General features: G+C 40.5%; 7 protein-coding genes, 2 long non-coding RNA genes and 1 pseudogene across 12 annotated transcripts; 5 read left to right on the top strand and 5 right to left on the bottom strand.

The window, feature by feature from the left end:
* Window positions 1-8351: 8351 nt before the first annotated feature.
* Window positions 8352-8470, bottom strand: LOC129772169 (U4 spliceosomal RNA; annotated as a pseudogene).
* Window positions 8471-18047: 9577 nt separating this feature from the next.
* On the top strand, window positions 18048-20103 carry LOC129764175 (uncharacterized). Its single transcript, XM_055763021.1, has 2 exons — window positions 18048-18098; window positions 18238-20103. Exons 1-2 carry the CDS (start codon window positions 18048-18050, stop codon window positions 20101-20103), a joined length of 1917 nt encoding a protein of 638 aa, XP_055618996.1.
* A 3639-nt stretch (window positions 20104-23742) lies between these two features.
* LOC129765030 (uncharacterized) lies at window positions 23743-24271 on the bottom strand. Its single transcript, XR_008741333.1, has 2 exons — window positions 24098-24271; window positions 23743-24034 (listed from the first exon to the last, which is right to left on the bottom strand). It is a non-coding gene; the product is annotated as an uncharacterized LOC129765030 (long non-coding RNA).
* A 7163-nt stretch (window positions 24272-31434) lies between these two features.
* Window positions 31435-32241, top strand: LOC129770024 (U11/U12 small nuclear ribonucleoprotein 35 kDa protein-like). Its single transcript, XM_055772604.1, has one exon. It carries the CDS (start codon window positions 31548-31550, stop codon window positions 32169-32171), a length of 624 nt encoding a protein of 207 aa, XP_055628579.1. The 5' UTR covers window positions 31435-31547; the 3' UTR covers window positions 32172-32241.
* LOC129770023 (ATP-binding cassette sub-family F member 1) lies at window positions 32111-35216 on the bottom strand. Its single transcript, XM_055772603.1, has 2 exons — window positions 33005-35216; window positions 32111-32940 (listed from the first exon to the last, which is right to left on the bottom strand). Exons 1-2 carry the CDS (start codon window positions 35058-35060, stop codon window positions 32267-32269), a joined length of 2730 nt encoding a protein of 909 aa, XP_055628578.1. The 5' UTR covers window positions 35061-35216; the 3' UTR covers window positions 32111-32266.
* A 7472-nt stretch (window positions 35217-42688) lies between these two features.
* On the top strand, window positions 42689-45668 carry LOC129764820 (ubiquitin carboxyl-terminal hydrolase 5). Its single transcript, XM_055764319.1, has 3 exons — window positions 42689-42971; window positions 43036-45199; window positions 45270-45668. Exons 1-3 carry the CDS (start codon window positions 42876-42878, stop codon window positions 45440-45442), a joined length of 2433 nt encoding a protein of 810 aa, XP_055620294.1. The 5' UTR covers window positions 42689-42875; the 3' UTR covers window positions 45443-45668.
* LOC129764823 (phosphoserine phosphatase) lies at window positions 45652-91172 on the bottom strand. 2 transcript variants are annotated; one of them, XM_055764323.1, is made up of 5 exons: window positions 90893-91172; window positions 48813-49208; window positions 48472-48752; window positions 48250-48414; window positions 45652-45819 (listed from the first exon to the last, which is right to left on the bottom strand). In XM_055764323.1, exons 1-5 carry the CDS (start codon window positions 90967-90969, stop codon window positions 45737-45739), a joined length of 1002 nt encoding a protein of 333 aa, XP_055620298.1. In that variant the 5' UTR covers window positions 90970-91172; the 3' UTR covers window positions 45652-45736. The 2 variants fall into 2 exon arrangements, with proteins under 2 accessions (XP_055620298.1, XP_055620299.1); XM_055764324.1 differs by lacking the exon at window positions 90893-91172 and adding an exon at window positions 79029-79203.
* LOC129764821 (beclin 1-associated autophagy-related key regulator) lies at window positions 54672-57542 on the top strand. Of its 3 annotated transcripts, XM_055764322.1 has the most exons (4): window positions 55234-55618; window positions 55709-55782; window positions 55922-56982; window positions 57040-57542. In XM_055764322.1, the coding sequence occupies exons 2-4, from the start codon at window positions 55778-55780 to the stop codon at window positions 57264-57266; spliced, it is 1293 nt and encodes a 430-aa protein (XP_055620297.1). In that variant the 5' UTR covers window positions 55234-55618; window positions 55709-55777; the 3' UTR covers window positions 57267-57542. The 3 variants fall into 3 exon arrangements, with proteins under 3 accessions (XP_055620295.1, XP_055620297.1, XP_055620296.1); XM_055764320.1 differs by lacking the exons at window positions 55234-55618; window positions 55709-55782 and adding an exon at window positions 54672-55229; XM_055764321.1 differs by having other exon boundaries at window positions 55234-55782.
* LOC129764824 (uncharacterized) lies at window positions 79364-90006 on the top strand. The gene is made up of 4 exons (XR_008741250.1): window positions 79364-79918; window positions 88835-88969; window positions 89039-89175; window positions 89698-90006. It is a non-coding gene; the product is annotated as an uncharacterized LOC129764824 (long non-coding RNA).
* Window positions 91173-101438: 10266 nt separating the features above from the next.
* Window positions 101439-104476, bottom strand: LOC129764167 (mutS protein homolog 4-like). Its single transcript, XM_055763000.1, has 6 exons — window positions 104367-104476; window positions 104101-104305; window positions 103434-104030; window positions 103068-103380; window positions 102562-103016; window positions 101439-102512 (listed from the first exon to the last, which is right to left on the bottom strand). The coding sequence occupies exons 1-6, from the start codon at window positions 104474-104476 to the stop codon at window positions 101439-101441; spliced, it is 2754 nt and encodes a 917-aa protein (XP_055618975.1).
* Window positions 104477-109808: the final 5332 nt, after the last annotated feature.

Here is a 109808-nt window from a genome sequence, read left to right as displayed (position 1 = left end):
GCGTCCGAAATATGATTCAGAACGGTAACGATTCATTAAGAGTTTTCAAACGCATATTGAGAAGACTCTCGGATTATGGAACTCCCGCAGGAGAGAAACTAAAGGTTGATTTAGACGATGCCAGTCAGCGCTCTAGTTGAAGTATCCAGTAAACAGAGAACAGACACTCTGTTCAAGTTACTTGTACCAGTATCGAACAAGTAATTGGCCTCTAACTTGAACAGAGTGTCTGTTCTCTATTCACTGGATACTTCAACTAGAGCGCTGACTGGCATCGTCTAAATCAGCCTTAACACAGCGTGCTGTCGGTTTGGAATACAATTTTCTAGTGACGTTTATTCAGTAACGGTTAATATGACATAACAGAGCAAGATATGTTCATCCAAGGTGGAGCAGAATGCACAATAAATATATTGTGATCAGATTGATCTCAACACCCCTCCTCAATCTAATCACTGTTTAATCCCTAAAGCAAAACAATGTTTCCTAAATGTAACTGGCGGTAGACCTTTTGTCAATAGATCCGCTGGCTGGTCACCGATTGGTTTGAATCGTACGATTACCTTTTGCTTTTCGACGCATTCTTTAAAGAACTGCAGCTTCACATCTGAATGTTTCAGCTTCCTTGAAGGTGCCTCCGATTCTGCGATTGCTATTGCTGATTGATTATCTTCATATAAAACAACATCCTGATTCTTCCGCAACTCTAATTCCTCGAAAAGCTTGTTAATCCACAGTGCTTCGCATATACAGTCTGCCAGAGCACTGCACTCCAATTCAGTAGAAGAAAGCGCAATCGTTGTTTGCTTTTTGGTGCTCCAAGAAACAGTACAACCGTATACCTGGAACACATATCCTGAAACAGAATGGCGATCTCCAGGATCCGTCGCCCAGTTCGCGTCCGCGAAACCCGCTTCAGGTGTGACCAATGCTCTTGTGACGGATTACACTGGAATTGGCTGAAATACGACACAGCCGAACTCAGATCTGGACGCGATGTCACCATAAGATAGGTTAGACAACCTACTAGCTCCCTATACAGCTTTTCTAGGTTCTGCTGTTCTTTTGGCCTCTGCAACTGTATGTTTGCACACATGGGAGTGGACGCTGGCTTACACGACTCCATCCCGAAACGACGTAGAATTGCTTCGGTGTAACCCGGTTGACTCAGTTTCATTGTACCGTTGCTCACATCTCGTTCGACTTTGATCCCTAAGAACATCTGCACTTCGTCGAGATCCACCATACGAAATTTGCGCTGCAACATTTTCTTCACTACTTGTATTTGAGCCAACTCCTTACAAATAACAAGCACATCATCTACGTAGAGGAGAAGATAAATCGGACCACGCATGCTACTCCGCACATACAAACATCTGTCCTCCTTACAACGTCGAAAGCCGATTCTAGCTGCAAACTCGTTGAACCTTTCGTTCCATGCTTTCGAAGCTTGTTTCAGCCCATAAATCGATTTGTTGAGCTTACAGACTCGATTCCCCTCCTCAAATCCTTTAGGCTGACGCATGTATATTTCCTCTGTTAAACGCCCGTTGAGGAACGCGGCTTTCACGTCCATTTGATGGACGACAAGGTTTTGCTGGTTCGCTAAGGCGAGCATCATACGAACCGTGGACATTCTAATCACAGGAGAGTACGTTTCACCATAATCAAAGCCGTAACGTTGAGTGAAACCCTTGGCAACCAATCTCGCTTTTCTTTTCATGATTGTGCCATCCGCATTCGTTTTTATTCGAAAAACACACTTACAATCGACAGGCTTCCGACCTTCTGGTAAGTCGACCAGTTTCCACGTCTCGTTTTCGGCTAAAGATTTCAATTCGTCCTCTATTGCTACCTTCCATTCCGGCCAATCTGGATGCAATTTCAGCTCTTCGACGCTCTCCGGAACGTTTCCCACATAACTTTCTGCATTCAATGCAAAAGCAACGCACGAGTATTCACTCAATCTAGCAGGCGGATTCCGAGCACGCTGACTTCGACGAATTTCAAGAGGATCTTGCCCATACTCCTCCATTTCATCCTGACAGTCATCAAATTCTTCTTCATCAAACACATTTATCACTTGTGGCAGCTCCACACCAGAACCAGTCGGTTTCACTAAAACCGTCGACAATGGTGGCAATAAATTATCCGAGGAACCAACTAAAGGGCACATTGTAGAACCACCCGATTCAGACGACGGACCGGCCAGTTGAACACCGACACTACTTGGCTTCGAATCATGAATTCGTGGCTCCACTTCACTGAACTTCTATGACAGCTCCTCTACAACAACATCTCGAGCGATGAAGATCTTACGACCATCCCACAATCGATACCCGTTTAAACCGTATCAGACGAAATAACAGCTCTTACTTCTTGACTCCAACTTATTTCGCTTCTCCTTAGGAACGACACTAAAAGCTCTGGAACCGAATATGTGAAACTTCGATACGTCCGGCTTGTGACCATACCACAACTCATACGGTGTCTTGTTTGTTGTTAACGCCACCGTGGGACTCCTGTTTCTAACATAAACCGCCGCAAAAACCGCCTCACACCACAATACTTTCGACAACCCAGCATCTTCAATCATGGCCCTTGCCTTATCCATTATTGAGCGGTTGAGCCTTTCGCTCACACCATTCTGCTGTGGTGTGTATGGAACTGTATACTCCAGCTGAATCCCTTTTATACGACAAAAATCACGAAACTTTCTTCCCACATACTCACCACCATTATCACAGCGCAGGCGAGATATGCGACTGTCGAAATGTGATTCTGCCATCGCAGCGTACGTCTCGAAGGCCTCAAGCACTTCATCTTTCGTACTCAGTATGTATACAGCGGTAAAATGTGAATAGTCATCAATGAAAGATACAAAATATTTCTCGCCATTCCACGCAGCAGGTGTCATCGGTCCGCACACGTCGCTATGAATCAACTCGAGGGACGACCACTTCGAGGCAACGCTATCTCCATGAAAGGCTTCCTCGTCTGTTTCCCTTTGAGACAGGGCTTACAAACCACTCGTTCAACTAATTCGCTTTTCTTCAAAATTAGACCGTTCACCATTTCAGAGTCCATCATCTTCACAAGTCCACTTTTCCCGATGTGGCCGAAACGCCTGTGCCATAGCTCTTCGTTGCTCATGGCGCTTTGAGACACTAGTGCACCTGGCTCTTTCACTCGCGACACGTACGCGTTCAGTACATATAACTTGTCGTTCCGTTTCCCCGTGCAAACGACCACTCCGTTTCGTAGAATCTCGGCACTGTTTTTCGCGAACACTACTTTCATTCCCAACTGTCCAACGCGTTGGATTGAAAATAAATTGTACCGCAATCCGGGGACGCAAAGAACTTCACTAACAACAATGTTCAAGCTTTTCCCTCCAACCTTCGACACTATGTCCACATTCCCAGAATGATTACTCACTAGCGTCTGTCCGGAGGCCACTTTGATTAATACTGGTTTATCTAATTTCTTCACGTCACGCAACCAATCAATCGTTCCAACCATGTGGTCCGAAGCACCGGAATCGATAATCCACGACACGACACTTTTCCGCGAATCGCTTACATTTTCACCAACCGACTGACTCACGAACACAAGATCTCTCTCACTGATGTGCGCTTTACCGCGATGCACATTTTTCTTCGTATCTTTTGGTTCATCTTCTTCCTGATTCGGACACTCCGCGCGTTTGTGCCCAATCTTGCCGCACGAAAAACACTTGAACTTGTTCTTCGTATTCTCGCCTTTCCCGGCGAAATCAATCGAATCTCCACCAGCCGCGACATCATCGTTATTCACACGTTTCACACTCTCGTTGAGCAAACGAGCACGCACAAAATCAAGGGTACATTGTTCATCTGACAATGTTTCGAGCACTGTTACTAACTGGCAATAAGAACGCGGCATCGACTGTAACAAATAAAACACTATCAGCCGTTCTTCCATCTTGATGCCCGCTGAATCCAGATCACGAACAATTTTATCAAACAACAACAGATGCTGCTCCATCGTACCGCTCTCGTCGTACTTGAGTGCCGACAACTTCTTCAGCAGGAAAAATTGTCCGGAGATCCCCTTACGGGCGAACGCATTCTGCAAAGCTTCCCATATTTCCACCGAATTCCGCTTCTGCTTGACGTATTCAAGCTGTGAATCTGCGATGTTCCGAATCAGGACAGATTTGCACCGAATATTTCGCATTCTCCGTTCCACCAACGCTTTTTCCTTCGCCAGTCTAACCTCAACACTATCATCGACGAGCACGTGGTATTCCGCTACATCTTCCGGAATCTGCTGGATGCATGCCAGGAGACCCAGCTCCTCCAGATGCACTTCCATCCGGAACGACCAATTCGCAAAATTGGTACCGTCGAATAGGTAAACCTTCCTGTCTTCCTCCATCGCGATCGATCACTTTTCACTCCGATGAAAAACAACTTTCGAACACGTTTCCGACACACACGTTACAGGTTAGGGTGTAGTCTGGGCCCATAACCTGAGAAGACTCTCGGATTATGGAACTCCCGCAGGAGAGAAACTAACACAGCGTGCTGTCGGTTTGGAATACAATTTTCTAGTGACGTTTATTCAGTAACGGTTAATATGACATAACAGAGCAAGATATGTTCATCAAAGGTGGAGCAGAGTGCACAATAAATATATTGTGATCAGATTGATCACAACACATATTACTCGAAATTATTATTTCGACATATGTTGTGTTATATACCATTAAACAGGAAATTTATCTAGCATTTTTTTTTTGTTTAAAACATGAATAGTGAATATAATAAATGAAGTTAACAATTTGACGATTAAAATGGGTAAGTTTTCTTTCGATTGCACTAACCACTCGCTTTCCTCCCCGACGCAATTTGCAATCTTTTTGCCTAAATTCGGGCGTTAGCTCGCAACGTGAGTTGATGCTTATAACGAATTTTTCTCCAATTACCGATAATAGGAATTTATCAGTTATTGTTCGTGCTCAATTCACGTTTTTATCGTGTAGGTCCTGCTACTAAAAATTTATGTAATTGTAATCCATTATGTCATAATATCGAGCATGTTGTTTGATTATGTAAAAAATGCAATTAATGAATTTAACTGGCTGCTTTTTTAGAAGATTGAAAGGGTATACCTACTCACGCATATCAGATTATGATAGCCCCATATATGTCTTCCTAACATATATCACCATATATGTCTTCCTAACCCGCTTCACTTCCTCGAATGCACATAAGGGTAGTGGAAGCAAATTGGTCATGGGGGGGGCAAAGTGGTCTGCTTGTTTGGTAGTATAACTATTGACTATAGATACCGTATTGATAGTCTCCCTTTGTTTGAAGAATTTAATGACTTTTGAGCCACCCTGTACTTCTGTAGAACTTCGCATGTCAAAATACAAATAAAAACAGAAATTACTCTCTCGATAGCCATTCGGCCGTAGTTCTGTGGGCATGGTATCTAAGTAATTTCTCATGAAATTTAGTTTATTCAATCTGATATGTTGGACAAATCATCAATTTGGACGATTGTTCACATGTTCTAGGAGAGGTGAGCAGATATTTTGTTTAATCTCAGCGATTAATTAGCATAGAAATTATTTTCATGTTTGGGGGCAAAGTGGTCATAGGTGAATAACAACATACAATGTTCTGTTTACTAATGCTGATATACCTCATCACATTCTGCTCTTGAAGAAGATCCTTTTGTAGCTTTGACCCTGGATAAATATACCACTCCAACTAAACCAAGCCTCATTATGCGGAACGTTATGTGTTTCTTACAACGTTTTTGTATGCAAGAGAAAATTGAAATTGAGACTCTAGGTGACTAGGCCAAGCTTATTTCATACATGTACCTTTTATATCAAGCATGATTTGAACAAATATGGACGAAAAAAACACATAAATCTGTCCCATTTAGCTTGATATGTGCGGGTGACCACTTTGCCCCCATTAGGTGACCACTTTACCTCCAAGCAAAAAAAAAGTTCGATTTTTCATCTTTTTTTCTAATGATGAAAAGTGTACTATTTTGAATTGAAAAAAAGCCGTTTGCTATCTTGAAGAACAATGAGTTGAACTATAATACTCAACGGGATTTAAATCGGTATGTGGGCGCTGGAAATAGGCATATTCCTTAGGGTGACCACTATGCCCCCACTTCCCCTACTCGATATACATCACCGGGCTGTAAAATTTTTACGAACAATGCTACGCACAACGTGGCAACGATGGAGAAAATATTATTTCCATCTATAATATATTTCCATAGATTTATTTGACTTAGGCTTTTAGTTATGTATATCTAAACTATTTAGACTTTTGTTTAAAAATGATGTATAATGACTCTTTGTCTGTTTCTGCATAATTGAATAAACAGAAGAAAAGGGTAGCAATGGCTTTAATAGTATTTTTGTGTACATTTATGGACAGAATGTGGTTTCGGATTCTGCCACGTTTTTTCATTTAACCTGTTTAAAGGATACGAGTTCATACAAGAAACGGATTTTTTTTTCAGGGCTTCCATTTGATGTATCAAAAGAGAAAAAAATACAGATTTTGAACAATGAAAAAACTCAATTCAAATGCAATTACTGCACACAATCTCAGTCCTACGTCAAGTTCCCGTCCGTGCCCCTAGGCTCAGACCCATCAACTTTTTTTGCAAGTTAAATTATATTCGAAGATATTTTCAATTTTTTGGATGCCATTATGGTGATTGTTATGCGTTTGGCAGCTGGAAGCGTGGGTGGTGCATTTTTCTCAGAATCTATTGGACCGATCTGGCTGAAATTGGTATTTAAAAATGTAAAAATGAAATATCTAAATTGTTACGTAGCCGTTTTTTGATATCACAATTTTTCAGTAGTGCAAAAATAGTGAAGTTGCTATTTTTTCATTCGAATGGCCGCCATTTGGAAAATTTCGAATTTTCTAAAACCACTACGTAACAATTTAGATGATTCTTTTTTACATTTTTAAATGCCAATTTCAGCCAGATCGGTCGAATAGATCTACTAGATTCTGAGAATAGCGTACCACCAGTTCTAGAGAGAGTATTCACGCATCCAGCTGGCAACAGCATAATAATCAACATACAGGCAAACCTGTTTTTGTGCGATCATTATTTGTGCACTAAGAATTGGCTCTTTTTGTGTGATTTTATCATGAAATCGGAACATATCTTCCATAATTTGACAAATTTCGTTTATCAAGCAGATTGATTGCATAATATCAGACGTTTTTATTGCTTTGGTATGCGAAGTACAACAAAATATGTTGTCTGTTGCATATTGCGTATTGCTGCTTGCTAGTTGCTTATTGCTCCAGTGTGCGAGCCGCCTTACCTTTCGATAACACTCAGCTTTAATTTATCCGAAAGAGAAATTGAGCAGGTGAGGTAAGTGCACATCGTCAAGATGCTTTGTGCCTTGATTCCTGAAGATAAAAAACACTATTGGGAAATCTCTGTAACCAACAATTAAATTGATTAGTTTCAACTATTTAGTCACAATCGTTATATGCAATATGTGAGAACAGCAATACACTTCAATCTAGGATATTTTTTTCTCTTGAGATGAGTTTGATTTTATAAATTTAAATATTTGACGAGACTATTAAACAGAGCTTCTTAGTACATGATTTGTAGTTCTAAAACAAAATTGTTCTTATAAATGTAGCACTGCATGGGGATCGACTGTTTTTGATTAAAATGTTTGGCATGACGAGCTTTTCGGAAAAGTGTTTTTTACAAGAATGAAGGCATGTGACTCTCATTGTGCTAAACGTCCATTACGGAAGATGTTGTTTGAAAGGATTTGGTATTCTTTATCGATCAATAACATTAAAAGTAAAATGTCAATTTTGGCGCTTGCGTCACATTGCGAGATCGCGGCAGTGTTTTTCGGCTCCGGTGGCGTTAATACGTAAGTACCAATTTTTTTAAACTTTTCTATTGGATTCTTTTTACAACCAATTTAATTCTAGCCGTATGATCCAGATTTTCATATACAGCCTCCTGATCCACTTATTCAACGAACGGCTGCACCTTGCACCTTGTAGTTCTACCTTGGTCTCATACAGGGATGCCAGTTTTGAAGACATGTCTTCATTTTTAAAACATTTGACTTACTGTGAAGACATTTGGTTTTGTGAAGACATTTTGAAGACATTATGAAATATGTGAAGACATTTCAGTATGATAGCGTATGTGAATTTTTGAGAGATATAATTTTCATAAATTTCTAGCTATTGACAGGAAAGATCGTCAAAAGAAGTAAGGCTTTTGTATCAGTGTCATTCGATTGCATTTTTATCAGTGTCACTTGTTTACTTTTGTTCTTAGTAATCAACAGAGACTTTTGCCTCGGGTTTTTTTAGTGTTCAACTAGCAACAATCACAACTCGGATAAACCTCAATGGTTATGATATCGCCACTGCGCAAAGCTAGTCTCTGGGTCATTCACTCGCGTTTTTCAATCTTTCCAAGCAGAAAATCCACAAGTATATAGAATGAATTCAACAACGAGGGACTTTTAATGTCTCTAGGAGATATAAGTTCATTTGCACAAGAAAATTTGAGTGATTGTTACATTGTATTTTTATAAATTTGGACCTATATTATACTATAGATTTATCTAGATCTTTCAAACGACCACTTCACAAAACGAAGGTTCTCCGGTTACATATCGTTTCAATAATCAGTTTTATGGATATGGTTTGAGCTACAATCAAAACTTTAAAGCTGAAATAAACAAATTGAGTTATCACAGTTCCGTTTTTGTAGGAACCGGGGCGATATTCACTCAATCAACGGTATATCGTACCATGTGAAGACATTTGAAGACATTTTTACGTACCATGTGAAGACATTTGAAAATAATACCTGGCATTCCTGGTCTCATAGTGAAATCTAGAGCAACATGTCAATAGGGCCTAACTCAAATGTGACGGTTTCGGGAAAAATTACTTTGAATTTTTTATTCTCTTTTTCAAATCCTATTTCGAACAGTAACGCAATTATAATCACAATAATACATCAGCAGAAGTGCAAAAATATATGCTTCAATTATTGATACGGAACTGTACGAAAAATCAACACTAACATCATAAATTTTTTTTGACGGCGCCAGTGGTTGTGTGGTTAGCGTAACAGCCTCACAATCCGATCGGCCTGGGTTCAATCCCAGCTGGCGTCGTTGGGATTTTCTGAGGCGAAAAATCTCTGGTTACGTCTTCCTTCGGAGGGGAAGTAAAAGAAGTTGGCCCGGCTCATGAGTTGTTGAGTCTGATAGGTAGGAACAGGTGGAGTCGCCTCCCTGTTGTTGGTGATTGGCACTAAAGTGGCGGAAATAGGCCGACGAAAAATAAGCGAAGATAAAACAAAAAAAATCACAAATTTTTATACTTGCAGATTTCAGTTAGGCCCTTTTTGTTAGATTCAATGCTTATGTTGTTTTGATCAAGGCGCCTAGAAGTATATCCTAAGGTGGGCCAACTTGCTAAAAGCACTCTTCAGCCATCTTGGAAGTCTACTGTGTTTTGTTTGTAAACAAAAATACAAATAATCGAATATCTGAAATACACTCGACAAAAAATTATAAGAGGTTGTGTTCAAGACACGACCGCATTGTTGATGTAGAACTACGCTGTGGTTTAATTCAAGTCGCTTGTTTATAACTGCAGATATTATTTTATAATGCAACGAAAATTTTGAAATAACCATTCTACCAGTTTGGTCGCCCTGAAATATTTTTTCTTCTATTGTAGAATCAACTGACGATAATTGTTTGATGATTCATTCTTGTGATCGCAGAACAATACATGCTCGAAATGCTCGACCTGTCATCCTTAGTGGAGAATATACTTTCTTGGTGACTAAATAAACGAAATAAACTCGATCTGTTAATCTCCTTAACCTCGAAAAGAGTAGCACTGCTTCATTATGATCAAGATTAGTGCAAATGCAATCCAAGTTGAAAGCAATTTTCCGACTGGCACACGAGCCCAAATCAATTAATGACTTATTGAATAACTTGGTATTCCCTAAAAAAAAATTTGGTGTACAACCTTAACATCTGCTTCACCATAGCGTTAGCTCAGTGCATTGATGACAGAAAACAAACAATGTTAACCTGCTTGGAAAAATGCTGAATATTTGCCTCAGCAGAGATTCATTACTAATACCCTAGCGTAAATATTTCCCTCCCACTATTCCCCCTCCTTGTTTATATTTATCATTACGACTGCATAATTTGCAACACCAAACAATCATCAATCATAGCATAAAAACATTAGGCGATTGTTGCATCGTTAAAGGACCAATGCACACGACAGCAGATACAAATGGGGTTTCAGCATAGCGAAGATGCGCTATTTTTACATGTGGGTTATGAAGCACGCACGTACGCACACAAATATCCATATATCGATGGCTTGATGTAACTAAATATACACACACTCATCTCAGTTTTGCGCTCTTTCCAACAGAAGCCTTTTCTGTTAATATTGCCAGTCTAGATTAGCTCAGCTATCATCCTTTGTGGAGAGAGTTTTCCTACCGTCATGCGAAACTAAATCACTGACAAAATTCCAGAACATTTATTTTCTTAGTGAGCAGACGATAGCCTAGCTTGATGATTCCCCATACAATTGTGTAGCTCAGAACCTTAATGCAATGGTGTCAGTTTGATGCAATTATTGCAATGCTAGAGACATCAGCGAGTAAGTTATTTGGTCGCGTCCACAGCTCAATCCGAATCGAAGATATGTGATGACACAAAACAATGAAGAACAAGCGATATTCATTGCTTTGAATACAGAACGATACTGAAAGTTTGCCTTCCTTCCTTTCTCTAACCTTCAAAAAGGCCCTCGGAAAACTTTACTTCATCCATCATATTGCAACGATGTTGCTCAGTCGATTTCCTCACGAAGAATGAAAGTTTGCCTCAGCGAGATCCACTGTTTATACTCTAGGCAAATATTCCCCTTCGTTCTTCTTCTTTTCCTTTGTTCACGGAGACTTTACATCTTACGATTTCCTCTTCGTTGCTCGTCGATAAGTTGCTCGTTATTGACAGCTCTGTTCGGGAAAGCACACAAATGGACAAAACAAATGTAAGAGGAAATGAGAATGCTTCCAATTTTCATCATTTTAAACCATATACAGACTATGGGATTGTAATGTATAGCATATCAAACAAATCTTAGGGATTTTCCGATTCGTTTGGTATGTAAATCGTCAAAATCCGTTCGCGGAAAAAATAGTTATTAACGTTAACTTTATTTCATAAAAACGTGACCTGCTTTCTGATTTGGCACCCTTAATGAAAGACGTAGTCTTACGTAAAAAATTAGTGGAACAGAATGCGAAGTCACAAATTTTAAGTGATTTTAGGCATGCTGTAACTTCGTGAAAAATGAACGCATATCGATGGGATGCACATCATTTTGAAGCTACAATTTTCAGGTATTATAATATTTTTCGTACATATTTTTATCTTAGTGTGTGTAGATGTAGTGGGCAATAATATCGGGAAGAAATGAAAAATCAATTTTTCTTTGTTTTCATGTAGTTCCTGTAGGACCTTCCCACACCGAGATATTTTAGTTTGAATGAAGAATTACCGCTTCGTCTTTGATGATGAATAATTCAATAAACAATCATCGCATCGCAAATCGAAAGGCAGTTTTGAAAACTCCGATAAATTCTGCACAAGGATATTTTGTTACTTTGAGGGAAAAAAATTTATTTAAATTTTTTGCATTGATTTAAAAAAAGGGTCAAAAACAGGATTTTCATAGTGCTTTACAAAATCGTCTGTAGTTCTGCAAATATCGCAGTAAGTTCTAATGTTTCCAGGAAAATTTTTAGCCTAGTGTATTCGCTAAACATCTGTGAACGTTTCATATTGATACGTTCAGCCGTTTTTTCTAGCCGATTTTTCAAAGTTTGGAATAAATTAGAGGAGCATTTAATCGCAAATCGTACCAGAAGTATGAAATCATACGCGACTCTCAGAATGAACGATTCGTTACTTTCATCTTTATGATGGAAAAAAAAATTATTGATTAGGTTATATGGATTTGCTGTTGAGTTGGCTGGCAAAAATTTGTGTTAGTCCAGAATATTCTTGAAAAAACAAAGAAAAATTGATTTTTCATTTCTTCCCGATATTATTGCCTACTACACCTACGCACACCAAGATAAAAATATGTACGTAAAATATTCTAATACCTGAAAGTTGTAGATTCAAAATGATGTGCCTCCCATCGATATACGTTGATTTTTTACGAAGATACAGCATGTCAAAAATCACTTAAGACGGCGCCAGTGGTTGTATGGTTAGCGTAACAGCCTCACAATCCGATCGGCCTGGGTTCAATCCCACCTGGCGTCGTTGGGATTTTCTGAGGCGAAAAATCTCTGGTTACGTCTTCCTTCGGAGCGGAAGTAAAAGAAGTTGGCCCGGCTCATGAGTTGTTGAGTCTGATAGGTAGGAACAGGTGGAGTCGCCTCCCTGATGTCGGTGATTGGCACTAAAGTGGCGGAAATATGCCGAAATAAGCGAAGATAACAAAAAAAAAAAAAAAAAAATCACTTAAAATTTCCGACTTCGCACTCTGTTCCTCTAATTTTTTTTGTCGAGTGTATAATCGAGTAATTTTGTATCGAATAGTTTAAAATCAAAATATGAACACATCGAATAATTGTAACCGTAATTGCGATTATTGAAAGATCGCAAACATCGGAAGCAGACAGAGAAGAAAACTGTTCGTGTTGAGTGCGGCGAGCAGTGCAAGCGCAAGCGCAACAGATAGAGATGGAGATTCAGAAACTAAAACGTGATCTGATCAGCTCGGAGAACGTGAAACACAATGCCGAAAAGCATAATCGTAACATCAAGCAGGAGTTGCGCAAATTCTAAGCACTCTGTCTGGATTCGGAGGAACGTTCCCTACCCACTGCGTGTTGTGACCAACACAAAAATGCAGAATTATTTCATATTTTTCTCAAAAGAACAATGTGCAAACTTTAAACAAACTCACCTTCCGCTCTCTCTATATATATTTTTACTTGGATCGAATGAAGTCACTGTATAAGCACGATTAATTTCCTTAATTTTGAAATGAACGATACTCTTTACAATGTACTAACATGGGTGACAATTGTCCTTATATCTTTCTTTAATGGTTTAATAAACACGAGATATTTAAAATGTTTAGATGTGTAACAATAGGTACGCGATCGATCGCGATCGCAAGGGTGACGTGAAACGATTTGATTTGTTCCAATTTGAAAACATCGTACTGGTAATTCACTGTCTTAATATCTTCAATTTTCGATAGAATATTGAACCCAGCTGAGATGAAACTGAGCTTCTTTCAAACCCTACTAAATTCCAGCCGTTTAGGTCACGTTATACGAAACTTATATCCGCACTCTCTACTCCTGGGTAAGCTAGGATCCAAAACGGAGCAAAAGCAAAACTGAATTCAAACCAGGAGTCTCGTCCGATGTGTGCTACTAACGTTCATGTCCAAAGATGAAAGAGATTCATGAGGACTGTTAACATGTTCATGAGATACTGCCGATCGATGGTATTTTCCAACGTCACTTTCATTATCACTGCTTGGAGTATCTCCATCTATCAATAGCGACTGCACTCCATAGTGATATTTTGGTTGACAAGGTTCAATTTGATCAGCTATACCTCGTAACTTCTGTGAAAAAACAGACAGTTGACAGAAAATATAAAACGGATGCATTCAATAAAAGGGCTTAACTTTTTATTAGATCCAATTGAAGTTAAATCCTTTGGCATGAAAGGGTCTATCTACAAAATTAAGTATTATCAGTTAGGCCGTTTTTCAGAATGATTCCCATGTGTTTTTCTATGTGGTCGGTGTTAAGTCAGACCGGACCATGTGACATTTTAATGATTTCGAGAAAAACGAACTTGAAATTCAGTGCTCTGCAATTTTCAAAGCATTTAATTTTTTCGTTTAATATTTCTCTCAGAAATGTTGGTTACTCTCTGGCAATACTTCGACGTATGATGTTGCCGCACCCACTGTGCCGTTACTACCGGTTACCAAGTGAGTCCCGATTACGCCCTTCACAAATGAAAGTGTAATGTTTACCAGGAGAAACGTCAGATGAAAATTAAGATGAAGAGAATGAAAACAAACAATAGATTGATAGAGTGAATTGAAGTGATAGAAAATTGAAATTAAAAGGAAAGCCATAGTTTGAAGAAAGTAGAAAGTTTATGAAAATTATTGAATCAAAGAGTTGAAGCAGATAACGAGAAAATAAGTAGAAACCGGAGGAATTGAGGAAAGAGACAGAAGAAAACCAAATGTAAGAATTATTCATATATGAAGAATTGTTCATTAATCTAAAAATTAATAAATTCTAGCTTAAAGCTGTGTTACTATATACGTAGCTAAAAAGAGGTTTCACTCTCAGCGTTCTCCTGAAATTCGTCCGGCAACAATCTTTAAGATTTGTCTTTCGAGTAGAGAGAGATTTACGGTTGGATACGTTGCGTGGTTGGAGTACCGTATAGATGGAAAGCCACTGCCTGATGTGTGACCGGCCAGATAATGCCGACAATCTGGTGCAGTGCGACAAATGCGACGGATATGTGCATTTTTCCTGTGCTGATGTGGGTGAATCGATTGCCGATGCAGATCGGAGTTTTACCTGCAAGAAATGCGTCGAAAGCGAAGAGGCTGTCACTATATCGTCACAACACACCAGCAAACGCTCCCACGCATCGTCGAGAAGTAGCATCAGTGCAAGGCGGATGAGCTTGCGGTTACAGCAGATAGAAACGGATCGTCAAAACCGCCTGAAGGAGTTAGATGATGCGGAGAAGTACCAGAGAATGCGTCGTCAAGTGGAAGCTGATTTTGATAAGCAGCGTTTCCAGGTGCTCGATGCACAACTGGAAGAGGTCGAACAGCGCAGCACGAGGAGCAGAGTAAGCTCTAGAGTCATCCACGAGAACACCAGTAAGTGGGTTGGAGCAGCAAGTCAGACTGAGGGTCAAGTAGTCACCACGTCAACAACCGCTGTTACCACCGCCACATGCACCGCTACCGTATCGCAGAGCCAGCCTGGAAGTTCACCTCAACCTGTTGACATGGGAACTCATCGTATCGGGGGTTCAGCATTGCAGCGAACGGGACTCGCCGCCGAATCTAATGACACACAAATGCCGTCGCAAGTGTCATCAAGCAACGTTACAAGACCGCAGGAAGGAGGTGTTCCTGTTACCACCAGATCCCAGTTGGATGTTTCGATTCCGGCAGCTGTCACAGCAATAGTTAGCGTAACTGATGACAATCGAGTCGAATTAATAAATCCAACGCATGTCAATCCTGTTGTTAACCAGGTGAGAAAAGGTGGTAGGAAAACTAAGGTAAATGAAATAGTCAACACTAGCACTCCGAAACAATCGCATGTAGTAACGAACGAAAATGTAAATCAAACCAGCCAGTTAGTAGTTACGAGTAGCAAAAATGATTACATTGAGTCAGCATGTTTGTACACTACTAGTCGAAGTCAATTTCCACAAACTGTTCACTCAAATACAAAGCCTGCAGAAGGTGCTCATGTTACCGCGTCCCTTGGGTCAGTGCTTAAGCCACCGTCGGGGCATGGGCAAGGTATCGATCTCCATCCGTCATTGTTTCCTCCACCATCGGGGTGCATACAGTTCGATGTATCGAATTCGTTGAAACCTCCACCACCGTCAGGGCAAAAGCAAAATGTCGTATCAAATCCACTATCGGCGATGCAACAGGTGAGCCTTGATCCACTTACCCAATGGGATCGACCAGTGCTTCAGCAACCTGGATATGAAAGTTACCAGGGAATGTTGTCCAGATCAACCAAAGTGGGTTGTACAATACCGAACGTACAATCGTCGTCAGTGGAACAAATGCAGCAACAATGTTCTTGGTTGAGTTCTTCGGTGCTTTTGCCATCTTTGGGGAATCAGCATTTGCAGTTGCCAACGTCGTCGTTGCCTTTAGCACAGCCGGGGCATCAGCAATTTCAAGTACCAACGTCTTCGATGTTTCTGCCTCCGCCGGAGCATCAGCAGTATCGAATATCGAATTCGATGGTGTCAGAGCCACCGTTGGGACCTGCACGTTCGTTTGCACCAGGAAACCAGAATCTTCGGTCAGTACCAATGCAGCCGAATGCTCATAATTTTTCCCGTCCACGTCCTGCAGGACCTACCGCCGAACAACTGGCCGCTCGTCAAGTCATCCCAAGAGAGTTACCCGTGTTCTCTGGGAATCCCCAGGATTGGCCACTTTTCTCTAGTTCCTTTCGTAATTCCACTGAAGCCTGCGGATACAATGACGCCGAAAACCTGGCACGACTACAACGATGCCTTCGAGGACACGCTTTGGACAGTGTTCGCAGTCGATTGCTGATTCCTGAGTCAGTTCCTCACGTTATGGCCACGCTTCAACGACTCTATGGAAGACCAGAAATTATAATTATGTCACTCCTGAAAAGAATGCGCGAAATTTCCTCCCCCAGAGGAGATGATCTCAAAACGTTGATCAAGTTCGGCATGGGAGTGGAGAATCTAGTTGATCATATGATTTTGGCGGACCAACAACAGCACATTAGTAATCCTATGCTATTGCAAGAGTTGGTAGATAGGCTTCCGTCGAATCTGAAGTTGCAGTGGGCATCATACAAACGAAACTACTATGTTGTTAATTTAGCCTTTTTAGACTTTCAACGATTTTATGAAGGAACTTGTCATGATGGCAAGTGAAGTAACACTTCAAGTAGATCCGGGGATGCAGATTCCGGGAAAATACGAGAAATGTAAGCGGGAGAACACCGCAAAGGAGAAGCTTTTCGTGCACCAACAAGCACCAATGGTGCCTAGACCGTCCGGGAGCAACACTGCTCTGAGAGAAGTAGCTAGTCCTGAGAGCAAGCCCTGTTTACACTGTGACAAATCAGACCATCGTATCGCGGAATGTCCAGAGTTTAAGAAGCTGAGTTTGGATGATCGATGGAAGGCAATGCGACAAAAGGGATTATGTCGACTGTGTTTGATACCTCACCGATCCTGGCCGTGTCGCTCCCAGCGAGAGTGCGGAATAGGAGACTGTCGCATGCGTCATCACCCTTTGCTGCACACGAAGAAATCAGAAACGATTACGCCTTCACCATCAACACCAACAAATAGAAATATTGCACATCAACATCACCACTCCTTCACATCATCTGCGTTGTTGCGGTATCTTCCTGTCACACTGTACGGAAACGGGAAGAGCGTGAACGTATACGCGTTCCTCGACGATGGGTCCTCGTCAACCATGTTGGAAGTGGAAGTGGCGAATCTGCTAGAAGTAAAAGGGCCCAGTGAGCCCCTGTGTTTGTGCTGGACGGGAGATGTTAAGAGAATCGAGAAGGGATCGCAACGTGTAGAGATAACCATTTCAGGACTGAGCGAGAAAACAAGTTTTCCATTGAGAGCGAGGACCGTCGAGCAGCTCAAACTGCCCAGTCAAACCGTAGCTTACGACGAGCTTTGCGAGGGATATCCACATCTCAGAAAATTACCAATGCGGGGATACACAGATATCACTCCTCAGCTGATTATCGGGGTAGACAACGCTAAGTTGCTCAGTGCGCTCAAGAGTCGAGAAAGTGGTACTGGAGAGTTAGTCGCTGTCAAAACTCGGCTGGGATGGTGCATTTACGGACGATGTACTACCGCTAAGAGTCCTGTGGAGTACGTAAATGCTCACGTGGAGCAATGTGCAGAAGAGGCTGAAATCAACAGCTTATTTAGGCAGTTTCTAGCGGTGGATGAATCGAGTATTCAACACAGTCCTGAATCGGAAGAAGACAAGCGTGCCATGGAGATTCTCCAGAACACCACTCGCAGGGTGGACAGCAGATTGGAAACAGGACTGTTATGACGCTATGACGAACCGTGCTTTCCGAATAGCTACCCAATGGCAGTGCGCAGAATGGAAGCGCTCGAAAGAAAGTTGGCTAAAGACCCAGAGCTTGACGAGAAAGTAAGATTGCAGATTGCAGAGTATCTTGAAAAGGGGTATGCTTATCGGATAACTCCAGCAGAAATGGAGTCTACCGACCCTAGACGTGTCTGGTATCTACCACTTGGGGTAGTAAGAAACTGTGCTCACGTGGTTGAAGTCCGAAACTCGACGATACCACCAGTTCGTCGGCTTCCGGGTAGGAGAGATCCTCAGTACGACTACCGTGAGCGAATGGCGGAAAGTACAGTCGAAGATTAACATCGCCGATCAAGCGACGAAGTGGAGAGATGGACCCAGTTTCAATCCTAACGACTGGTGGTATACAGGCCCAGCATTCCTGATGAATCCAGATGATAAGTGGCAAAAGGATGATTCGGAAGAGTTTTCGACGGAAGAAGATTTGCGAGCTGCTTTCCTGCACCATCGAGTTTTGTCGACACCAATTCTTCAGTACTTAAGATTCTCAAAATGGAAGAGATTTCTGCGGTCGACTGGATTCGTCGTCAGGGCAATGAAGCGGTTCCTGGGGCTACATGCGATAGGCCCACTCTCACAAGAGGAACTACAGCAAGCCGAGACGCTGATATGGCAGCAGGTACAACAGGAAGAATACACGGATGAACTCGCAATACTTCGCTACAATAAAGATAATCCGGATATGGAGTCAAAATCGGTTGACAGAACCAGTGCATTGTACAAGTTGAGCCCGATGCTTGATGGTGATGGAGTTCTACGCATGAATAGTCGGATTGGAGCAGCGCCAATAGTAACCAACGAAGTAAGATTTCCGGTTCTGCTCCCGAAAAGTCATCGAGCAACGGAGTTGCTTGTAGCTGATTACCACGCACGTTTTCTACACAGTAACCATGAAACGGTAGTGAACGAGTTAAGGCAGCGGTTCTATATTCCCCAGCTTCGCGTGGTCGTTAGGAAGATTGCCAAGCAGTGCCAATATTGTAGGGTACATAAGGCGGTACCTCATCCACCAATCATGGCACCACTTCCAGAGATTCGGTTGACTGCTTTCGTTCGTCCATTCACGCATACTGGTGTGGACTACTTCGGTCCTGTATTTGTCAAGCAAGGTCGCAGCCTGGTTAAGCGCTGGATAGCGCTTTTTACTTGCCTGTCCATCAGAGCAGTGCACCTCGAGGTTGTTCATGGTTTGTCTACCCAGTCGTGCGTGATGGCTATCAGAAGGTTCGTGGCACGAAGGGGATCACCATCAACGTTCTGCTCAGACAATGGGACCAATTTTATTGGAGCAAGCAATATACTGCAGGAACAGCTCAAGATCACCAATGAACACTGCGCTGCTACCTTCACTAACACGAATACGAGATGGTTGTTCAACCCGCCGTTGACGCCCCACATGGGAGGATCATGGGAGCGCATGGTCAGATCAGTGAAGGTGGCGATGACGGCAATTTCAGAGCATCCACATCACCCCAGTGATGAGGTTTTGGAGACAGTTGCGCTGGAGGCTGAGTCGCTGGTTAATTCTAGGCCACTAACCTACATCGCATTGGATCATGCTGAGCAGGAGGCTCTTACGCCGAACCACTTCATGCTCTACGGTACGCAAGGAGTCAACCAACCCTGCCGAGAGCTGGTGGATTACACTACGCTGCGGGACAGTTGGAAGCTTGCCCAGTATCTTGTGGATACCTTCTGGAGACGCTGGGTACATGAATATTTACCCATGTTAACCCGGCGCACCAAGTGGTTTCAGCTAGTAAGACCTTTAAAAGCCGAAGACTTGGTGGTCGTGGTAGACGAAGGTAGGCGCAATGGATGGCTTCGAGGACGAATTCTTGATGTGGTGTCAGGAAAGGATGGACAAGTGCGGAGAGCAGTGGTGCAAACATCCAAAGGAACGATCAGTCGTCCAGCAACGAAGCTGGCATTCCTAGAGGTTCGAGCTAGCCGAGAGATAGGAGAGGCTTGTTTGAGCGAACCGGAACTACACGGGCGGGGGGATGTTGCCGCACCCACTGTGCCGTTACTACCGGTTACCAAGTGAGTCCCGATTACGCCCTTCACAAATGAAAGTGTAATGTTTACCAGGAGAAACGTCAGATGAAAATTAAGATGAAGAGAATGAAAACAATCAATAGATTGATAGAGTGAATTGAAGTGATAGAAAATTGAAATTAAAAGGAAAGCCATAGTTTGAAGAAAGTAGAAAGTTTATGAAAATTATTGAATCAAAGAGTTGAAGCAGATAACGAGAAAATAAGTAGAAACCGGAGGAATTGAGGAAAGAGACAGAAGAAAACCAAATGTAAGAATTATTCATATATGAAGAATTGTTCATTAATCTAAAAATTAATAAATTCTAGCTTAAAGCTGTGTTACTATATACGTAGCTAAAAAGAGGTTTCACTCTCATCGTTCTCCTGAAATTCGTCCGGCAACATATGACAATTGTAAAAAACATCAAGTATCAAACCAAAAAAGGCATTTATTTGGCTGCCTATACGTACATGGTATACTCTGATTGAACCAAATGTAGCATTTTTTTTTTAGGTTTTGTTCACTATGACTTACAATTTCGAAATGTTTCTCAATCAATCAACAGTTGTCAGTCAAAGTGTGCCACTCTGTTATGAAAATTAGAGAGAGAAGGGGTGTGATGTTAGAACTGCATACACCTTGGTTGCGTTCAGCATAATAGTCTCTGCCATCTATTACACACTGAGAGGAAAATTTAGTAAATATGACGAATTTTTTGGTACATGTTACCAATTCTCTAGTCATTTTCTACCCTACTAATCATTGGTACCTAGGTAGTGCGGACTGAATCAAAACGGCTGTCAAAAAAGATCCAATTGAAATGTCAAAAGAGATCCAACGATCAGGAGTGTTATTTTTCTTATGATAATCAACACTATAAAAGAGGTATTGTTGTCAGGGCAAAAATAATTCAAACAATAAAATGAACGAACTACATTTTTCCGTAAATTGTTTAATTAACCATTGCATCTCTGAAAGAGCATCTCAGCCTTTCACTGAGCTACGCCTTTTTAATGTCCCCTCTCTTTGACATAACGTTTTTCCGAACGAAATAAAAACAATCGAAGTCAGAGTCACGAAAATGTTTACTCCTGCGATTTGAAAATATTCCATAAAAAGTGGAAGGAAGAGATGCCAGATGATTTTTAAAAAAAGTCTGTAAAAACATGTGAATGTCTGTTAAAAATGTGGAAAAGTCTGTAAAAGTGTGCAGATCTATAAAAATGTCTTTTAACGTTAATATTCACATATTCATTAATACTTTGTACATCGTGATGCACGTAAGATTGTATTTTGTATATATATACAGCCATTCCATGCCAAACCAATATAGTGGTTCTCAGATCTTCGTCAAAAGTGGTAATATTGTACTTTATCGCAAAACATTAGACTCGTATTTTTTTATTTTTTCATTGGGGTGCCCATTTCCATTTTAGGGTGATTCAAAAAATCATTTTTTTCCACTTTTTCCCAAAATGACTTTTTTCAAAAACTTGCAGATAACATGGATCCTATTTTCGTAATTATTGATTGTACTCGTATTTTAATGTTTTCATGGCTTTGGACTAGGGGGCGCTATATTTTTTTATATTTTTTCTTGAAACGTGAGAATTTTTTACATAAAATATCTCGATATCAGAGATGCTATTTTTTTTCGTTTTTGAAATATGATTTTTCAAAACTAATCGATGGTTTGAAAAACAAATTTTACCCATTTTTCCCACTACAAAAACATAACTCTTGAACTATTGGACCGACAGGATCAAATTGAAGCTTACAAGCTATTTTTCTTTGGAAAAATGTTACTTTTGCGAAAAAATTTTATTCTTGTTTTTGTAATTATTGATTGAGTTATTTTTTCATAGTTTTCTCGTTTAAAGATAGGAGCGCTATATTTTTTTTTATATTTTTTATGGAAAGCTGAGGATTATTTACCTAACATATCTCGATATCGGAGATGTTATAATTATCGTTTTTAAGTTATAAATTTGTAAATTTAACATGTTTTAAGTCTTCGATCAATATTCATATGTGACTAAACTAGAACTATGCTACTAATATCCGTCCCGCAAGTGTGATATTTTTTCAAATTTTGCTTATTGGCTTCCATTTAATACATCGATCATCAAAACCGGTTCAGTAGTTCAAATGTTATGATTTTTTGCAGAAAGTTATTTTTGGACAAAGGGGAAAAAATGATTTTTCGAACCACCGGATTACTTTGAAACATCATATCTAAAAAAACAAAAAAATAACATCTCTGATATCGAGATATGTTATGTAAAAAATCCTCAGCTTTCAAGGAAAAGTATAAAAATATAGCGCCCTCTAGTCCAAAGTCACAAAAAAAAATAAAAAACGACTACGATCAATAATTACTAAAATATAATTATTTTTTTCGCAAGTTAAATATTTTTTTAATAAAAGGCTAAGTCATTAGTTTCAATTTTATATGTCGATCATCTAAATCGATTCAGTGATTCAAAAGTTTTTAATTTTCATTTGTCATTTTTGGGAAAAAGTGGAAAAAATTGATTTTTCGGACCACTTAATAACTTATGTGTTGTAAGTGTGTTTAAATGTTTCAACGATCTACACATACATACATACACATACATACGCGTTGTTAATTTTTATAAAAATCGGTATTTCTTCGTTGATATATTGGACATCCACCAAGGTTTGCGGTCTTGTCGTTGATGAAACTTATAAGAAAATACAGTGTATATTTTCCATCCGCCATGCAAGGCTATACAAGTTTTAGATCCCCACTTAGCTATGAACTATGTCTGTGGTAACAATATCGAACAGTAACCCATATTTCGTCATAAGCAGGCCCGAAAGCGAATGTAAATTGTTGAGAATAGAATGAAAATTTCTATTCGATTTTGTTTTAATACTAAGAAGACATAGTCCTGACCCTAGCCTTACTATTTTTCAATAAATCTCCTTGCATTTCAGCAAAACAATCTTATCTAGAACAAAAAATAATTATCAGAGACAATTTTCGTTCAAGATTTTTCGTTACCTGCAGAGAATGCAATTTTTCATTAATTGTGAATAACCGTATCCTCTCTTTCGTCTGCAATGATGTCAGGGCAAAAGTACGGGTTCCAAACTTCATACACACCAGATGGGCCAACCAGAAAGACTGCCGGGCCGCAGGTTGAGAATCGCTGGTCTAACGTCATGTTTATTGATATAAACTAAATATAATAACTTTTCTGTATTAAAACTGTGGAAAATGTCATATGGTGAGTCGAATATTTTTGATGTGATGAATAGAGCCCTTTTATTTTTCAAAAACCTGTGAAATATTGTTATATCCAAAAAGTCTGCAACAAAAACAAAAAGTGTTTTACAGACATGTCTGTAAATTTACAAACATATTTGTAAATCTGGCATCTCTGGTGGTCTAAGAATTTATTGCAAGAAATCGCTTGAAAACATGCATGAATTTGCTTGAAAATGAAGTGGATTGAGTCCGCACCACTTAGATTGGTACATGTTACAAAAAAAGAATGGTAGGCACATATGTCAAACAAACTACAAATTGTTGGTCCAACATTGGTGCAATAACAGTGAAAATTTTGCTTCATATTTGTAAGAGGTCATCATCAGTGATAATGACAATATTTTTTAATAATTATTTTCAATTTAAAAAATTGTATTTGATTGCGTTTAATTCTACTTACTTAGAATACATTATACTAATAACTTTTTCTATAAACAGCATCAATAATTCTCGTTGGAATCATTCTATAAATTGCGTACAAGAGGCAAATTTTAATCGCAGCCTCAACCACCTCAGTTTGATGAGCATTTCCGAAGCAAGTTCCCGTTCCTCTTCCTGCTGCATCGCTCTGATTTGCATTAGCTGATTAGCAGAGTGACGGTAGAATTAGCACGTTTCATCCGTATTTTGTTCTCTCGTGTCCCTATGAAGAAAAGAAATACATATGTTAATGATATTAAATATGCAATAAATTATGTATGTTCACCTTAAGTTTTTTACGGTCGATGATGTGTTGAAGAAAGATTCCAATCTTAGCGACAAACTCGCCGTTACCTTCAATCCCATAGCTTGGATGGTTTTTGGTAAACAAGTATTACGAGTCTTGGATCATGCCAGCTGTAAAGACAAGGAAAAAGGTCAATAGTGTTGTAATGTATAGAATATAACTGATGTTTATCCTTGGCGGGAATATGAAAATAGTTTCTCGACCGAGGTGACTGATGTAATGATGTAAAAAAACGAATACTTATCTCCGATTTGTTTATGATGAATGATTGTACTGCATATAATTTTAAGGCCAACTAAAAAAAAAATGGTATTAGGTCAATTATGTTAATATGGATCAAAATTTCTTTTGATATCTTCCCCGCCGAAAATATGAAAACAAATTCTCGGGGGTGATGAATACATAATTGAATTCAATAAAAACAAAGTGCTTACCTCCGAATCGCTTCGTCTCCAAAAGACATAAGACAAAGTGCGCACATCACAGTTGTTAGGTATGACAATAAAATCAAACTTACTAATGGTATGAAGTAAAATATACGAATTCCTGGTAGGAACATTCATTGCGTCTGACATCTTTTTTACGCAATTTTAGTAATATTTACAAAAAATGTGTATATTTTACCAATGTGTTTGCTACTAAAGATTTAGTAGGTGCTTTTACTAAACTATTTCTCCAGTGCAGGCATGGATATGATTACACGACAAACATGTTAAGGCCTTGTTCTCAATGCAGCGGGGCGTCAGCGTGGCTTGGGCGGGGCGTGTGACGCTTACGATTAATCGTGTGTGTTCTTACCGATGTGTTCACACCAGACTGACGTGTCGTGAGCGTGGTTTTGGCGTGTGGCTGGCGTGCAAACGAAAACACTTCACGCCGGCAATATTTGTACTTTCTCCGCTTCTCTCTTGCATATGTTTGTTTGTAGTAGTGACATAATTTAATTTTTTCCTTTTTTTTACGTTTTTCACTCTCCGAGTTTTTGGCCGGATTCATCCAACGATGTTGCAATATCTAAAAATAAACCAATTTTCATTCCTTCATTCAAAAACACACATTGACAATAATCATAAAACACGCCGAAGACACGCTACTGGCACGGTGCAATGTGAGTGAATTAAAATATCGTGGCGAGAAGTGAACACGCCCCGCTCACGCCACGTTGACGCCCCGCGGCAGTGAGAACATGGCCTAAAGCATACACTTTCCATTTTCAATCATCTTAAACAGTATTCGTCAATAGAATCATCAAATTCGAATTCATTGTCATCGCTACAGTCTAAATTGCACTCTGAAATAGTACATTTTGCGATCATTCACACTGAAGACTAGCATTTTTCACTGATCCGTTCAGTCAGAGTGGAACAAGTTTATTTTTTTAATATACTCAGAATGTGCACATTTTACACCAAGGGGTTCAAGCACAAGGTAGCTACCCAGCAAACATTAAATCGTATTATTTTGCACGTGCCAAGTCTTACAAGAAATTCGAATAAATCATAATCGTATATTATATCAATCAAAGTATGTATCGTGTATATTGGAATTCGCATTAAATGTAAAAACTCGATTTCATATACGATTATCAAATTAAGTCGCATATCAGTATAATAAACATCAATTTTATGATGTACATTGTCGTAAAATATATTTAATCCGCATCATATGCGTATATTACGCTGATGCAGTTTGTGTGTCGTATAAGCGTATAATTTAAATCGATTAAGTATTGTAGTAAATCGTGTTGCATGCTGAAGAAAATCATGAAACAGTAAATCATATTAGATCCTAATAAAGAACATATTACATCATATTGAAATGTCGATGAAATGCTGATGCACTTGAAAGTTTTAACCGCTGTTGAATTAAATTTCAGATAGCCGCGCGAGATTGCTGGTGGATGATAATACAGACGACCGGAGTTCGAACCCACATCGGAGCAGTTTTCATCAAACATCAATCTGTGCCATTTTGAACATTTATATTCCACTCCCAACACAAGTCAATCAAACAATTATTATTTCTACAAACATAAATACTCATATATAAAAATGGCGGTTCGTGAGGCTATAATAAACATTTCACGAAAATATTCTGCGCCATTTGTTTTTTTTTGTATGTCTGTAATAAATCGTATATGAGTATGGCAAAAGTCGTATTTGGTGCTTTGACAATTCATGAATATATTCATATTAGATCGCAATTCAATTTCAACATAATCGCTATTATAGCCGGTCAAAGTTACATATTCATCCAAACAAATTCGGTAAGCATTTGCCATGTATGTATATGGCCTTCACTTTTGCATGCATATGCCAGTTAGGCGCATTATATGCCAACCAAATTTTAGGGCATATGATGTTATATATACGCTTGTTATGCGATTTAATGTTTGCTGGGTATTAGCTTCAAGAAAATGTTTTGTTGGTTTGAATTCGGCGCTTGGATATTGTTTAAATTCAATATACAAATGATTGTCATATGGTCCACTCTGTCTGCTCATGATACCAAGCCATTTCGCCATGGTAAATGGTACATGGTTCGCTCAGACTGCATACTATGGTGGATTTTCTTTGATCAATCATAACGATTACGATCCGTTATTCCTGGTGTATGTGTGATTTTCCAAATCTGATAAATGTGGTATGTAGCTCACATAATACTTAACCAAATGTAATAAATAACTCGAAATTTTCAATTTTGCAACTGACATAACACCGACCATGTATTCTTAGTAGTTTTTTGTTAATCATATGAATAGATGGTTGAGTTCTCAAACAAAAAATGCAATAAAAAGTTTGTTCACATTTTCGAGTTAGGCCCTTTTGGCATGTTGCTCTAGAAATATATGAAAAACCTTATACCAGGGACAGACATACAGCTGTACTTGCGTTGTACGTGTACAGCGTTGTACAGGTACCATCGTACCATGACAGACATACTTTGGTTGTACATTGTACCGTATGTCAAACTGACAATCAGATATTTTTGCGATTTCCACCACATATTTCAATGAAAAAGGTTTTTATTTAGTGTCTAAACTATCAAACACAACAAACAAGTTTCCAATCTGAGTTATTAACTTAAGAGAAAGTCAATGAAAAGAACGTTTATCAAGTGATTTGATTCTGCTTGTTCATGCTACCCACCACTAACCGTCTATGGCGCTGCGCACAGTACAACTGTAGCCATGTACAGCGGTAAAATAGGTCGGTACAGATACAGCGATTGTACCGAGTTGCTTGCATGGTTCTAGCGCTGTACATGGTGACAGACATACAATTTTCGAAGTACAACGCAAGTACAGCTGTATGTCTGTCACTAAGACAAGACCAGACAACTGGCTTCTTACTCTTCTTCGTCGTCCAAAAACGAAGCCATGACATGCAGATGCCAGAGCTGCCAAATATTATAAAATATCGGATTTTTCAAATTTCTATTTTAATGAATCGTAACATTTGGTTGGTGCGAATTCAATGATTATTGCATATTTTCAAATAGACAATCTCAAAAATATGCTTTAAAAGGATAAAATAAGTCTTTTAAATACCCATATCTATAATATAATCGTTTCCAAAACAAATTTGGGATTTTTTTTTAGCAAATAAATCTAATCTGACAACCGTTACAGCGTTATGCAGATTCTCATTGTCTGAACCAAAACATTCTATCTTATTATATGAGCAGGAATACAACCAAAACAACGTTAGGAAGCCATTTTATTCATACAAAACGTAATTCAAAAATAAAAGTGAAGTGTAAAGCCTTAAATTGTGAGCGAAAGACGGATACTCATCCAATGGAAAAAAAAATGCGGATATCTGACCTCGAGAATTCGTGGAAAACAACCCTTGAAGAAGCTTTTCAGAGAAGATCAAATTAAGCTATTAACAGGAGAGGTTAAAAAAGTGAAACGTTGGTCCAATGAAACGATTACGGAAAATTTACAAATTCGGTTTGCATGTCAAGGTGGATACGACAAGCTTATTCAAAAAGGCTTCCCGTTCCCATCCACGAGGACTCTACTACGCCAAATTGAAGGAGTTCGTTTCAGTCCTGGTATGTAATTATAATCATATGTCTCATCGCATGTTAATATATGAAATGATATTTTGTAGGTATTCTTGAAGATATATTCGAGCTGCTACAACATAAAGTCTCCACAATGTCGGTTGAAGAAAAGGACTGCGGATTGGTTCTAGACGAAATGAGCATAGACGAGGCAAATAAGTTTTGCCGAAATACGAAGCAGTTTGTTGGAACAACAACGCTTCCTATGTCCCAAACTTTAGCCTGTAAAGCTTTGGTATTCATGCTAGTTGGAATCGCAGCGCGCTGGAAACAGGTGGTTGCTTTCGAGTACACCGGCAACTCTATACAAAAAGAGTTTTTGAAGAATGCTGTATTGTCTGCAGTTTCAAGAGCAGAGGGAATCAGTTTGCGTGTCCATTTTATAACAACAGATTCCGGGTCCGAAAACCAGCGCATGTGGAAGGATTTGGGGATCGATATTCGTCGCAAAAATGAGACATTAAATGCTGCGATACCTCATCCAAACGCTGAGAACAGAATGCTAGAGATCATACCCGATCCCGTACACGTATTTAAAAATACAGTACATGGCTGGTTGAACAATGTCTACCTGAAAGTTCCGGATTGGTATGTTCGTGAAAAAAAGCTAACATCCAATATTGTTCATCGAGACCATTTAACCACAATCGTGAACTCCGAAATAAACAACACGTTGCGGCTTTGTCACAGACTAACGGCCTCGGATGTGTGCTTTGACAACAGAACATCTTCAATAGATAAAATGAAAGTATGCAACGCAACAAAATATTGCAACAGGACGGTGGCTGCAGCATTGAAGTTTCATGCGGAAATACGAGAATTACCGGAGCTTCTTACTACCGCATGCTTCATAGAAGACTTTGCTCGATGGTTCGAGCTTATCAATAATAGGGCAGAAGAAAAAGTATTTTGTTTGAATGATCCTATGAAATATGACGAGGATATCGCTCATCTGAAGACCATGGTGCGGTTAATGTATGATCTCCAAGTAGGACACGGACATTGGAAACCATGGCAAACAAGTGTAATCGTTTGCACGAATGCAATTGTGAGGTTGACAGATCGGCTTTTGCATGAAGGACACCCACAAATATTTACATCGCGGTTCGTCCAAGATTGTCTGGAGAGTCTTTTCTCATTGATTCGTGCAAAGCAACGACGCCCAACTCCATTGCAATTCAGCAATAACTTGAAAATTGTGACTCTTTCGCAATACATGACCGTAGTACCGAATGCTTCGTATACAGCCGATACACAACAACATCTTATTGGATTGATAGATTTGCTATCAAAGCGGCGTGAAGAATGTTCAGCCCAGAAATTGATGGACAATGAAGCAGCATCGACATCATATCGAATTTCAGCTTCATCTAATTCTAGTGATAATGTGGATGATATGAATATTGAATTCGACTATGAGTACACCGTCGATGAAGCGAAAACTTTTCTCGACAGAACAGAACAAAATTCGTTGTTCTATATAGCTGGTTTCATCATCAAAAAAATTATTCAGCGGGAAAGAACATGTCAGCAGTGTAACAAGAGATTGGTAGTCAGCAAAACACAACCTAGATTGTATCAACCGTCTCTTTTTTCATATTTGCGAGCTACAGCTTCTAACTCTCCCATCTGCATAGTGAATGATGAGACTTTTAATTTCTTCTTAGCAATGGAAATTCTATTCCGAAATATGAAATCGCATTTGGAACCTAACGAAGCTGATTTGCCGAAGAAAATGGCAGGAGAAATGTATGTTTTGCCATCCACTTTATTCCATTGTGAAAAAACAAGGAATGACATTATAAAAAAATTTATATCTTTTCGTTTAAAAAGCGGAGAAAACAAAAAAACAAGGAAACGAAAATTTGATAGCAGGAGCATGGCATGGTAGAAATAAAATATATTAGTATCAAAAACCAAATAGATTATTATTAAACTAAACTTATGTCCATTTCCATTTTAGTGTTGTCCGAAAACTCATTTTTTCCACTTTTTCCCAAAAATGACTTTTTCAAAAAATCATAACTTTTGAACCTCTGAACCGATTCAGATGATCAATAAATCTAATTGAAGCCAATGAGGTAGATTTTTAATAGAAAAAATATTGAAAAAAGTATTGAACTTGGAAAGAGGGTTCTAGAGAGGTGTTTTTTTCGTTTTAGAGTCATTATTTTGTAAATTTAACATGTTTTAAGTCTTCGTTCAATATTCTTATGTGACTAGACTAGACCTATGCGACTAGAATCCTATCTTTCCGGTAAGTGTGATATTTTTTCAAAAAAAAGATTGGCTTATTGGCTTCAATTTAATATGTCGATCATCTCAATCAGTTCAGTAGTTCAAATGTAATAAATTTTTGCAAAAAATTATTTTTGGATAAGAGTGGAAAAATGATTTTACGGACGACCGGTTAACTTTGAAAAGTCACTCAAAAACACAAAAAAGCCTATCTGATATCGAGATATGTTATGTAATAAATCCTCAGCTTTCAAGAAAAAACATAAAATATAAAAACATAAAAACAAAAAACATAAAAATAACAAAAAACAACTACAATCAATAGTTACGAAAACAAAATTCGATTTCTTGGCAAGCCTAATATTTTTCCAAAAAAGATTAATTGGCTTCAATTTGATATATCGATCATCTAAATCGGTTCAGTGATTCAAAAGTTATGAATTTTTAAAAAAAGGCACTTTTAGGAAAAAGTTGAAAAAAATGAATAAAAAATACGGGTCTAATATTTTGCAATAAAGAAAGAAACTACCACTTTTCATGGAAATCTGAGGAGCACTATATCGGTTTGACATGAAATGGATGTATATATATTGAAAAATTTATATATATATATATATATATATATATATATATAAATTTTTCAATTCAATCAAAATATAGTAACAAAATAATTAGGTAAAACGTGTATACAATTCCTTCACATTTCCTCTAAACTAAGTATCGTAATATCAATTAAATTAATTTTTTTTCTAAATTCAATACAAACCCAACGTAATTTATTTTTATTGGCAACACTGGAAAAATCGACTTTGTTTACAAAATTTATCGAAATCGACCAATCAGAAATCAGAACGACTGACAGAAATTTGGTCCGTAAAAGACCCCCTATTGTCTGATCTTATCTTAGGTCTGTCATAAGTATTAAAAGCACGTTGTTGATCTTATTCCTATTGTCTGTGCCCTGACACTCATCACAAATTGACAGTTCAATTCAAATGTCAAGCAAACTTTCCGCAGACGACAATCAAAACAAACAAACCGGTCTATGTTGTGCTCATCGGCAGTACTTTATCAGAAGAAAGCGTGAAATTCTTATTTACGAGCGCCCGACAGCATCCCGATGTCATCCGGTGAGGAAAATCCCCCTTCTAGCTCTTCGCAGCGCTGGAGCCGACTCGCCCGGACAGTGTACGATCCAATCAAGGTGGGTTCAATCGATGGGATGGATGAATTCGCCCACGATCGGGCCCTGATCCGCGCGATGAATTCCAGCTACAAACCGAACCACAAGGTGGTTGGCGATCCGCACCATACAGTCTTCATCGGACGAATCGCCCATTACGTAACGGAGAACAGAATACGTGAACTGTTCGAGCGCTGTGGGAAGATAGTGCACTGCCGGTTGGTTACGGATGTAGTTACGGGTTTGTCACGAGGGTATGCGTTTGTGGAGTACAAACGAAGACGGTATGCGAAGCGAGCGATCGAAGAAATGCACGGGAAGGTTCTTGACGGAAAGGAGATTCTGGTCGATGAAGAGTGGGAACGCAGATTGGATGGATGGAAACCACGTCGATTGGGGGGTGGTTTCGGCGGAAGGAAAAAGAGCCAACAGCTTCGATTCGGTTGCAAGGATAGACCGTGGAAGAAACCGGTAGGTGATTTCAAATATACCAGCAAAAGTGACTTTCATCGTAAAACCAAACAACAGAGAGCTTTACTCAACTCGATCGAGCCCTCGTAGTTTAGTTTTTAGAATTTATTGAATATACAAAAAAGTCCTAATAATGATAATAATAATAATGAACAAGCACAGAACAAACATTCAAGGCAATCTCTTCATTGAACTACAGCTGCATTAGCCGATATGCTCGGATTGTTGATGACTTCTCCCAAACTATCCAAAACTTCCTTCCGGTAATCATCGAAGCCCCCATCGACCTCGTTGATGGTTTGATCCTCAATAACGTACAAAGCGCATTCCGTTTCTCGAATTAGTCGCTCGTCGTGGGAAACGATGATTACTCCTCCCTTGTATTCGTTAATGGCATCCGCCAAAGCATCAATCGACTCAATGTCCAAATTATTCGTCGGTTCATCAAGAATCAGAACGTCGGGAGCGTTCAAACATAGCTCTGCCAGTGCTACTCGGGCCTTCTGACCACCGGATAAGTCCTTCATCTTAATCGTGTGCGCGTGACTGGCCAACCCGAACGTTCCCAACGCTTTACGGGATTTCTCGTATGGCAAATTGAACAATCGCTGCAAATATTCCGCAGGACTTTCCTCAGCAGTCAAATGTTCGCCCGAATGCTGATCGAATCGTCCAATTCGCAGCCGATGATTGCTTCTTACCTCGCCGGTTCGTGGTTCCAAGTCCCCCACCAGAAGCTTCAGGAAAGTAGATTTTCCCACTCCATTGGGACCCACGATGGCCACACGACTGCTCATGTCGATACCGAAATCTACCCCGGCAAACAGTGGCTTCATATTCGGGAAGTTGAAGTTGACATCTTGAAAAAAAAATATAAAAAAAAAAGTTTATATATAGCAATTTGAGAACTTATGGGAACTTACTGTGCAATCCAAGAATGGGTGGTTGCAGTGGCAGCGGATCTGGGAAGCTGAACTTCACGATGTAATCCTTTGGCTTGGAAAGCAACTCAACAGGTCCATCGTCAGTTTCGTTAACTTTTTGAGATTTTCCCTTGCCCTTCTCCTGTTTACGAGTCAGATTCTCCTTCTGCTTTTTCTCAGCTGCCTTCTTCGATTGACCGTGAGCCTTCATATCTTTGATTCGCTTCTCTTGCTTCTCATACTCCTTGATCATTTCCTTCCGCTTTTGCACATGCATCTTCTTGAACATTGAATAGTTACCCTTGTAGTAATAAAGTTTCTTATTGTCCAAATGAATAACTTCGTTGCAAACATTATCGAGGAAACTCTGGTCGTGAGAAACAATGAGAAGCGTTTTCTTCCACGTCTGCAAATAGTTATCCAACCAAATGACGGCATTCAGATCTAAATGATTCGTAGGTTCATCAAGCAGCAGAAGCGTCGGTTCGATGAAAAGGGCTCTGGCAAGGGAAACACGCATACGCCATCCTCCGGAGAACGCATTAGTTGGACGATTTTGCATAGCGCGTGAAAAACCCAAACCAGCTAAAATACGACGCGCTCTTGGTTCCGCAGAATCCGCTCCGATTGCCTTCAGTTCATTGTACACTTCCTGAAGACGATCTTGGAGCTCTAGTTTACCCGTTTCGATGGCTTCCTCCAGCTCCTTGCACTCTTTCAGCAGGGCTGTCCTCTTCACGTCCGCTTTGAGCACAGTGTCCACCGCGGAATTTTCATCAGCCACGACTTCCTGCTCGCAAAGCAGCACATCGATGCTGGGCGGAATAGCAAAAACACGATTCGCAATGTGACGAAGCAACGTCGTTTTACCGTGACCATTAGGACCGACCAAACCGTAGCGACGGCCATTCGCAATCAGCAGATTGGCGTTCACGAAAAGATCGTTTCCCTTGGCGGAGATTGTGAAATTTTCTATTTTGATATCAACCGCGTGATCCATATGTTTACTCTGATTGCCACTTTTCTGCGCCTGAGACATTGTAAAATTACTGTCCAAGTCCGAATGTCCCTGACCTCCCTTCCGTGTCATTGCCTCCACCTGTTTCTGGAACTCTTCCTGCTTTTTCAGCTTCTTTTTCTCTTTATGCGTCAGCTTCTTCTCTTGTGGTTCCCCAACGGCAAGCTCCTTCACTTTATCTGCTAGTTCTTCTGATAGGTCTTCCTTTTTCTCCTCGTCCACTTCTTCCGGCTCTGCTTGCTGCACTTGTTCGGGTATTGGAACAAGTTCCGGCTCCGGTGCCTTCACGGGATCTTCCTTTGCAACCGCTGCTGCTTGCTTTTCAGGCGCATGCTTAGTAATGTCCTTAACCTCCACCACAGGAGCCGGAGCCGGCTCCGGTTCTGATTCCGGTTCACTATCATCCTCCGACTCAGATTGAGGCTTTTTCCCTTTAATTTCTTTCGCCTTTGCTGCCTTTCCACTATTTACGGGGACAGGGATTGGTTCTTCCTCACTTTCGTCTTCACTTCCCTCTTCTTCGGAAGAAACTCTCTTCGCTTTCTTTCCAGCCTTAGCCTTCTTCTTGTTCGCCTTGCTACTAATCGCCGTCGTAATTTCGTCATCCTCCGAACCCTGCAAACTGATCACCTTCTCCTCCCGATCGGACCAATCATCATCCTTCTTTCCCTTCTTACCTTTAGCGGCGGGTTGTTTCTTTTTCGGGGCAGGTCTCGCAATTTTCACTTCCTCTTCCTCGCCGCTGTCTCCCCCCTTCAAGGCCAAATCCTTCGCGCTGTTATCGTTCTCATCATCGCTCCAGTCATCGTTCTTCCCCTTGCCCTTCTTACCCTTTGCGCCTTTCTTCCCAGCCGGAGCGGCGGCAGCAGTAGGAGCCTTTCTCGCTTTAGCTGGGACATCCTCGTCGGAATCGTGAACGTTGTTGGGTTTGCCCTTGTTTGCCTTCTTGCCAGCACTCGGTTTCGACTCGGCCGCAACTGGTTCGTCATCTTCCCAGTCCTGATTTTTCTTGTTTCCTTTTCCTTTTTTCGGTGGCATCGTGCGACTTCACTATGGCAGCGCCTGGACCACCGGATATGGCAGATGTGGAGGATAATGAAACGTAGAATAAAAGTTCTGCTAACTCCGCTAACACGGGAGCATGCAATGTGGTGCAATGTCCACGCAGCAGCACACAAGAGAATGCACAGGGAATTCAATAGTGGGGTGTTGACATTTGAACGAATGTGTGTGACGTTTCAGGGATAGATATTCGATTGTTCTAATTTGAGCAATACTGAAAAATGAGATGATTATAACGATGGGAAGATCCATGTATTGCAGTTCAACTAAAATCAATGCATTATCGAGTGAATTTTTCTCGACGGCGATTAAAATGCGTTTCCCAAACATCATATTCCACACAAGTTCGGGAATACACGTGTACCAGAGCAAGTGGAAAAATTCTATGAAATTCTATGAAATCACCGACCAGAGCGGAAATCGGATCCGAAGCCAGGTATAGAGCAATTCCAAATGAAATCAACAAATGACAAAACACGAGTATTTTTGATTCGAATAAACGTTTGTATTCCGTTTGGATTAGAAAAAATAAGAGCTTTCCACGGCATTCGGGATTGTTTTTTTAACTCAAGTGTAACTTTTGAAAAAGGGCGTATTAATTTTAGTAAGAGAAATCTTTGATAATTTATATCTCAAAAACTATGAGTCGTACCGAAATAGTGTCTTAGAAAGAGCTATAGAGTATTGATGATAAAACGTGAAAAAAGTATACACAAAGAAAAATAATTAGTATTCTTTTTTTTTATTTACAAATAAAACGTTAATTTGCAATATCTAAAATACATATATATTTTTGGGAGTTATGTTGAAAAACATTTGAAGACATGTGGGTTAAGGCCATGTTCTCACTGCAGCGGGGCGTCAACGTGGCCTGAGCGTGTTCAACTCTCGCAACGACATTTTAATTCACTCACATTGCACCGTGCCAGCGGCGTGTCTTCGGCGTGTTTTATACAATTTGTCAATGTGTATTTTTGAATGAAAGAATGAAAATTGGTTTATTTTTAAATATTCCAACATTGTTGGACGAACCGGGACAAAAATCGGACGGTGAAAAACGTAAAAACTTAAAAAAAACGCGAAAAATTAAAATTATGTCACTACTACAAACAAACATATGCAAGAGAGAAGCGGAGAAGTACAAATATCACCGGCGTGAAGTGTTTTCGTTTGCACGCCAGCCACACGCCAAAACCACGCTCACGACACGTCAGTCTGGTGTGAACACATCGGTAAGAACACACACGATTAATCGTAAGCATCACACGCCCCGCCCAAGCCACACTGACGCCCCGCTGCAGTGAGAACAAGGCCTAATACAAAACGTAGCGATAATGTTTTTCAACGTAACTGCTAAACATATAGTTTTACCATAATGATGTAATTAGAAAAGTTGTTGAAATTATAAGCAAATTCATAAAATTTAATGAACATGGCGGTATAACACGACGAACATATTAGGCTGTCAAAAAAGTCCTGCGGTATTTTTTTTGAATTTTCATTTGTTCATAAAATTAGTTACCATCATCTGTTTTAAGTCAAATATGCGCCGTTTTGTTCGATGACTTGTTCCCAACGAGATGCCAATTTCATAATACCCCTGTTATAGAAGCTCGCTTCCTTATTGGCAAAAAACTCGGATAGCCAAATTTCACAGGCCTCCTTTGTGGCTAACTTCTGACTACCTAGCTCGTTCGCCATGGACAAAAACAGGTGGTAGTCACTTGGTGCAAGGTCCGGACTATACGGTGGATGCAAAAGAACCACCCATTCGAGCTCCCGGAGCTTCTGGCGCGTCACCAAAGAAGTGTGTGGCCTGGCGTTGTCCTGGTGGAAAACAACTTCATTCCTATTGATCATTTCTGGCCGCTTCTGGTCAATCGCCTGCTTCAAACGGTCAAGCTGCTCACAGTACAGGTCCGAATTGAGCGTTTGGCCATAGGAAAGCAGCTCATAATAGATTATTCCTTGACAATCCCACCAAACACACAGCAGAACCTTCCTGGACGTTAATGAGGGCTTGGCCACCGTCTGAGCCGCTTCAGCGGGCTTCGACCACGACCGTTTGCGCTTCACGTTGAGGTAAGTGACCCACTTTTCATCGCCAGTCACCATCCGCTTCAGAAACGGGTCGATTTTGTTGCGAATTCAGCAGCGATTCACATGCGTCGATACGGTCAAAGATGTTTTTTTGCGTCAACGTGTGTGGCACCCATACATCGAGCTTCTTTGTGAATCCAAGCTTCTTCAAATGGTTAATAACGGTTTGATGACTTATCCCCAGCTCTTGGCCGATGCTACGGCTGCTACTATGCCGGTCTTTCTCGGCTAATTCAGCGATTTTGTCGCAATTTTCGACGACAGGTCTTCCGGAGCGTGGCGCATCTTCGACGACCTCTACACCAGAACGAAAACGTTGAAACCAGCGTTGTGCGGTGGAAATGGAAACTGTATCGGGTCCATAAACTGCACAAATTTTATTGGCAGCTTGAGATGCATTTTTGCCTTTGTCATAGTAGTACTGTAAAATATGTCGGATTTTCTCTTTATTTTGCTCCATATTTGCGACACTATAACTCACGAACGACTTAACCAAACAAAACACTGTCAAGGACTATATTATAGCGCGCAAAAATACCTTTCCAACAAGCTATAGTATGACTCGATACAATGAATACAACTAGAACTACGCGCTTACAACGACACCTCGCAGAAATACCGCAGGACTTTTTTGACAGCCTAATATTAAAAAAGCCTATTTACAGTCAGAGCTCTCTATAGCGACAATCTTTATAACGACATATCCAAAGGTTCCTTCAAAATCTTATAGAAATTCATACATATCTTTCTCTATTGCGACAATTTTCAATATCACGCCATTCACAGTGCAATAATTATGAACTTGAACTTAGTACATAACTATGAACGAAAATAGTCTATATTATGTTTTGTGAAAGATTAAATGTTCGCGTGCAACTAATATTAATTTTCGGATACTTTACAAAAACAGAGAAATTTAAATTTGAAACATCTCTCAACCTGAACACATATTCAGACGCGATTCTGCTGATGGTACATTTTCATATATTCAAAACTCGGCTGCACATAATCAGCTGTACTATTTCGTATAGCCAAAGAGCAATCCAAAAAATAACTCTCGAAAGAGACATGATCGCTCTGAAGCTCTCGTGATGCGCACTGGGAAACTAACTAAACGATACCATGTGGGTAAAAAGAAACACTATACAGATTAGCTGTTGTGGATCACGTTTACTCAAAATGATTCTGGTGCAAATAAAATCCATTCCGCCAAAACAGTGCTAGAGCGAGGCAAAAAAAGGATGCTGTCAGTTTCCATATCTTTGTTCAGTTTCGAGACATCTGAATTCAACACGAATTCAGCTCAGCTTTCACACTACACACACATAAGAAACCTGTAAGCTGATAAAAGACAGCGAAAGCTATTGTCTAATGTTTTGTTTCAATTTTTCCTGTCAATTTCCTTCGTTAATAATTGATTTGTTTCGCATGGAATTGAGCGTTTCTCTCTTTATAACGACATCCGAATTCTCTATAGCGACAATTCTCTATAACAACGGTCCCTTGCGATGTCGCTATAGATAGCTTTCATTGTACTATAAAATAGACAATAAATTAGAAATATTTTTTTTAAATATCTCGAGAATGGCTACGTTCAGAAAGAGATTGATAAAGAGCTTTTTGGTTTTAATTAACATCAAAATTCATAATTTGTGGATAAAAATGACTGTTAACATACAAAAATTCGAAGTTTCGAATATTTATGAAAAATCGATGTTCACAAAGTTCGTCAAAAATAGTTTCAACATCTTGGACTCATTTTTTAAATCCTCTACATAAATTCTATTTTATATGAAAAACTAGCTAACTCGGCAAACTTCGTCCCGCCCAAAAATTATTTTTCGTTATCAAATCCACGTTTTCTTACTAAGCGCACGTTCATGGGTCCAATCGCAGAACTGTTCATTGATTGATCTTCTAATCTACTGTTTCAAATTATTTTTTACTATAAAACTTCAGTACTTCTACCAAGACTCGACATTATAATATCAGATTATTTTCAGACACAATTCTCTTTCATCTACTTGCAAATAACATGTTTCTCCGTTACATGGAATAAATGTTTGATTCAGAAAATATGATAGAATATAGACAGCCCTAAATTGGACAGTTCCTTCCTCGAGTTTTGCTCTTGTCAACACATTCGGCGATCCATTTTTATCTATATAGATAGAAGACGATATAAGAGTGCCTTTTTGTCACATAAAAATCCATTTCCACTTTCGAACGAGGATCAATTTCGTTACCGCAAACATCAGTCCTCAACGCTTGTCAATATGTAATTGTAAAACACATGCGAATTTTCCCATTTTCCTTTAGCGTTTTCCGAAAATTTTCAATTTTCATGTTTGGTTGAAATATGTGTATTATTTTTATGAGACCCCCTCTCCTTTTCAGAGGGGGAAGGAGTGTCATACCATCATAGAAACATTTTTCGTACCTGAATATCCTCACATCCCAAATTTGGCTCCATTTGCTTGATTAGTTTTCGAGCTAGGCAGAAGTCATTGATCTCCATATCAAATCATCATATTTGAACAGGAGACCATTGAGCAAATTTCAATTTGCCTACCAAGCAAATAAATCAACTGAAACAGCGCTTCACACGTTAATTTCAAAAATAGAGAAGTCTTTTGATGCTAAAGAAATCTCACTTACAGCTTTTCTTGATATTGAGGGAGCATTTGACAATGCATCCTACAACTCTATAAATAAAGCTATGAAAAAATGTAGTGTTGACATGTGCATCTCCAACTGGATACATGCCATGCTAACCAACCGACTAATAACAGCTAAATTAGGAGGATCTACTCTAACAACGAAACCAACTAGAGGTTGCCCTCAAGGAGGAGTTCTGTCTCCTCTGTTGTGGTCCCTAGTTGTCGACGATCTTCTTAATAACCTAGCTAATTTAGGATACGAAGTCATTGGTTTTGCTGATGACATAATCTTAGTGAGGGGTAAATGTGAGAATACTATTTCCAATAGAATGCAAACAGCCCTTAACTACACACTCAAATGGTGCAACTTGGAAGGACTTAGTGTTAATCCTTCAAACACAGTCATAATTCCATTTACCAGAAAAAGAAAGTATAAGATTCCACCTCTTAGATTGGGAGGGGTACAATTGGAGCTTTCAAAACGAACCAAATATTTAGGTGTCATGCTTGACCAAAAACTAAATTGGAACGACCAACTGGAGTATGCAATATCTAAAGCCCAGACTGCTCTCTGGAGTTGTAGTAGTATATTCGGAAAAAAGTGGGGACTAAAACCGAGAATGATTCACTGTATTTACTCGGCAATTGTGAGACCCAGACTAACATATGCTTCGCTAGTGTGGTGGCCTAAAACTACACAAATATCATCTCAGAAAAAGCTCGATAAACTACAACGTCTGGCATGCTTAACAATAACTAAAGCAATGCCTAGCGCACTTTCAAAGCCCTAGATGCTCTTTTATATCTTCTACCCTTGCACCAATATGTGCAACTTGAAGCGGAAAAAGGTGCTCTTAGGCTGAAACGTATAAAACATTTTCTAGAAGAAGATCTCACAGAGCATTTACAAATCCTGAAAGATTTTCAAGTGAGCACTATAGTAAGCATGAATGAAGACTGGATGGAAACAAAGACTAACTTCAGTGTTCCCTTCAAAGTGATTGAACTCAATCGCAACGTATGGGAAGAAGGTGGTCCCAAAACTCGTCCAGGATCACTCTTGTTTTATACCGATGGATCTAAAATCGGTAAATCTACGGGAGCTGGTAATACTGGACCTGGAATCGACATGTCAGTTCCAATCGGACAGTGGCCTACAGTTTTTCAAGCAGAAATACAAGCTATTCTAACATGTACAAATATTTGTTTGACTAGAAAATACAGGTATGCCAATATCTGTATCTGTATCTGTATCTCAGCTAGCCAAGCAGGTCTTAATGCAGTAAAAGCATACACATGTCAGTCAAAGCTAGTTTGGGAATGTATTTTATCCTTAAAACAACTAGCTGCTACTAACGGAGTTAACCTATACTGGGTGCCTGGTCACTGCGGTATAGAAGGTAATGAAAAAGCCGACCTCTTAGCAAGATTAGGATCTTCAACTAAATTCGTCGGGCCTGAGCCATTTTGTGGATTATCTACATCATGCATGAAATCGGAGCTCAAAAGCTGGGAAATATCAGTGATTGAAGCCAACTGGAGGGCTCTATCAACGCCAAGACAATCCAAATTATTCATTACACCTTGTAACAGAATAACACGCAACCTACTCAGCTTGAATAAGGCAGATTTGAGTACATTAACCGGTCTACTGACCGGACACTGTCCAAGCAGGTATCACCTTGAAAAAATCGGAAAACTGGCAGATGATAACTGTCGTTTCTGCAATTTGGAAGCTGAGACTTCGGAACATTTACTGTGTCAATGCAGTACACAAATTCAGCGAAGACTGCGAATTCTTGGGAAAGGCATTCTTATGCCTAACAAGATTTGGTCTGCTGAACCAAAACAGGTAAGGAACTTCATAAAGGAAGTCATACCTTTGGGGGGGGGATATGCAAAGTCCTGGTGCGACTATCACTTATTCCCTGAGTGATGGAACGAACTGACACTGCATATATAGCAAACTGGAGTGCACTACAATAGATCAAACTAATGGTCGCAGTGGTACAATGCTCCTACAGAAGAAGAAAGGCAGAAGTTTGTGTTTCATTTGTAGGGGGTAGGTGTGTCGAACCACCATAGAAACGTTTATCGATCCCTAAAACCTCTATATGCTATGTTTGATTCCATTTGTTTGATTAGTTCTCGAATTTTTCAGTGTATTTTCAAATATTATCGACGACCCATTAGAATAGACCAATCAGCAGCTGGTTCGGAATCGACCCTCTATTGTCTTATACCATGGACAGACATACAACTGTACTAGCGCTGTACGTGTACAGCGTTGTACAGGTACCACGATAGCATGACACACATACTTTGGTTGTACATTGTACCGCATGTCAGACTGACAATCAGAAGTTTGAATTTATTGCATTGTATTTTCACCAATATTTCAATGAAAAGAGTTTTTATATAGCGTCTAAACTATCGAACACAACAAATATGTTTCCAATCTGAGTTATTAACTCAAGAGAAAGTGAATGAAAAGAATGTATACCAAATGTTTTGATTCGTTTTGTTCATGCTACTCACCACTAACCGTCTATGGCGCGGCGCACAGTACAACTGTAGCCATGTACAGCGGTAAAATAGGTCGGTACAGGTACAGCGATTGTACCGAGTTGCTTGCATGGTTCTAGCGCTGTACATGGTGACAGACATACAATTTTCAAAGTACAACGCTAGTACAGCTGTATGTCTGTCATAAGTATTAAAATCATTCCAATTTAATCATGCAATTTTATCACATGATTATCGCGTGTGTGCCTTTTTACATTAGCACAATATTTTAGCACAAACCCCAGTCCTTCCCCTCGTCGTCATCCAGCCACAATTTTGCGCAACAAAGAGCAAAGAAAAAACAACACAAAGCGAACAGCGCTTTTGTGCACAGCGAAAAGGAAGATCAGCTACTTGCGGCTCGAAGTGCTCTGGAGGAGGAGAAAAAGTGAATAATCGCAATTTTCACCAATAAATACTTTCTGGACTTGCTAGCAGGTACAACAACAGCAGCAGCAGCAAAACTATGGAAGCACTCCAGAAACTGCTGGGACAAATCAAGGTGCCGTGCGCGAGTGATAACGTCTACAAAGAGGAGTGTGTTTATAGCTTTGACAATCCGGTAATTGGTTCTGCGTCTTTGTTGGGGTTATGTTGATGATTTGGTGTTTTTTTCTGCTCGGTAGGAATCTTCCACTGGTTTGTACGTGAGTTTAACTAGTTTTCTTGGATTCGGTGAAAACTATGCGAAGGGATATGCCACGAAAAGCGGAAACAAGGTATTTCTTCACTTGAAGCGAGATAAGATCGAGATTTCGGAGTCTTCGCAGGAAGGACCAGAGAAAAAGATTACACGCCTAGCGATTGGGGTCGAGGGAGGTTATAACCCTTCAGACCAGAAAAAATATGAGTACAAGGAACATTACAAGGTGGTACTGTTGCCGGAGGGAACCGCCATCGGATATCCCAATCAGGATCTTCCGCTGATTGTGCAAAATTCCGTTGAAGCCGTTCTCAATGCAGAGGCCGCATCTGTGAAGCGAGAGCGAGAACAACTGTCCGGTACGTGGGACGGAGAGCTAAGGCAAGTGTCACGCCACGCGGAGAATCTCTCGCAATTGGAGAATGGCAGGAAAATACCACCGACCGGGTGGAAGTGCGAACGCTGTGATTTGACCCGCAATTTGTGGCTCAATCTCACGGACGGTTCGATTCTGTGCGGTCGCAAGTTTTACGATGGGTCAGGCGGTAATGACCACGCACTCAATCACTACCGGGAGTGCAATTACCCACTGGCTGTTAAGTTGGGAACGATTACAGCGGAAGGAAAGGGTGATGTCTATAGCTACCAGGAAGATGATATGGTCGAAGATCCGTATCTGGTTAAGCATTTAGCTCACTGGGGTATTAACGTTGGTCAGCTTGAGAAGACGGAGAAATCTATGGTCGAATTGGAACTTGATCTCAACAAGAAAATTGGAGAGTGGGGCATCCTTTGCGAGAGTGCCAGCAATTTGAAGCCAATTGCCGGACCCGGTTTGACTGGAATGCGAAATTTGGGGAATTCCTGCTATTTGAACAGTGTTATGCAGGTTGTTTTCACAATTCCCGATTTTGTCGAACGATTCGTTTCGGGAGCGAAGGAGTTTTTTGAAGCCTATCCTGCTGATCCGGCAAATGATTTCAACATCCAAATGGCAAAGCTTGGAACTGGACTTTGCAGTGGGAAGTACAGTTCTCTAACCGAAAACAGTTTGGACACGGTGGATTACGGAGCGGGAATCGCTCCCACGATGTTCAAAGCGTTGATTGGGAAAGGTCATCCGGATTTTTCCACGAAACACCAACAGGACGCGCAGGAATTCTTTCTGCATTTAGTTAATACGTTGCAGAAGCACTCCAGAGCGCAGAATAATCCAGCGGATGCCCTCAAATTTTGCATAGAAGATCGCGTTGAATGCTGCTCGAGTGGCAAGGTGATGTACAATCGACGCGATGAGTGGTGTTTACCGTTGCAAATTCCCCTCAATCTTGCCACCAATATTGCCGAGGTTAGAAAGTACGAGGAGGATTTGGAGCTGGCCGAGAAGGAGGGTCGTCGGCTTGATCCGGAGGCTCTTGTGCGCCCCAAGATTCCACTGAGCGCTTGTTTGGACACATTCGCCCAACCAGAAATTGTTGAGCAGTTCTACAGCACGGCAATCAACGGCAAAACAACTGCCAAGAAAACAACCAAATTGGCCACAATGCCAGACTTTTTGATATTGCATTTGAAGAAGTTCACCTTGAAGGAGGATTGGACTTCTGTCAAGTTGGACGTGGCGATTGACATTCCCGAGGTTTTGGATTTGGAAACGTTGCGTGGCAGTGGAAAGCAACCGAACGAAGAAGAACTTCCTGAGCTTGTTGGTAAAGCGCCAACGCCTCCTCCAATGGATCCGGCCGTGATGGAACAGCTGATGACAATGGGTTTTCCGGCGGAGGCTTGCAAAAGGGCAATTTTCTTCACCAAGAACACCGGCGTCGAATCAGCTACCCAATGGATTATGGAGCATATCGGGGATGCCGATTTTTCTGCTCCTTTCGTTCCACCGGGTACTGACACCGGCAAGGGATCGGTGGCTTTTGTTCCTGATCCGATGGGATTGGAGATGTTGATGGGTATGGGTTTTACCGATCTGCAAGCTACCAAAGCGCTGAAGGAAACTCAGAACAATACCGAGCGAGCGGTGGACTGGATATTCTCCCACACGGATGAGTTGGACAGCATTGGGATGGAAGCGGCGACTGCCGAATCTGCCAAAGAGGCATCATCAAGCGTTGCCGCGCAGTATCGAGATGGGACCGGAAGTAAGTTAATGATAGGATTTGTTTTAGCGAAGAAAATTTAATTGATGTTTTCTCTCTCTCTCTGCAATAGAATACAAATTGGTTGCATTCATATCCCACATGGGATCATCCTCACAGGTTGGTCATTACGTGTGCCACATTCTGAAGGATGGTCAGTGGGTTATCTTCAATGATAACAAAGTGGCCATCTCTCAAAACCCTCCGAAGGAGCTTGGCTATTTGTATTTGTATCAACGAATTTAAGCGGAAGAACATCAAACACGTCCAGGATATCAGTAAACTCATTTTCCTTCTCTCTTCGAACGTGATTACTAGTCTGTTTACTTCTACAGCGATAAGTATTGCAGTAGCGGATTGCGTAGCAATTTATTGTTTCTGTTATTTTTCGGTTGCCTAATCCTTAGTGGCTTAAAACAAAAATGTGGAAAACAAGGAGAATAAAACAGACCAACTGTCAATATTACACTTAGTTTCGTATGAGGTTTATTGTTAGCTTAAAGATTATTTACAGGCTAGATGTTTGTGAGTATTGCATTATCACCAAAGTAAATCGGCAAAATTTGTCACGTAATGGGTTGCTCTCTTCTGGACCTCCTCTCTGACGACGTTGCCTCCGTAGCCTGGAAATAGAGCAGGAAGAAAGTTTGTCGTATATCATCGAATATTACTACATTTAAGAACTATTCTTTGAATATTATCAGCAGGATCAAGACTAATCCCTACGTCACAGATTATGGGCCTGATTCTCGAATACACTACGAATACACTTCACGGTGGAAACGGTATGAAACGCATTCGCGATGACAACGGTACGGTGTCGACATCTGGATGCGAGATTAGTTTCCCACTAAATTTATCATTATAATATCAAATTATCTTCAGATGAAATTTGTGTATGGGATTATTATACCACATGAAGAAAACAAAGTTTTCCACTCACATTGAATACCAGTTTGATACGAAGAAGATAATTTTCATTAATGATTTTTTATTTGAAAAGTGCTCATTCTGCCTGAAAACTCATCACTATCTTCGACACTTCACTAACTCGTAAAACGTAGTTCAATGGCGTGCCGTTCATTTCGTTTCCACCGTGAAGTGTATTCGAGAATCAGGGCCTATATCTAACCGAACAAGTGAACGGCCCGACTGTAGAGTCGGTAAGCGATAGCCAACTCATGGCCGTTTACCCTATTAGTTTTCGTGTACTTGGTGCGAGAGAGAATAATGCGAGGCGAGCGAATGATTCGAAGAGAGGGAGAGGGAATCGCGTGGAGGTAGAGGAAACGACTGTGATGTTCGGGGATTATGAGGAGTTTAACCGCCATTCGTAATTTCCGTAGGCCAGAAACTAAAGAAGAAGTGCGGAGTTTCTTGGGACTGGTAAATTTTGTTGGCCAGTTTATTCCAGATTTGTCAACGAGATCTGAACCATTGCGGCAATTCATGCGAGGGGATGTTGAAATCTTTGGGAAAGATCAACAAAGAGCCTTCGATGATCTTCGAAACGAGCTCTCTAAAACCGTCCACAGACTAGGATTCTACGACCCAAATGATACGACAGAGCTGTACGTTGACGCTTCTCCCGTGGGTCTTGGGGCAGTGCTCACTCAGCGAAATGGTGAACAGATTCCGAGGATTATAAGTTTCGCTTCGAAGGGATTAACAAAAACCGAAAGAGTGTATCCCCAAACTCAACGTGAAGCGTAGAAGTGGCAATGATGTGGTCGTTACAAATGACGAGGGAGTTCTATATCATAGACCGGTGTCTCACCTGAGGAAATGGCCTTTGGAAAAAGAAGTTCTACTAGAGGAAGCTACTTCAGCAGACGACTATCATCTCACCCTTCACTCAGATGATACCAGGGAAAAAGGAGAAAGGACGAGCAACCTAACTACAAATACAAATTTACAACATCATACGGTATTTTCTAGAGTACGTTCCTCAGCTACAACGAGCAAGCGTCGCAAAGCGCCCCAAACGTGACAGAAAAATGCCAACAAAATATAATTCATAGTTTAAGTCAGTATAGGAAGAGTTGCAGTTATTCATAACTTGTATCAATATTTGTTTTATTTTGTCAGAGTAGAAAAGGGATGTAGAGTCGGTAAGCGATAGCCAACTCATGGCCGTTTACCCTATTAGTTTTCGATTGATATGCAAATCGTTAAAATCCGTTCGATTTTAACGATTAACTTTATTTCATAAAAACGTGACCTGTTTTCTGAGTTGGCACCCTTACTGTAAGACGTAGTCCTACGTCAAAAAGGCATTCGATTTTTCATAGATCGATTCTTTGAAACCGATTTAATCAGTGAATCGATCGCAACGCCGTTTAGAAAATCGATCCATCAAGATCGATCTTTTTATAAAGATCGCCCAGTCATAGTTTGGACCAGGTTATGCAGAAGGTCGGTGCAGTCGGCAGTTGGAGAGCTGCAGCTATGAACCGGGTGTATCGACGGAACAAGGTTGCGAATAAAATCCAGTCTCATCATAAAAGTTTGCGACCCACTCAATGGTTCTTGGCGTGGTAGGAGATATGATGCCGCCATATTTTTTCGAACAATGATTTAGCGTGATGCCTTATTCAATGTTTTGAAGATGGTTTCTGAATCGCTAGAATGAAGACAGCTGGTGGATTTCATTTCATCTTCCAACAAGACGAAGCTCCAGTTCACAACTCTAAAAAACGTGAAAAATATTCCAAAGTTATGGCATCGTTAAATTCAAAATCACGGAGGTGATGGCTTCGATAGACTGCGACATGGTGAAATGAGTTCACGGAAGTTTCCGGAAGCAATCAATCACAGTCGTCGAGAACAAACGCGACTTTTCGAATGAAACCATTTCAAAATATCAAACTGTTTGAAAGAAACTAATTGAGCAGAATTTCATTGAAGAATTTATTGTTAAAAATTATTCTAGTAAAGAAATCACTTCGCGCAAAAACATCGCACACATCCTGTGCTTAGTAAACAAATAAATAATTGTTGATGGCTTGAAAACTGCCGATGGCATGATGGTTTAAGTTTTAGGAGTTACTCACCAATGAAGAAGTTCGCAGGTGGGCAGGCTTCCAGATCCGTCATACCATCACCGATCATGGCCACGATTGTGTCACTATTGAATCGAGACTTGACAATCTTAATAGCCTCTCCTTTACCGCCCGATTTGGAGGTAACCTGATTCGTGTCGAAGCCAGCGTAGCTTCCTGTAATTCAAAACAATCAATATTATTTCGTCAATATGCTCAAATGGATCGTTATACCATTGTAATGGAAATAAAGTTTGTTGGCGAAGAGATTACACAGGGGAATGTCCAACGCATCTGCCACCGGTTCGATCAAACAATCGAATCCTCCACTGATAAGATAAATTTCAGCGCTACTTTGTCGGAGCTGATCAATCAGTTCTCTCACTCCCGCCGAAACAGTGCTTGGGTAGGTTTTAAGGAATTCTCGAATCTGTTTCTGGGATGGTTTGATGATGTCGAGTCGTCGTTTCAGAGCATCCTGGAATGTCATACTACCCCCCATAGCCTCTTTCGTTCTGCGCCAAGCAAAAGGTTAAATTATTTTCAGTTCGCAAACTTTTACTACAAATACCTACAATGCTGCGACCTCGCTTCCTTTGCCGCAAAACTGTGCCAGCTCGTCAATTCCTTCCTCCGTGATCACGGTCGAGTCCACGTCGAAGCACACAATGTCAGCTTTCTTCAGAAGCTCACGGGCCTCGGACGCCCGTTTGGTACACTCGGCGATCACCGGCGTTCTATCGTTGGTCATTCTGCTGCTCGAGTTCTGTTGCGGTGGTACGTTTCCGTTGATTGTGCTGTGCAACATGTGCTGCTGCCTTTGAATGAATGGTTTAAAAATGGGAGGCGCTGGTAGACTGTTCCGCCGGGTTGCCACCTCCACTGGGGAGCCGCCAGCTGATGCTACGCTGCCGTTGAGGTGAACCGGCGACTCGGTGGACGAAATCGCCACCAAACTGTTAAACAGTGCGCTGAAAAAAAACAAAACTGATTTAATACTGTGTGCCGGCACTCTCTACTTTATAGGCTCTCTAGCAGCCCCACTCAGCACTCATCAACACCACCAGCTGAGTCATCAGCTGTTCGATCCAGGGGTACGACTATAACGTCAAATCCCTCATATTGCCAGTGTACCACGGCAGTGGAACTTCATACAAATCACTCGTCGAAAAGTGTCTCCTTTTTCACTGCTTGTTTATACCAAGGCGCGTAGAAGTATATCCTAAGGTGGGCCAACTTGCTAAAACCACTCTTCAGCCATCTTGGAAGTCTACTGTGTTTTGTTTGTAAACAAAACACAATACGCTAGTGCCGAAGCTCGCTCCTGATCAGTCTGTCTCTTTCACGCTTCAAGGAAATAATTCCCCTTCTGTTTTCTTCCGTACTGTTTTCATATACCGCTCCCCTAACCAACTTAGTGACGAAACGGCCTTACCTAGTACCATAGACCCGTCTTGGTTTATACCAGGGACAGACATACAGTTGTACTTGCGTTGTACGTGTACAGCGTTGTACAGGTACCATCGTACCATGACAGACATACTTTGGTTGTACATTGTACCGTATGTCAAACTGACAATCAGATATTTTTCCAATTTCCACCACATATTTCAATGAAAAAGGTTTTTATTTAGTGTCTTAACTATCAAACACAACGAAAAAGTTTCCAATCTGAGTTATTAACTTAAAATGAAGCTCGCTCCTGATCAGTCTGTCTCTTTCACGCTTCAAGGAAATAATTCCCCTTCTGCTTTCTTCCGTACTGTTTTCATATACCGTACCCCTAACCAACTTAGTGACGAAACGGCCTCACCTAGTACCATAGACCCGTCTTGGTTTATACCAGGTACAGACATACAGTTGTACTTGCGTTGTACGTGTACAGCGTTGTACAGGTACCATCGTACCATGACAGACATACTTTGGTTGTACATTGTACCGTATGTCAAACTGACAATCAGATATTTTTCCAATTTCCACCACATATTTCAATGAAAAAGGTTTTTATTTAGTGTCTAAACTATCAAACACAACGAAAAAGTTTCCAATCTGAGTTATTAACTTAAAATGAAGCTCGCTCCTGATCAGTCTGTCTCTTTCACGCTTCAAGGAAATAATTCCCCTTCTGCTTTCTTCCGTACTGTTTTCATATACCGTACCCCTAACCAACTTAGTGACGAAACGGCCTCACCTAGTACCATAGACCCGTCTTGGTTTATACCAGGTACAGACATACAGTTGTACTTGCGTTGTACGTGTACAGCGTTGTACAGGTACCATCGTACCATGACAGACATACTTTGGTTGTACATTGTACCGTATGTCAAACTGACAATCAGATATTTTTCCAATTTCCACCACATATTTCAATGAAAAAGGTTTTTATTTAGTGTCTAAACTATCAAACACAACAAAAAAGTTTCCAATCTGAGTTATTAACTTAAAATGAAACTCAAAATGATTAACTCAATGAAAAGAACGTTTATCAAGTGATTTGATTCTGCTTGTTCATGCTACTCACCACTAACCGTCTATGGCGCTGCGCACAGTACAACTGTAGCCATGTACAGCGGTAAAACAGGTCGGTACAGGTACAGCGATTGTACCGAGTTGCTTGCATGGTTCTAGCGCTGTACATGGTGACAGACATACAATTTTCGAAGTACAACGCAAGTACAGCTGTATGTCTGTCATAAGTATTACATCGACGAATTTATTTTTTTCCACTATGTTTCGTAGGAGAGTGTATGCATACTGACAGATTTCTACTACGAGGTGTTTAATGAAGGATGAAAGGTGGGAATGTTTATGTTTATATATGATTTATCGTACGATTTAATTGAATGCATAAAAGTTGTCAACAAAACTGGAGTTAAGCACATTTTTAAATTTGAACAAATATTGATAAGAGGTTCCCAGCAATTCTTGGTGTTTATTGCGTGATTTGGTAACTGCATAAGTGGTTTGAAATGAAGGTTTAGTGTAATTATTTTATTTTGAGGATTATATTCACAAACATACAAGTATGATTAATATGAATTGCATGTATATGATGCGCCTAGCCAGCCCATACATGCAAACGTGGAGGCGATATACATACATCCTAGAAAATAATAAATCGTATAATTATCGTTTATATTACATCATATACCCCATATACATGTATATGGCCTCCAATTTCATATGCATATGCCAGTTATACGCATCATACAAGTAATGTGTCTTAGATGTATGTATATCGCCTCCAATTTTAGATTTTTGCCGTAGGACTACGTCTTACATTAAGGGTGCCAAATCAGAAAAAAGTCACTTTTTTATGAAATAAAGTTAACGTTAATAACTACTTTTTTTTTGCTACGAACGGATTTAAACGTTTTGTATTCGATTGGAAATTTTTCTAAGATTTTTTTGTTTGATATGCTATACATTACAATCCCATAGTCTGTATATGGTTTAAATTGATGAAAAATGGAAGAATTCCCAATTTCCATACATTTGTTCTGTCCATTTTTGTGCTTTCCTGAACAGAGCTGTCAATAACGGGTAGCTTATGCAGCCGCTAGAACAGAAACAACGAAGGGGGATAGCGAAAAGAAAAAAATGCGAAGTAAACTCCACCCTTGCATAGTATGTAAGCTGTCGCTAGCGTATAAGTATTGCATCGCCTCTGAGGAAAATTCTCAGAATATGTCTGTGCCCGAAACAACAAAGGTCGCTTATTCTGCTCGTTTTGTGTTAAATGTATCCCTTCGAGCTGTGAACGCTAGTGAATATTTCACTTGAAGTGCATCTGGCATTGCAATTAACACAACCATCCGAAGCATGGCAAAGCAGGCGAAAAAAGAGAAGAGTACAAATAATTTTAGGTCGCTTCTAAACATCAGTGTTTGGTTTTTTTGTGTGTAGCTTGTTTTCATTGCGCAAAACATAGAACTTAGAAACTTTGTTGACTGTATCTACCGAGAGTCGAGAAACGATTTTCATAAACGGTCATTCTTGCGATGTTTCATTTTTAGCACTGCAACTGTATGCATCTGTTAGACGCGTATTTGATGCTTGTTGAATGGCGATGCACTTCTTCTTCTTCTTCACCTTCTTTTGAATTATAGACACTTGAAACTCAGACAGATCATTCGTCTTCGATGGCGATGCACGGAAGATACCACTCGTTAATATTCAGTGCAATGCGTCCATTGATATAAAGAAACGAATTGCTACATATGACCATAGCGTATTGTTCTCGCAAAGGCAAAAAATGATCGTTGCTTCTCGAAATAAGTCTACAAAACTACGCAAGCCATTAAACATTTTCAGGGTCCCCGGAACTTTTTACTAAAGAGTTATTTCGACGTATTCGCAAATAATATTCGAAATGATAAACCATCAAATTTCAAAAGAATAAAGATTGCGTAGTCCTATGTTCTAAGCGGTCGTGTCTCTGATACAACCCCTCGAATTTTTTTTACTATTCAATGTTTGCTGGGCAGGCCCGAAGGCAGTTTTAAATTGTTAAAATATGAATGAAATTTTTTACTTCATGTTATTTGATTACTTGAAACATGTAGTACTGAACTTTATTTAACCATTTCTATATAAATTTTTTTTTTTGTTATTCGCGATGACGTCGACGTCTGGTGGCGACTTCAAGTTAGAGCCATAATTTGGGTCCCAAAATCATAAGTGTAATCTCTACCAAATTAGAAGACACGGAGCCGGTTTTCAAATTTTAAAAATTGAATGAAAATTTTCACATTATGTTATTTAATTATTAGAAACACGTATTTCTGACTTTCATTCAACCATATGGTCATACAATTCCAACATTGTTGCTGATTTTTTTTCTTTATAATATAAAATTGTCTTCATAAACAATTTTCGTATGAGACTTTTTCCCCACCTGCAAACAAAAATGTTTTTTATTTAAACAGAATACTAATTTGATATGGAAAAGCTAATTTTCATTCATAATTTTAATTTTGAAAACGTTCATTCCGACTGAAAATCAGCCATTCTTTGACGCTCCCCTTAACTAGTAAACGAAGCTCACTGCCGTCAACGCGGATCGCTGTTTTGAAGAAAACAAATACTTCTGACGTTTGAAATGTTGGCACCAAAAACATGGCGGGTGCCATACGGCTGTAAATAACAACATAATACAGTAATTTAAATTTAATACGACATGCCGAGGCACCACTCAGTGTCGCTTTGGAGGCCTGTAATTTAAGATTGGCGATGTGAGTGGTACAGTGTCGACGTCTGGTGGCAACTTTAATGTGGCGCCATAATTTGGTCCCCGAACTCGATGTTTACAAAAATGTCAATTAAACGTGTCACATTACAGGTCTGTTCAATAATCTAAACGTCGCATTAAATGTAACTTACTGTATATAAACAATATTTATTCCCAGCTGTTTTGAGGCATCTCGAACAAATTGACAATATCATTCAGTTGTCAGTGCAAGTCGGTTCGATTTTTAGAGTGTAAAAAAAGTTCACTGTTTACATAAAAGCAATCTCGAATCGGTCCCACTTTTTTGCTTGAAGTTACTATCTCCTGAGTGTACCCAATATTGCTGCGGTTCACTGACATTTTGGTTCAATCAATTACTGTTGTTCACAACTCGGTCCGGTTATATAGTCGAATAGTGGCTAACTTTAAACTCCATGTTAAATGTGAACACCTCCATGTGAAACCGAAATATGAAAATCGCTCATGCAGTTAGAATAGAGCAGCGCATTTTTCGATTTCGATCCTCGTAAATGCTATGTTGATAAACAAATGACGCCATATTGATTTTGATTTTGGGTTGCCTATATTCAATTGATGTCTAACCCCTGGTTCGATCGCCTCTGAGTGGGTGTTGGTGAGATTTGATTCGCGTTTGACAGCCGAGGAAGCTGCTGATTCTGTTTGCCTTCCGCACACATAGTGATCCCCGATTTTTGAAATTAATCGTTCATCCACTAATCGAATACTTTTAAGCAGTTTCTTATTCGATACGATTAATCGATCCAAATAATCGATTAATCGATTAATCGTCACACTGAGAGAAATAATTAGTTAGACTAATATTTCTCATTTGTTAGAAAGTGTTCATTACGCCTGAAAATCAATTATTACCTTTTACGCTCCCCTAAACTCGTAAACGAAGCTCATCTCGCATCGACGGCATTGAGCTTCTTTTAGGAGTTTAGGAGAGCGTCAAAGACAATTATGTATTGATTTTCAGGATAAAACTGCAGCGGCTGTACGGTTTTTTTTGCTCTGGGTTTGAATCGATTAATCGATGTAAATTATTCGTTCGCTTCGATTATTGGTTGTGCAGTATTCGTTCGATTAATAATCGATTTCTGTAGGAAGTATTCGATTAATCGATTAATCGAACGATTATCGGGGATCACTACGCACACAGTTGCGGCTGAGCAAACCTTTCGTGCTGTTGTTGTTTATTTTAATCCTTCGGACTTTCGTGTGCGTGTGTGGTTGTAAGAAGTCACGGACAGCTTCAAGGTGTGGGTTTTATTGTTGTGCTTTTTCGGCTGTGTTTGAAACAGATCAATCGCGTCAAAGCACAAAGAGCCAAGACGTAGAAAAACATAAGCTGGGAGTTGTTTTCGCTTTTCGTCGTTGTCACAGTCGGTCGGTAGTGCTTAGAATTCGAGAGGCAGCGTAGCAGCAGCAGCAGCAGCAGCGCAATATTTTCACTAAAAGAAGCGAACGCGAACGGAACGAATCGGTGCAAATCAGTGATCAAAATTGTGAAGGGGTAAACACAAAAGCAAACCACCTATACTATGGCCATCAGTCTTAGTTTGGAGGATGGTGCCCCGGAGAACTTCAGGACATCGATTTTAAACGATGAGTACGGTTTGCACCTGAGCGTTTGTACCGTTCAGTGTCCACTATGCAGAAACCAGAAGCTTCACTTCCATTGCGAAAGATGCGTTCGCAATGGAGAATTTATGCACTCGACGCACCATATCATGGAGAGGTAAATTACGGCAGCAAAAGCGTTTGCATTTTCTACACGGGGCACTTCATTTGGAAGAGCGACAGAATTGGAGTGGAATGTTATGATGTTGCCGAAGCAGAAAAATTGAAAATGGAGTCGCCCTCGTCTTATTTAGTGGCTGTTGTGTGGGAGACACGGACTGTTTGGATGTGCATTTCACTGACTGATGGTGAAATAAGTTCCGAAGTTGGCGTCGCGTTTGACGTAAGATTATTTGCCCAAAAGTGAATCCATAAATGGATGAACAGGAAGGTTGATAAAATGTACTCGTCCAGTTTGAAAATCTAATTTTTCAGCACCCAAATTTTTTTTCCCAGTGTGTGCAATGTAAGCTACCAGCCTCCGACTAGATTAAACTCAGTTCCACGGTGCGTGATTAATGATTGCGATTTCTTTTTTTTTACAACTTATCATCGTTCGTCTAATCTTCGTCACTCGCATCTGTACACTCTTTCCAGTTACGACAAAAATCGTTCCACTAACGACAGTCATCTTCCATCATTCAACGAACTCGTAGATCACGAACGATGCGGTAATGCTGTTCCCAAGAAAGATTAGCAATGATGCTTCGGAAGAATTTCGTTATAGAACGCTTTCAAAACTCGATAATTAACCTTCTTATCAGCGCAATCGTTAATCCCAGACTACAACAAATTCCGATTTCCTTCCAGATTCTCCGAGAAACGTCATCGCCAAAAGAATCTCATGGCCGCAATTGGCACACTGGAGAGCAAAATCGAACCGCTTATAATGCGCCGGAAGCTCAACTGCCAGCTGCGGGAGGAGATAAAGCAAACTTCGGAACGGATTTCCTATGTTCGGTGTTTGATGGCCGAAAAGCGGGACAACCTAAGCCGTTTGCAGGCGCTCAAAAAGGAGCTGCACGAGTCGAATCGACTCCTGCGGATGAAGCTGCCCCGCTGCGATGTTAAGGTGAAAACGATGGGCGGATATGTGAGTGCGAAGCTGGAGGAAAGTGAAAGGCGACGAGCTCAGCTGACGGAGTTGCAGGAAAAGCTGAAACAACTCAAGCGGGATAGTGTCGAGAAGTTGGTTAAATATATCTTTCCGATTTCACGCGCCATCAGCAACAAAAGTAGCTTATCGAGTAGCGACGGGGAGACCAAGAATACGATAATCGAAATATCGGAAGCAAGCAGGACGGCCTACGTGCGGGGGAAATGGATTCTCCAGGATAGTTTCGGCGAGGTTCAGCACATCATTGTGGCTCCCACGTTGCCGGGTAATGGTAATTACTCCATGTACCATGACTGGGGCATTATGAGGGCTGCTTCGGATGCCAATTTCAATGGGAAGAGTGGCGACGACGCAATTAAGTTGGTGGGAAGCCGGAATCCTGCGCATATAATTGCAGCTGCTTTGACCTACACTACTCAGCTAGTTCAGATCATTTCATTCTATCTGGATGTTCGCACACCTTACAAGTTATCGTACAGTGACTTCTGTACAACTGCTCTCTCCGAAACACAGTTCAATAGGAAGGTTGCACGCCTGAATGCAAATATTTTGTACCTGTGTTACACACAAGGCTGTCGCCTGGGCGAAGCGCGGCCGACACAAACCCTCAAAAATATCCTGCGGTTGTTAAATCCGTCGCAGTCTGATCTTGGTCGGTTTGGACCAACGGACAGAAATTTTTGTCTGAACGAATTGGCAGAGTCCGTCTTGACGCAGCATTTGGGAGGAGGAGGAGACGATTCAGACTCGGATGGTGGGTTTCACGAGCCAGGCAATAAGAGCCGTTGCATTAATCGTGTTTTTTTTCCAGATGAACTAAACATTCGCCAGGAGTGGGAATCCATTCCCAGCAATCTCCCGCAAGCATCGGAAACCAACGCAATGCTACTGGCTGGGCCGGGTAGCGGCGGGGGTTACATTGCCTACGGCAATACCTATCATTACCATCAACCACAGCACCAGGTCACCACGACCAGTCTGGTGACAAGTGCGGTCGCCTCGGTGACTTCGTTCTGGAAGGGCTGGACCGGAAAATAAAGGCAGAGCGACCGAGCAATACCAAGACGATACCAAGAAGCTGCGCTTTTTCTTTCGACAAGATTATTTGCTAAAACACGTATGAAATGTGATATGTAAGCTGATACTAGAGGAGCGTTTGGAATATTGATGGAGGTACACTCCCTTCCCAAAAGCCAGGTAAATCTGTGTGAAATGTTAGCTGTTGTCAGCTATAGATGTTTTATTTTTTAAGAATCGTAGATGTTAATAGAAAGCCGTCTAGACTGCATTTTTTCAAAGCTAAATCTGCGCAAAGCCGTTTATTGTGTCCGAAATCCGTTTCTGTTTCGAGTTGTCGATCCCTTGAGTTTGAAAAGAAGGAAGGAAGGAAGGTATTGAATTAGAGAGACTTTAAACTCTGAGAGTTCATTCGTCTCTATGAAAAGAATGGAACCAATCTTCTTACATACGGACAACTTCAAAAAATATGTGTTGCATGTTGGCCATTGAATAGAACCCCCAAAAGATAACAGTTTATTTTTTTATTTTTCGTGGTGATTCGATAATGGCAAATTCCAAATGTAGGTCAAGATTTATTTATCAACCAGCTGATCCGGCAAGCTTCGTCCCGCCCAAAATTTTTTTTCCGTTATCATATTCACGTTTTCTTACTAAGCGCACGTTCATGGTTCCAATCGCAGAACTGTTCATTGATTGATCTTTTAATCTACCCTTTAAAATTACATTTTACTATAAATTTCCTAGTACTTCTACCAAAACTCTTCATTATAATATCAAATTATTTTCAGACACAATTCTCGAAGATTTTTCAATCACTTGCAAATAACATGTTTCTCCGTTACATGGAATAAATGTTTGATACAGAAAATATGATAGAATAAAGACAGTCCTAAATTCAATTCCTTTTTCGAGTTTTGCTCTTATCAACACATTTGGTGATCCATTTTTTTTTATATAGATAGGGGGCTGTCCACATACCACGCGGACAACTTTAGGGGGTAGAGGGTATCAAAATGTCCACGCTGGACCACGGAGAGGGGGGAGGGGGTATAGACTATGTCCACGCGGGCACGAAGAATAAATATTTTTTCAAATATAATCACCGATACATTCTAAATTGAATAAAAACTGTTCCGTATTCAAGAATTTTAAAACTCCGCCCAACCTGAGTATTCCGTAATTATCAATAATCTGATTATTCATTCGTCTTCCTAAGTTCGAAGCCGCCGGACGCATATATTTCGTTATCGTGTATCGTTGAAGTGATACCGTTATTCTCGTGGCTGGTCAAGTGATTGTGCACAATAACGGGATTCCCTAGATTGTAACTGGATTGCATTGAAGCGGACACAACAAAGAGGAGGAAGAAGACCTACAGCGCGGGCGCTGTGTGCTGTGTGCTGGTGAATTTATCGCCTCTCGTCATCGACACCATTATCGTACTGTGGTGCGATACACCGGTTCAGCTGCACCGAAGGATTGATACGCGTTGGAGATTATCCGCATTGGTGTGGTGTGCATTATAAGTATCAATAATTTTATTAGGTTAAGTTTATTAGGTTTAGAAAGAAAAAACAAACAAAAAATTGAAAAATTAACTAAAAAGTGTACATCTGCCACTTTAAATGGCAGATGAAGAAGGAACCGTTGACATGGAGATTGAATCCACTGTCTACCCCTCCATATCTACGGGAGCTGGAAAGTCGCTTAAACGCGATCCCCCTTCGGATGTCTCTTTAGAGGGAGAGTTAAGCCACCTAAACAAGCCCCCCTCAAGAAAATTTGCAAACCTTTCCTCTTCACCCCCTCAATCTCCTGCTCCCGCTTCCGATCAACTCCCGAACTTGCCTCCCAGCCCTACTGTTCCTGATCCCGCTCAACAATCGACCTCGACCTCCCCCTCAGTTGTTTCCTCTCCTCGTGTCAAGGTCTATCCAGAAGATTCACCTGGATCTGGCCCATGGGTTGTTTTCTTTCGGCCCAAACCAAAAGGAAAATCTCTAAATGTCATTCAAATTTCTAAAGATCTGGCAAGATATTATTCCTCCGTGGTCGAAATTAGAAAGGTTAGACCGAACAAACTGCGTGTTGTCGTGGCTAATCGGAAGCACGCTAACGATATTGTTGTCGACAATCGTTTTGTAATAGAATATCGCGTATATGTGCCCTGCCATAACGTAGAAATTGCGGGGGTGATTACAGAAACGGGTCTGACGCGCGAAATAATAAAAGAGGGAGATGGCAGATTTAAACAGCTCCCTTTGAAGCAAATTAAAATTTTGGACTGCCAGCAACTTGGAAAAGTTTCCCAGAATAGGGAAGAAAAAAAATTCACGCCGTCCGACTCGTTTCGAGTAACTTTTGCTGGTTCCGCCCTCCCTGACTACGTTATGGTGGATAAATTAAGGCTTTCAGTGCGACTCTTCGTGCCAAAGCCCATGACTTGCAACAAATGCAAGTCAGTTGGTCATACAGCAGACTATTGCGCCAACAAGGAGCGCTGTGCCACTTGCGGAGAGCAACATGAGGGGAAATCCTGCAGTGCGACTGAGCATAAATGTCGGGGGATCCCCACAAGAGCTCTCAGCTTGTGAAACTTATAAGAGTCGCTGGGATAAACAGAAGCGCTCTTTGAAGGAACGCTCGAAGCGCACTTTTGCGGAAATTTTGAAGGGCGCTTCTCCACCGGCTCAAGAACAACAACCAATCAACACATAAAATGCCTTCGCCACGTTACCCGTTGACGAAATGGAAGCGAACACAGCTCACGGGGGCACATTTTTTATTTTATTTCCCAAGGGAATCCCCGGCGCAAAAATGTGACCACTCCCAAAATTCAATCACAAGTCCCTCCGGTGATATCCCCTGTTAGCTTGCCTAAAAAATCGAGTGCAGCGGACAAGCAAAATCAGGTTCCTCCTGGCTTCCGTGGCAATAGTTCACCTTCGAACGACCCAGCACTCGAGGGGACATCAAAAACCCCAACTGTCCCTGTTTTTCCGTCCAGCTCAACTTCCCAATCGGGATTTATAAAGTTGTCTGACCTTTTGGATCAAATCTTCAAGTGTTTTAATGTTTCCGACTCCATCAGAACCATTGTCATCTCAATGCTTCCAGTATTAAAGACAATTTTACAGCAATTGATGCAAACATGGCCCCTCCTTGCAATGATTATCTCTCTTGATGTCTAATTCAAATAGAGAGGTCGGAGATATCACTGTTTTACAGTGGAATTGTCGTAGTCTTATACCTAAATTGGATACGTTCAAATTTTTAATTCATAACTTCAACTGTGATGTTTTTGCTCTGTCCGAAACTTGGCTCTTTTCTCAAAATGATCTCTCTTTCCACGATTTTAATATTATACGCTTGGACCGTGATGACAGATACGGAGGGGTGCTATTGGGGATCAATAAGTGCCACTCATTTTTTCGAATTGACCTTCCACCTATTGGAGGGATTGAAGCTGTTGCTTGTCATGCAAACATCAGAGGAAAAGACCTCTGTATTGTCAGCTTGTATTGGCCTCCGAGAGCTGCGGTTAGCCGCAAGCAACTTGTTGACATGTGCTCACTTCTTCCTGAGCCACGATTGATCTTGGGAGACTTCAACTCTCACGGAACTGCCTGGGGGGAACAGTACGACGACAATCGTTCATTGTTGATATATGACCTTTGTAACAGCATCAATATGACCGTTTTGAACACTGGGGAAACAACACGTGTACCTAAACCTCCTGCTAACCCAAGTGCTCTTGACCTCTTGACCTTGCTCGAATTCACTATCGTTAGATTGCAAGTGGAATGTAATCCAGGACCCCAACGGTAGTGATCACTTGCCAATCAAAATTTCCATCACCATTGGGTCGAATTCTTCTGAATCTATAAACATGGCATATGACCTCACAAGACACATTGACTGGAAAAAATATGCGGACGCGATTACTCTAGCCATCAATTCCAGAGATGGTTTACCTCCATTGGAGGAGTATAACTTCCTTTCTCGTTTGATATATGACAGCGCGGTTCGCGCTCAAACGAAACCCATCCCAGGCTCCACTATTCGTCGAAGGCTTCCCAATCCAAGGTGGGATAGCCAATGTTCCAAGCTTTATCAGGATAAATCGAACGCATTCAAAGCTTTTCGGAAACGTGGAACCATTGAAAATTTTCAATCGTATTTGGACCTTGAAAATCAATTTAAAAATTTGATCAAAGGGAAAAAACGTGCTTATTGGCGAAATTTCGTGGGAGGTTTGTCACGAGAAACGTCAATGAAAAAATTATGGAAAGTGGCTCGAAACATGAGAAATCGCTCTTCAACGAATGAAAGCGAAGAATATTCACATCGATGGATTTTCAATTTTGCACGGAAGGTTTGTCCCGATTCCGCTCCTGTGCAAAAAATTGTTCGAGATATACCACAAGATAGGTGCGATCTTGATTCCGATTTTTCGATGGTAGAATTCTCTCTTGCTCTCCTTTCTTGTAACAATTCGGCTCCAGGAACGGATAGAATTAAGTTCAACTTGTTAAAAAACCTCCCTGATGTGGCGAAACATCGCTTGTTGAATTTATTCAATCGGTTCATGGAGCATAATATTGTTCCAGATAATTGGAGACAAGTAAGAGTTATAGCTATTCAAAAACCCGGAAGGCCCGCGTCCGACTTCGTACCGCCCAATAGCAATGCTGTCTTGTATACGGAAATTGTTGGAGAAAATGATCTTGTTTCGCCTTGATCGATGGGTTGAAACGAATGGCCTACTCTCAGATACACAATATGGGTTCCGCAGGGGCAAGGGGACGAATGATTGTCTTGCGTTGCTTTCTTCAGAAATTCAAATGGCTTACGCCGAAAAAAAACAAATGGCTTCAGTATTCTTGGACATAAAGGGGGCCTTTGATTCTGTTTCAATAGAGGTGTTGTCAGACAAATTACACTCTCAGGCGGCAGACCCCTATTGAATAATATGTTATATAACTTGCTTTGTGAGAAACATTTGAACTTTTCTCACGGGGATTCGACAGTAAATCGGGTCTCCTACATGGGCCTCCCCCAGGGCTCATGTTTAAGCCCCCTTTTGTACAACTTCTATGTAAGCGACATCGACAATTGCCTTACACAAAATTGCAGCCTAAGACAACTTGCAGATGATGGAGTGGTGTCGGTCGTAGGATCAAACGAATCCGACCTGCAAGGACCCTTACAAGATACATTGAACAATTTTTCAACCTGGGCCATTGGGCTAGGGATCGAATTCCCCACGGAGAAAACAGAGATGGTGGTTTTTTCTAGGAAGCATAGACCAGCAAAACCAAAGCTTCAACTTTTGGGTAAACCGATCACTCATGCTATGTCATTCAAGTATCTTGGGGTCTGGTTCGACTCCAAATGTACTTGGGGGGCCCATATTAGGTATCTGAGTAAAAAATGTCAACAAAGAATAAACTTTCTCCGTACAATTACCGGTACCTGGTGGGGAGCCCATCCCGAAGATCTTATAATGTTGTATCGAACAACTATTCTCTCAGTGATGGAGTATGGCAGTTTCTGTTTTCAATGAGCTGCCAAAACACACCTCATTAAACTCGAGCGAATTCAGTATCTTTGTTTCCGTATTGCGTTGGGATGTATGCCCTCAACGCATACCATGAGCCTCGAGGTTTTGGCAGGCCTACTCCCACTAAAAGAACGCTTCAATTTATTATCTCTTCGGTTCCTCATCCGGTGTAAGGTCATGAACCCATTGGTGATCAGAAATTTTGAGCAGCTGATCGAGCTAAATTTTCACTCCGGATTCATGAGTTCATATCATGAATTCATCTCCATGCAGGTTGATCCTTCTTCGTATATTCCCAACCGTGTTTGTTTCCCTGACTACATCAATTCCTCTGTGCATTTTGATCTGTCCATGAAGCAAGATATCCATGGATATTCAGATTACCAACGATCGAGGATCGCTCCAACGATCTTCGATGAAAAATATAGGGGTATCAATTGTGATGATATGTACTTTACTGATGGGTCCACTATAAATGAGTCCACAGGATTTGGAGTGTTCAACGAATTTTTTAGCACTTCACACAGTCTTCAGAATCCTTGCTCAGTGTATATTGCTGAATTGGCAGCAATTCATTGGGCGCTGGACAGCGTCGCCTCACGACCTGTTGAACACTATTACATTGTAACGGATAGTCTTAGCTCTGTCGAAGCTATCCGTTCAGTGAGGCCGGAAAAGCACTCGCCGTACTTCCTTGAGAGAATACGAGAAATTTTGACGGACCCAGACAAAGGTAATGACAGACGCTGTTATGTCATTACCTTTGTCTGGGTCCCTTCACATTGCTCAATTCCGGGTAATGAGAGGGCTGACTCATTAGCAAAGGTAGGTGCAATTGAAGGCGATATTTATCAGCGTCAAATCGCCTTCAATGAATTTTATTCTTTAGTCCGCAAAAATACCATCGCTAACTGGCAACGCAAATGGAACGAAGATGAATTGGGCCGGTGGCTCCACTCAATTATCCCTAAGGTTAGCCTCAAACCGTGGTTCAAAAGTCTGGACTTGAGTCGGGACTTTATTCGCACCTTCTCCCGACTCATGTCCAATCACTGTTCGTTAAACGCGCTACTCTTTCGTTTTGAGCTTGCCGACAGCAATATCTGTGCCTGTGGCCAAGGTTACCACGACATCGAACACGTTGTTTGGTCGTGCGAGGAGTATCTTGTTGCCAGATCGAATTTAGAAAACTCTCTTCGGGCTAGAGGAAGGCAGCCCAATGTGCCGGTGAGAGATGTGTTGGCTGGTTTAGACCTTGATTACATGTCCCAAATATATATCCTAAAAGTTATCGATCTTCGTGTCTGATTGTCCTTATATCCTTATATTCTCCTTTTCCTTTTCCTTCGCGAGAAATCAAATCCCTTCTATTAACAATAGAATAAGGTGAAATGTAAATGCATATTAGATATAAGATAGGTTTAATAATTGAGTGTAATGAATGTGAGTGTGAATGTGAGAGTGAACATTGTCAACATATCCTTTTATCCCTTCCTTTTCCTGAAGAAAATATGTCACCCTTCTAAACTCGAGTAGACCGCGAGTAATCGGTTTTCTACACCATTAACATTAGAATTAAGGAAAAATGTTTATATATACTTGTACAAATACAGTCAGGAGTTTGGCTCCTTTAAACTTATGTAACTGAGCCTGTAAAAATAAACGATTTAATAAAAAAAAATATAATCTGATTAAGTTGCTTGAGAGTACTTCATATATTTTTAATAAATCATTGGACTTTTTCACTGAATTCCATATTCGAAAAAAAACTCACGTAAACTCCAATGTAACATTTTCGTCAACTCGAGAAGACCCGAACATTATTGTCTTAAAAGCTTTATCGCTACTTACACCACTAGCAGTCAAGAATAACTCTGAAAAACCAATCGTAACTGTTGTTCCGTGATTTGAGATTAAAATTGAAGCCTCGGAGCGAAAAATGTTACATTGGACGTTTTGACTGCTCGCGTTTGCACATTGGTCTCATTACGTTGCACGACAAAAATTTGAAACAAACTACTAAACGACAATCCAAATATCAGAATTTTGTTCTAAAGACAGATTATCATTGTTATCAATCGTTGAATTGCAATGAAATGGATAACAACACCCGAAAGAAACAAAAACTCAAAACGACCGATGCACGACTTCGTTTTGTTTTGACTGCTTTGTTACTTCGGAAAGTGGCGTCCGAAGTAACAGCCGGGTGCTTAAAATCCTAATCTATACATTGGATATTTTTTGTATCGGCGATGAAAAGATGAAGAAGAGAGATACGTGAACGATTGTTTTTGTAATTCTTTCAATGATTGAAAACTAATAGCGTGCACCCATTAACTCGATTTGTTTACATTTGTTACATAGGACCTGTTCAAAAGTTACGCGACAATTCCACAATGGTTGAGTTTTCATGATATTACGAATATGTTTTTTCCATCGAATATAATTTTCTATAGACTTTTTTTCACTTTTTTCAAACTCAAACTTTTCAAACTTTCAAAGAAGTGTAAATTATTGTATGTGGTTGGATAAAGTTTTCAGTATGATTCCTGTGGTGGCTGATAGCAGACATACGACCGCAAAGGATTAATGAATTGCAGAATGATCGATAAGGATTTGAAAAATAATAAAATATTTTAATATGCTTTCAATACCCTCTGAAAATTCTCCGAACTATGGCGGAAAAGGTTTCGTATTGCGCTACCGACTAAAGGTGAATCGGAGATCCAGAGTTAAAATGAATCGGCATTTGCTGTGATCAATCATACTCCGGAGTGGGCAAAGATCTGCACTCAACAAAAAGAGGGACCAGAATGCGGCATCGAAAATTTTGAGTGGGTTTCGGAACGCTGTAATTCTGTCATAAAACGATGCATTTGTCAAAGCAATAATTGGGTCTTGTATAGAACATTTCAAAACTGTCCGTCGATTTGCTATGCGATCGTTATGTCATGAAATATGCATAATTCAAAAAGAAAGGATAATTTTTCATTCGATTTCCAGATGGAATAAGCACACTCCTGAAATGAAGCTGAGAACTCAAATTAACATTATTGTATATATGTATTATAAAGGGTGTGTCACATCAAATTGCATCACGGAAAAAACGCTGTAGAAATTCGCCCAGTAGACCGATCCGAAAATTTTAGACAGTAAAATAAAAACTATTAAACAACTTTTGGCATTTTCTTTTTATTCATACTTCGAGCCCAAGCCCGTATGCTCGCACCTTCCTCTTTACCCCGTCCATAAGGTTCTGTACAACGTCAGGTTGTAGTTTTTTTTAAACAGAAATCCATTTTCTCTTGAAGTCCGCCTCCGATTTGACAACTTTTGGGTTCTTCCGGAGGGCCTGCTTCATAATCGCCCAATATTTCTCTATTGGGCGAAGCTCCGGCGCGTTGGGCGGGTTCATTTCCTTTGGCACGAAGGTGACCCCGTTGACTTCGTACCACTCCAACACGTTCTTTGAATAGTGGCACGAAGCGAGATCCGGCCAGAAGATGGTCGGGCCCTCGTGCTGCTTCAATAGTGGTAGTAAGCGCTTCTGTAGGCACTCCTTAAGGTAAACCTGCCCGTTTACCGTGCCGGTCATCACGAAGGGGGCGCTCCGCTTTCCGCAAGAGCAGATCGCTTGCCACACCATGTACTTTTTGGCAAACTTGGATAGTTTCTGCTTGCGAATCTCCTCCGGAACGCTGAATTTGTCCTCTGCGGAGAAGAACAACAGGCCCGGCAGCTGACGAAAGTCCGCTTTGACGTAGGTTTCGTCGTCCATTACCAGGCAATGCGGCTTCGTCAGCATTTCGGTGTACAGCTTCCGGGCTCGCGTCTTCCCCACCATGTTTTGCCTTTCGTCGCGGTTAGGAGCCTTCTGAACCTTGTATGTACGCAGGCCCTCCCGCTGCTTGGTCCGCTGGACGAATGAACTTGACAAATTCAGCTTATTGGCGACATCCCACACCGAACTTCTCGGATCACGTCTAAATTGCTTAACTACGCACTTGTGATCTTTTTCACTGACGGAGCATCCATTTTTGCCGTTCTTCACCTTCCGGTCGATGGTTAGGTTCTCGAAGTATCGTTTTAGTACTCTGCTGACCGTGGATTGGACGATTCCCAGCATCTTACCGATGTCCCGATGTGACAACTCCGGATTCTCGAAATGAGTGCACAGGATTAATTCACGACGCTCTTTTTTGTTCGACGACATTTTTCCAAATTTACGAAAACTTGACAGTGAAGCATGGCCAACGTGATCAATACACTCTTATCTGATTATAAGCGAAAGCTGAAGATATAATTCCTAAAAATAAAATTTCTACAGCGTTTTTTCCGTGATGCAATTTGATGTGACACACCCTTTATGTGATATCAACAAATTTTATTGAAAAACTCCTGAACTAAAATTGTATTTGAAAATAACTTTAAACCCACTTATTTTTATTCAATTGGCGTTTGCAATCACAATTAGTAAAGCTCAAGATCAATCTTTGAAGTTGTGTAGTTTATATTCAGATGCGGATTGTTCCTCACCTGGTCAACTTTACATTACGAGTTTCCGTGTTGGCAAACTAGATAGCCTGCACATTTTCGCTGATAATGGAAAAACAAAGAAAATCTTGTTAACTCAAAAGTATTTCAAAATCAAATTAAACATGTGCTTTGTCATGCTACTCATTTCTCTACCGTACAACAACAATGAGCCACAGAAAAGCTGTACAGCAGGGTACAGCTAGTAAAATTCGCAATAAAATAAACTTAAATAGAATTCAGGCGCAATTCAGTTATTTCCTTAATTATTAAAAAAGGAAAAATGTTCACGTGGACAAAGGGGGGTATGGGTATGAAAATGTCTACGCTTTTCCACGGTGGAGAGGGGGGAGTCTAAAATCGTGATTTTTCTGTCCACGTGGTATGTGGACAGCCCCTAGAAGAAGATATAGGAGTGCGTTTTGTCATATTGAAATCCATTTCCACTTTTGAACAAAGATGGATTTCGTTACCGCAAACATCAAATGGACTAACAACGCTTGTCAATATGCAATTGTAGAATATATTGCGATATGCGAATTTGAATTTGCTTAATTTTTTCATTTTCCTTCAGAGTTTTCCGAAAATTTTCAATTGTCATGTTTGGTTGAAATATGTGCATTATTTTCACTGGACTCCCTCTCCATTTCAGAGGAGAGAGAGGTGTCATACCATCATAGAAACATTTCTCGTATCCAAAAACCCTCACATCTCAAATTTGGCTCCATTTGCTTGATTAGTTCTCGGGTCATGTAGAAGTTTGTGTTTCATTTGTATGGCAGCCCCCTTGCTTTTAGAGAAGGGAAAGGATTGTCAAACCACCATATAAACAATTATTGCCCTCTAAATTCTCCAATTTGTTTTCGTTTGCTTGATTAATTCATGAGTTAAGCAGAGTTTTTTTTCATTTGTATGGCAGAGGAGGAATGTCTAACTACCATAGAAACATTTATTGCACCCTAAAACCTCTTCATGCCAAATTTGGTTTCGTTTGCTTGATTAGTTCTCGAGTAATGCAGAAATTTGTGTTTCATTTGTATGGTAGTCTCTCCTTAGAGACGGGGGAGGAGTGTCGAACCACCATGGAGACGATTATCGATCCCTAAAAACTTTATATGTCAAGTTTGATTCCATTTGCTTGATTAGTTCTGGAGTTATTCAGTCAGTCTTTACATAGGGGGAGGAGTGTCAAACCATCACATTTATTGCTCCCCAAAAGGTCTCGAGGAGGGGTCTCGAACTATCATAAGAACCTTCCCCGGCCTCAAAAACCAGTGCAAGAAGGATGATCAATCCCTTTTCGGGTACTCAAAATTGACTTGAGACATTTCATGATGTAGACGTTTCCTCCAATTTACCACATGTCTGTTCTTGAACAACTTTAATCTGGCATCGAAATCTCAACTCACAGAAATCACTTAAATAATATTATTCCGGTTGAACTTAGGCGCTTCCTAGGATCAAGTGTTACGAAGCGAAGCGTTTCAGAAACATCTTTCACTGCGAATGGAACCAGAATTGTATGGGGCGCGCCAACGCACAACGCATGGGCTCGACAAAACTGCACTGTTTGCTAGGGGCTGGACGACATTGAAATTTGCAAGTGGAAGGTATCGCCAAACATTTAAATTCTGAGTTAAAAACGAATGAACTTTGCAGATCAAAGAAAATTCAATCAATCTAAATGTTGAGTACATTCGAGTAACGAATTATGAAGACGGTAGACAGCGCTGGACCGGACAAATTGTAAGATATCAACTAGGAAAACGCTACTCTTCAGCAACTTCAACTTCACCAGGAGAAGTAGCGTGCAATATGCAGGATGGAAAGACCAGATCAAAGGTGTTTCGTGAACAAATAGATACATAGGGTCACTGATGAATTATAGCTTAACTTCTGTAAACAACACAAACTGCTAGGATGAACTGCGAACTATATTGCTTTAGTAGTGTGGTGACCCTATTCAATAAGTCGTCCTAGCACCTGGCTGCACTGCAAGTGCAGCAAAGTCAGTCTAAAAGTATCCTCACGTATGTAAACACATGTACAGAAATAAAGTTAAATTTAATTGATTTATTTCGTCGCGTTATTTGCTCCTCGTCATTTCCGACCCACATTTGGTGACCCCGACGTGATTGAAACGGACTCCAGTCGAAAAAACGCTAAAACTAAATCGACAATCGGATAATTTTGCTTTTATCCGAAGCAATAGACAAAATGGTGGACTCAGCTCCAGCGCAGCAAAATATTGCAGCAGTGGCAATTAAGTTGCCAGTTTTCTGGAAGAACGATCCACACATGTGGTTCGCACAGGCGGAGGCGCAATTCCATCTGGCACAGGTTACGAAAGATGAAACAAAATTTTGGCACATCATTGCAAAAATAGATCAGTCCGTAATATGCCACGTCTCGGACTTAGTGTCAAATCCTCCACTTGAAAATAAATACGATGCAGTTAAAGATCGACTGATTGCTCGTTTTGCTCTTTCGCCACAGGCGCGACTCGAACAATTACTTGGTTCTTGCGATTTGGGTGATCTTCGACCCACACATCTTCTCGCCAAGATGCAGGAAAGCTCCACGGGATTGAACGTCGACGATGCATTAATGAAGATGCTATTCCTCCAAAGGATGCCGCAAAATGTTCGAGTGGTACTGAGCATAAGTGATGGAAGTTTGCAGAAACTAGCAGAAATGGCCGATAAAATGATCGATTCATCTACGGTCACTACCGCAACTGTTCAGATTCCAGCTTAACCCACTGGGCAGAATGCTGATTACACCAATCTGAAGGAAGAAATTGAAGTTCTTACAGCCGAAATTCGACGCCTCAAGACTACCCCAGTACGAAACCGTAGTAGATCTTCTTCAAACTCGGGACCCCGTGGCGAAGACGTTTGCTGGTACCACCGTAAATATGGCAATCGAGCAGATCGTTGCAGAGAGCCTTGTTCATTCACACGTCAAAAAAACTAGTTGGTTGTCCGCCTGAATCGGCACAGGTGGGTAGCACTGTCCAAAGCCGCCGACTTGTAATTTTCGACAAAACAAGCAAGATTCGTTTCCTCATCGACACAGGCTCGGATGTGCCCATCATTCCAGCGACAAGACAGGATAGAACAGGAGCAACAGTTTCGTTTTCTCTACATGCAGCAAATGGAACAAAAATACAGACCTATGGGAGTAAATTTATCGCAGTGGATCTCGGCCTTCGACGATGTTTCAAGTGGCGCTTCCTAGTGGCAGATGTAAAAATTGCCATCATTGGTGCGGACTTGCTAGCACATTGTGGATTGCTAGTGAATCTAAACAACCGGCTCTTGATTGACGAGACAACGAAACCACGAACTACTGGTTGTTTGTCGGAAGTGCCTCTCCATGGAATAACTGCGGTGGACGCTCAACATCCGTTTCGAGACTTGCTGACATCGTATCGAGAAATATTAATTCCGTCATCAATTCAACAGGAAGTTAAGCACGATGTCACACATCATATAATTACACGGGGGCCTCCGGTGGCTTCAAAGCCGCGTCGTATGCATCCAGAAAAACTTCAAGCAGCAAAAAACGAGTTCCAAACTATGTGCGAAATGGGAATATGTCGCCCTTCGAGCAGCAGCTGGGCAAGCCCTCTCCATTGTGTTCCCAAAAAAGTGGTGAATGGAGGTTTGTGGGCGATTATCGGCGCTTGAATAAAGCTACAATCCCTGACAGGTACCCCGTACCTCACGTCCACGATCTTGTCAACAGATTCCAAGGTAAGATCATTTTCACTACGTTGGATCTTGTCAGAGCGTATTCTAATATTCCGGTGGAAACTACAGATATTCCAAAAACGGCCGTCATCACTCCTTTCGGTCTGTATGAGTTTATGCGCATGCCATTTGGCCTATGCAATGCAAGACAGACCTTCCAGCGGTTCATGCACAAACTTTTCGGAGATTTGGACTTCGTTATCGTGTTTATCGACGATATTTGTATAGCGTCAGCAAGCATGGCTGAGCATAAGGAACACGTCAAAGTTGTCCTCGAACGCCTCAAGACATACGGTCTTGTAATAAATGCCGAAAAGTGTGTTTTTTCGAAACCGCAGGTAGAGTTTCTAGGATATTTGATTGATAAGGACGGAATACGTCCAATTGCATCACGTGTTCGCGCTGTTCTTGAATATAAGATACCAACAGTGGTGAAGGATTTGCACCGGTTCCTGGCATTGATTAATGTCTACAAACGTTTCGTACCACATGCTGCAGAAGTTCAAGAGCAGTTACGAAAGCTAATTCCTGACAATCGAAAAAACGACAACAGAAAAAATTCATGGGATAAAGAAACATCTCATTGTTTCGAACGATGCAAACAATCGCTAGCCGAGGCAACATTGCTTCACTATCCCGACGCATCAAAGCCTCTTGGGCTCATGGTAGATGCATCTAACAGCGCTGCGGGCGCTGTGTTGCAACAATACGATGGTGAAAGCTGGAAACCCATTGGATTTTGACGTGGGACTACGTCTAACCGGAATATATGGAGGGTAAAATGAAAACCTAAACACAGAACATGCAGGAAAAAATGAAAGATTTCGAATGCTTATAGCTCGAACATTTCGTACTGGATAGGAGAGATGTTTGCATCACTTGATAGGGAATATTTCTACGCATCTATCGCAACTAACAAAATGTTGTTTTTCATTAGATAAACAATTGAATAACTGTAAAATATTAGGCGTTATCTAAACGCCCTAACTGCATCGTTTTGATTGGCCCGATTTACGGTTTCCCTAACACAGCTATCAAAACCAAGCAGCCTTGGGGAAATCGGCATTGCAAATACATGAAAGTAGGGGGACTTTTGTTCTCATCGAAAAATGTTCCCTAACACAGACTTTAAAACCAAGCAGCGAAATCGGCATTGCAAGCACACGAAAGAGCCTAGAGGCGAGTGAACTGAAAAGTTTAAACCCTCTTAAAGCCAAAAAGAAGAAAAAGAACACACGAAAGTAGGGGGAGCTTTTGTTCCCACCGAAATGTGTTCCCTAATAGAGATTTCTAAACCAAGGTGCCTGGAGAAATCGGTATTTCAAATTCATGCAAGTCGGGGGTATTTTTGTTCCGACTGGAATGTGTTTCCCTAACACAGACTTCAAATCCATGAAGCGTGGGGAAATCGGCATTGCGAATTCATACAAATCGGGGGTATTTTTGTTCCGATTGAAATGTGTTTCCCTAACACAGACTTCAAAACCGAGGTTTCTGGGGAAATCGGCTCTGCAAATAAATGCAAACTGCGAGTACTTTTGTCCTCGCTTGCCTTTGTGCAGAGTGGAATATGTCTGTCCTAACATGATCTTCTAAACTTAGGAACCTGGGAAAATCGTGCAGCCACTAGAAGCGAATGAACTTCCCAGTTTGAAGCAAATTCGAGATTCGAGAAGTATGTACACTTTTGGGACGTAAACTTCAGAGGGAAATGTAAAATAAAATAATCGTTTGATAATTTTTTTTTGTCTTTATTAGAAAGATTTTCAGCCTTAGGCTGGTTCATCAAACGTTTGATAATTCTTCCGTACATATATTTTGTTCTAGTCATCATACCAAACGTAAAAGGTCCGTCATTAAATTTAGGGGCTGTCCACATACCACGTGGACAACTTTAGGGGGGGTAGGGGGTATCAAAATGTCCACGCTTGTCCACGGAGAGGGGGGAGGGGGTTTAGACTATATCCACGTGGATACGAAGAATAAATAGTTTTTCACGTGTTTCACGTGGATACGAAGAATAAATAGTTTTTTCAATAGTTTCAATAAATAGTTTTTCAGTATAAATAGTTTTTCAATATTTTGATACGCTTTCAATACCCTCTGAAAATTTTACGAACAATGGCGGAAAAGGTTTCGTATTGCGCTACAGACTAAATCAGTGAATCAGAAATTCAGAGTGAAGATGAAACGGCATTTCCTGTGATCGATCATATTCCGGAGTAGGCAACGATCTGCACTCAACAAAAAAAAATGACCAGAATTCAACATCGAAAATTTTGAGTGGGTTTTGGAACGCTGTAACTGTCATAAAACGATGCATTTGTCAAAGCAATAACTGGGTCTTGTATAGAACATTTCAAAACTGTCATCGATTTGCTGCGCGTTCGTTATGTCATTAAATATCCATAATCCAAAATGAAAGGATGATTTTTCATTAGATCGAGAATATTTCTGTGAAGCAAATTCTACTGGAATTTCACTTCAATCGAATGAAAGCGAATCAATTGCGTTAATTGGATTATTACTGGCGAAGATGTTAGTGGATTTCCAGATGGAATAAGTACACTTCTGAAACAAAGCTGTGAACTTAAATTAACATTATTGTATCTATGTATTCTATGTGATATCAACACATTTTATTACAATTGTTGGAAAAATCCTGAACTAAAATTGTATTTGAAAATAATTTTAAATCCATTTATTTTTATTCGATTGGCGTTTGCAATCACACATAGTAAAGCTCAAGATCAATCTTTGAAGTTGTGTAGTTTATATTCAGATACGGACTGTTCCTCACCTGGTCAACTGTACATTACGAGTTTCCGTGTTGGAAAACTAGACAGCCTGCATATCGTCGCTGATAATTGGCGATCTAACGCAAAACGTAAACGATCGGTGAGACATCTGGATTTTGTTTTTTAACTAAAAAAATGATGATAAGGTAACCTAAAACTCAAAAACAAATCACGTATATTTTACTCCCGGACTTTCCATTTTTCAACTTGTTTTTGATTGTGCTCTCGAATTACCTTTATTGATTCAACCATTGTCAACATTTATAAAATTAACACAACACTACTGAAAGAGGTAAGAAAATAACATATCTCTCTCTCTCACTCTCTCTCTCTCTATATATATATATATATATATATATATATATATATATATATATATATATATATATATATATATATATATATATATATATATATATATATATATATATATATACTAGCTAACCCGGCAAACTTCGTCCCGCCCATTTACTTGATTAATTCTCGAAATTTGTGTTTTATTTGTATGGCAGCCACCCCTAAGAGAGGGGGGAGGGGTATCTAACCACCATAGAAACATTCATTGCACCCTAAAGTTTCCATATGCCTAATTTGGTTTAATTTGCTTGATTAATTCTCGGGTAATGCAAAAATTGTGTTTCATTTGTACGGCAGCCCCCTCTAAGAGAGGGGGAAGGAGTATCTTAACACCATAGAAACATTTATTGCATCCTAAAACCTTCACATGCCAAATTTGGTTTCATTTGCTTGATTAATTCTCGAGTAATGCAGAAATTTGTGTTTCATTTGTATGGCAGCCCCCCCTTTGAGTGGGGGAACGACTGTCTAACCATCATAGAAACATTTATTGCACCCTAAAACTTTCACATGCCAACTTTAGTTTCGTTTGATTGATTAATTTCCGAGTAATGCAAAAAATTGTGTTTCATTTGTATGGCAGCCCCCTCTAAGAGAGGGGGAAGGAGTATCTTAACACCATAGAAACATTTATTGCATCCTTAAACCTTCACATGCCAAATTTGGTTTCATTTGCTTGATTAATTCTCGAGTAATGCAGAAATTTGTGTTTCATTTGTATGGCAGCCCCCCCTTTGAGTGGGGGAACGACTGTTTAACCATCATAGAAACATTTATTGCACCCTAAAACTTTCACATGCCAACTTTAGTTTCGTTTGATTGATTAATTTCCGAGTAATGCAAAAAATTGTGTTTCATTTGTACGGCAGCCCCCTCTAAGAGAGGGGGAAGGAGTATCTTAACACCATAGAAACATTTATTGCATCCTAAAACCTTCACATGCCAAATTTGGTTTCATTTGCTTGATTAATTCTCGAGTAATGCAGAAATTTGTGTTTCATTTGTATGGCAGCCCCCCCTTTGAGTGGGGGAAGGACTGTCTAACCATCATAGAAACATTTATTGCACCCTAAAACTTTCACATGCCAACTTTGGTTTCGTTTGCTTGGTTAATTTCCGAGTAATGCAGAAATTTGTGTTTCATTTGTATGGCAGCCCCCCCTTAGAGAGGGGGGAGGGGTCTCAAAATATCACGAAAACCTTCCCCGGCCCCAAAAACCCCTACATACCAATTTTCATGTCGATCGGTTCAGTAGTTTCCGAGTCTATAAGAATCAGACAGACAAACAGACATTACTCCATTTTTATATATATATATATATATATATTTGTGTACGCGTCAAAAACTCGAAAAGTGCGGAACCGATTGAGCTGAAAGCTGGACACAACATACAACCCACTTCAAGAAGTGTTGTTACGGCATAAAAAATTGAGAAATTGGAAGAAAAATGTTTTTATATATGACCAGAGTGCGTTTCTGAAATTCTAATCTCTAATGAAAATCGACTATTCAGTAATGAATATGTGTTCTATGTGAAGGAAACATCTTTTTTTCCACGTGTTTGATAAAATCATGAACCGAAATTGTGTTTCGAAGGGATTTAAAATTTATAGATTTCCCTCGTCTATCTCTATATACATAAAAATTTTCTGTTCGTTTGTATGCGCGTTAAAAACTCGAAAAGTAGGGAACCGATTGAGTTCAAACTATGATACAATATACAAAACAACCAAACACATCTAGGATTGTTGGTACAACATAAAAAATGAAAAATTTAACTCAACCATGCATCCACTATGTGCCACAGCAAAGCGTGACAGGGTACAGCTAGTTATATATAAAATTGCGCAGAAATAAATTTCTTCTAAACTCATCGCAATCAAATAAACTTTTATGACTACAACATTGTGATTTATGGATAGAACAACAAACCTTCCATAAACCCACATTGCAAAATTTAAAACCATCATCACATTCACCACAGCGCCGCCTAGGTGTAGATTTGTACGTTAGATCGCCAATGGAACAACAAAAAAAAAGTTTACTCACAAGTATTTTAAAATTAAATGAAACATGTGCTTTGTTATGCTACTCATTTCTCTACCGCAAAACAACAATGAGCTGGTACAGCAGGGTACAGCTAGTAAAACTTGAAATAAAATAAACTTAAATGGAATTTAAGCGCAATTCAGTTTTTTCCTTAGTTATTTTAATTAGAAAAAGAAAAATGTCCACGTGGACAAAGGGGGGTAGGGGTATGAAAATGTCCACGCTTGTCCACGGAGGGGGAGGGGGGAGTCTAAAATCGTGCTTTTTCTGTCCACGTGGTGTGTGGACAGCCCCTTACTTGTAACGAAGAACAATCAATCACAATAAATGAATTGACTTTACACGGCATTTGTTCATTTTTTTCACTCACAGAGCAAATATATTGAACTCAATTGAATTTGGAAACTGTTTCATTCAATCAGGAATTTAATCAATACAAACGAATGATTGCTCAGCTAAGGTAGTTCCACGTGAACCTTGCGGTTATATCATAGATATAACCCACTAATTTTTTTTCTCTCAAAAATTTTCTACTAGTCAAAAAAAGTACTCTACTTTTGGTAGAGAATTAACTGCTGCACATCTAGCAGTGAAATACTTCCGGCATTTAGTGGAAGGACGAGAATTCACCATTTTCACTGATCACTTCCCGCTGACTTGTGCTTTGACCACGAATCCGAGTAGCCGTCTCCCCCACGAGGAGCGATATCTGGCATTCATAGCGGAATTCACAAGTGACATTCGCCACATAAGTGGAAAAGACAACATCGTTGCGGATGTTTTTTCTCGAGTTGATGCGGTAACAACCGGGATCGATTTTGATGCGATCGCTAAAGATCAACAAAATGACCAACAATTGAAAAAAAATTCTGTCGTCGAAAAATTCTTCCTTAAAACTCGAGCTTCGGACATTTACTCATCTGCGCTCACCGTTGGTTGTTGATGTATCTACTAAAAAAAACCTTCGTCCTTATGTTCCAGAAAACCATCGAAACAGCGTAATGACACAACTTCATGGATTAGCTCATACAGGTGCTCGTGCAACAAGAAGGTTGATCACCGCTCGATTTATTTGGCCCGGCATGAACAAAGATATCAACCAATTCGTGAGAACATGTCAGCAGTGCCAATTATCAAAAGTAACAAGGCACACCGTAGCACCTTCATCTACTTTTGATATACCCAAAGCTCGCTTTCGGAACATCCACATCGATCTCGTTGGACCACTTGCTCCTTCTTGTGGAAATCGTTATTAGTTGACCATCATTGACCGTTACTCGCGATGGGCGGAAGCGATTCCACTTAGCGAAATGACTGCGCCAACCGTCGCTAAAGCTCTCTACGCAGGATGGATAGCTCGTTTTGGGACTCCAGAGACGATCACATCAGACCAAGGGAGGCAGTTTGAGTCAGAGGTTTTCAAGGATCTCACGCGATTGCTTGGTGTACATCATATACGTACCACTGCATACCACCCGCAGTCCAACGGAATTATCGAAAGATTTCACCGAACTCTAAAAGCATCCCTCATGTGTGCCGGTGGGCGGAATTGGCATGATCGGCTTCCTTTAGTACTACTAGGACTTCGCTCCGCTTACCGAGATGACTTAAAATGTTCATCTGCAGAGTTGGTGTACGGTCAAGCCCTCAGAATTCCGGGAGAATTCTACGACCATCCAACAACAAACATCGATCGTTCAGAGCTATAAAGTTTTTTGCACAAGACATTCAGCGAGTTAAATGCACCAGTTCCGATCCACCATGCGAAAGAAAAAGCGTTTGTACACCAAACATTGAAAGATTGTAGCCATGTCTTTCTGCGAGTAGATTCGGTAAAGAAGCCGCTCCAACAACCATATGAGGGACCTTCTTCTTCTTCTTCAATGGCACTAACGTTCCTAGAGGAACTTCGCCGTCTCAGCGTAGTATTACTTGCGTCATTTTTTATTAGTACTTCGTTGAGATTTCTATGCCAAATAACACGCCTTGAATGCATTCTGAATGGCAAGCTCTAGAATACGCGTGATCACAGTGCAAGTCGGAGGAAATTTCTTTGACGAAAAATTCCCCCGACCAGAACGGGAATCGAACCCGAACACCCGGCATGTTAGTTATGACGCTAACCACTCGGCCACGGGAGCACAACCCTTACGGGACCTTACGAGGTTTTAAAAAGGAATGGAAAATTTTTCGAAATCTCAATTCGAGGAAACAAGCATATCGTATCCATCGACCGTGTAAAACCAGCGTTCATATGCGATGGAAGCATCTCGCGTCATCCCCAGGACGACACTAAAACCGTAGTTACACAATCAGGACACAGAGTTCGTTTCTTAGTGAAACTGGAGGGGCATATGTGGTGACCTTATTCAATAAGTCGTCCTAGCACCTGGCTGCACTGCAAGTGCAGCAAAGTCAGTCTAAAAGTATCCTCACGTATGTAAACACATGTACAGAAATAAAGTTAAATTTAATTGATTTATTTCGTCGCGTTATTTGCTCCTCGTAGCATGCAATAATACATGTTCAAACTGTTTGTTGATTTGGTCAGAAACGATTTTATTTGAACACGAGGTAGACAGATATTCTTTCGCGAGAACATTTTCCTTCTCCTCTCTTTAGATCACATGGTTCCCCACAAACATCACGCGACTGCAGTGCAATAGTAAATATTTGTTTATCTTTACAGAACTCAGCAAAACATCTTTCAAAAATGCTTCTCACCGATTCATATTTTTTCTTCCAAAAACACGAAGGGGGAATTCCTTGGCTCACTTATAGAAACTTTCCTGCTGCTGTTTCTGACTAAACACACAATAATCTTCTCCCGAAGCCGGTTGCAATTGGTTTTAGGTTACACGTCCTCGTTTTCGAAATTATAGCGAACAACTGATTGCATCCGTCGATGAGATCCCCTCTTTATGCTTGGCCAAGTGCCGACATCCTGATAACACATCATCGAGTCATGTTAGGAATAAAGAAAAGAAAAAAAAAAGAGGAGAGCAGCAAGTAGTGACGACGGTGTGCGATTATATTGAACAAATATTTTGCTCCGTTCGAGAGCTGTCTTCAATTATCGCCATCGCCAAAGCTAGAATCTAGTTTCCAATTAGCAATAATCGCAACTCGGTGAAACCTCATTGAAGCTAGAACCTAAGCAAGTCGGGTTTGAATGGAGGAAATAAACTCGTTATTCTAATTTCCACAACTGATCACAATCTATCACGATACACAAGTTATTTTGCATTGTGAAAGTACATGGTTTAGAAATGACAAAGCAAATTGTTATTCTCCCGGAGGGTGTGTGTGTGCTCCGGTAGTGCCCTTGGCGACAATCGTTCCTAGCCTAGCTTCAAGTGATTCAAATCAAAAGGTCCTTGAACTTAATCATAGCTTGCTCGTTTGTTGTATTACCGGGTGCGAAGATAAACGACAAGTGGCGTGGTTCACTTATTTTTTTTTCGGCAACCCAGCCAAAAACTGAGTGGCGGCATCATCAGGCGGCAAAGATTGCTAACGAGCGAAGAAGCCCAGCTGATTGCAGTCGTCAATTTTTCCATCCACGCCTCGTTTCTTATCACGCATCATGCGGTGGAAGCACACTGCGCAGGAATGTGAGTGTTCGTTTGCATGTGAACGATAATTGATTAAATAGTTTAGGTATGCTTGTTTGGATGATGTATAAATGAGTTGGAGACAAAGGGTGTTACGATCAAAATTTTTCCAAACAAATATGCGTGTAAATTTTTTAGATTTGTTATAAAAAAATCGAATTATTTATTTTTTTCAATTCAGTTAGTGTAAAATACAGAGAAACTATAGAAGGGTTATACCTAAGATATTACCGCAAGGTTGATGTAGGACTATCGTTGGCTTAGTAATGACTTGAGTGTATTGATTACATTATTGATTAAACCATGGAACAGTTTACAAATTCAATTGCATTGTGATAGATTACGTTCTCCTTTCAAGATGTGTGAACGGAAGAATTGCTAAACGATCAATGTATTTTACATTTCCCCTTGAAGTTATTGCATCTCCCAAGTGTACGCACTTCTCAAACCGCAAATTTGCTTGATTTGATTTACTTCAGGGACTCAGTTTTGATTTTGACATGTAAGTTGAACGCATATTGTTCATTCGACCTTATCGCAGCAAAATGTTATCAACATTATCATTATCAATGGTATACATAGAAGTTCAGTGAAGGGATGTCTTCCAATGCAGTCTTAAATAGTCGAGCTAAAGCGTTGTGTTCATACCGCTTTTGAACTCCGCGCACATTCCGGAGTACAAAAATGCGTGCGGGTACAAAAGTACCCACATCTTGCATATATTTGCAATGCCGATTCACCCAGACTCCTTGGTCCTGAAGTCTGTGTTGGGGAAACTCATTCCGGTCTGCAGAAATGCATGCGAGTACAAACGTACCAGCACCTTACATCTATTTTGCAATGCCGATTTTCCCAAGCTTATTGAAATCTGTGTTAGGGAACACACAGATTCCGATCGTGTGCGAGGTCTTTTCAAAAAGTATCGCGTCCTTCGAACTTACGCGGGCTACGTATATTCGATTTTAGATTTTTTTTGTGGCATTATGTTGGTACTCATGTCTCTCACTTATGCTGACAAGTATGGCTGTTTTGAATATTCAGTTAATTTTTGACAACTGCTTTTCTTACAGTGTTGTGTGCGATTGTTGCCTATTGCAAAAATGGATAAAAGAATCTGTATCGAATTTTGTGTGACATAATGCCACAAAAAAGTCTAAAATCGAATATACGTAACCCGCGTAAATTCGAAAGTGGCGATACTTTTTGAACAAACCTCGTAACTGAGTGGATTTCCGAGAGGACATTCGTTTATATACAGATTGGTGTGATTTTAGTAGCCCCTTACCTCTCGCTTGATATGCAAAAAAATCAATAATTGTGCGCAACAGTGTGTAGAAAATGATCGTTTTCGCACACTTCCCATCAAATAATATCAACCAAACTCTAATCGATAACTCACAAGATATTAAATTTTCATCTGCCGTCGTAGTGTGTTACGAAAAAAATCGAAAAACTCGAGCTAGTGCTCTGATAGTTAAATTTTCAGTTTTCCGCAATGGTTTTGTTTGTATTGGTGAAAGCATCGTTATTTTTTCGACACTGATGCTACACAAAATCATCGAAACAGCTATAAAAACTATTCAATAAAATGTTATTCCTACAATAAAATTGTATTGTTATCAATAAAATTATAATTTTTACGTTTAATGGGTCTATAATGTAGGTTTTAACAACTTTAACAGTGGTTAAGAAAATTGTATTGCAGAGCTCGTCACGCCACGAAAATAGTAAACGGAAAAGTATTACATTCAATCAATACTTTTCAGCCTCGGCCAACGAAGAGAAGGGTTAGAGCTCTCCAACGTGAATATGTGAAAAAATACGATCAACGAAGGAAAATATTAAGGAACTATCAACTATAATCAACTGTTAGATGGTCTGCTTTGGTCTCCTCAAATATCTTGGTTTTTTTAATGTACTGATCACAATAAGTTTAAATTTGTGACTTCCTGTGGCGTTGCTACAAGGTAAGATCGCATTTTTTTCCTTGCTATTTTTATGCGCTGAAACATTCTTTCAGTCTCAATGGCTAAAGTATCAGTGAAAATACACTTCCGAAAGAGCCCCTATTCGCATGTGTTATAATTTCGCTCATGTTAAGCTCGCGTATAATCAGAATTTTACTTCATATGCAAATACACCTTCTATATATATATTTATATTTGCATTTGTTCATCGGAACACATCGTTCAAACATTTTACTTCAGTATTGAATGTTATTTTTTTTTTAAATGTATGCTAAGACTCGTGTTATTGAAGTGCCACACAGTCTGATAAATGAATTGGTCTATTTACGTACCAAAACCAAAACAAACGGTGTGCTTTGCTCTTCTCTCACAAATACTATGACCCCATGAAAACACGTGGTTTTACTTATACCACTACAATGGCTTCGTTCCACCTTCACCTTAATTCAATGAGTTTAAAATTATTATTCTTTTTGTCTGGAAGTCATAGAAAGTCGGAGAAAGAAGCTTTAACGTCAAATAAATCAAAGTTAATGAAAGTAGAAGCGAAATCTACAGAGGAGAAACGAAGACAATTTTGGAAAATGCATAGAAGGAAGCCGAAAATTTGCAATAAAACATCGTTCCGTAAAATCGTAACAGTTACGTAGAATTCATCCAAATCAAAATGAAAATAACTCATTCTGTAGTGTTTAAAGATTCTCCAAAAACTTTAAACCCTTTCATTTTGGCCTTATTAATGCTTCTTTACATGACTTTTCCTTCGTTGATGAAATAAATCAAGGTCCAGACAATATCAACTTAAAGTGAATTGTTCTTTTATATAATTTATGGGCATTCAATGTTGTGATGGAGATTTCCACCATTATGCAAAGCAGAGTTATAAATCAGATTCATTAGTTTTTACTACACTTCTCAGTAGTTGTTTAACTCAATCACAAACCATTCATTTATTAGAAGATATCGACAAACGTTCATAAATTTCATTGTTTGCGCTAATTAAAAGTTTTAAGAATTACAACTACAGTGGAAAGTTTGAGTACTAGTCTACATCTAACTTTTTTTGGAAAAATTACTGAAAAAATAAAAGATTTTTTTTCAGGTTTTCGGGTAAATTCAAGTGAAAATAATTCCGACCAGTACGACATTCATGTTCGAATCACGATCGCAAAAGGATTAATAACTAATGAGTAAATGTCATAATCAAAACAAAGGCATTATTCAAATCATCTACAAAACGATGTGTTCATCATTTCAGGTATTTCAAATGCACGTTTCAAAGGAATGCGCCATGTTTAATTCGACCGAATTTTAATTGTAACACCCTGTTCTGGAACATTCTTCGAAGCCAAACAAGTAATTGTTTGCTCTTGAACGCAAAATGATCGTTCCGGATTTTGGTAGTTTATTTTCTCGATATTAGGTGACATACTGCATTTAGCAGGTGTGGAACAGCCACGTCATTATAAAAGGCAACAAACGCTGCTTATATCGTGAAACAGTGGTGGATAACCGAAGTATAACAGAAAAAGAAAATTATCTTCTAAAAAGTTAATTATTATAAGTTCACAGTAGGCCAGACGCTGATGTTTTGCGGCAAAATATCAGCTTGCGATTACTTTTTTTCTTCTGTTCAATTATTGTATGATCAATGGACAAAGGAATTATATATTTATTTAGGGAGCCGATCTGGCGTGGAGGTAACATCCATACTTCTCACGCTCAAGATCACGAGTTCAATTCTCACTCCCGACATTCTTCCAAAATGGAAGGTAAAAGTGACGAACCAGCCAGAAGCGTTGAAAGTCACTATAATACAGAAAAAAAAAAAAAAATATATTTATTTAGCAAGTAAAAACAAATTATTTAGCAAGCAGAAAAAAGAAGTACTATCGGTTACCTTCTCAGGTTTCCCACAAAAAAAATCTCCGCCAACGCAATTGTATTTCGATGAAAAGTACATACGATAAATACTAGAATATATTAGCCCTTTGCGGTCGTCTGTCTGCACTCAGCTACCATAGCAAGCAATCATACTAAATACTTTATTCAACGATGTAATAGTTTACATTTTCCTAAATGAATTTTAATGCCTAGTGAACTTTTTCACGAAAGTATAAGAAGTTTCTATGATTAATAGGTAACGGTACTCGGTATGAGCAAAATATTGTTAGCGTGGAAATATAAGAGAATTTTTGTTTATCCCATTTATTTATTTTTTAGGCTCATTAGCATTTTAGCTGTAACAGAGCCGGGTTTTAAGTGTGTACATGTACATATGTTTATGTTTCTATAAATTGTAAATTACACAGTAGTTAGTAGTAGCTATTTAGGCGTTGAGTTTTCTGTTCCATTACATTATGGTAAATTACACAGTAGTAGCCATTTTAGGCGTAAGGGTATTCTATCTGTTTTTCCATTGTTCAGCAGACCGGACAGCGGAGACAGTTGATATTGATCATTGTTGGGTTATTCATAGAACAGCAGCCCGATGTTTCTTGCAGAGCAGAGCAGTTGTATGGATAAATCGATCTTTGTTCCACCGTGGATCGATTTCCATCGCTGATGATGGTTGCGTGGACATAGTTATTCTATAACAACACAAAGACGGTCAATTGAGGGCCCTGAGTGTGAACTCACGATCGATCGCTTGGTAAGCGACGCGAGCCCGGAAGCTGTACACCGAAATGCTGACGAAGCCGCATTGCCTGGTAATGGACGACGAAACCTACGTCAAAGCGGACTTTCGTCAGCTGCCGGGCCTGTTGTTCTTCTCCGCAGAGGACAAATTTAGCGTTCCGGAGGAGATTCGCAAGCAGAAATATCCAAGTTTGCCAAAAAGTACATGGTGTGGCAAGCGATCTGCTCTTGCGGAAAGCGGAGCGCCCCCTTCGTGATGACCGGCACGGTAAACGGGCAGGTTTACCTTAAGGAGTGCCTACAGAAGCGCTTACTACCACTATTGAAGCAGCACGAGGGCCCGACCATCTTCTGGCCGGATCTCGCTTCGTGCCACTATTCAAAGGACGTGTTGGAGTGGTACGAAGCCAACGGGGTCACCTTCGTGCCAAAGGAAATGAACCCGCCCAACGCGCCGGAGCTTCGCCTAATAAAGAAATATTGGGCGATTATGAAGCTGGCCCTCCGGAAGAACCCAAAAGTTGTCAAATCGGAGGCGGACTTCAAGAGAAAATGGATTTCTGTTCAAAAAAACTAGAAGTGGGTTATATCTTTGATATAACCGCAAAGTGGACGTAGAACTAACGTTGACTTAGGAACAAATAAGTAACAAGCATATCAATCTCAGCCATTTCATCTCTTAGACATACCACTTCGTTTAGTCGGAAAAGAATTATTAACGCTCAAAGGGGGCATCGATTCCTCCTCGGAAATACCCAGCGCAAATAGTACCCACTCCCCAAGCACCGACAACTGGAATAATCGTCGATCCGGAGCAGGATTATTAACACTTTAGAAGGAATGGATTCCTCCTAAAAATTACACAGTAAAAATAAGGCCTCCTTCTCAACATTTCCAACTTCCCAATAACGACGATCGATTGCAGCATTCGTAAACAAATATTGATATGTAATATGACATCCACTACACCATATCATATCGTATTCTTCATTATCAAATCCATGGCCATCTGTATGTATCATCGACACCACGATTTTCTCTAAATACTCCTTTCAGTTCGGCCTGCAAAAACTTTCCTGAACTCTAATCCATCAAATTTGGTGTCTCTGAAAAGGGCCATTGATCATATGCTAAGGTAATAGCACGCTCTCCTCGGATACGACGGGCCAGCTGAATGTCCTTGGGAATGATGTGACGCATTTTGCGTGGATAGCACACAAATTGGTATCTTCGAATAAGCAGTGCCATAACCGCGGAACTTTGGAAGCGCCAGTCGGTTTAAAGTCCTGAGCAATCCCACGAACCAAACGCAGCGAAGATAGGTTGCGGATCAGCAATTCGGTCGACTTCTGATAGCGACGAATTTCATGCAAAGAGATGGTATCGATGTGGCTACTTCACACTTCCTGCGGCTGATGCATCTTCCGAGTTGCTTTCGTGGTGCCTTACCACCAGTAGATTTACGAGCTGTCTGCATGGTCCCGATGAAACGAGTCCTCACGGTGCGAGAGTAGAGGTAGAAATGAACGAAAGCAAAGGAAGCGTCATATTATAAACCATAACAGTATGGAATGTAAATCCCACCCCTTTTATTTATATTCGTAGCTTAGCCTGAGAGAGAAACGAATACCATTGAAGTAAGTATACAGTAATGTATTTGAATCCGGGCGCATTTTAATCCGGACACTTTGCATTACATTCAATATCATACCACGGCCATAAAAATTTTTTCATGTTGAATTTATGCGATTAATAGTTACTAATATAGTTAGAGACGAATGAACTCTCAGAGTTTAAAGTCTTTTTAATTCAAAACCTAACTAACCTAATATAGTTACTGATAGTTACTTGATAGTTACTAATTAATCGCATTAATTTAACATGCACAAAATGTTGTGGCTGCGGTGTGATATTGAATGTAACGCAAAGTGTCCGGATTCAAATACATTACTGTATACTTACTTCGATGCTATTCGTTTCTCTCTCAGGGTAAGCTACGAATGAAAAAAAAGAGGGTGGGGTTTACATTCTATACTGTTATGTTTTATAATGTGGCGCTTCCTTTGCTTTCGTTCATTTCTTACTCTACTCTCGCACCGTGATGACTCGTTTGTTTGGGACCAAGAAGACAGTTCGTTAGTCTTTCGGTGGTAAGGCATCACGAAAGCAGCTCGGATAAGCGCACCAGCCGCAGGAAGTGTGAAGAAGCCACATCGTTACTTTTCGTGAAACTCGGGAACTTTGCGTGAAACTCGTCGCTATCAAAAGTCGACCAAATTGCAAGCTACCTTTGCAGCGTTTGGTTCGTGGAATTGCCCAGGACTTCTAAACCGACTTGCTCGTTAGAGTTCCGCCGTAATGGCACTGCAGGAGGCCTATTCGAAGATACCAATTTGTGTGCTATCCACGCAAAACGCATCACATCATGGACATTCAGCTGGCCCGTCGAATCCAAGGAGAGCGTGCTATATTTGCTTAGCATATAATCAACGGCCCTTTTCAGGGCTCCAAATTTGATGAATTAGAGTTCAGAAAAGTTTTTGGCAGGCCGAACTGAAAGGAACATTTAGCGAAAATCGTGATGTCGATGATAATTCGATACAGACAGGTGCCCCGGATATGGATTTGATAATGAAGAATATGAAATACATGATGTGATGTAGTGAATATTTCCCCATATCGAAGAAATCACTTTGATGAAACTGCATTATAAAATTATTTGTGTGCGAATGGCGCAATCGATAGTCGATTCTAATTTGCGCTGGGTATTTCCTCGGAGAATTCGATTCCTCTTTTGAGCATTATTAATCTCTTTCTGGCAAAAGGAAGTGGTATGACAATCACATTATTCGAAAGATAAAATGAAGATGTTTTCTGCCAATTTCCTTTCAACCTCTAAACATCTCTTTCTCCCGTTTGTCGTTTTTGCGTTCGCTAATCCTTTTTCACAACACCCATTTTTCGTTTGAGAAATTGTTTGAGAAATTCCTAAAGATTAATTGCACATCTAACAAATTGCCGAAAGACGTGGTCTTACGTTGATCGCACTTGATTGAAAAATCCAAAACGAAATGTATTTGGTCGCAGCACTATATGAGTAGAAAGCAAATAATCGCTCGAAAATTACATGATTTTCGCGATGTGAAAAATTTTCCGTTTTTCATGTTATGCATCAAATATTGGATACGAAAATTTTCTACTGATGGGGAAAAATAATATTCAGAAGCTTTCCTGTTAATTGCGATTGATTGAAAAATCACAAAACCAAATGTATTTGGTTGCAGTGTTGTATGGATAGAAAACATTAAAATAAACTTTTTCGCATGAATGTATTTTTCAATTCCCAGGGGAACTGGTAGATAATTTTTCACCAATGATGATAACAACGAGGGTTCCGCGCGTGTATGTGTGTGTGGCGGCTGCTCCGATGTTTCAAGCGGAACCGTGGCATCACTCTCCTCCTGATGGATGCCCTTCTGGCCTAAGGTGCACAAACAGGCTCTTGGTGACACCGTCCATCAGCGCTTTCATGATAAACGAAGTGAGCTTCATCACAACAGCGACAACATGCTCCAATCGCTGTTCAATTATAACTGAGCGGATTTTCGAGCGGCGCTCGCTTATATACCGATTGGTGATTTCAATAGCCTGTTTCGAAAGCAATTTTAAGGCTGTTGAAACAAGTTTTTGGATGCAAAAGTAACAAGTATATAACGCGTAGACATTTTATCTTTCGAATGAAGTGTTTATCATACCATTTCGTTCAGTTGTTTATGTGCTATTAACGCTCAAAATCTCGGTCTCCGGCGTAACGCTTTCGTTTTCGAAACTTTGATTTTACACTCCGGTATAGATATGAAAGACGTAGTCCTACGTCAAAACTACAACCTGACGTTGTACAGAACCTTATGGACGGGGTAAAGAGGAAGGTGCGAGCATACGGGCTTGGGCTCGAAGTATGAATAAAAAGAAAATGCCAAAAGTTGTTTAATAGTTTTTATTTTACTGTCTAAAATTTTCAAAAGGATCGGTCTACTGGGCGAATTTCTACAGCGTTTTTTCCGTGATGCAATTTGATGTGACACACCCTTTATCAGGTTTTCCTTCTCAGGATACTTAAAGATAATCTCTGCCGTGTGTTGTAACACATGAGATTTTAGGGTTTTTGTACGTCGTATGGACTTTTTTTTGCACAATCCCAAATGAAAAGAGAAAAGAAAACAGGAAGAGATGTCTGCACGCATACATACAAACCACTTTTAAGCTTTCAAAATAGCTCATTATTTGCGCATTTGATTCTCATGCACAGGAAATGGTAACCTACAAACCCCGACCGTTTGCGCAAAGAGGCACAAAAAAGCCGGGGAAGTCATAGCTGCCGAGCTGGGGACTGACGAAGAGACGGTCAGAAAAACCATCAACGGTTTAAAGGCGCAGTTTTTAGGTAAAATCATTATTAAAAAATATAAAATTAACTACTTTTTTGATGTTTAATGACCTTAACTGATTTTAGGAGAATGTACTAAAGTGCGCAAAGGTGGAAAGAGTGCTGCTGGTGGCAGCGAGTTGTATATATCCAAATGGTTATATTGTTCTGCATTACAGTTTCTCGTCCGAGGAAAACCGGGATCGGGAGAATTTGACTCACTGGTGAGTAGTGTAAATAACTTTATTTCGGATTTAAACATAGAACGTGTTGAGAAATTTCGATTTTCAATTACGTAGCATATGACAATACCAAGAAGATTTATTTTGTGCTCAACAGATAATTAATTGAGTGCTCAGTTTGTTGGAAAAATGAGTTATCATTTTGATTTTTTTAATGTTAACTCGTTTAATTTTACAGCATCAGTCGATCAATATGATGTCGTAGTAAGATTTTTTGCTCTCGTTTTTTATCTTTAAACCATTACTAGGACAGAATCGATAGCAACCTATACAATATCAGAAGAAACATTCAAATCGCTTTCCAGTTCTTCTTGGAATTTCAACTTCACAGTGATAGAATTGAAGTATTTTTGTTAGAACTGTTTTAGTGCTGAAAGAGCAATCAATGATGTTACCAATAGCACATTATTACCTATCGAGACTTTTCAAAAGTCTTTAAAACTTCTCTGAATCAATGATCCTTCCAAACTAAAAAAAAACCTAAAAAGCTTGTTTTTGTTTCAGAATGATACACCCAAAAACAAAGATTATCAGAATGAGGAGGACGTGAAAGACTCGTCGGAATCAAAGGGGAATCAGCCTCCCACTTCAACTACATGTGCAGAAGTTCAATCTCCTATTCCGAGAGTCATCACGCCATGTGGATCAATACCAAATAAGAATCTGCGGGTTTTTTTGAGTTTCTTCTTCTGTTTAAGATTTATGTCCATGTTTATGTTCTGATAAAAGTATTTCTGTGATGACACTCACAAAAATAGGTTGAATTATTTATCGCTGTCAACCAAACAATACAGAAAAACAAAAATTACTCGTTTGTACACCAAAAAACTCTAGGTCATAGTACTAAACGATAGTTTTCTACTACATAGCTTCTATTGTGTCATAATTCAAACTTTCCAAAATTGTTTCCGAAATCTCATAGAACTATGACTATCACGTCTATGTTATAGAGAACTATATCATAAATTTCATGCGCCGTGGAGCAGCACCTTAACTACTATGAATGTAATAAATTCTGACATATGTAAACGCTGGTGAATTTCTCACTGGTGCGAAATCACTAAAGTTGGATGCAGTTGTACTTCAGGTGAATAAATTCACCGAAAATATGAATATATTCATTATTTAAGTTTGTACTAGTGTAAACGGTTGATACGATTTGTATAAATCTCATCATGTTTCTTCACATGAATATATCACTAGTCTAAACTCACCGTATAATATCTATAATATATTTGATACGCTGTGTATTCTCACGTTGTGTTCGATTACGAAACACTCAGCTCTCGGAACAAACATAGCGCACCATACCCCATCTCCTACGTAAGGAGAGCCATATGGTACGAATATTTTTCTGCACTCGACCACACGCCCGAGCCCGCTTGGTGATAGCGAAACAATTTTGTGTTGTTTTCCAATCCTACTTCATAAAATGACGTTTGTTTTTCATCATTTCCTACCTCAATGCCAAACTAACAACAATTGAATTGATTTATAAACGGCTAGACAGCCCGTATCAAACTAGTTGGAGATGATTTCATCCTTTCCGACTATTGCACTAGGCTCGATGTCCTGATTGTGTTCGAGGGGGGCCCGTGCCTATCGCGATGTGTTTATTGTTTGTTGAAAAACATTTCCATCCATGTGCGCTGCTGCTCTCGTTTGATAATTAGTTCGTTGAACATCATTCACTACTTACCGACGCGAGATGCTGCTCGGATGCAGCGAGCGGACGTTGTTTTTGTTGTAGCGGATCGCGAGGCGAAGACACTGCATTCACCTTAAACTATTTAGCACCAGAGTTGAACAAATACGGAGCGCGCGTGCGCCGGGCCTTTCACCGAACCCTACTTGATTGATGATGAAGTTTATTTTTGTTACAGGTAATCACGCCGAGAACACACGATCAGATGTTTGCGACCACGCGAACTCAACTGGAAAGCTCCGTGTCCCATATCGATAGCGTCAGGTTCAGGTTATATATATTTATATCAAACACTGAACCAGACTCACGCTGTTCCATACGTGTGTGGATAACATCGGATCGTACACACATACCACATTCTGTGTTCTACAAACCGATCGAGCAGATCGTGCGTTTCTGTGGTCAGAACTAACCAATTCAAAGCCAACGGTCAAGTGGTATCCGTGTTTCGCTTGCGCTTATTTGCGGAAACCATTTCATCTCCACTGATTATATTGAGGTTTTTCGGGAATTCATTATCACGTGCGTTCCTCGTCGTTATCGCTCGTTCTAAACCACAGAATGGAACCAGTTCAGCGATTCTAGACCGGTTCTATCCGGAAAAACATTGCACTTCAATTTCGGACAATCAAAAATGGCTTTATCAGTTCACTGTTTCGCTTTGTTGTTTATTTCTTCAGCTGACGAAAAGGCGTCCGAGTTCAGAGGGCATTCGCAATCGAACGGATCCTTCGGCCGCTGTGCAAAATAAACCGAGTTTGTGGTTATAAATATATTGTTTTGTAGCGTTGAGATGTTGGTATTAGTAGGCTATTCACTTGGTCATGGTAAACGATGCCTACGTAATACTGGCGACGACTCATGATGATGATGATGATCTGTCCGAACGAAAGTGGAGAAGCCGTGGAACTCTGCGTCAGCACGTGTTTTTCGTTTGGCGCATGATAAGCTCAGTAAGTTGTATTGCTGACGGTTTAAATTGTGTACTGTGGGAAGGACCTTGGTGATTCGCGGTCAAAATATTACCAACCTTGGAAATGAATCAACGATCTCAGTTTATGGTACGATAAAAGAGTTAAATTTGTTAGAGGAAAATATAGACAAAGGAAGTGAGTCTTTTTATAATCAAGGTCAGTGGTATCGACTGGGTGGTGCGGGGGTTTCGGCCGCGATTCTAGGGGCGCAGAAACACCCCTACATTAACAGATACTTCACCACTCGGCATACACCATATACAAATAGTGAAGAGGACGGGGGTGTAACCAGACACTTCCGCACTGGGTGCGAAAGCTCCACTCAACACCACTCACCAAGATAAATAAGTGTCCTATTAAGGTTAAATATTGTCCTACACGACTGAAATTATAGTAGACTAGCTGACCCGGTAAACTTCGTCCCGCCCAACATTTATTTTTCGTTATACGTTTTCTTACTACATGGGTCCAATCGCAGAACTGTTCATTGAATAATCTTCTAATCTACCCCTTAAAATTATTTTTTACGGCAAATTACAGTACTTCTACCAAAACTTTACATTATCATATCAGATTATTTTCAGATACAATTTTCGTGCAAGATTTTTCATTCACTTGCAAATAACATGTTTCTCCGTTACATAGAAAAAATGTTTGATACAGAACATATGATAAAATGAAGACAGCCCTAAATCGGACAATTTCTTTCTCGTGCGAATTGAATTATTCGAATTTTCCCATTTTCCTTCAGAGTTTTTCGAAAATTTTCCATTGTCATGTTTGGTTGAAATATTAGGCTGTCAAAAAAGTCCTGCGGTATTTTTTTCGAAGTTTCATTTGTTCATAAAAATAGTTACAATCATCTGTTTTAAGTCAAATATGCGCCGTTTTGTTCGATGACTTGTTCCCAACGAGATACCAACTTCATAATACCCCTGTTATAGAAGCTTGCTTTCTTATTGGCAAAAAAACTATGGATGGGTTATACCTATGATATAACCGCAAGGTTGACGTAGGACTGCCGTTGGCTTAGTAATCATTTGTGTTTTTTCAGTTAGCAATAATCGCACGTTGAATGTTCCCCATTGGATACGATATCGCCGCTGCGCAAAGCTGTTGATTAAATTACAGATTAAACCAGTGAATGAATGAAACAATTCTCGAATTCAATTGCAAACAAAACCCAATTCAGGTCAATTCATGCATTATGGTAGTGGTTAAAGCAGCAAATAGTTATCAACATTTTGCCTAATCATCAAACGGTATGCGTAGAAGTTCAGTGAGCTGACGAAATGAAGGGGCATGCAGTCTTGAATAACCGAGCCAAAGCGTTGCATTTGTACCTGCTTTTGTAGACCGTGTTAGCAAAACGCATTCCGGAGTGTAAAAATGCATGGGGGTATAAAAAGTACTGCCGAGATCTGGAATGCCGATTTTCCCAACATATTGGTTTCGGAATCTGTGTTAGGGAAACACATTCCGGATTACAAAAACGCAAGCGAGTATAAAAGTGCTCGCAGCTTGCATCTCATTTGCAATACAAATTTCCCCAGGCTCCAGGTTACAAATTTGAAGTCTGTGTTAGGGAAACATTTAAATTTGCAAAAGAGCAAACGAGTACAAAAGTACCACCAGCTTGCATCTATTTTGCAATGCCGATTTCCCCTGGCTTCATGGCTTTGAAGTCTGTGTTAGGGGAACATTCCGATTTACAAAAGCGCAAACGAGTACGAAAGTATCCGCTGCTTGCATCATCTTTGCAATGCCAGTTTCCCCTGGCTCCATGGTTTTGAAGTCTGTGTTAGGGAAACATCCATTCACTCCTGCGATGGTACCTCAATTGCTGTTCAATTTTAACTGAGTGGATTTCCGAGCGGCACTCGCTTATATACCGATTGGTGCCTGTTTTGAAAGCAATTTCAAGGCTATTGAAACAAGTTTTTGGATCAAAAAGTAACAAGTATATAACGCGTAGACATTTTATCTTTCGAATGAAGTGTCTATCATACCATTTCGTTCGGTTGTTTAGGAGTTATTAACGTTCAAAATCTCGGTCTCCGGCGTAACGCTTTCGTTTTCGAAACTTTGATTTTACACCCCGGTATAGAAATGAAAGACGTAGTCCTACGTCAAAAACTCGGATAGCCAATTTTCACAGACCTCTTTTGTGGCTAACTTCTGACTACCTAGCTCGTTCGCCATGGACAAAAACAGGTGGTAGTCACTTGATGCAAGGTCCGGACTATACAGCGATTGCAAAAGAACCTCCCATCCGAGCTCTCGGAGCTTCTGGCACGTCACCAAAGAAGTGTGTGGCCTGGCGTTGTCCTGATGGGAGACAATGCGGCCTCTGTTTATCAAAGATGGCCTCTTCTTCATGAGTGCTACCTTCAAGCGGTCCAGTTGTTGGCAGTACAGGTCCGAATTGAGCGTTTGGCCATAGGGAAGCAGCTCATAATAGATTATTCCTTGACAGTCCCACCAAACACACAGCAGAACCTTCCTGGCCGTTAATGAGGGCTTGGCCACCGTCTGAGCCGCTTCAGCGGGCTTCGACCACGACCGTTTGCGCTTCACGTTGTCGTAAGTGACCCACTTTTCATCGCCAGTCACCATCCGCTTCAGAAACGGGTCGATTTTGTTGCGATTCAGCAGCGATTCACATGCGTCGATACGGTCAAAGATGTTTTTTTGCGTCAACGTGTGTGGCACCCAATCCAATCTTCTTCAAATGATTAATAACGGTTTGATGACTTATCCCCAACTCTTGGCCGATGCTACGGCTGCTACTATGCCAGTCTTTCTCGGCTAATTCAGCGATTTTGTCGCAATTTTCGACGACAGGCCTTCCGGAGCGTGGCGCATCTTCGACGACCTCTACACCAGAACGAAAACGTTGAAACCATCGTTGTGCGATGGAAATGGAAACTGTATCGGGTCCATAAACTGCACAAATTTTATTGGCAGCTTGAGATGCATTTTTGCCTTTGTCATAGTAGTACTGTAAAATATGTCGGATTTTCTCTTTATTTTGCTCCATATTTGCGACACTATAACTCACGAACGACTTAACCAAACAAAACACTGTCAAGGACTATATTATAGCGCGCAATACCTTTCCAACAAGCTATAGTATGACTCGATACAATGAATACAACTAGAACTACGCGCTTACAACGACACCTCGCGGAAATACCGCAGGACTTTTTTGACAGCCTATTATGTGCATTATTTTTATGGGACCATCTCTCCTTTCCAGAAGAGGAAGAGGTGTCATACCATCATAGAAACATTTTTCGTACCCAAAAACCCTCACATCCCAAATTTGGCTCCATTTGCTTGATTAGCTCTCGAGTTGTTCAGCTACCATTAAAACATGCCAAATGCCTAATTTGGTTTCATTTGCATGATAAATTCTCGAGGAATGCAGAAATTTGTGTTTCACTTGTATAGCAGCCCCCCCTAAGAGAGGGAGGAAGGGTCTCGAACTATCATAGGAACCTTCCCCGACCCTTAAAAACCTACATTCCAATTTTCATGTCGATTGGTTCAGTAGTTTCCGAGTTCATAAGAATCAGACAGACAGAAATACATTTTTATATAGATAGATTCATTGATTTCCAGATTCCAATAGCACCGTTTCGGGTGTTTATTCAAGAAATTCGTTTGGTCGTATTGTCCTCAAACTTTACAGAACAAAGTTCTAGATATTTTCTCATGCCTTCGAAATCATAGTCTCCAGCTCATCCGCAGTAGCGTACTGCTTCCCGTTGGCGTAGATCTTTCGAACTAGGATCCCCTAATGGTTCACGCTCGGTGAACGATGCAATATTTTTTGTTACAATTGCTTCTCTTATATAGATTCAACTATGTTTTGTGACTTCTGTGGTACTCACTGAATACGAAGTAAACTCATTGGAAGTTGAAATAAAAAATATTTATTCAATTTATTCTTAGGCGGCTCGCACACCGGAGCAATAAGCAATAGCAGCGGCAATACGCAATATGGAACAGGCAACATATTTTGTTGTACTTCGCATACCAAAGCAATCAAAACGCCCGACATTATGCAAACACTCTGCTTACTGAACGAAACTTGCCAAATAATGGGCGATAAAATGCTTGCCAACCAGCACGTCGTGTTGCTAGCGATATATGTTGCTCAACAAAGGCGATAGCGCTATCATATTGAGTCGGTGTGCGAGATCAACAAAGATGTCATGGAAAAACCCATTGGCGATACTATTGCTTATGGCATGTTATTATTTGCTAGTTGCTTATTGCTTCGGAATGCAAGCCGCCATTGGCTACACGAACCTCACTGGCGCTGGTAGTTACGAGACTTTTGACGTAGGACTACGTCTAACCGGAAGATATAGGGGGTGAAATGGAAATCTAGGCACTGAACAAGTAGGAAAAAATGCAAGATTTGGAACGCTTATAACTCGAGCATGTCTCAATAGATCGCAAAGGTTTTTGCATCAATTGATAGGAAATATATCTACGCATCTATCATAACGAATAACATTTCATTTTTCTTGAGATAAATAATTGAATAATTGTGAAATATCAAGCATTGTCAAAATGCACTATGTGCCCATTTTTGATTGGTCCATTTTGTGCTCCTCAAATCGTACCGACCAAAACGGGCAACCAGAGCAGCAGCGAAATAGAATGAAACGAAACATTGGTCGCAGTCTCACACATGCGTAATTCTCGAGCCAGCCAGTCAGCTTAAGGTGAAGGTGGAAGCTAGCCATTGTAGTAGTATAGGTAAACCCACGTGTAAAAATGGGGTAATAGTGTTTGTGAGAGAAGAGCGAAGCACATGTAAATAGATCAATTCACTTATCAGACTGTGTGGCGCTTCATTTACACTAACAATACTGATTATACGCGAGCGTAACATGAGCAAATTTATAACACATGCGAATTGGGCCTCTTTTGATATTAACAAGTTCTTCCGCATGCTGATAATTCCTTCATATTTTCCTTCGTTGGTCGTATTGTTTTCACATATTCACGTTGGAGAGCCTTAACTCTTCTCTTCGTTGGCCGAGACATTTTGATTGAATGTAATACTTTTCCGTTTATTGTTTTTGAAAGCATAGGCAGCCGTGGCAGTGTTCCGAGCTCTGCAATACAATTTTCTTACCCAATGTTGAAGTTGCTAAAACTTACATTATAGACCCATTAAACGTAAAAATAATGATTGTATTGATATCAACACAATTTTATTCTATTGATTTTCATGATATGAAACGCTATGACTCAGGAATAACATTTTATTGAGTGGTTTTGATAGATGTTTCGATGATGTTGTCTGGCATCAGTGTCGAAAAAATAACGATGCTTTCACCAATACAAACAAAACCATTGTCGAAGATTGAAAAATGAAAATTTAACTTTCAGAGCACTTGCTCGAGTTTTCCGACGTTGTTCACTATACAGTGCGACAGCAGATGAAAATTTAATATCTTGTGAGTAATCGATTAGAGTTTGGCTGATATTAGTGTGCGAAAATGATCATTTTCTCCACACTGTTTCGCAAAATTATTGATTTTCGGGCGAATGGTGAGGGAGGGAGATGAAAGAAATGAGCGCCATTGTGGCAGCTTTTTGTGGCTAGCTTCCACCTTCACCTTAAAAATCCCCGCTCCGCTGCCGTAACGATCATTCTCATCCAAACCGTACACCACATCGGTTCGCATCACAACACATCAACAAACCAACCCAAGCAGCCATGTCTGGACATGGTAAAGGAGGAAAAGTGAAGGGAAAGGCAAAATCCCGCTCGAACCGTGTTGATCTGGAGTTCCCCGCAAGGGTAGCTAGGCCGAGCGCGTTAGTACCAGTGCACCAGTCCACCTAGTCGGCGTTATATAGTTTCGGCCGCCGAAGTGATCGAGTTAGCTGGCAAAACTGCTCGCGACGATAAGAAAACCCGCATTCGGAACAGAACACATTCGGTTCGGTGGACATCAAGACAACAGGCAGTTGCAGCGAGTGGTGAGTGGCAAACGCAATCGCAAAACGGCAGCTGGTAGCAGAAAAAAAAGTTTGTTCTGTATACAATCTGCTTTGGTGGCAAATCCAGAACAAGGCGGCATCGAGGGCGTTCGAAATGGTTTTTTTCAAAACCACGAGTATAAAAAGTTTTTTTGGAACCATTCCATAAAACAAGGCGCTTATCAGGGCCATTAAACCTTTCAAAAAAGAGTTTACGAAATACAGTTCAATGCTTTCTGAAATAATATCCAAAATAATAATAAAACACAAATTGATTTTTTCATAATTTGTTTGCCAGGATCTGATGAGTATGTGAATTTGGCAGTTGTTCTGAGCTTATTGATAGTTGGGGACTTTCCTGATTATTCAATTTTCACCAATTCTTAAATTGTTTCCAGATTGAAAGTACAGTAATTTACAATTAGTTCGACATTTAGCTAATTGAACGGACATGTAATGCGACATATTTAGTTGGACATTTTTGTAAACATAGAAATCCAAATTATGACCCCACATTGAAAGTCGACACTGTACCACTGTCATCGCAAATGTTCAATTACAGGTTAAAATCGCCCCCAATGCGACACTGAGTGGTGCTCCGGCACGTCGCATTGAATGTAATTTACTGTACAACATGTCACAAAGCTGGATGGAAAAAAAAATTTCCAACTGTGAAAGCTGTGGCGAGTGGCAACAAATCGCTAAACAGGAAGGTTTAGCCGAACAAGATGGGGATATCGAGTGATAACAAAACAATAAACTCTTTAGATTGAAGATAATTTTGTGATCCTGAAAAGGACCCTTTTTAGCCTGCATGTGAATCCAACGAGCGAACAAATCGTAATGAATGTATTTTTCTTCTTCCTCTTCTTTGTTTTTAAGAGGCTTTAAACTTTGCAGTTCATTCGCCTCTAGATGTATTTTTTTGCCATCGCTGCCTTTTAACGCTCATTCGTTCGTCTCGTTGGACTCGCCCCTTTGGCTGAGTCTGCCGATTTGTCTCTATCCTGTGAGCGTGTACCGTTAGTGTATAAAACGCACGGATCCCAAAAAAATATCTCATTTTCTTTCAAACCGTAAACCAGTGTGGTTGTACGGCATCGTTTAACATCGCATCGCATCAACGGATTGGTGCCGGAGCACCAGTATACCTAATAGCGGTTATAGAATTTTGGCCGCCGGAGTGCTCGAGTTGGCTTGCAATCTGCTCACGACAATAAGAAAACCCGCCTGCAGAACAGAGCCCATTTGGTTCGGTGGCATTAACTAGTTTCAGCGAGTGGCAAACGCAATCGCAAAACGGCAGCAGGTAGAAGAAAGAAAAAGTTTGTTTATACAGACTGCTTTGGTGGCAAAACCAGCCACCGTAAAACACGGCGCTTTTCAGGGCCATTAAACCATTCAAAGAAGAGTTATTAGAAGTTTTTCACAATACCAATGCATTCTAAAGTGACATAATATGACATATAATAAAAATTGATTTTTTTTGTTTATGCTTGTTCTTGAACTTATTGGTGGTTGGGGTTTTTTAAATTGATCATTCAGTGTTCACAAACCCATGTATGGTTTCCGAATTAAAAGTGGCTTCAAATTACAACACATTGTATGCAGGATGGCATTAACGAATTTTCTCGGTAGCAAGAACTGCTTTCTTTAGTTGATAACTGATGTTGAAAATTGACTGACGTTACATCTGCATTGCATAGAGAAATAACTAAGGAGCAACACGATGAGCTATGTATTTCCTGCTGCTCTATTCTTATTTTAAAGGACTTTAATCCGAAGGTCATCCGTCCCTGTATTTACTGTTGGTTTTTCAGAACGCTTATAGCTCGTTTATTTCTCGACAGATCGTAGAGTTCGTCTCAGTTCAACCTCAGTTCTTTTTCATTTTTATTTACTTTGTTTGCGGAGACTACAAATCTTACAATTCATTCGTCTCCGAAACCACAGTTTAAGGTACGGTAATGTGCTCAATAGTGAAATATATGATAGTGAACGAGCTGATGACCACCTGTGCATTCCCTATCACAGCCATCATTTTGATTGTACGATATGTGTATACGCCGAAAGATGCCCGACGTTGAACATTTAATAAGTACAAAGCCTTCAGAAAAAAATCAAGAATCAAGTTTGTAAAAAAAAAAAACGCAAAAACACAACACCAAAGGTTCTTTTCAGAACCCCCAACATGTTCATAAAGAGTAAACAGTAAACTAATCCATTTTTCAGGTAGATAGGTAGGAATTCACGTAGGAGAAGAAAATAGAACAATATATTTAAAATATATATTTAGCAAAAGCTGTCCCCTTTGTATAGTCCTACGTCACTCCGGTTATGTCACCGACATTACCCACCCGTCTTTTTTTGATCCAAAAACTTGTTTCAATAGTCTTAAAATTGCTTCCAAAACAGGCTATTGAAATCACCAATCGGTATATAAGCTAGCGCCGCTCGGAAATACACTCAGTTCTAATTGAACAGCGATTGGAGCATGTTGTCGCTGTTGTTGTGAAGCTAATTTCGTTTATCATGAAAGCGCTGTTGAACGGTGTCACCAAGAGCCTCAAGAGTGATGCCACTGAGAAGGCGACCAAGAGAGTATCAGCATCGAAAAACGGTTCCGCTTGAGACATCGGATCAGCCGACATACACACACACATTCACGCGCGGAACTCTTTTCGTTTAGTTGCTATCCAGCATCGAGAAGACTCCGGAAAGATGTCATCGTTGCTGAAATGTAATCTGCCAGTTCCCCTTGGTATTGAAAAATACATTTAAGCGAAAGAGTTTATTTTAATGTTTTCTATTCATATTCGGTTATTGAGAAAAATCTGGAAAGATGTTATCGTTGTTGAAAAATAATCTGTCAGTTCCCCTTGAATTGAAAATTACATTCAAGCGAAAGAGTTTATTTAATGTTATCCATCCATATAATACTGCGACCAAATACATTTGGTCTTGTGTTTTTTCAATCAAGTGCGATCAACGTAAGACCACGTCTTTCGGCAATTTATTAGAGGTGCAATGAATCTTAAGAAGGAATTCCCGCTCGCTGCGCACTGGCAAACGATGTTTACTCAACAATTTCTCAAACGAGAAATGGGTGTTGTAAGAAAGGATGAGCGAACGCAAAATTTATGTAGACGGATTTGATGCAACAGATATTGTGTCTATTGGAAATGGAATACAAATCATATCACAATAGAAGCAATTGCAAAGCAAATTATGTATTATACAACTTTTGTGTGATTGTTTCTTTTGCTGAATATTGTGCTTTCAACGTAATGCTTCCGTGTTCGAAGTCCCCCAAATATTCATTTATTCATTCATTCAGAATTGATTCAGATGCAACTAAAAATAAATGATCACTAAATCAACGATAGTCCTTGCGGTTGTACCACCGATATAACCCACTTCCTGTTTTTATTATTGTTTATGTGGTTTGGTCGTTATTTGATATCCGATGGATAAGAAAATCGATAACAAAAATTAATATAATATATTGATTAATATTATATGTTTCCATTGATAGATTTTACGTTATGTTGTTATCGTTACATAATATCTCCAAATTCCTCTGAATGATCATCGAACCTTATGGTTTCATCTATTTCTATAGCTTCGTCATTATCAATTGTTTCCGCATCACTTCCTTCCTCCATTCGCACACTCGTGCCCTGGGTGGCAAAACTTTCCCCGGGCAGTGGTCGCTCTCTTCGCAGTAACGATGGCAGTGGAGTTTTCCTAATATACTCGACCACTTCCGCTGGGAGTGAACCGACAAATCCCTCCAACAACCCGTTGAGACGTGTCCCGAAAGTCTGTAGATCATCTGCATCGGTTTCCGCAAGAACCACGGCGATCTGAGCGTGAAAATCGTACAGTCGTTTATCGAAGCGCTGAATGTTGGCTTGCGTTGAAAAGGTTTCGTTCAGCGTCGTTGAATTATGCGGAACAGGTACGCATCCAAGGGAACTACGTTTCAGCCGTTCGCACACGGCTTCCGCCCGCAAGATGACACTCTCCGGAATACGAACGCATCGTGCGAGTGAAATCCCGTAGTTCTTAACGTTGGTTTTCCCCTCCGCAACGGTATATTTGTAGCGCAGACGATCATATCCACCGACGTGTAACGTTTCGGTTTGTAAACATAAACGGGATACGTTGTGTAGGTGTTCCAAGGGTCTTAACATGTCATGGCAATGTGTTGTGAGATAAATGAACGGTCTTCGCACGGCAGATAAACTCTTGCAAGACGCTTCGGGTTCGAACCCAATGAAGCTGACCAAACTTTCCAACCGCTTCCATTCCGGACTGCACACATCCGGACATTGAGTATCCCCAAAAAACTCATCAATAACAATCAAACTGTGGATCGTTAGACTGCAGAAAATGAACTCCAGTTTTTTAGTCAGTCGGGAGGAGTTGGAAAGATCCTGTTCGACGTGTTCGGCTGCTCCAAAAATGGCCATCAAGCGATCAGCGATTCGAAACTCTGCACTGGATGCGGGTATATGACAGCCTAGTTGTGCCATGACCTGTAGCACACAGATGGTTTTCATGTAAACCGTTTTGCCGCTCATATTTGGACCAGTTACGATGAACGCGTTGTATTCGGGAGTAGCTATCTGGAAGGATAATTGTTAGATGAGTGTTTTCTAAAAGGTAGCATCTTACAATGTTATTTTTGACCACTTTCGCAATTTCTCCGTACGATTCCAACAGAGGATGTCGTGCGGAGACAACCTTAGTCGACCTTCCAAAGGAAGGCCTGCAGTACTGCTTGTCTTGGCTGACAACAGCCAGGGACTGCAGTAGATCTAAATCTGTAACATGTGCCACCAGAACATAGATAGGGTCCACATCTGTACGGATTTGTTCTATCAGATGCTTGATGACTTCATAGCTGACCAGCTCGATTTCTCGAATTACACCATTGATTCGCTCGTTAAACGCTTGCAGTTGATTGGTGGTCAAACTTAACCGTTTCCCGGAGCGATTCAACAACTTGAAGATTTCGGGAAGAGTTGGAGTGTTTTCTTTTAGACACACTTGAATGTGGTAACCTAGTGTCTTTGTGAAAGTCATCTTCAGTAGAAGTCGTAACTCGCGTGTTAAACTAGCAACGTATTCTGCAGAAAAGAACGATATCGTACAAAATGAAATAAGAAATTAGACATTACCTCTTATTTCATCGATGACCTCCGAATAAAGTCCTCTGAGTACATCGAGAGTGGAGGAAACTCGGGCTTTCACTAAAAACAGCCTGTGGTAGTCGGCCGTTGCTTGTAGATTGTCACCCTTCGCGTCCAACACTGAGTTAATCTTTTCGGAAAGATTCTTGTACGTTTCATTGCAGAGAGTATGCCGGATCTCGATAAGCAACGACGTTTCAACGTTCTGAAGTATTGACAAAAGCTCAGGGACGCATCGTAAAGCGTTTCTCAAAGTAATAGCTTGATGCAATACGTGCATTGTGTTTTGTTTGGTTGTTTTCTACGGTGAAAAACAGATTTAAAAAAGGTTCTTAATCTTTGGCCAAAATTTACCATGTTATCAACATCCAAAGCTAGCTTCATTAACCCTCCAATGTCCACCACACCGTGGAGAACTTTCTGTATTCCGGCCAAAACCTCCGGTTTTCGAAGTAGCTCTCCGATACAGTTCAAACGCGACTCCAGAGCATCCCGACTGCTGCTCGGTTCGAGCAGATTCGCACGCAGGTGCCTTTTGCCCACACTCGTAATGCAGTAGTTCAACAACTGATACAACGAATGCTTATCACTCATCTTGCGCAGCGAATAAATCAGCTCCAGATGGGTCGCACATTCGACGTCAATCGCTAGAGTATTACTTTTGTTCAAGTATCTGAATTGCAACGACTTGGGAGCGATTCGGAACAAACCGTTCTCGAAGCAATGGCGCAATATCGCTCCAACAGCTGCCAATCCGTAGTATTTGTGGCACACGATTTCCTTCACGGCTCGATAACTGAAACTGCAGATATCATCCAAGTGTTTCTCCGCATTGTAATCGTTGAAATAGCTCCTCGGGAGTCCCACAATTTGAACATCGGGTAAAAATTGTCGAATAATGCCGGGCAAAGTGGAAACCTTAGCGTTCAACGAATGATCACTGAAAAATATCTGAAAGCAAACATTTAACCACGGCTGGGTACAGTATTCCATCCTCAAGATGAACAAAAGCCGAGCCCACCACAACAGGATTCAACGCTTGCAGAGAGGTTAGAACATTCGAGTACCAAAAGTTGTCGCTGAATTGAGTCATCCTTAGCACCGGAGCCGAAACATCGATAGCGGCGAGGCCTATTTCCAGACAGGCATGGCCACGTCCTTCAGCTATCGCTGTTACCACGTATGGCTCTCGGGAGGCAAGTGTTCCATTGAGAGTCTCGTGGATGCTTTGTCAACGATCGAAAGGAACAGTTATTGCATCTAGGCGCGGTCAAGATTTTCGCTTACCTTTTGGTGTTGAGCTTGTTCGATTTGGGTCTAAGATCAATATGCCGGTAGACTAAGGGCTTTGGAAGGGGGACCGCCGGGCGGTCAATGCGATTTTTGATGAAATTCATCACTGTCGAAAGCACATGTGTTTGCAAACTGGCACTTTGAATTTGAAACCAGCAGATGACGGTTGCAGCAGTGCTGCCGGATTACAACTATTTTTCATGTGTCATTTCCATTTCCATTTATTTATAAGCTTGAACATGTTCAAAATTTGATTCTATTTAACTGTGATTTGAAATTCCTTTCAACGTTGTAGAATATTTCTGAATTTGATGGCTATCTCAAGAGCAAAATTATTATTAAAGGAAAACTAAGTTATGTGAAGAACCTTTACAATTATTAAAAGTAACAGTAACAGTAACAGAGGAAAACAAATTTGATATCACTTCAGGGATTGAGAGATATTCTGCAGTAAGGAATTCAGGGATGAGTTGTAGCTTGTTCAGAATTTAGGCAGCAGACTACGTATGGAGTCATCGATTTGGCTAATTCTTGGGCTCGGTTGCATAATCGAAATTTCACTAATAATATTGGTATTATAACTTGTAACTTGTAGATTCCTGTTGATGCCGAACTCACTATGCCGTTTTCACCGGTTACCAAGTGAATCCCGGTTACACCCCTCTCAAATGAAAGTGTAATATTAGGCTGTCAAAAAAGTCCTGCGGTATTTCCGCGAGGTGTCGTTGTAAGCGCGTAGTTCTAGTTGTATTCATTGTATCGAGTCATACTATAGCTTGTTGGAAAGGTGTTTTTGCGCGCTATAATAAAGTCCTCGACAGTGTTTTGTTTGGTTAAGTCGTTCGTGAGTTATAGTGTCGCAAATATGGAGCAAAATAAAGAGAAAATCCGACATATTTTACAGTACTACTATGACAAAGGCAAAAATGCATCTCAAGCTGCCAATAAAATTTGTGCAGTTTATGGACCCGATACAGTTTCCATTTCCACCGCACAACGATGGTTTCAACGTTTTCGTTCTGGTGTAGAAGTCGTCGAAGATGCGCCACGCTCCGGAAGGCTTGTCGTCGAAAATTGCGACAAAATCGCTGAATTAGCCGATAAAGACCGGCATAGTAGCAGCCGTAGCATCGGCCAAGAGCTGGGGATAAGTCATCAAACCGTTATTAACCATTTGAAGAAGCTTGGATTCACAAAGAAGCTCGATGTATCTTACGACAACGTGAAGCGCAAACGGTCGTGGTCGAAGCCCGCTGAAGCGGCTCAGACGGTGGCCAAGCCCTCATTAACGGCCAGGAAGGTTCTGCTGTGTGTTTGGTGGGATTGTCAAGGAATAATCTATTATGAGCTGCTTCCCTATGGCCAAACGCTCAATTCGGACCTGTACTGCCAACAACTGGATCGCTTGAAGGTAGCACTCATGAAGAAGAGGCCATCTTTGATAAACAGAGGCCGCATTGTCTTCCATCAGGACAACGCCAGGCCACACACTTCTTTGGTGACGCGCCAGAAGCTCCGGGAGCTCGGATGGGAGGTTCTTTTGCATCCGCCGTATAGTCCGGACCTTGCACCAAGTGACTACCACCTGTTTTTGTCCATGGCGAACGAGCTAGGTAGTCAGAAGTTAGCCACAAAAGAGGTCTGTGAAAATTGGCTATCTGAGTTTTTTGCCAATAAGGAAGCGAGCTTCTATAACAGGGGTATTATGATGTTGGCATCTCGTTGGGAACAAGTCATCGAACAAAACGGCGCATATTTGACTTAAAACAGATGATTGTAACTAATTTTATGAACAAATGAAAATTTAAAAAAAATACCGCAGGACTTTTTTGACAGCCTAATATTTATGGGAGAAATGTCAGATGAAAATGAAATATGAAGAGCAAGGAAAGTGAAGTGGAAGGTAAAACGTAATGTCAGAATTGCCGTTCGGACGTATCCCGTAAGTTTGAAATTATTTACATAGATGGTATCCAAACAACACTAAACATTGACTACAGTTTCGCCGGCACGGTTGATTGCCGTTATGAACCAGCACAAAAAACAAAGCTGCAAATTATGCGCCAGTGGCGGTACCACGATCAAAGCATTCCCTGAATAAATCATATCACATTAGCTGAGCCAGCTGGCGGAAGCATATGCATCAAGGTTACTAGGTTACTATTTTCAACGACAACTGTTTATTTATTATACTGCTTCAAATACCTTCTACGAAATCAAATGTATCCATACCGACGTAAGTAATAACATAAACAAATCCAAACTTTCCGTCTTGCCGTTCCTCATACGTCTTTTCCAAATAGTGTAAATTACGAGCCACCTGTTAACTCCACCATCTTGATGAAGAGGATGAAAACAATCAATAGATTGATAAGGTGAATTGGGTGAATTGAAGTAATAGAAAATTTAAATTAAAAAGAAAGTCATAGTTTTGGAGAAAGTACAAATTGTGTGAAAGTTTATTAATTGAAGAATTGAAGCAGATACTTTTCCCGGGCAGTGGTCGCTCTCTTCGCAGTAACGATGGCAGTGGAGTTTTCCTAATATACTCGACCACTTCCGCTGGGAGTGAACCGACAAATCTCTCCAACAACCTGTTGAGACGTGTCCCGAAAGTCTGTAGATCATCTACATCGGTTTCCGCAAGAACCACGGCGATCTGAGCGTGAAAATCGTACAGTCGTTTATCGAAGTGCTGAATGTTGGCCTGCGTTGAAAAGGTTTCGTTCAGCGTCGTTGAATTATGCGGAACAGGTACGCATCCAAGGGAACTACGTTTCAGCCGTTCGCACACGGCTTTCGCCCGCAAGATGACACTCTCCGGAATACGAACGCACCGTGCGAGTGAAATCCCGTAGTTCTTAACGTTGGTTTTCCCCTCCGCAACGGTATATTTGTAGCGCAGACGATCATATCCACCGACATGTAACGTTGTAAGTTTATTAATTGAAGAATTGAAGCAGATAAGGAGGGGATTAAATTGAGACCGGAGGAGTTAGGGAATTAGATTGAAGAACACCAAATGTAAGTCATGATATGAAGTACTACGAGTTATAAGATTTTATCGAAATTTAATAAATTCTAGCTTTAAGCTGTGTTAGTATAACGTAGCTAAAAGGAGTTTTTTTTTTATTTGTATTATAGTGACTTTCAACTCATTTGGATGGTTCGTCACTTTTTGACGTAGAACTACGTCTTCCATTAAGGGTGCCAAATCAGAAAACAGGTCACGTTTTTATGAAATAAAGTTAACGTTATTAACTATTTTTGCCACGAACGGATTTTAGCGATTTACATACTAAACGAATCGGAAATTCCCTAAGATTTGTTTAATATGCTATACATTAAAATCCCCTGGTTTGTAAATGGTTAAAATTCATGGAAACTTTAGGCGTTTCCATTTTCCCATACATTTGCTCTGTCCATTTGTGTGCTGCCCCGCACAGAGCTGTCAATAACGAGCAACTTATCGACGAACAACGAAGGGGAAATCGTAGGAGTTAAAGTCTCCCTGAACAAAGGAAAAGTAAAAGAATGAAGGGGAATACTTGCCTAGAGTATAAACAATGGATCTCGCTGAGGCAAACTTTCATTCGGCATCGGACTGTTGAGCTATCCAGTTCACTTTCATTTCGCTGCGCTTCGATCTAAGATTGGACCCCACCAGTGGTAATCCAACTTGGATATCGTCGTTTGGCTTTTCTGTTCGTTTTTCGCGTTATTCGTATCGTGTTTTTCTTTCCGCGTCATAAATTGGACGCTTCGCGAAGTGTGTGATGAGCAAGAAGAGGAAGGCAGGCTCGAGCACTGCAAAAAACGAACGCATTGCCAAGGGCAATAAAATTTCGAGGCAAGCGTCACCTAATGATGCACGTGATGTTGGTGCAGTGAAAAGCGCTCGCACTGAACCGAGCCTTCGCGAGTATGACACCGCATCGAACAACAGCGAAGTAGGCGACTTCGGCGCGTCGGTCGAAAATGTAAACGCCGTTACCCAGGCAGCAACCAAAATCAAGTTCCCCCCGCTGGTGGTGAAGGCGGTCGCTCTTAACAAACTCATCAGCGAATTCGCATCAATGGGTGTTACAGCAGAGTACAAGCTGTGTGGCATAATTCAGTCTTTTTTCAAGCAGTAAACATTGTTTGTTTTCCGTCATCATTAGGGCTTCATTGGTGCCTTTGAGAATGCATCAATGCATTAAACTGACGTTATGACGAATCAGGCATTAAGGTTGTGCGCTAAAAAATTATTTGAGGAATACCAAGCATCTTGAATGTCTTACTGGAATATTATAAGTTATTTGGGTTCGCGTGCCAGTCGCAAAACTGCCTTCAACTAGGATTGCAATTGTGCTAATCTCGATCACAATGAAGCAACGCTTCTCTTTTCGAGGTTATTGTGGTTAACAGAGTTCGTTTCATTTATTGAGTCACCAAGGAAGTAAATTGTTAAAAAGGCCACTGGAATAGCGCTCGAGATAAATTTTCAATGCATTGACATGAAATAAATTGCGACATACGATCAGCTAGTGTATTGTTTTGCGAGGGCAAGAATGAATGATCAATCAATTATCGTGAACTGATTCTACAATGAAAAAAACATTTCAGAGAATTTTTTTACTAAGCAGTTTGTCGCCGCTAGCTGAAATCAGCTGTTAGCGTTCGTTCAATTTTCCTTCCACCAGCTGTAAAGCGACAATATGAGCGCGCTGCCGTGCCACTGACCGAGCGGGGGATCAAATTACAAAGAGCTGATTCATTACGCGCACGCGTTCGCGAGTATGGATATAGGTCAGTTGTGCTAGGATCAGCAATTAGATTTCGTCGCGGTTTAATCTAACCAGCGACTGGAAGAGAACATACTGTATAAAAAGTATAGCATGGACACATATTCCCGATTCGAAAGGGATACCGAATTTGAACGCCCTTTGCTTCAAGGGTGGCAAAATATTATTGAATGAAATTGTAACTCCTTTCACACTGGGAAGCAAGGGGCATCAAAATTGCTGACAATCCATTATCTTAGTATTTAAGAACCCACAAAGCATGTAAATAATCAGTATCAATAAAGTATCCAAAGAATATTCAAGTAGTACGTTCGGGTCCTCTACATCCGAAAAAGGTTTTCCTCCGGCGTGAGGAAGTTTACTAAGTTGCATCTTTCACGTCGCTACAAATCCTAAGTTCCTCTGTTTCACTTGTGCTGCAAGTGGAACATAGAAACTTACAAACAAACTTGGAATTAGAATTGGCCTGTACTGCAGGACGGTTCTAACCAAACCTCTCCCTTGCAAGGAAGTTATCATTGGAGTTCTCGTTACGCGGGATTTTCATTGTCTAACTTCTGGTTAAGTCTTGGACGGTCTGTTCAGCAGAACGTCGAATACTGACCGGCAACCCAACTCGCGTCGTAAGGTCGGCGTGTATCGATCGCCG

Source organism: Toxorhynchites rutilus, chromosome 2 (genome assembly GCF_029784135.1).
Source record: "Toxorhynchites rutilus septentrionalis strain SRP chromosome 2, ASM2978413v1, whole genome shotgun sequence".
Classification (NCBI taxonomy): domain Eukaryota; kingdom Metazoa; phylum Arthropoda; class Insecta; order Diptera; family Culicidae; genus Toxorhynchites; species Toxorhynchites rutilus.
The sequence above is the reverse complement of the archived record's forward strand: the minus strand, read 5'-3'. Positions and strand labels throughout refer to the sequence as shown.

Coding starts and splice junctions, on each gene's coding strand:
- LOC129764175 (XM_055763021.1), top strand. CDS start 18,048: ATGGAAGCGCTCGAAAGAAAGTTGGCTAAAGACCCAGAGCTTGACGAG. Junction 18,099..18,237: donor ACCCAGAGCTTGACGAGAAA/GTAAGATTGCAG, acceptor ACGTGGTTGAAG/TCCGAAACTCGACGATACCA.
- LOC129764820 (XM_055764319.1), top strand. CDS start 42,876: ATGGAAGCACTCCAGAAACTGCTGGGACAAATCAAGGTGCCGTGCGCG. Junction 42,972..43,035: donor TTTATAGCTTTGACAATCCG/GTAATTGGTTCT, acceptor TCTGCTCGGTAG/GAATCTTCCACTGGTTTGTA. Junction 45,200..45,269: donor GTATCGAGATGGGACCGGAA/GTAAGTTAATGA, acceptor TCTCTGCAATAG/AATACAAATTGGTTGCATTC.
- LOC129770024 (XM_055772604.1), top strand. CDS start 31,548: ATGTCATCCGGTGAGGAAAATCCCCCTTCTAGCTCTTCGCAGCGCTGG.
- LOC129770023 (XM_055772603.1), bottom strand. CDS start 35,060: ATGCCACCGAAAAAAGGAAAAGGAAACAAGAAAAATCAGGACTGGGAA. Junction 32,941..33,004: donor ACCCATTCTTGGATTGCACA/GTAAGTTCCCAT, acceptor TTTTTTTTCAAG/ATGTCAACTTCAACTTCCCG.
- LOC129764167 (XM_055763000.1), bottom strand. CDS start 104,476: ATGAATTTCATCAAAAATCGCATTGACCGCCCGGCGGTCCCCCTTCCA. Junction 103,017..103,067: donor GGTCATCGATGAAATAAGAG/GTAATGTCTAAT, acceptor TCTTTTCTGCAG/AATACGTTGCTAGTTTAACA. Junction 102,513..102,561: donor AAGTGGTCAAAAATAACATT/GTAAGATGCTAC, acceptor TTATCCTTCCAG/ATAGCTACTCCCGAATACAA.
- LOC129764823 (XM_055764323.1), bottom strand. CDS start 90,969: ATGCAGTGTCTTCGCCTCGCGATCCGCTACAACAAAAACAACGTCCGC. Junction 49,209..90,892: donor CCGAGCAGCATCTCGCGTCG/GTAAGTAGTGAA, acceptor GTTTTTTTTCAG/CGCACTGTTTAACAGTTTGG. Junction 45,820..48,249: donor ACCTGCGAACTTCTTCATTG/GTGAGTAACTCC, acceptor CTCTATTTCCAG/GCTACGGAGGCAACGTCGTC.
- LOC129764821 (XM_055764320.1), top strand. CDS start 55,033: ATGGCCATCAGTCTTAGTTTGGAGGATGGTGCCCCGGAGAACTTCAGG. Junction 55,230..55,921: donor ACGCACCATATCATGGAGAG/GTAAATTACGGC, acceptor ATTTCCTTCCAG/ATTCTCCGAGAAACGTCATC. Junction 56,983..57,039: donor AGACGATTCAGACTCGGATG/GTGGGTTTCACG, acceptor TTTTTTTTCCAG/ATGAACTAAACATTCGCCAG.